At 30.0% G+C, this 144,179-nt stretch overlaps 7 protein-coding genes and 3 pseudogenes across 10 annotated transcripts; 3 read left to right on the top strand and 7 right to left on the bottom strand.

The window, feature by feature from the left end:
* Positions 1-16,147: 16,147 nt before the first annotated feature.
* On the bottom strand, positions 16,148-17,093 carry LOC124944555 (seed biotin-containing protein SBP65-like). Its single transcript, XM_047484882.1, has 2 exons — positions 16,815-17,093; positions 16,148-16,745 (listed from the first exon to the last, which is right to left on the bottom strand). The coding sequence occupies exons 1-2, from the start codon at positions 17,091-17,093 to the stop codon at positions 16,155-16,157; spliced, it is 870 nt and encodes a 289-aa protein (XP_047340838.1). The 3' UTR covers positions 16,148-16,154.
* A 7,151-nt stretch (positions 17,094-24,244) lies between these two features.
* LOC124919354 (ketol-acid reductoisomerase, chloroplastic-like) lies at positions 24,245-27,101 on the top strand. The gene is made up of 10 exons (XM_047459579.1): positions 24,245-24,610; positions 24,683-24,775; positions 24,874-24,939; positions 25,016-25,156; positions 25,250-25,477; positions 25,564-25,681; positions 25,757-25,896; positions 26,053-26,220; positions 26,316-26,471; positions 26,565-27,101. Exons 1-10 carry the CDS (start codon positions 24,323-24,325, stop codon positions 26,931-26,933), a joined length of 1,767 nt encoding a protein of 588 aa, XP_047315535.1. The 5' UTR covers positions 24,245-24,322; the 3' UTR covers positions 26,934-27,101.
* Positions 27,102-33,243: 6,142 nt separating this feature from the next.
* LOC124944645 lies at positions 33,244-34,016 on the bottom strand (annotated as a pseudogene).
* Positions 34,017-37,389: 3,373 nt separating this feature from the next.
* On the bottom strand, positions 37,390-39,233 carry LOC124944728 (senescence-specific cysteine protease SAG39-like). The gene is made up of 2 exons (XM_047485104.1): positions 38,819-39,233; positions 37,390-37,994 (listed from the first exon to the last, which is right to left on the bottom strand). The coding sequence occupies exons 1-2, from the start codon at positions 39,231-39,233 to the stop codon at positions 37,390-37,392; spliced, it is 1,020 nt and encodes a 339-aa protein (XP_047341060.1).
* Positions 39,234-53,524: 14,291 nt separating this feature from the next.
* On the bottom strand, positions 53,525-59,518 carry LOC124922135 (ubiquitin-conjugating enzyme E2 36-like). Its single transcript, XM_047462862.1, has 8 exons — positions 59,368-59,518; positions 59,191-59,218; positions 58,891-58,977; positions 57,873-57,931; positions 54,269-54,310; positions 54,112-54,185; positions 53,840-53,937; positions 53,525-53,733 (listed from the first exon to the last, which is right to left on the bottom strand). Exons 1-8 carry the CDS (start codon positions 59,401-59,403, stop codon positions 53,696-53,698), a joined length of 462 nt encoding a protein of 153 aa, XP_047318818.1. The 5' UTR covers positions 59,404-59,518; the 3' UTR covers positions 53,525-53,695.
* Positions 59,519-59,993: 475 nt separating this feature from the next.
* LOC124920823 (14-3-3-like protein B) lies at positions 59,994-61,836 on the bottom strand. The gene is made up of 7 exons (XM_047461386.1): positions 61,649-61,836; positions 61,206-61,512; positions 61,021-61,108; positions 60,768-60,877; positions 60,532-60,680; positions 60,387-60,427; positions 59,994-60,311 (listed from the first exon to the last, which is right to left on the bottom strand). The coding sequence occupies exons 1-7, from the start codon at positions 61,719-61,721 to the stop codon at positions 60,309-60,311; spliced, it is 771 nt and encodes a 256-aa protein (XP_047317342.1). The 5' UTR covers positions 61,722-61,836; the 3' UTR covers positions 59,994-60,308.
* Positions 61,837-65,507: 3,671 nt separating this feature from the next.
* LOC124918921 lies at positions 65,508-79,257 on the bottom strand (annotated as a pseudogene).
* Positions 79,258-83,156: 3,899 nt separating this feature from the next.
* On the bottom strand, positions 83,157-86,734 carry LOC124921734 (plant cysteine oxidase 4-like). 4 transcript variants are annotated; one of them, XM_047462427.1, is made up of 7 exons: positions 86,513-86,734; positions 85,881-86,292; positions 84,848-84,993; positions 84,593-84,740; positions 83,740-83,946; positions 83,501-83,657; positions 83,157-83,425 (listed from the first exon to the last, which is right to left on the bottom strand). In XM_047462427.1, the coding sequence occupies exons 2-6, from the start codon at positions 85,978-85,980 to the stop codon at positions 83,536-83,538; spliced, it is 723 nt and encodes a 240-aa protein (XP_047318383.1). In that variant the 5' UTR covers positions 85,981-86,292; positions 86,513-86,734; the 3' UTR covers positions 83,157-83,425; positions 83,501-83,535. The 4 variants fall into 4 exon arrangements, with proteins under 4 accessions (XP_047318383.1, XP_047318382.1, XP_047318385.1 ...); XM_047462426.1 differs by having other exon boundaries at positions 83,157-83,657; XM_047462429.1 differs by having other exon boundaries at positions 83,157-83,657; positions 86,508-86,734.
* Positions 86,735-96,545: 9,811 nt separating this feature from the next.
* On the top strand, positions 96,546-97,088 carry LOC124944827 (annotated as a pseudogene).
* Positions 97,089-139,810: 42,722 nt separating this feature from the next.
* Positions 139,811-141,622, top strand: LOC124922722 (peroxidase P7-like). The gene is made up of 4 exons (XM_047463437.1): positions 139,811-140,086; positions 140,199-140,390; positions 140,782-141,113; positions 141,285-141,622. The coding sequence occupies exons 1-4, from the start codon at positions 139,865-139,867 to the stop codon at positions 141,529-141,531; spliced, it is 993 nt and encodes a 330-aa protein (XP_047319393.1). The 5' UTR covers positions 139,811-139,864; the 3' UTR covers positions 141,532-141,622.
* The last annotated feature ends 2,557 nt before the right edge of the window (positions 141,623-144,179 follow it).

The following is a 144,179-nucleotide window of genomic DNA, read 5'->3' on the forward strand; positions in this document are numbered from 1 at the left end:
CCACTTTAACATATTAATAATATTAATCCAAAAATTACTCATGAAAGCCCACCCATTGCTAGGGTAGCCAATAATTATAATTGAAGTTGAAAAAGTAATTATGACTGACTAATTAAATATAATATTAAAAATTCTAAGAGCATATGCAGCACATAATCTGTGCCCGCGCATCATCGAATATAGCGTGTAAAAATGCATGTCATTGTTTTTTTATTTTATGCGTTGTATATAAAAACAAAATAAGGCAGCGCCACTGTTTGTGCCAATGTTTGTACATGCCCAACTTTGACCTTTTAATTATTATATAATATAATATACTCTATAATATAGAAATATTAGTTATATATTTAATTAATAAATATATATTTTAAATAAATTAATATATTTCTCCTATTTATCTTTTTTTTTTAAGGAACTCAACTTCTCAAATTTAATATAGAAATATTAGTTATATATTTAATTATAAAAATGTTTTTAATATTATAATATATTTTAAATTATAAAAATATTTTATATTTTATTGTAATATAGAAATATTAATTATATATTCTCAAATTTTTTAATATTATAATATATTTTAAATTATAAAAATATTTTATATTTTATTATAATATAGAAATATTAGTTATATATTCTCAAATTTTTCTATAATATAGGAAAATTAGTTATATATTCTCAAATTGTTTAATATTATTATATATTTTAAATTATAAAAGTATTTTATATTTTAATTTATTTAATATTAGTTATATATATTTAATTAATAAATATAAATTTTAAATAAATTAATATATTTTTTATTAATTATATTAACACGTTTTTAAAGGGTTTAAATTCACAAATTTATTATTGTAATGTTTTTAATATTATAATATATTTTAAATTATAAAAAATATTTTATATTTTAATTTATTTAATATTAGTTATATATATTTAATTAATAAATATATATTTTAAATAAATTAATATATTTTTTTATTAATTATATTAACACATTTTAAGGGTTTAAATTTTCAAATTTTTTTATAATATAGGAATATTAGTTATATATTTAATTAATAAATTAATATTTTAAATAAATTAATATCTTTTTCTATTAATTATATTAACATGTTTTATTATTTTTAAAAATATAATTTTATAATAATTTTAAAAATGTAATTTTATAATACTTAAAATATTAAAATAGTATAAAGTAAAATTAACATTTTAATTATTCAGAAAATGGCGGGCTAAATCATTGTAGTGTTTTGATCAAGTACAACATGTGTCCCCTTTCTTCTGAAATAGAAGATTGATTTAACAAAAAAAAATGGAAAGAGGTCTCTCTTGTATCTATTAATTAATTTACTCTCTTGTCTTTATTAATGATTTTTATCTTCTATTTATTTATATATTTTGAAAGTCATTACAGGAAATATAAATCAAATAAAAAATATATAATATATTTGATAAATATTTATAAGAGAAATAAAAATAAAATAAAAAATTATTAATTTTTTAATCAAATTAATTATTTCTCTCATCTATTAACTTTTAAATATAAATATTTTTTACGTTAATAATATATTTATTTTTAAATTAAATAATAGTAGGAAGTGTGAATAAATAAAATTAATAAAATTTAAAAATATAAATTGTAAAAAATTTATATTATATTGAATAAATATATATATATATATATATTAAATTATAATTATATCTCCTCTAATTATATATGTTTATTTTAATCTCAAATCTAAAAAATAATTTTTTTATTAATTGTTTAAATTAGAACTAAAATATTTCTAATTAGGCTTGGACAACACAAACACAAGGCCATCTCTGCTATACTATCGCATTATATTAACTTTTTTTTCTCTTAGAAACTTTTATCTATAATCCATATCTAATGAGGCTTAATAAATAAAATATAGAGTGGCATTCAAGCTCTCAGCTCACATAGACTTATTATATTTTACAACAATTTCTCTTATCATAATTACCTATTCATAATTACTAATTTATCTCTCATACCATAATTATTAATTTATCTATTCTAATTAATTTTTATTTTATTTTATTAACTTTTCTTTCCTAATTATATATATTATTTTTTTCATTAATTTTATATAAAATTATAATTAATATTATATATATATTTATATATATATATATATATTTATAATATACATAATAATAATACTATATATAATATATAATAACGTTTAAATGATTTATTAAACTTAAAATAAAATAACAAATTTCTCTTTCATATTCATTTCTATCTCATATTTATAATATATTTTTCCTAATTAATATCTTTTTTAACACTAATAATTATCTCTCATACCGTAATTATTAATTTATCTATTCTAATTAATTTTTATTTTATTTTATTAAATTTTTTTTCCAAATTATATATATTATTTGATAAGAAAAATTAAGAAAGTTAATTTTCAAATCGGCCATACATTACAAGTTTTGAATATTTATTCTAAATAATCAAAAAGGGAGAAATTGATAAGAAAAATTAAGTAAAGATAATTTTTGGAATCGGCTAGAAAAACTAAACAATTGTCAACTTTTATGTGCAGGAACAGATGAAATCGTATAAACCGGCTGAAGCCTCATGAACCGGCTGTTGAAACACTTCAAAGAAATCTAATTCCAAGTGATCAAGTCAAGATCAGAGGAACCGGTTTTAATTCTCTCAAGAGACCGGCTAGCAAAGACAAAATTCACATTCCAGCCGGACTATATTATGTACGAAACAAACCGGAAACTACAATTTGCAGAAGTGACGTAATATGACGAAATAGACGTGTCTCGAAGGGATAAAAGAAGATAAGATCCGATCGAAAGCATGCGAGGAAAGCAATGATGATTTACTGATCCGATGTTGACAACCGGAAGGTGCATGTCTAACACGTGTCCGAATCTGCAAACAGGCAACGTCATCTTTTCCTGAGGAGTTCCTGCATGTTTGCCAAGTGTTGAGGAAGGTGAAGCGTGCAAGCAACCTCCCCGCACCGGCGTGATACTGGATCAACCAATCCCACGGTGAGAGAAGAATGTGACCGTTGGGATCGTCCTTGCTATAAAAGGAAGACGAAGCGATTTCATTACGATAGAGAACACAACGAACGATCAAGCAAAACAATTTACGAAAATCCTAGAGAGATAAAGAAATCTTACGAACGATTCAAAACCGATGTGTCATAAACCGGAAGCTTTATGTGTGTATTTGTGTTGTGTTATTGTATTACATCAAGAGTGAGTTGGTGTAACCGGCGAGTAGTGAGTTGGGCTCGACCGGCATTGTAAGTATTGTAACTTTGAAAGTTAGTGGAGATCTTTCTTATAACCTGAGAAGAAGGGGTGACGTAGGAGATTTTGCTCCGAACATCCATAAAAAATCTTGTCTCGTGTTGTTTCCTTTACTTATTGTTTACTCACCTAACCTAACCACAAACCAAAACAATATTACTCCTTATATCAAAAACCGGTCCACTCATATTTCTAAAACCGACTCCTCCTAAACATCATCTAAGTCGCATACGTTTCTTCAGACTGAAACAGACATTTCCGCCCTTGAACCCGGTTCAAGAGTCTGTGACAGTTTGCGAAGTGTTGAGAACGGTTATAGTCTCTAACCGGATTATCAACAAAGTGTGTTGTGTGTTGTGTAAGTGGTCACCCTTCCTGAAACCGGAAACACCCGGTCCTCCAAGGGCGTCCCCGATCCTAACAAGTGGTATCAGAGCGAGGTTCTTAGCACTTAAGCAACCGAAGAAGATGGGAAGCATGACCCACAGCGACAAGCCGCCAATGCTAAACAGTGAAGCGTTTAGTAGTTGGAAGAAACAGATGTATCTACATCTGATCACGTTAGATGATGAAATGAGCCGAGTCCTGAAAGAAGGACCGATCAAGATCAACAAGGAGTTAGACCAATAGACAAATGAAGATCGAAGACGGAGTAACCTGGACAACCATTGCATGAGGCACATCTATAAGGCTATAGATGATAACACTTTGAACAAGATCTCAGACTGCGATAATGCAAAGGAAGCCTGGGAAACGATCATTCAGATCCATGAGGGAAACGAAAGAACAAAAGAGAACAAAATCTTGGTGGCTACACAGAAATATAAAAACATCAGGATGAAACCGGGGGAAAACATGAAAGAATTCAGTAACCGGTTCACTAGTGTGGTCAACGAGCTTCAAACACTCGGAAAGAAGTATGACAACCGAGAAGTAATAATCAAAGCCTTAAGATCACTGTCGAGCACATGGGATATCAAGACCATGGTGATGAGGAAATTAAGCACCCTCGGGCAAAGAAGTTGCATGATGTGTTTGAGGATCTAAAAGCCTACGAGTTCGAGATTAAGTCTCGGATCGAAGATGAAGCATCCACGTCAACCGCAACCAGAGCTTTGGTTACATCGGTGGAACCGGCGGTCCAAGTATCAACCGTTCCGGCTCCAGTCAAAAACGCTGATCAGATCAGTGAAGATGTGATGGCGATGTTAGCTCAGAAATTTGGGAGATTCATGAAGAAGAGCCAGCCACCATCTAACAACAACTTTAATTATAATTATGTAGATAAATCAAATAAAAGATGTTATAACTGTGACGGTTTCGGACATTTCAGGTCAGAATGTAGAAAACCAAGGAGAGACGACAGAAAACCGGAAGGTAATTATCAAGGCAACAACTATCAAAGCAACCGGTACTAGGGTAACAACTACCAAGGGAACAACTACCGAAGAAATGATAACCAACGGAACGACTATCAGAGAAACAATGACCAGCATGCCGACGAAGGGAAGGAGATTCAGAAAGCACTCATCGTATCTGACGGTGGAAGCGAGTGGGCGTACTCCGACAACGAAGACAATGAGGAAAGGGTAACCTATTTCATGGCAAACGACGAAGAGGTTAGGAGAAGCAACCGGCTAAAGAACTCGGAATGGTATCTGGACAGCGGATGTTCAAGACATATGACCGGCAACAATGAGCTACTAACCGACATCAAGTATGAAACCGGAGCAATCATAACTTTCGGTGACAACTCGAAAGGTAAAACCGTGGGCAAGGGTAAGATTGTCCATGGTAACCTATCCATAAATAATGTATTACTGGTAGAAGAACTGCGTTTTAATCTATTAAGTATAAGTCAAATGTGTGATGTGGGTTACAAAGTTGAATTTCATAAAAATGCATGTTTAGTTAAGAATCAAGAAAATGATATCCTTTTAACCGGTAACCGAATGGGAAATATTTACAAAGTTAATTGGAAAACTAATTTTGAAAAACCCGTGTGCATGATAGCCGGAAATGATCCAAACTGGCTTTGGCATAAACGGCTAAACCATTTGAATTTCAAAACAATTAACTCCATATGCTCCAAAGAACTAGTTCACGGTTTTCCAAGTGTTAAGTTCTCAAAATACAAAGAATGTGCTGCATGTCAAATGGGCAAACAAATAAAGTCATCTTTTAAAAGTAAAGGAAACTATCAATCTGAACGGTGTTTAGAACTTTTGCATATGGATTTGTTTGGACCGGTTAAAGTAACCAGTTTAGGAGGCATGCATTATACTATGATAGTTATTGATGACTATTCTAAATTTACTTGGGTAACATTTCTAGCTTCTAAAAATCAAGCAACTCCAAACCTGATCAAATTGATTTTGAGAATACAAAATGAAAAATCTATTCGAGTAAACAAAATCAGAAGTGATAGAGGAATTGAGTTTATAAACAACAATCTAACAACTTTCCTTGATGATTCCGGTATTAGACACGAGTTGTCTAGTGCCAGAACTCTCAACAAAACGGCCTGGCTGAGAGAAGAAACCGAACTTTCAAGGAAGCCGCAAGGTCAATGATAGCTGATTCGGGTATTTCTCAAAAGTTTTGGGCTGAATCTATCAACACTGCATGCTACACACAAAACCGATCTTTAGTAACTAAACGCTTTTCCAAAACTCCTTTTGAAATATACTATGATCAAATTCCAAGCATACGGTATTTTCGAATCTTTGGTAACAAATGTTTTGTTTACAATAACGGCAAGAATTACTTGACCGCTTTTGATGCTAAATCCGATGAGGGAATAATGTTGGGATATTCAGCTGTAAGTAAAGCCTATAGGATATATAATACTAGGACGTTAACAGTTGAAGAAACAGCCCACGTTGTTTTCGATGAATCGGTTGAACGAAACACTGCATTATCCTTCGACCTTCACAACAGAATGGAAAACTTCAATATCTATTCTGATGATGAAGACGAGGTTCCGGTTTTTAGACGATTTGTCAATGACCAAGCGGTTGATGCTGAACATTAGCCTGCTCAAGCTGCTTTACCGTAGAAAGTTGACTCTTCAGTTTCTACTAAATAAATCGGTCGGTCTGACTCTGTTCAACCTACCGATCAGTCTAACCTTGATCAGCCAACCGAAAGCTTGATAGACACGTCTCGGATAAACCTCAGAAGGAACAAAAATCATCCTCTTGAACTAGTAATAGGTAACATATCCTCACCCGTCCGAACTAGGCAACAAAATTTGGAACACTATGAAAACTCAGCTTTCATATCACAAATTGAGCCGAAAAAGGTGGATGAAGCATTGTCAGATCCCGATTGGATACTAGCAATGCAAGAGGAATTAAACGAGTTTGAAAGAAATAAAGTCTGGTACCTAGTCCCTAGACCGAAAAATAAACCGGTTATAGGAACACGATGGGTATTCAGAAATAAACTCAATGAAGACGGTTTAGTTACGAGGAACAAATCCCGGTTAGTGGCTCAAGGCTATAAACAGGAAGAAGGCGTTGATTTTGAAGAATCATTTGCCCCTGTAGCTAGACTCGAGGCCATCATAATATTTTTAGCATATGCAGCTTTCAAAAACTTCAAAGTCTTTAAAATGGATGTTAAAAGCGCTTTTCTAAACGATAAAGTAAATGAAGAGGTATATGTTAATCAACCTCCAGGTTTCAAAAACCCAGAACATGAAAACCATGTTTACCGGCTGAACAAAGCCCTTTACAGTTTGAAACAAGCTCCAAGAGTTTGGTACGATACATTAACACAATTCTTATTTGATCACAAGTTCACAATAGGTTCAGTTGACAAAACACTTTTTAAATTTGAGAGAAAGGAACAAATATTACTCGTTCAAATTTATGTCGATGATATTATTTTCGGATCAACCGATCCAAAGTTATGTGATAAGTTTTCAAAGATGATGACTAACAGATTTCAAATGAGTATGATGGGAGAACTGAGTTTCTTCCTAGGACTTCAGGTTAAACAGATTGAAGCCGGAACCTTCATAAGCCAACCGAAGTATACAGCCAAACTATTGAAGAAATTTGGAATGGATACATGCGCTGAAGCGGCTACGCCAATGAGTCCTTCCGTAATACTAGACAAAGATGAGGATGGTCAAGCCGTTGACATCACAACATATCGAGGAATGATTGGATCATTGCTTTATCTAACAACCAGCCGACCTGACATTTTTTTTGCGGTTGGGGTAAGCGGAAGATTCCAAGAAGTGAACTCAAGAAGTGGGACTTTGGTATCCGAAAGACTCAAGTTTCAACCTCATAAGCTACTCAGAAGCTGATTACGCAGGATGCAAGATTGATAGAAAGAGTACAAGTGGAACCTGCTAGTTCCTAGGTGACCGGTTAGTCACCTGGAGTAGTAAGAAACAGACCTCAGTTGCAAAATCAACCGCAGAGGCAGAGTATATAGCAGTCGGAAGCTGCTGTGCACAACTCCTCTGGATCCAACAACAACTAAGGGACTTCGGTGTAGAAGCCAAGGAATCTCCAATATTCTGTGACAACACCAGCGCTATAGCGATTACATACAATCCCGTGTTGCACTCAAGAACAAAGCACATTGATATAAGACACCATTTCATCTGGGAGCATGTTCAGGAGAAACACATCCGGTTGGAATACGTCTCGACCGTGCAACAAGTAGCAAACATTTTCACAAAACCATTACAGGAAGCTAAGTTTTCTCACTTTAGAAATATTCTGGGAATTACTGATGTTAAGCAACTTATATCATGATCATGCATGCATATTGCTTAAACACATAATAATGAAAAACCGGAATATGTGTTCAGGGAGAAGTTCTCGCTTCTCAAACCAGATTCAAATAGGCCATTGAAAATTCAAGAATGCTAACCGGGAGGAAGTCTCTGGTTATGCCTGATTACTTCATGACGTCAAAATCACGTGTATACTTACTATACGGTTGAAATAACCTGGTTGAAGTGGATATACTCAATCCAAAGTTGAACAAATGTTGACGTGACTCAACATTTCTTCACAATCGAAACAAAATATCCAACTAAAACCGGTCATGGAAAACCGCTCAGTACAAATGCACTCTGGTTTTGATGGAATGAACTTTTCCGGTTAATCTGGGATAACTAACTGAGTTTTCATGCATACCTTGAGAAATGAAGCCTGTAATAAATAAAAAATAGTCTACCGCAATCAAGATGACGACATGTGTCCATCATCAAGAGAGGGAGACTCACATCTTGTCAATAGATTTTTTGTCATCATGAATATTTTGGTAATAATTAGCTTTGCATTGGAAATAAACATTATACACTTTAACAAGTTAAAGCCTATTAACTAATTGATGACATCACTAAGCATGCTTAACCTACTAATCTAGTCGAACCCCTGGCTATATAAACCACCATTAAATCCTCACAACTCTTCACAAAAATTCACTATTCACAAAAACAGTCTTGAGCTTAAACTCTCTCAAGAACATGAACTCCAACTCTCTAGCAAAGAAAATTCTATTGGCTGATTTCAACTCAATCTACCAATACGAAGATCATGAGGTTAGAGAAAAGTTCTTAGCCGTTGAAAGAAGCGGGCTAAGAGGATTTCTCGAAAACAGATTCATTCTCGACTACCTAGTAGTCGAAGAATTCTTCCAGACCGCAAAGGAGGTGCATCGAGACATAATCGTTGCACAAGTTTACGGTCAGTCATTTCTATTCAGCGAGACGGATTTCGCTGAATACTGCGGTTTGCCCACTGAAGGGGTAACCGATTTAACCTACTCTCCGGTGACCATGAAAGAAATGTGTCATCGGTTCTCCAATTTTGACATCCCGGTTAGACCCTGGGGTGCTAAAAGCCAACTCTCTCACAAGTACCAGCTTCTTTGTGAGATTCTGGGAAAGTCCATCTTGGGCAGAGAGAAAAGCTATTACTACACCCAAAGACTTTTCGAGATGATGATCGCTGTTACGATTGGGACACCGGTTAATTGGTCCTGGATCATCTTCAGCAACCTGAAGAAGATGCTCCTTTCAAACAAAATTGGCTACGCTCCTCAGCTAAGCGGTTTTTGTGCCAGCCCGGAGATCCACTCTGGACCCTTCGTAACTCTCCATCCAAAGCATGTGCTCACTAAGGAGAGAGTACAAGAGCTGATCGACCGATGGGAAGCAGCTAAGGCAAAGAGGAATCAAGCGGCCGAGTCATCAAATGTTTAACTTATCTATCTTTTTTTTCTTTCCCAAATCGGTAATTTTGTTGTACTACCGGTTTGGTACCATGAATTAATGAAGATCATTTCCTTCCATCTTAGGATAAAATCTAAAATCATAAATGATCAACATTTAATGCGCCGTATCAAACCAAATCAAATCACTCTTGGAAATAGAAAATCTCCATTTTTCAAGAAGCATGCCTGATCTGATTTGACCAGACATGCCTTTATTCTCTTGATAACTTACAAAACATTAATGACCAGACATAAACGGTCTGATTTTTCAAAAATATCATCATTTAATGCATCCAACCGTTCAAGCTATAAAAAGGGGATTCAATCCTCCATCTTCAAAACACGTCTTCTTCACTCTTCTCTCTAAAGCTTGAAAGATCAAAAGAAATCCTCTCGACTTCTCACTCTCATTCTTCCTCAAAATGTCTCCTGAACTAAGAAACACACTCATCGTCAAATTCGACGACGTACAAAATAGCCGGTTTTACGATACCACCTTCAAACCGATCATAGAATCGGGACTCCAAAAATTCCTTGAAGGCTCAGACACCATCCTCGTAGAGGAAGTGTGCGAGTTCTTCAACAATGGGCACATTCTCGATGATGGTAGTATAAGGACCATCGTTGACGAAAGATTCGTTTGGATTACCGAAGAGCACTTTGCCACTTTCTTCAACCTTCCAACCGAAGGGTTTTCTGACTTCCCAATGCCATTCCTTCCGGCTAAGGAAGACTTCGGCTTTATCTTCTCCTCTTCCATCGAACCGGTCGAAGACCACGGGAAGAAGGAAAAACTCGCCCCTCACTACCAAGTTTTTCATGATTTGGTTCAGCGGTCCATCATGGGCAAAATGCCAAATCAAAACTACAGCTGGGAGGCATTCGACATCATGATAGCCATCATCCGCAAATCGGCAATAAACTATAGTCTTATCATATTATCTGTAAGACTAAACTAACTAAGTTGGAGAATATGCAGAAATGAAGTATTCTCATCCACAGAATTTTATAAAGTCAAACTGAATCTAATTATGCGTCTCAAATTAAAAGTCATTAAAATCTAAAATTCACCAAATCACTATAAAAAAACATTAGTAGGTGATCATTCTCAATCTTTTAGATTTTTTTGTTTCTATGCACGCCACAACAATATAGTCTATAGTATTATAATGTTGAGTTATGGAGCCTACACTTATAATAAACTCTACAATTGTTAATTAAAGTTTATTGGGTTTGTATTTGGTTTTGAGCTTGGGTCTGACCAAGATTTATTTAGGTTTTATTACTTGAATGTTACCCTATAAATATGTGATTATTAAGGGTTTATATGGAAAAGATAGAATTCTAGAGAGATAAAGTGTGAGACAAAAAACTTTGTATTCATTCTTCTTCTTCATAGTGAAATCTGTTGGTGGCTGAAGTGGACGTAACTCAATTTGAGTGAACCACTATAAATCTGTGTCTTCTTGTGTTCTTCTTTCTTGCATTTTTATAGATTGTTTCAAACTGGTCGGATTTGGGAGATACAAATTCTAACCTATAATATTTTTATTACGACTAAATCAACTAAGTATATGAATATGCAAACATTAAGTATTCAAAAAAACACATAGCTTTTATAATTTCAAACTCAATATAAATTTACATCCCAAATCACAAATTATTCAAATCACAATCACTATAAAACCAACATTAATAAGTGATATTATTTCTATTTTTTGAACTTTTGTGTTTTTATTAACATAGGAAATAATATAGTTTTATAATATATATATATATATATATATATATATATATATATATATATATATATATATATATTAAGACTAAATGAATTAAGTAAAATAATATACAAACATTAAGTATTCTCAAACACAAAGCTTTTATAATCAAAATCAAATATAAATATGTGTCTCAAATCACAAACCACCCAAAATTACAATCACTATAAACCCACCACTAGTAAGTGATAACGTTCTTATTTTTTTGAACTTTTATGTTTCTATTGACGCGGATAACAATAGGTTTATCATATATTATTTTTAAGATTAAATCAACTAAGTAATATAATATGTAGAAATAAAGTATTCTCAACTATCAAACATCTATAATTTCAATCCGAATATAACTATACGTCACATATATCAATCCATCAAAGCCTAAAGCCACTAAAATAACGATCCATCCAAATCACAATCCACCAAAATCAAAATCACTATAAAACCAACATAAGTAAGTGATCGTTCTCAATCATTTTGAAATGTTTCTATCCACACGGACAACAATATAGTGTTATCAAATTATTTGTAAGATTAAACCAGTTGGGTAGGAGAATATGCATAAATGAAGTATTCTTATACACATAATTATTATAATTTCAAACTGAATATAATTATATGTCCCAAATCACAAGCCACCAAACTACAATCACTATACAACTAACATTTGTAAGTGACGTCGTTCCCATTTTTAAAATTTTTGTGATCTATTCACGCATACAACAATATAGTATTATCGTATATTATTTTTAAGATTAAACCAACTAAGTTATAGAATATGCAGAAATGAAGTATTATCAAACACAAAACTTCTATAATTTCAAAATGAATATAATTTTACGTCATATATAACAAATCATCCAAATCACAATCCACCAAATTCAAAATCAATATAAACAAACATACGTAAATGATCGTTTTCAATAATTTGAATTTTGTGTTACTATATACGCGGGCAACAATATAGTCTTATTTTATTATTTGGAAGATCATTAAACCAACTAAGTAGAAGAATATTCACAAATGAAGTACTCTCACACTACAAAAATTATGATGTTTTGCAATAGTGTTCTTTTCGACTGAAATAGCATTAAAATAAGTATTTATCAACTAATTTAGTAACATTGAGAACAATTGTAATATAATCAACGATGTTACATAAATCAGATGCTATTAGGAAGTTGTAGATTTTGTAACCTATGTTGTCACTCTTTTTACCATTATACTTGTAACTAGAATTTAACCATTTTTATTTCAATATATATTATTCAAACTAGTATTCAAAACATTATTTACATGGTAGATTTTATTAATGTTATTTTGTATTTTATAACTTATTTTGTAATAATTATTATAACTATTTATTAATGACTTATTTATTAATGACTTATTTATATTTTCAACAAAAATATATATTAACATTTAAGTTGGTAAAAATATTTCTTAAAATGTAATTAGTCAAATGTTCTACAACTATGTTTGTAATCATTTCATTTATCTTATAAATATAGCCATTTTCAATGTAACATATTTTACCATTCAAGCAATTATATATTTTTAATATAGCAATTAATTTTCAAACTTCTCTTGTTATCATTTGTAATTAATATCTATTTTTTAATGTTTTATTAATTTCATTCACTCCTATATATTTTGTAATATATATATATATATATAATTTATATTTTTAATTTTAACACTAACTTTGGCCATTTAATTTATAATATTATTTACAATATCTTTACATTATATATTTAAGTTTTTTTTTGCAATTAGTTTATTAATAAGTGTTACAATATCTTTGGCAATCCATATAAATAGTATTTATGAAATTTTAGCTATTTGTTCATGTAACATAATTTACAATCAATATTTAAATTACAGATTAAAAAATATTTACAATAAGTTTATCAATTTGTTCTACAACATATTTTTGCAATCTATAAAAATTTATCAATTTGTTCTACAACATATTTTTGCAATCTATATAAATTTATTTATAAAAATTTATCAATACTTTTATCTATATGTTCTCCAACATAATTTATAATAATTTTAATTTTTGCAAAATATTACCAGTAGGTTCGGTAAAATATTTTGCAAATAATATATATTTTTTACCTCCAATTTCAGTTCAACATAATTTGTAATTTATAAAAAAAAAATATATATATATTTATATAAACTTTACTAATATCTTTAGTCATTTATTGTGCAATATAGTTTTCAATATTTAGATGACATATTTTTATTTTCTGAATTAATTTACTAACTGATTTGACAACATTTTTGTAATTAATATTTATTTTATAATTTTTACAAAAAAAATATATTTATAGAATTTTATCAATACATTTAACAATTTCATTTTCAAGATTTTATGCAATAATTATATTGTATTAATTTTATAATTAGTTTTGCAATAGAATATTGAGCAATAATATTATAATTTTTAAAATTCCAATTTATTTGTATATAATTATCTGCTTCTAATTACGATTACTAATTCAATATAAAAAAAATAATCCAATAATATTCTTATATATATCATTATTTTCAAATAATAAAACAACCAACAAAAGTTACATTTATATATTTTTGAACCCTTCATACTTCAAAATACCGCATTCACACTATCATTTCTACATAATTGACAATTTAAAAAAAAAATCAATAATAAGTTAACTTCACATTTCAAAATAACACAATCACACCATCATTGTCACATAATTGCCCAATTAAAAAAAAATAAACATCAACAAAATCATAGATAATTAAGTTCAAAATAAACCAACAATAATTCTTCATTAAAATTAAACATAATAGATAATAAAATAAATTTTAGCAATTTTCAACTCTTCCACCAGTAAACAAAACCATAAATACATTAGAATTCATATATAAAATTAATCAATGCAATAAAATATAGAATAATTTGTGATTAATTAATCTTATCTTAATAAAATCAAAACTACTAAAAAATTTATCTTAAATAACTTCATTTAAAATATATTCCTGCAAAATTAATCAAATACAATATATATATATATATATATATATATATATATATTAACCAAATACAATATAAAAACTACTTACCTTCTTTAATGGTCTTGGAGCCATAGAATTTTCCCTCTCAAGAATGTTTTGGAAGTGCATGCTAAGGTTATCAATTTGTAGTTGCAAGTCATTCTTCTCTTTCCTTACATTCTCTTGACATAACTCAATTTGTTTGGATAAATATTCTTGATTTAATTTCAACATTCTAATTTCTCATCTTTGGCATCATTCTTCACTTGCAAATTTGTCATTGTATCCTTCATTGTTACAAAGCGACCATTTGTAGGTCCGCCAACTGCTTGAACCCACAGTTCTTCATTTGATTTTTGTTCATTGACATCATCTATGGTTTCTTGTGACATGTGAAGCTCTTTGTATGTTTTCTGAAAGAAAAAAATGTTTTCCACTATATAAAATGAATAAAAGAGAGAAACAATAAAAATATTTTTTTAATATAGAACTTATGTTATTCATCACAACAATGATAAATTTGTATGTTTTTTATAGACATATTAAAATAAATTGATTAATTTGTAAACATACCACTACTTTTGCTACTCTATCCCCACTCCAAGTTCCATCTTTTTTTTCTATAAGTTCTTGTAAATGTTTCCAACACATCTGGTGGTCTTCCAAGCTCTATTATCTAAAAAGATTAACAATAAATGGTTAACATCAAAAGATTAATATTTGAGATATTAATAAAAGAAACATCAAAATTATACTAACCATTCTTCGTCGATGTTCGTTTGCGCTTATTGACCCTCCACAATATGAAGCTCCACCATCAGCAGTGTACATGTTTCTATGGCCCTGCGCTTTGTTGCATTTTAGCATATATTTAGGCTCGTCAAATTTTGTCTTCATTACAGCCTAGTCTTCTATGGTTACATGTGGGGCTTCTTCAAATACTTCTTAGCACGGGTCAAAAAGTTTAATATCTTTGCACTAGCTTTTTTTTGGACATTTTATTCACACCACCTTCCATTATGGAATCCCAGCGAAATTTTCCTGCAATCAATCATTTAAATTAACTATAAGATTAACGTATAATTTTTAAAATATTATAAATTTATAATCATTTTTTATAATCATTTTTTTTAACATACTGTAAAATGAGCTTGATGGGTTGAGAAACATCATTCCAATTTAAGAAAGATCCTCTCCATAATCCAGTGACAATACCATTGACTTCTTTGGTAATGTCTGGTTCGAAACTATATATATATATATATATAATATAATATATAATTTAATATAATATTTATTGAATTGAAAGTAAAAATATTGTATTTATCGTAAATAGAAAATACTTACTTGTCCCCTACGATCCTAATAAATATTTTTGTCCCCTACAATCCTAATAAATATTTTTGAGTGAATGATTGAAGATGGAGTAATAGTTTGGGTTGTTGATTTGCGTAAGGGTCCAGAGTTTGGTAGAAGTATTGTTAGATTGAGGAACTGATGAAGTATGATCATACACAAAGTTTTTACGATTTTATATGATTTTGTGATCAAACCGCTACTTCATTTGCAACTTAATCTGGATAAAAGCTTTCCAAATTGATTTTATAGGATTTTGTGATCAAACCGATACTTCATTTGCAACTTATAGGATTTTTGTTTTCTTTTATTTTAATTTTTTATTTCTCACTCATATAACCACGACATTGTCGAATGTAAAATAACAAGAAAAAAGTACCGACAAACACTTACTTATTCCTTATAAGCATGCATAGATACCTCTACTAATCAAAACTACTTGAATTCATAACTGTTATCCTTTCCTTCTCCAGACTCGCCGATCACCATATTCTTCGCCGTCTGAGCTATCTCCACCAACGTCTCTCCAATCGCTTGCAGCATCCCCCCGCCACCGCCACCGCCGCCCCTCTTCCCCCCTTCATTCATCTCCTCAGCCACCCATCCGCCACCGCCGCCCTGACTCTCTTCCTCCTCCACCTCATCCCCGCCACCGCCACCTCTCCTATTCGCTTCCATATTTCTCTCCGCCTCTGCTTTCTTCCTCGCAGTATACGCCGCCGCACTCTCCTCCACACTCACCACCGCATCCTTCGCCTGAACTACCTTCTCCCCGACATAATCCAACACACTATCTTTCGCCACCGCCGCCTTCTCTCCCACATACCCACTCATCCCCCCTACCAAATCAGCAGTCGCCTTCGTCGCCGCCACCGTCTTCTCCGTCGTGAACTGTGCCGCACCCAATCCGGCCACCACTGCTCTGTCCTTTACATCTGCCGCAACACCAACCGCCGTGTCGGTTTTCTCCCCGACGTAGCCACCAAGTTTCTCAACGGCGGTTGCCCCTTTCATTTCCTTAGTAGCCTATATATCAAAAAAATTAATTACATAGCTCAATACAAATCCATTAAAATCGATTAGAATTGGTGTGACCTGTTGCGTTTTATCCGAACCCATTTTCTCCTTGGCTTTCTGATACCTATCTTCAAGACCCTTAACAGCATCTATAGATTTTTGTTGGGCGTTTTGTCTTAGATTCGAAATCTCATCCAAACTAAGTTGTTCATCTTTCTGATCTCCTCCTCCACCACCACCACCTCCTTTTCCTTTCTTTTCTCCCCTCTGTTTTCCCTTGCCGCTTTTCTTTTCGAATTGGGGATAATCAACTTCGGATGTAGCTTGATCATCTTTCCTAAGTTTTTCTGAAGCCATCTCTCTTTTGCTTCTTGCGATTGCAGACTCTCAGTTTCTCTGTTATTATATGTAAGTTTTGGGGATGATGGGCGGTTTGAGATGATCCAGAAAGGTGATGGGTGGAAGTTTCGTGAAGGGAGTAAAAGACATTTGTCTACATTTTTTTAGGAGGAAACGTGGAACCGTCAGAATGAGGCGTCTGTGCTCACTCGTTGACACCTGTCTAAGCCATGCATCAATTCTTTGTTTAATCTTATTATACTAAGAAATTATTTATATAATTTATTAATTTGGGCCAATCTTTTTTTTTATCTTATTTTATTTCATTAAATTATCAGATTTACCATATAAACAACCTAGACCAAAAATTATTTTTTTCAAATGTCTAATGTGTAGTGAGTTTTATTATATATATATAACTAGCTCAATAAAATCACTAATTTATTCGATTAATCCTTTCTTGAGAGTATTAATTGTCTATTCTCTTTTTATCATCAAAGGAATGAAATTGATAAATTTGAAGATATTTCAAATGTGTTAATAATAAGTTATTTGAAATAGTCTTTATCTTTTGAACAATTTATTAGAGGTTAGATGTTAAATTTATTTTGTAAACTTCAAAACCGTCTTAAAATATTTGAAATTTTGAAATATGTTATCAATCATTGGTATTTGGTATTAGTGGTTAAAAAACTGTAACAAGTTTAATTGTAATTTTTGTTGGATTTTGTCCTCCTAGTTGGAGAGACCCAACTTGTTGTGGGCTTTATTTAGGCCCACGATATATAATGTGAAGAAACATTATTTTTTCACTTTAGGTTAACAGAGTTTGGAGAACAACAAGAGAGAGACCAGAGCAAAAACATATTCAAGGGTTTGAAGTAGCTGCTGAAAAAGATTTTCGTTTACCGGAGTTTGCCCCGTTTGATCGACTTCAAACGTTAACGGCTTATTTCTGGGGCTACGTTATAAACGATGAAGATCTGTTTTCTGGTTGTAGAATTGATAAGTTAATTGGGAAAACGTTTTGTTTTGAAGAATACATTTACCCATTAAAGTGGTATCAGAGCTTGGTTTTATTTGAGTATAAGGATGAAGACTAACACATCCAAGATGGTGAGCTTGAATGGTTCCAATTATAATATCTAGAAGGCTAAAATGGAAGATTTACTGTATGTGAAAAGTTTTCATTTGATAGTGTTCTCTCCAGTAAAGCCTGCAGAAAAAAGTGTGGATGATTGGAAATTTTTGCACAGACAAGTATGTGGTTATATTCGTCAATGGGTTGATGACAATGTTCTGAACCATGTTATCTCTATTACTGATGCCCGTACTCTTTGGACTAAGCTCGAAAAATTGTATGAGAGAAAGACAGGTAATAACAAATTATTTTTGATCAAGCAATTGATGTCCTTAAGGTATCAAGTTGGTTCTCCGATGACTAATCACTTGAATACTTTTTTGGGAATTATTAATCAATTGGAGGCGATGAAACTCAACTTTAATGACGAGATACAAGGCTTATGTTTACTTGGTACTCTGCCTAATTCATGGGAGACTTTTAGAACAACTCTGTCTAATTCTGCTCCATATGGTATTCTTTCAATGGATTTAGTAAAAAACAGTGTGTTGAATGAAGAGATGAGATAAAAGACACAAGACTGTTCTTTACAATCAGATGTCTTGGTTATAGAATCCAGGGGGAGAAGTAAAGGGCGAGAAAGTAATCGTAGCAAGTCTCGTGGGGCTTCTAATAAGTGGGCAAATGTTGAGTGTCATCATTGTGGCCTAAAGTGCCATATCAAGAAAAACTGTTTTAAATTGAAGAAGGAGAACAAGAAGAAAACTCAGAACGCACCCACTACTTCTAACCACAGAGAAGGTAAAAATCATGATGATGTTGCTATTGTTGATGATTTCCTTACTGTTTGTTATAATGGTGTTGAGAATGTTAATGTGTCGTGTGATGAGATGGATTGGATTGTAGATAGTGGTGCTTCTACTCATGCTACATCACGACGAGATTTTTTCTCAACATATGAGGCTGGTGATTTTAGTATTGCTCGTATGGAAATATTGGTCAAGCGCAAGTGATTGGAATTGGTAATGTTTGTGTAGAGATGGCCAATGACACTACTCTTGTTCTAAAACATGTTAAGCATATTCCTGATATTCGCTTCAATCTTTTATCGGTTGAAAGATTGGATGATGAAGGCTTCTGTAATTCTTTTTCTGGTGGTGAATGGAAGCTTAAAAAGGGATCAATGGTTATTGCCAAAGGTAAGAGACTTTCGAATCTGTATATTGTTCGTTTTGGGATATCTAAATGTTACATCAACACTTGTGAGGTTGATTCTTCTTCTGAGTTATGGCACAAACGTTTGGCTCATGTTAGCGAGAAAGGCTTAGCTATGTTGGCTAAGAAGAATGTGTTATGTGGGGTTTCAAATGTGTACTTGAAGAGATGTCCAGATTGTTTGGCTGGAAAACAAAGACGAGTGTCATTTAGATCATCTGAATCAAAAAGAAAGTCAGAATTACTAGACTTGGTGCATTCTGATGTATGTGGGCCAATAAAGTTAAGATCACTTGGTGGTGCATACTATTTTCTAACATTTATTGATGACTATTCCCGAAAGGTTTGGGCCTATACATTGAAGACGAAAGATCAAGTGATAAACACATTCAAAGTGTTTCAAGCCTCAGTTGAGAGGAAAACTAGAAAAAAGGTGAAATGTATTCGAACAGATAACGGGGGAGAGTACATTGGACCTTTTGATGAGTATTGTCGACAGCAGGGTATTCGTCACTAAAAATCGCCTCCGAAAACACCACAGTTAAATGAGTTGGCTGAAAGAATGAATAGAACACTAGTGGAAAGGGTGGGATGTGTGCTTTCACAAGAAAAGTTGCCAAAATATTTTTGGGGTGAAGCATTGAGTACAGTAGTACATGTGTTAAATCTCACACCATGTGTTCCTTTGAACTTTGATGTTCCAAATCATATTTGGAGTGGTAAAAATGTTTCTTATGATCATCTTAGAGTATTTGGGTGTATGGCTTATGTTCATGTTCCCAAAGATGAGAGGTCAAAGTTGGAAGACAAGACCAAGAAGTGTGTGTTTGTCAGCTATGGACTGGATGAGTTTGGATATCGTTTTTTTGATCCAGTTAATAAGAAGCTTATTCGTAGTCATGATGCTATATTTTTGAAGGATTATACCATTGAAGATATCGACAAGGTGGACGAGGTTGTTCCAACTCAAGTAAATGAGGAGATGGTTGAAGTGAATTCAATTCCAGTTGCTCCTAACTTGATACACACCAACAACAATCAAACTGAAAATCAAGGTATGAGTTTACATTCTGGTAATCCTTTAAATACTAATGATTTTGTTGATGTTGACTCTAGCAGTGAATCTAATGTTGGAAATGAAAATGATCAAGGCAATAAAAATGTTGATGAGTCCATACCTTCTAATGAATCAAGACGGTCTACTCGACAGAGACGTCCTTCAGTTAGATACTCAGCAAATGAGTATGTATTTTTCACTGATGCTGAAGAACCTGAGAGTTTTCAAGAAACTTTGGAAAGTAAAAATAAAAAGGAATGGATGAATGCCATGGAGGATGAGATGCAATCTCTTCGTGTGAATAACACTTTTGAACTAACAAAGTTGCATAAGGGCAAGAAAGCTTTGAAAAATTGATGGCTTTATCGATTAAAGCAGGATGAGCATACTTCATAGCCTAGATATAAGGCTCGGTTGGTTGTAAAAGGCTTCTCGCAAAGAAAGGGTATTGACTTTGGTGAGATCTTTGCTCCTGTGGTGAAAATGCAATCTATTCGTGTGGTTCTTGGTTTAGCCGCTAGTCTTAATCTAGAGGTTGAACAAATGGATGTGAAAATAACATTTCTTCATGGAAATTTAGAAGAAGAGATATATATGGAACAACCAGAGGGTTTTCAAGACAAACAGACAAACTGAAAGAAGGCTATGTTTGCAAGTTACTGAAGAGTCTTTACAGTTTGAAACAAGCACCACGACAATGGTATCGAAAGTTCAGTTCAGTTATGATTGAACATGGGTACAAGATGAACAAGACTGACCATTGCGTTTTTGTGCGAAAATTCTCTGCTGATGATTTTATTATTCTTCTGCTATATGTAGATGATATGCTAATTGTTGGAAGAAATGTTTCTAAAATCAGTAAGTTAAAAGAAACTCTGAGTAAGTCGTTTGCCATGAAAGATTTAGGACCAGCACATCAAATTCTTGGGATTTGAATTACCCGTGATCGGGATAACATAAAGTTGTATTTGTCACAAGAGATGTACATTAAGAAAGTTCTTCGACGCTTCAATATGGACAAAGCTAAAGTAGTGAATATTCCTGTAGCTTCTCACTTTAAGTTTAGTCATATTGGTTGTCCTTTCACTAATGATGAGAAGTTTTTTATGAAGAACATTCCATATTCTTTAACAGTTGGTAGCCTTATGTACTCTATGGTTTGTACTAGACCTGATATAGTGCACACTGTTGGTGTGGTGAGTAGATATTTATCAAATCCGGGAAGACATCACTAGGAAGCCGTGAAGTGGATTATGAGATATCTCTAGGGAACGACGAATATTCAACTAACTTTGGGATGTGAGAAGCCTATGTTAATTAGATATACTGATTCTGATATGGCCGGAAACTTAGATAATCGAAAATCTACTTTAGGATATTTGGTGATTTTTGTCGGGGGAGCTGTGGCTTGGCAATCTAAATTGTAAAAGTGTGTTGCTCTATGTACTTCTGAAGTCGAGCTTATAGCTGCAGTTGAGGCAACAAAAGAGTTATTGTAGTTGAAAAAATTCACAATGGAACTTGAGTTGAAACAAGAAAGATATGTCTTATTTTGTGATAATCAAAGTGCAATTCATCTTGCCTAGAATTCTTCATTTCATTCAAAGTCGAAACACATTGAAGTTCGTTATCACTGGATTCGTGATGCTTTGGATGAGAAGATGTTAGAACTTGAAAAGATTCATACAGATGATAATGGATCAGATATGTTGACAAAGGTGGTGTCACGAAACAAGTTCGAGTTATATCGTTCGGTTGCCGGGTTGACATTACCCTCCAACTAGTCGGTCGGGGGAGTTTGTTGAGTTTTGTCCTCCTAGTTGGAGAGACTCAACTTGTTGTGGGCTTTATTTAGGCCCACGATATATAATGTGAAGAAACATTATTTTTCCACTTTAGGTTAATAGAGTTTGGAGAACAACAAGAGAGAGACCAGAGCAAAAACATATTCAAGGGTTTGAGGTAGCTGCTGGAGAAGATTTCCGTTTGCCAGAGTTTGCACCGTTTGATCGATTTCAAACGTTAACTACTTATTAGTTATTTCTGGGGCTACGTTATAAACGGTGAAGATCTGTTTTCTGATTGCAGAATTGATAAGTTAACTGGGAAAGCGTTCTGTTTTGAAGAATACATTTACCCATCAATTTTATATTAAAATATTATTTTTGTTTGAAAAAAATATGAAATCTTCATTGATTTTATGTCTTTATGTAATAGTTAACACGTTAATTCACACCAACGGTGTTTTAGTTGGTATTAATCGATACACACCAAATACATTTTAGCTAGTAATGTAACAACAAACACATTTTTTGTGGGTATTAACTAATACACACCAAACACACATTTCAGTAGGTATATTAATTAATATACACCAAAAATATTTATTAATCATTACACACTAAATATATTTTGGTGGGAAGTGGCCGAACCAAACTGAGGCAAGCATGGGCTATAGTGGTAATAAATTTCGCCAGTCCCTTGAGTGACCTTGGTTATATCCTCACTATAGCGTCATTATTCTTTTACACACCAAGCATATTTAGATGGGTATTGATTCTTTACGCAATTTCGAGTAAAGTTTTACCCGCTATTGGCCACTAAATATAAATTAATCGGTATAGGTTAATTCTGACCATAATTTGGTCAATCCCACCGAATATTTGCTGGGTATTACTCATTTTACTACTAATATAAAATTCAAATTAATTCGTCTTTTAAAGTGATCATTAAGAAATGGTAAGATTGTTAGATTTTCTTTTAAAAAGATTGAGTTCGTAGATTATTGACAGAGAGAGTAAATTGAAAAAGAAAATGATATCACACATTTTGATTGACTAAAGAATTAAAAAATATATTTTCACTAGCACTTTTTTTTTTTTAATAAACATCATGTTATTCCGTACCCTATCACTTACTTATTATTTAATATATAGATTCTTATTTAATTATTTTAATCTTGTAGACATATTGAAGAGAAATGTTAGTTTCTTATATTTAAAAAATAAAATAAATTGTAAATAATATTTAACTATTTTTAAAAAAAAATTATTTTAATAAGAATTAACTCCTTAAATAAAATAACGAATTAAATTTACCCCGCAGAAAACCTTGTCCTTAAATTAAAAAAAAAAAAAAATCATGTAAAAATGAATGGCCTTTATTACCTTTCTTAATTTTCAAAGCAGTTGAGTGGACTTGAGTCGTATTTAAAGGCCAACTGTAATGGGTTCATGTGTAATAGGTATGCATAATAAGCCCATATTATTTATTATATGGCCTTTCTTTCTTGCCCAAAATAAAGTTAACCAGTAATATTAGAAAAAACAATATATGAAAAATAGTTTTTAATATATAAAACAAAAACAAAAACTAGATATTATATATTTTAGAAAGTAAAAAATTACCAATTAAAAAAAAACATTTGCAATGGGAGAGAGTTATTCAAACCAATGACCTAAAAACAAGCAAAAACTAATATGAGTTATCTAGTTTTATATGTCTTATTGTTTTTTTTTTTGTCTTCTCCCATTTCTTAAAAAAAAAATTGATTTAATATTACAAGATTTGGTAAAATGAATTATGAACTCACATTTTAATTACTCACTTTATAAATAATTTTTAAATTATTGTGAATTAAAATATTATTTGTAATAGTTTAATTATAGAACCAACAAATAATATTTTAAAATCAGCGTATTTCTAAAATAAATGGACACAAAAAAGATAAAATGAGTAGTGGTGCGCACTGCGCACAGACATACCTAGGGCTGTCGGGGGCTGTCACTACTATAAATACGATGCAAAAATGATCCATGACCATCCAGTTGGATTTCTGTTCTCTCTTCACTTCATCTTCTTCCTTCAGCCGCCGCATATTTGCAGAGCTATCAAATGTCTGCTATATCTTTCTCTCCCTCCGTAGCTGTATCTTCATCGTCTTCTGTCTCACGTTCCGACATCCTTAAGCCGGCTTCGTCTCTCAATCTAGGGTTTCTGTCTTCATCCTCTTCCAAGACAGCAATCAGCTCACTCAGAGCTCGTTCTTCTTCTTCAAACGGATCTGGGTCAGCTCTCGGAGCTCGTATGGTGTCCGTTCCCGCGATCAAGATGTTGCCTAAGCTAGATTTCGAGACATCTGTATTCAAGAAGGAGAAAGTGTCACTTGCTGGACACGATGAGGTATGATTTATCAATTAATGTTAAATCTTATGATTTCTTGAGTTTTTATGTGGGGTATGTTGTGGATTGCAGTTTATTGTAAGAGGAGGAAGGGATTTGTTTCATTTACTTCCTGAGGCTTTCAAGGGTATTAAACAGATTGGTGTAATTGGTTGGGGATCACAGGTAATGCATGGATTTATTAAAAAAAATCATATTTTAATGATTGATTATCATTAGAAATTGTAACCTTGTTATTATACTTTCCCTATTGTTTGCCTCAGGGTCCAGCTCAAGCTCAGAATCTTAGAGATTCTCTTCAGGAAGTGAAATCTGACATTGTTGTAAAAGTGAGCTTCCTACTGTTAATTTGAATATTAAACCAGTGATTTATTTCGACTTATATTGGTTTTGTTGTAAATACAGGTTGGTTTGAGGAAGGGATCTAGTTCATTTGCTGAGGCACGAACTGCTGGATTTTCTGAAGAGAATGGAACCCTGGGTGATATCTGGGAGACTGTATCTGGTAGTGATCTGGTGCTGCTTCTGATCTCTGATGCTGCCCAGGTTTGTTTCTCTAAAATTGTTCTTTATGTTATTTAGCAAACTTTTCAAAATTTAATCGCTTTTGTTGATAAAACTTATTTTGATTCTTACCAGGCTGACAATTATGAGCAAATATTCTCCCACATGAAGCCAAACAGTATACTTGGACTTTCCCATGGGTTTCTTCTTGGTCACTTGCAGTCATCGAACACTGATTTCCCTAAGAACATTAGTGTTGTAGCTGTATGCCCAAAAGGAATGGGTCCATCAGTGAGGAGACTCTATGTACAAGGAAAGGAAGTTAACGGAGCTGGAATAAATTCCAGTTTTGCTGTCCACCAGGTTTCTATACCTTTTCCTCCATTTGTTTTCTACACACTAGTTGTTTAATTGTTGTTTTCTTTAACTTTTTGAAATTTCCTGTTCAGGATGTGGATGGTAGAGCAACTGATGTCGCCCTAGGATGGTCAGTGGCACTTGGTTCTCCATTCACGTTTGCTACCACACTGGAACAGGAATACAGGAGTGACATATTTGGTGAACGAGGTGAGTGATCTGTTCTTCATATTGATTGTTGAGGGGTTAATGTGATTTCTAAGTCCCAACTGTTTTGACGTGTAGGCATTTTGCTTGGTGCCGTTCATGGGATTGTTGAGACTTTGTTTAGAAGGTATACTGAGAATGGGATGGATGAAGATTCAGCTTACAAGAATACCGTTGAGTGCATAACAGGGATTATTTCAAAGACAATATCAACTAAGGTTGGTCTCTGCTTGCCTGGTCTTCGATTATCTGTTTAGAAACTGAGCCTATTTGTAAATTGGTATTTTGTCACAATTCCATTGGAAATCGTCAAAGTTAAAACTAGAAGTTCATTTTTTACATCATGATCAATATTATATTTTATGATTAAACAGGGAATGCTTGCTGTTTACAATGCCCTCTCGGAGGAGGGGAAAAAGGAGTTTGAGATTGCATATAGCGCTTCGTTCTATCCTAGCATGGATATACTATACGAGTGCTATGAAGATGTTGCTAGCGGAAATGAGATCCGAAGTGTTGTCTTGGCTGGAAGACGTTTCTATGTAAGTTTAACCTTATCGATTCTGTCTATTGCATCTATTTATTTATTTATTGTGTGGTCAGTCTATTAAATTGTCTGGATGTTTTGTACTTGCAGGAAAAGGAGGGTCTGCCTGCATTCCCCATGGGTAAAATTGATCAGACCCGAATGTGGAAGGTAGGTGAACGTGTTCGTGCTGCGCGTCCAGCAGGCGATCTTGGTCCTTTGAACCCCTTTACTGCAGGTGTCTATGTGGCCTTGATGATGGCTCAGGTGACCTAGTCTCAGTTTTATGATTATGAAATACACCCATCATTTGAATTTAGTTGGTATTTTTTTTATAGTTTTGATGTAAAATAATTACAGATTGAGGTTCTGAGGAGGAAGGGTCATTCTTATTCGGAGATTATCAATGAGAGTGTAATCGAGGCAGTGGATTCATTGAACCCATTCATGCATGCCCGAGGAGTCTCGTTTATGGTTGACAACTGCTCGACGACAGCTCGTCTAGGATCAAGAAAGTGGGCGCCCAGATTTGATTACATTCTCACTCAGCAGGCTTTGGTGGCTGCAGACAGTAAGGCACCCATTAACCAAGATCTGATCAGCAACTTCTTCTCGGATCCAGTCCATGGTGCTATGGAGGTTTGCGCACAGCTCAGACCTACTGTTGACATTTCTGTGCCAGCCGATGCTGACTTCGTCCGCCCCGAGCTCCGTCAATCTGGGAACTAGGTCTAGTTTTGAACTATTAAGAATAATTTGCGGGTTTTGATTATTGTTCTTTGGGTTTGTTTTGAATTAGGTGCTATGTTATTATATTCCTTTATGTCTGTAATTCTGAGAAGACAAAAAGTAATGTAAGAATAATTGCGGTTCTGGTTTTTGTGCTTAATTAGCAAACTTATCACTAATGAGTTAAATAATGAGTTATCACTTTTATATAATTTAAAAAATATTTTTTTTAATCATACAAAGATTTTTTTGAAAAGAAATTGTTTTGTTTTTGATAAATTCAAGATTGTTTTGGAAATAATTGTTGTTTCTTTTACAAAAAAAAATCTATATATATATATATATTATTATGAAGTTTGGATAACTTGGATAAGAATTTCTCTCTTAAAAAAAAAATTTAATTATCTTTAGAGAACGTCAAAATCAATTTCTTCACGCACTATATTGAAGGTTGCCTTGTTTGACTTGTTATAATTAATTCTATTGTACACATAATTACTCTCCCATCTTCTTCATATAAATGTTTTATTTTGTGTTAGGTTATCTAAAAAAACAAGATAGATTAATTCGAATAATATTCTTTACTTTTGAAAGTTTGATACTCGTACACTTTAATTGTCTTGATAATTATTTCTTAAGTTTATGTTAAACTCTTTTTAACTAAATAAATGAAATTATTAAATCTAAAATTATTTTTATTTTCTTTAATAAAACACTATCGGTAAGAATGATATTTAAAAGACTAAAAATAAAGAATTATTAGAAACGAACTTTCATTTGCTACACTCTTACCAATACAATTTCTTAATTTGTATAATTTTTCATTATTTCGACCATATATGTAAATAAATAATGAATTATCACTTTAAAAAATATTTTGCAGTATTGTTTAATAACTCACAAACAACTACAAATTTCACTACTACTTAGAATATTTGGTAGAAATATTTTCGACATTAATTAATTAATTTGTTCAATTTGTCCTATTTTCTCACTTATCATTATAAAAATTAATAATTTAGTATTGGCCCTCTAAGTAACTCTTTTTTAAATACCCTTAAAAAAAATAATACTTAAGTACGTTGTACAAATTATATAGGTATAAGGTGAATAAAAGTATAAATTGTAACCATGTATAAATAATATATTGTAATTGTATAGGTTATTGATATTAATTATGAATTATAAGAAATTGTATAAGTTGTATATAGTTTATAATTTTGTATTGGATATAAAGTATAAGAAGGTAGTATAAATTGTATAAATATGAATTTAAATTATTATTATTATTATTGTTTATATTTACTTATATTATAAATAATATTGTGTATTATTATTATAATAAATGATTGTAATATTATTATTTAATTATAATATAAAAAATTAATTATAATATAAACAGTCTATTATATTTATTTAATTTAAATATTATTAATAATTATAATAAAATAAACTTAAAATATAAATAATATATAAAATAAACAATATTATTTATAATATAAATAATTATAGAAAATAATAATTAATAAATTTATTAATATAAAAATAAATAAATATATTTAATTAAAATATTGAATTATTTAAAAAAATATATTAAAAATAATTATATATAATAATAATATTAAAATAAAATAAAATATATTTAATATATTAAATAATAATAAATTATATATAATAATAATATATAATTAGAAATTAAAATTTAAAAATTAAATGATAAAAAAAATAATATTATATTCATTTCAATTCTCATTCTTTGAATTGTGAGATGAGAGAGGGGTGGGTACTCCATACTCATCCTCCGGCTTCCCCTTCTGACATGTTCCAGTATCAAATAGAAGAGTTTTTCATTTAAACCTTGTCGTCCGCCTAACTTTTCCATATTTTTCGTTAAAATTTAGTGATAGTTCATGTACGTTGATCAAATTCGATGCATAATAATTCTAGTGTAAAATTACTACTAGATTCGTTATACCCTATGAGACAACCAACATAAACGGGAGACGAAAGAATTGTTTTAAAATTATTAGATATCTCGTCTTTAAGTTACAAATATATATATATATATATATATGATGTTAAAAAAAATAACAAAAAAATATCTTTTTATATTTACTAAGTTGGTGTTCAAATCGATATTTCAAATTTGGCGATTTTGAAATCAAGAAACGTGTCATTTCTTTGACATTACTTTTATAAATTTGAAGAACCAATGTCTTAAATTTTTTTTTATGAAATAGATGAAAAAGAAAGTTTACAAAGTCTTTGTGACTTATAACAAATTTTATATTAATGATATAAAAATTTGATTATACTTTGACTAAAAGTTATAGCATGAAGAAAATGAAAATTAGTTTATTACGTGTTTTTTATACGATATTTTTATCGTTTAAAATTACGATAAAATGATTAAATCCACTAATGATGTGAATTGCACTACATAAAATATTATGTTGTTATCAAATGATATATTTATATTATTAAATGAAAGATTTTACGTCTACAAGTGAATATATTTACACTTGAAAGTGCAATCTACGTATGAAAATTATCTAAGAAAACTGTGATCGATAAATTAAACGTTATAATATATATTTTTTACTTATGCTCAAAAATAAAACATATTTTATGAAAAATATGTAATTGTTTACACAAAGGCACAATAGTTCAAAAATATTTTGTCTACTAGTAGCCAAGTAAAAATTAATTTTTTACGAAAGAATGTATGAATGACTATGCTTATTAAAAGATATTCTAAGATTGTCTAAAGGGAAATTTCTAATTATTGAAATAGTAATTTGAAATTGAACAAATTTAGAGTCAACGACAAGACTTGACATACATGTCTTAGACATAATGTCATTAAACTATACTCTATAATAAAGTTATCACATTTGACTATATTAGTCAAGAATAACATTATGAATCCAGATGTTAATCGCCCAATCTGCACAGAAAAAGAGGAAAGCATTGATCACTTGTTTGGGGAGTGCGCATTTGTATCCAAGTTGTGGATCAATTTTTCTCGGAACATGAATATCACTAAATTTTCAGGTATATAGAACGAAATTATAGAGTTTGTAAAGAAATAGTCTAAGGGAGATAGCTTTTACGCGAATGTTTTCAAATGTTTCTTTGGAGCCCTAGTCTACAATACCTGGAGAGAAAGAAATACAAAAATTTATAGTACGAATAAGAGAACAGAAGAAAAAGTTTGGGATGATATTGTTTCTGATGGCAACGCTCTCATACATACATGGAGGGGAATTCCGATTAATGAAGATAGTTGGAAGCTCAGTCAAAGATGAAATATCCCCTATAAAATCATTACATGGAAAGGAATGTTCAAATAGTTCTTGTTTGATGACTTGTTTGTAAAGCAAATGTTTGTTGTTCTGTTTATTCTGTAATTCAATTGTTTGAAACTCATTTGATTTTTCTAAACAAAGTTAGGGTCTGTCTAGCTTTGTTTCTTGAAACTCATTTTCCCTCTTTTGGGGTTTTTAATGAAATGACAATAAGCCGTTTTCCCAAAAAAAACATCATGGATCCACTAACAAAACTATTGAATAGAGAGTTAGTTTGAAAGTCTTTTAAAAATACGAACCTACTATAAGTTGCTATGAAGGAAAACACAACCTATGTAGACTGGAGATCTCAAAAACTAGGTTCAATGAGACAACCTAATTGTACCGACTTGGAAAATTATTATTGAGGATTAATCCTATAATAAAACAATATATATATTGACAAAGATAAGCAAATCGTTTTTAATAAATTTTTGTGAACATAGAGATCACATATGTGAGTGAGAAGTGGGTCGCTTTGAAAGAATTGAATAACTCAATTCTAGACCCTCTAAGAGAACTAGGCGCGTGTTCCATGGCAAAACGAACACAACCATGAGAACTTAACATGTTTTATGAAACATTCTATGTGAAATTTGTAATCATTTATACAAATATCAGAATAGTTCAAGGACATCAAATATACTAATTAGTTAGTAAAGTTATATACTTTTATAAGAAAATGTTCAAATGGTTACCCCTACCTATCCTATGTAGGATTTAACTGTTGAACTTTTTTACCGGATTAATCTTTCAATTTTTGTGGGGATTGTTGGAATTTTTAAACTAATTTATAAATTCCATTAATGAATAGAAATTAGAATGTGAGTAATAAAATCAAATCAAATTCACATGAAATTCAAACGTGAATTAAATGATGAAATTTGATACAAATATATAAAATATTGTTAATTTGTAACTTACATGAGTTTGTTATTATTATCAATTGTTATGATAATTTAATATTATGATTAATAAATTGAAAAATCATGTAAAGTTGGTATTGAATTGTAAATGCCTTAATTATTTTTGACAAATAATTACTCCCTAATGAAGAGTAAACGTTAATGTAAATGAAGATGTAATTAATGTCAACCGTTGGATTAATGGATGATTTTATTTAATGGTTTAACTTTTTAACAATTTAAACTCCTCATCTTTAATCTAAAATATCACTTCATCCTCTTATCATTTCTTACTCTAGAATTCCAAAAATTTTCTTCTTCTTTTGTGAGTGTTCTTCGAGTTCTTCGCTCGATATTTTCCATTAAAACTCGGTGATAGTTCAGGTATGTTGATCAAGTTCGATGCGTAGTGATTCCAATACAGAATCACTACTATATTCGTTGTACCCTGAGAGACAGCCATCTACGATTAGCTCCAGCACAAACAGAAGACAATGAAACTGTTTTAAGGGAAATGTGCTAAGTAATGCCTCGAATCAACCTCTTATACAGTGATATCGTTCTTCATATATATTTTATTTTATTTAACTTCTTTGTTATGTATATATGTTTTTTAAAATTAAAGAAAAAATATATAACATCGCCCACCCACCATTTCCGGCCGATCCGATTTGCTCCATCCCCTTACCCCTACTTAGATGTATCATACATCCAACAGCCCAACCATTTTCTCCCGGTGACCCGATCTCCTACACCATCCATTATTTGGCGGACACCTCACACAAACCCACCATATCATTTCATTCATGAACCATATATCCAGCTACTCATCACTTCTTCACCACTTTTGTTCACCGATCTGACCCTCTATCTGCAACACTACCCACAAATTCGATCCACCCCTCCAACTTCCTTAGAACATTCCCCGCTAAACAGTCGACTCCTCCACCTACCACAACCTTTGACTGGAAACTGCCGACGCACACCTCTCGGAAGCCCCGAACTCCTCCACCTTCCGAAAGCCCCTACATAAATTCTCTTATAAGTGATCAAAAGTCTTTAAAGGTACCTTATTCTCTTCAGCAATAAACTTATTGTCTTAGAGGAAATAAAATTATCAAAAATGATGATTATTTATACCAAAAAGTGTTCTCGGTTCCCTCGTAGTATCCACTTAAGTCTTCTAGATGCAAGGCTTTACAGAAATGATCGCTCCATTCACATTTACGATACCACAAAATAGGAAGGCTTAAAGATAAGTCAAACACTGTTAAATATTTGAAGAAGAAAAAGTGTAAATTGAAATTGTATTATTGAAAGTTATCATTCAAAACAATTAAATATCTCCCTTGTATAGGAGTTCAATACTAACTAATTAATCAAACTAGCTAATCAGTTACTAACTAATTAACGGGTTTAATAAACCGTTAGTTATTATTTTTACGGAAAAACGTAGTAGAAATAAAGTTTCATCTTGACAAAACAAGTCGATGAAACATCAAGCTACGATCATGCAGCCATCGTCTTCAACAAGCTCAATTCAGCAAACTTCAATTTTTTAGCTATCCAATTTAGATAGCCGAGCAAACTCAATTCAGGAAGCTCCACTTTTTTTCCAAACTACTCAATATAGATAGCTCAATCTTCGTTAGTCCAATCCACAACAATCATCATGAATTGTCTTTTCTTACTTAGCTGTCAGCTTTCAACCTTGTCGGCTTTAATTTTTTTCCTTTCAAATAAAGCCAATTTAGCAATCTTCTTGATATTGACAAATCATGTCGACAAACCCATTTCTTTCGGTAATTGCAAGGGAATCTTTCTCCACGCCTTCAATACCTTCAAAATCTCATCTCATTTTGATTCGATAAAACCGTCCTTGCATCGACATATATTTTTTCAAAGAAGCCAATTTAGCATTCTTTTTTTTTGGTATTGACGAATCTTGTCGACAAACCACTTTTTTTCGATTACAAAGGAATCGTATCCGTAAGTTCACTTATACTATTTCCTTCTTCCCTTCGATCAACTTCTTAACTCAATCGCCAAGAGAAACCATTAACTCCATTGTCTCATTATCCACCCACCCGATTCTCCTTCATCAGTGATATGCACGGACCATGTTAAATTGAGAGACCACATTCTGCACTTGTCAATACAAAGGAGTCCCTCATCAGTTAGATTCTGAGCACCACATCCAAGAATCCAAGTTGGGTTAATGAAGATAGAACTTTATAAGAATCATCAATAAAGCTTTAAAGCGCGTAGAAATTTAGGCTGCGAAGAGAACGACACTTTATGCACCGAGTGAGATTCAAATGCTCCAAATTACTGTAGTTGTCAACAATAATTTTTATGCCTTTGTCCGTTATGTTCTTTCATCCACTCAAGTTCAAATCAACTATGCGTTTGTCTTCACCAAAAGCTTTATGGATTGATCTGTAATCCTCAAATTCAAGTAGATGAAAAATACTTTCAAATTTGAACATGCAACTGTGATAGCTTGGATTCCCTTGTCCAATATATTTTGACAGCCATTCAGATTTATAACCTCCGGACTTCCAAGAAAATCTGAGTATTTTCTTCTAAGGATATCAAGATGTGTGTTCAATATCTTGACCAAATTCAAGGATGATTTGTTTCACATTTCTGTACTTTGATAGAGATAAAGTAGAGACAAGTCGATCATCACCAGAATTGGTCATTTCATGAAAATCAAGACCCGACCAAAGAGAGGAATAAGAAATGAGAGTGCGATGAATCGAGGGGCTGACGAGTAGGAGAGAGATGGAACTCTTGGTATTGTTCGTCTTCCTCTCCCTTTGCCTCATCTCTCTCTTCTTCCATTTCGTGTAACTCGGTCATTGTTCTTTCTTCTTCTTCAGCCATTCGAAAACCTCCAGCGTATACCAATAATATCTTTCTTCTTGAGATAAATAGACAAGAACCAACTGCAATTTTCTAACAGAGTGATTTCACTTTCTTGACCTTCAAATAAACAGTAACAAAGTAGTCTCTTCTTCGATATTAATAGAATATAGAATAAAATCCTCCGTCAATGGCTCTTCCGACCACGACAAAGGTTGCGGAAAACTCTCCAAGATCTTTAACCTTGAAGCTCTGATACCATGTTAAATATTTGAAGAAGAAGAAGTGTAAATTGAAATTGTATTATTGAAAGTTGTCATTCAAAACAATTACATATCTTCCTTATATAGGAGTTCAATACTAACTAATTAACCAAACTAACTAATCAGTTACTGACTAATTAACGGTTTAATAAACTGTTAGTTATTATTTTTACATCCTCCCCTCAAGGAGAAACGTAGTAGAAAAAAAGTTTCATCTTGACAAAATAAGTCGATGAAACATCAAGCTACAATCATGCAGCCATCGTCTTCAGCAAGCCCAATTCAGCAAACTTCAATTTTTTAGCTATCCAATTTAGACAGCCGAGCAAACCCAATTCAGAAAGCTCCATTTTTTTTTCAAACTACTCAATATAGATAGTACAATCTTCGTTAGTCCAATCCACAACAATTATCATGAATTGTCTTAACCGTTAATTATTATTTTTACAAATACTTCTATTTGGGTTGGCGCGAACAAGCGGGGACCTTTTTGTGGCCTTAAAAAGGACAGTGATAGTTCATTTAGAATCATCATCCCAATTGATTCGAGAGCCTCCTTCCATACATCCCTTACTAAAAGCATCAAAACTCTTTCTATAAACATCAGAGGTAACACAACTGAAGAAATAATCTCTCTCGATTGAGTCTCGTAGTAGCTTGCGAAACCTGGGTCGAGGTAAGCCTAATGACGACCGATCTCTAAACTTGGGCTTCTAAGTGCTTCTCGATTGAAGGCTCCGTTGAGGTTCGTGACTTGTATTGAGACTATCATTTATTCACGTTCTCAAATAAAGAAGACAAGGCTAGTGTGGCTAAAGGGAGTTGAACTTTCTACGGAGACAAGGTCTCTTTTCAGAATTGGAATAAATTTATTAGATGCAAGCCAAACACCCGAAAAAAATAAATCATTTTGGATTCGTATAGTTGGACTTCTGCTACATCTATGGAATCACAAGGACCTTACTAAAGTTGGAAACTCTAATGGTGGGATAATGGAGATTGATAATTACACGTAAGAAAAAACAATTTACAATGGGCAAGTATAAAAATCAAAAGATCCGTCCAATGTTTGCCTACTTAAATTGAGGTCGGGGATGGAGACCTCATATACAATCTCCCGGTCTTGTCGAAAATGGGTCCAACAGTTTCCATTAAAGATAAATATCCATCTAAGTCTAGTACAAGCAGAACCCTTCTAGACAACCTTAACTTTCTACATCTTTTAGCTCCCACTATATTTCCACATACACCTCGTTGTATCCCTTCACTACCTACATCCCATCCCACATGTTTCATTAAGGATAAAGGTCAATTTAAGGCTAACATAAGTAGAACTGAACTAGACAACCTCAACCTTCTATACCCTTTAGTCCCCACTATTTCTCCATCTATACCCCTCTTCCCCATACCCTCCCTCAAAAGCCAAACGTCCCAAACACATTTTCTCCCAACTGCACCTCTAACCTCACCCTTCCACCACACGCCGCTCCCCACAACCATTTTGACCCCCATACGCCTATTATATAACCCGATCGCCTTCTCTTACTCAAGAAGACATAATCGATCATCAAAACCCCGAAGACCAACTCAAAATCACCTAACTCTTCCTTAACATACTTCCATCTTCTACTCACACACCCAACTCTAATCAGCAAGTCCAACATGCACTTCCAGCCCAAACTAGCCACTTTCTCAAACCTATCCTCCTCACCAGAACATGGTCATTACATTTAAAACTTACATAATATGGACATGGTCAGTAGAGAGAATACTACAGTATCTTCAATAGATAATTGATTCAAGCAAAAAAATACATTATTTGCTTACAATGATTGAGACAATTTCGTTGTTTGTTGTCTGCATATTAAAAAAATGGGGAATAGGGTTTCGTGGAAATAATATACAAAATCAAAGTAGGGTTTCCTAAATATGAACGATTTCATTGAACGTAACATTTTCAGAGTATAGTTTCCTAAATATGACCAAAATATAACGACCTCATTGTGCGTGCATACCATTCTCGAAATAGGGTTTGAGGTTTCATAAATATGAACAGAAATTAAGAGTTTGCCATAAATATCTTTCAAATAGAGTTAGAAATCGTGAATCGTCGTGAGAGAGAGCGCCGAATTCAAATCGCAATCGTACAATAATAATATAATATTTAAATTATAAATTACGATCGAAGCACAACAGAGTGAAGCAATCGTACATACATGAGTGAAGCTATTAGCGTTGTAAATGGAAATGAAGCAAGCATCACTAGGTAGGTAAAACATAGTGAGCGCTAGTTTCACTCACATTAGCGATGTAAAATCGTAGTGAAGAAAACTACACTAGGTAGTGCTCGTTACACTCATATAAGCGTTGTAAATATCTAGTGAAGCAATCTTCATTAGTTAGCGCTTGTTTCACCCTTTTTAATTCTCTAATAAGGTTTACGTGAAGACATAACTGTTTTTATCTGAACGCATAAAGGTTTTTACATTAATGTGTTTGTAGTTTTAAATTAATATATATATATATATATATATATAATATTTAATATATAATTATTAAAATAATTAAAATAAATTCATTTAAATATCTTAAAAATAAATTTAAAAATATGTTGTTATATATATATTTAATATATAATTATATAAATTATGAAATAATTTGTACAAATTAATTTAAATATATTAAAATTAAATTTAATAATAAATAAATAATGTCCATATAATATTTAAGATAAAAAAAATTATGATTTATAATTTAATTAGTTTTATGAGTTTAAAAAAATACTGATTATTAAACTCAAAACAATAATAATCAACTTATATTTTTTTTAAGATAAACTCTAATGTTTTATGAATTTATATATAACCTTCATATCATATTTTTTTTAATAATTAAAGAAAAAAGCATACAATTAATAATAAACATATATATTTTCTAGGCAAAATTTAATTATTATGAATTTATTATATTAACCTTCCTATCATCATAATAATAATAAACTTTAAAGAACTAAAAACAATGTAATTCTTTAATAATAATACATAAAATTAGAAACTAGTAATAATAAAATTAATTAAGCAATAGTAGGATAAGCAGCATTCATTGCAATTCCACAAGTTCCTTCTTGAGCCTCAACATCACGAGCCATTCTAACATAACCTTCTTCACCCCAATTATCTCCCCATGAATTTTTCACCAACCAATATTTAGTTCCATCTTCTTCCGTAACTCCATATCCAACAACCGTAACTCCATGGTTCAAATTCGTACTACAAGATTCCCCTGTGTAAACACCACCGCTGTAGAATCGAAATTCAGATCCATCCGCATCGATAGCTACAGAAACTGGTTGATACGACACCGCTTGTTGCAAGGCGCTTTCGCTGTTGGGTGGAACATTTTCGTATCCGGTTATTGTTGCTACATTGTTTGTTATCAAATTTTGTTTGCATGTGTCTTGGTCGGTTCCTTGATATGGATAATTTGATTCGCTTGTTAATCCACCGTTATTGATGGCGAATTCGAATGCATGGCTCATTAATCCGCCGCCGCAGCCTTTATCGGGTCCGTATATGTCGCAATCGACTAGTTCTTGTTCTGATAGGTTGATTAGATTTCCTGTTTTTATTTGTGTGATTCCTTCAATTGCAGCAACAGCAGAGAATGCCCAACAACATCCTAACACGCATTTGACACAAAATAATTAGGTATAGATAAAATGTTGATTCACCTAAGTTCCTAGTACAATCATTTCTCTCCAATTATATAATATTTTGAATTAATTTTGAATTATAATTAAGGAAAACAATTTAGTTAATTAATTAAATTTATACTAGAGTCTCATATTCAAATTTTGTTATTCTATCCTTTTTAGGTGAAGAATTGGCTATAATGTGATCTTACCTCATTGCTTGTCTAATATTTTGATGTTGATTTTTTGTTGGGTTGTCCTAAAAAAACCTAATTATTTGAATTTTAGTTGATTTAACAAAAAAAAATTGTATTAAATTTAGTAAAAGTGAAGTAAAAACTTGTTTTTAGGGTTTTTTATATATAACTTTTTTCTATGTAAAAAGGGCTATGTGAGTTGTGATTTTGAGAAGATAGGTACTTATTTGGTTAAAAAAATTAAAAAGTATTATTATATAGTAATCAAATATTTTTTAAAATTGAAAGTATTATAATATTTTGATTAATGAATTAAATAATATGATTGATGAAAGAGATAATGAAATGATATTTGATTATGGTTGGATAAAAAAACTAACCAAAATATTTTTATGTTTTAGTTTATTAAATAAATTATTTAATAGTTAAAATAATTGTAAACTGATAAAAGAGAGTTTTTAAAAATAAATTAGTAAAATTGTAAAAATAAATCTTTAAAATCCCATGCCAAAGTAGATCAATGATTTTTGTGTTTTTCATGCATTAATATAAAGGGTTTTGTTAACAAAATAATAAAAATAAAAAGTGTTAGTATTAAAAGATAAATTATATACCGCAATTTCCTTGTCTCTTGACGGGTGTAACAGCACCTTTTTTTCTCCAATCAACTTCAGTTGGCATAAATGATGCATTTTCATACATGAACGAAGAATTCATCACTTTAGAATCTCTGACACGATTATTCGACAACAAGAATCCGTTCCTCTTATTGAACTCGTCGTTCGTGAGGTCTGCAAATTTATTGATTGCAAGCTTATAAGTTTTGTTCCCAGCTGCATTGAACGAATCGATATAAGCAACATTCTCTTTGAAAATGTTGAATCGCTCTAGCCTCTCGACATCATTCGAATACACACGATCATGCTGCATGATCCAATCCTGGTGCCTCGAGACCATGGATTGTTCGTCAATTGACCTAGACTCAGCTCCTCGAGTTGAAAGGGTAGCCAGCACAATGAACAAAGCCATGCATATGGTTTTGGGATCCATATTTGCTTGAATAGTGTTAGTGAGTATTATGAAGAATACTACTGATATTGTGCTTTATTTATATTAAAAAAAAGAATAAAATTACAATATTTAAAAATGATCAAATAAAATCTTTTGAATAATTTGTATGTAATTGCCAAGATTAACTGAAATCTTCTTTAAAAATGATATATTACTTGAATAGTGTGAATATATATTATATATGTTGACATATATACTAGGATTTGCCGAATTAGTTAGTTATTATATATTATTTTTAAAATTTACTTTCAAATATTCTTGAGATCTTTAATTAATTGCGGTAGAGATATGGAATTATGGGGTATATTTAAATTAATTTATAGAAAGATATGTTTCATATTCTATAAATTTATTATAATATTATATATATTTATCTTTAATTGAAGCAGACATAATTTATAATATGGTGATTGATTTCTAAAATGTAAAATAAATAAATTGGTTGATTTGATTTGATTTGGATACAATATAGACAATACTACCTTAGTAAAAATTATAATAAAAAAAAATAGATAATTATGATTCTATATTTGTTATGATTGAACAAGGAATCACTAATTATTATTTTTAGGACGAAATAGTAATATATTTTATGGGATTCCATTCATAAATAAAAATATATATATATATCAATATTAACACCTAAAAGTAAATAAAATCATAAACCCTTATTTGATAAGTTGAATATAAAGGGAAATCCATATATATTAAGTTCGGATATATGGTATATTTAAATATTTGAATTAGTCTCTACTTCAAATATACTAATTAATTAATTAATGACATAACGAATAAATTGTACCGATATATTTTCGCATTTATTTAATAGAAAATTTATTTCGAATTGTTATTATGTTGGTGTTTTGTAAATAATTACAAAGCTGATTAAAAATTAAATTTGGTAGTGATATAGTGTATCATTTGGCTCGAAAGAATAGTTTGTAAACATTAAAATTATGTTCTAAGTGCATTTAGTTACATTTTATATACTCGTATTTTTGTATTAAGTTGGATGGTATATTTAAACTATTATCTTTTATAAATCATATTGAATAGATAGATTTTTTAAAAATTAAAAACCAGTTGACAATAAATAGTTTACAAACCTACTAAAATAAATGTATATAATTGAATATATATATAAAAATAAATAATGAAGTAAACTATTTTGTTATTTTATTTAGTACAGTCAAACTGGAGCTATTTATTAAGTCATTGAGATTTGTACATCATCTTTTAAATCTTATAATCAGATATTCATCGTTATTAAAGTTACAAAATGAATCTTAACCGTTTTAAAACTCTGTTAACATTTTATTTATTTGATATTTATAAATAAATAAAATATTATTATCACTAATTTAACTAACAAATTTTATAAAATTATGAACTTTTTACTACAAAACTGTTATAAATAAATCGTACCAACACGTGGGGTTAATTTGAACATTGATTATGGGACAAAAAAAATATTTTGTATAAAGAATATATCTATATACCGTATCAATATTAATGTGTGAGATCATATACCTTTAAATTTTAATAATTGCTTTTCAATCATATATAGTATTTAAAATTAATTATTTAAAATATAGACAAGTGATAGGGAGGTTGATGTTAGGCCTCCGAGAGCGTACAGTGAATCCCCGTGGCTTCTACGAGGATTTTGCCGCGCTATAAAAAAAATCATATAAATAGTTTTAGTGTGGCAAATAATGTAAAAAGTAAAAACTTTCCTCTTTTTCCTCTATCTTTTCCGGCGATGACCATTTTCCGGTTGCAAATCCTATAACAGATTCGGATGCTCCGGAGAACCCTATCGATGGTGACCGGGATATAACTCCATATAAATACATATCGACAGTGGCTGCTCCGGAGAACCCTATCGATGGTCGTCGGGTAACTCCATATAACTATTGTGTTTCTTTCATCGTTATCTTCTACTCGACGTAGTTATCTTCTTATCAATACAATTTTATATTGACACGGTTATATTAAACACAATACATGAATATATTGAGCTCAATACAAGGATATATTGAGCTCAATACACCTTTATATTGAGCTCAATACACGGTTATATTGAGCTCAATACATTTTTATATTAAGTTTAATACACCTTTATATTGAGCTCAATACACCTTTATATTGAGCTTAATACACCTTTATATTGAGTTCAATAGTCAATACACTTTTATATTTAGCTTAATACACGAATATATTGAGCTCAATACACAGATATATTGAGCTTAATACACCTTTATATTGAGCTCAATACACCTTTATATTAATCTCGAGGTTGGTCACCCACGAAACAAAAATTATCTGCCGTAAAAAAAGTAATTGACAAGTCCAAACATTCAGCAAATGTTAGTTTTGCCTCATTGACTCGTTATATTATGTTAGTTGTTTTGTTATATTGAGTTCATTGTCTTGTTATATAAAATTCATTGCCTAGTTATAGTGAGTGTATTATCTCATTATGTTTAGCTAATTGACTTGTTATATTGTGTTTGTTACTTTATTATATTGAGTTGATTGTCATGTTATATAGAGTTCATTGCCTAGTTATATTGAATGTATTGCTTCATTATATTTAGCTAATTGACTCGTTGTATTATGATTGTCGTTTCGTCATATTTAGTTGATTGTCTCGTTACATATAGTTCACTGTCTCATTAAATTTAGCTATTAAATTTTATTATAGAAAAAAAAATGCGGGATGAATCAGCAGATGCCAACAATTCAATGACCCAACTACTATACCACAAACAATAGTCTCTACTCAAACTAATGCGTTGTACGGTTATAATTATAAAATAAAGATAAATAAAAATAAATAAATAAATTTTATAAAATTATCTCAGTAGTTATTAAAATAAAACAATTAAAAATACATAAAAACATTCTACATACCTTAAAATTTATCTTTCACATCTTAAATTTTTTTTTAGAATGTTAACAAAATTTTTAAAATCATAATATACTTCAATTTAAGACATTTAATGCGAATCAGTAATTGAAATCTTAACTGACTCTTAACATTTGAATTATCATAATTAGTTTAGTTAAGTAATTTTTGTAAGAATGAAATAACACATTTTTAAATATAAAATTCTTCAAATATCTAAACTTTTGATATATATATGATTAAAGATAAAAATATAAATTAATTATGAGAGATAAAACAATCTATATAATAATTAAGAATAAATTTAGGAAAGAAAATGAATAGGATGAATGGCTTATATCAAAGCTATAATTTTATGGCATGTTATGAAAGCGCAAAATGTATCATAGACTATGCTAGCTAAAGAATCATATGTATTACTGAAAAATTATTTATTTTCCCCTAAAATAAATATTGTTATTTTCTAAAATAAATATTTTATTATATATTTGTTATTTTTATGTATCTTCATACATTTAATCTCATAGAAAGTTTAAAATTTATATTCTCTAAATAAGTTTTCATTCTCATATTCATTACTTAGTTTTTTTTATTGAAATTTAATTAATTTTGAATTGGTTTTGTTTTTATAAAAATTAGTTTTAATTAAAATTTAATGTTAATATATATTTTTAAATTTATCAAATATCTAAAAATATAAAAATTCATTTATATTAGTTTGAAATTTACTTTTCTATTTGAAAAATGCTTAAAAGAAATATCAAATGTAAAAACTTTTTAAATATTAAATTTTGAATAATATTACCAATTAAATTATATAAAGTTCTACTTTAATATAATATTACTCATTGTTAGATTTACTTATTTAAAAAATAAAATACTAAAAAATACATTTTGAATTTTTTTTGTGTTTTTTATAGTTATATTAATTTTGACTATTTGGTGAAAATTGATATTTATCAAAAATAATAATAATAATAATAAAATAAATAATATAATTAATTAATTATTAAATATATAGTGTTTCAATTTATATTTTTATAATAATAAATAAGTCTCAAATTTTCTTAATCATTTTAAAACTTAACGTAATTAGTTAAATATATTTTTAAATATATATAATTTTTAAATATTTTTATTAATTTATCTTAAGTTATTTTTGTTTTTTCTAAATTTATTTTTATGATTTTTTTATTTAATAATATATTATTATTATAATAATAACATTAATTATTATTTTTATTTAATAAAAACAATTTTATAGTATAATACTTTGTGTAAATTTATACATATAAAATACAACTATAAATTAAAATAACAATTTTTTATTAACAATTTAAAATATGTCAAATTATATCCTTTTTATTTTATTATTTAATAATATATATTACAGATTTATTATATTTTATGAATATATATATATATATATATTACATATTTATTATATTTTATGAATATATATATATATATATAATAATTTTAAAATGTGAATATTAAAAGACAAAAAAATAAATAAATTAAATATATTTGAATGAAAAATAATATTAATAATTTTTAAAATGAAATTATTTAATTTTTTATTTTAAAAATATTAATATTAGTTCTTTTACATACAAATATTATTTTTTATCAAACATTCTACTTGAAATTTTAACTTTTTTTTTATTATTCAACCATTTCATTTCATATTTATTCATAAATTTAATGAATTTCTCGTCTAGTGATCTTACTCAAACAAACTCATTGAATTTATATATATTAACCACCAATATATTTTATACCACTTACACTTCGAATATTTTTAATAAAGTTGAATTTATGTGTAAATATAAACAAAAATTTTAATTGAAAATAATCAAAACTTTTAGACAACATATTAAAATAAAATTCTCATAATTAAAATAAACAAATAACTATAAAATTAAGAAATAATGAGTATTTATTTTTAGTGAAGAATCCATGGAAATAATTGGTATTATGATCATTAGTAACAAAATTGTTTAAAACTTTATTTGTTAACCTAAAAGATATTATAATTTAGCATATTAAAAAAAATAAGTGCATAATGTCAAACAAATTTTAAAACGAATAAAAAATAATTCAATATATAAATTAAAATGACAATATTTTATTAGATGACTCAACGTTTAGTTTGAACAATTCATCTTCACAGTTACATTTTAGGGTAATTCTTCATGAAACCATAAAATGTGTAAATATTTGCTTGGATTCTTCACTAACCGGTTTATGAAGATTTAAAAAATATGTAAAAAAATTTTTTTTTTTAAATATCATTATTAGGAGATAATAAGTATTATAATCAATTTTAGATACAAAATATCAAAAACATTATTTGTTGATCAAAAGATATTATAATTTAACACATTAAAAATAAATATGTGCATAATGTCAAACAAATTTAAAACGAATAAAGAATAATTTAATATATAAGTTAAAATGACAAATTTTTATTAGATAACTCAACTTTTAGTTTGGACAAATCATCTTCACAATTAGGATAATTTATCTTAAATTCATACAATGTTTATAAATTATTTTTAAAATAATAATGGAAAAAAGTGTATGTGTTACTCTTAATTCAACTTTTAGGAGTTTCGACATGAAATTAGTTAGATTTTTGTGTTAACTTTTGTGATATTAGTAATGAAAAGATTTGATTTTTAAAAGTAAAAAATAATATAAATTCATTAACTATCAACATTTTTTAGATGCATAATATTATAATAGGCACAATGGTAGTATATATTCTTCTCGCATTGACTACATATGTCTTCACGAAAGTTTATCATTTATGAGAAATTGGTCATACTCATAAATCATTATATAAAGTTAATGAAAATTATCAAGTATCCACTCAAATTATTTAGTAAATTTGTTGTATGTTCTTCCTCGCTTGGACATAGATGTTGCAAACTTGCATTATACTATTTTTTTATAAAATGATATCTAAAAAAAACTATAATTAAGAAAAATTATTGACGTAAAAGTATTTTATCATTTAATCTACAAAATTGTCACAAATATTTAAACTTTTTATCTCGCCAAATTTACTCAGTCCTTCTAAAAAGTCTTTACAGAAATTTTAAAATCAAAACACTCAAAAAAAAATATGAGAACCGTGAGCCATATAAGATCAATATATAAGATGTAAATATTTGCATGATTCTTCACTAACTAAGGTAACGAAGATTGAAAACGTTGACTCATATTATAGAAGAAAAAAATAATTATAATATCATTAAATACGTTAAATCAAGTGACGTATTAAAATGTAATCAAAAACATTAAACTAACCATATTTTAATGTTTTTTAATCTTCATACAATCATATATGATAATAATAATAATAAATCAATAGAAAAGAAAAATGAATGATCTTAAATTTTACTATTTTGGTAATGTAGTCAAGATTTACGAATGTGAATTGAATGAGTTTCATTGCAAAAAATATTCCATCGTCATCATATATTTCTCACTTCCTTACAAATTACGATTTAGTGCAACACATTATATTGTAAGAAAAACAATATCTTTATATTATATAGTTTTAGACCCGCGGGCCAATAATAATTTTATCTAGTTCAAGCTATTTTATAAACAAATTAAAGAGAAAAACCAAATAAAGATAATTTGATCCAAAAAAATTTGTGTAATGATTTTTCTTAGCGACAACACATTTTATCAAATTCTCATATACAACCACTATTATCATTTTAGTCTTATATGACCATATCCCCTCTTTTAATTTTTTATCCCCATATATATACCATCATTGAACATTGTCATTTTAATCTTATACTAAGATATCTTTAATTTCTTTTATATATATATATATATATATCACCGTAATGATCATTGTTGGGCTAGTTTGATTCAGCTGTTAGGCTAGTTTGATTCAGCTTATTCTCAGCTTATTGGCTTATTCAGCTTATTCTCAGGTATGTTTGATAAGATTTTAGTTTATTTAATCGTTAAACTTGGGTAGGATTGATTCAGCTTATACGCCCAGCTTATTTATTTTTTATATTTATAATATTATTTAATAATTAATATTATATATATATATATAATAATATATATTTATTAATTTAATTTTAAATATTAATAGATGATTTAAATTAAAAAATAATATATATTTTAAAATAAATTATATTAATATATTAATTTTTATAAGTTTGTTTTTGTTAATGTATAATTTTAAATATTAATAAATGACTTAAATTAAAAAATAATATTTTTTAAAATAAATTATATTAAAAAAAACATTTTTTTATTATTATATATATTTTTCAAATTTTCACACTCTCCTTCTATCTAATCTTTCAATTGTTCATTTATTTTCGAGCTCTTTTACACTATTCGTATTATAATTTATTTCAATTGTAATTAGATACTTTTGGATAATTAAGGCTAGTTTAATTTCTGAAATTATAATTATAAATAAAAAAATTATAATGTATTTATATTTTACTTAATTATTTTATATATTAAGATACATATATTATAAATAATACAAAAAATATTTAAATGTATGTTTTTTTATTATAATAATTTTATATAAATATATAAATATATTATAAATATATGAAATAGATGAGAGAAAATGAATAAAATAATTAGAGAGATTAAATTAATGAAATAGAATGAATAAAATGATTAGAAATGAATGAAATAAATGAGAGAGGGTGAATAAAAAAATATTTAAAATTGATGAGAGAGAAAAACACTGAGATTATAATCTTAAACGCTAAAGAGGGAGGTAGAGAAAAAATTGAGTTTAAACGCAAAAATGTGTTTGATTATAATTTTTTGCGTGAGCTTATTACGTAAGTTACTGTAGTAGATTATTATGCAAACGTCCATACTCAGCTTATAAACGCTAAATCAAACAAGCCCGTTATTTTATTCCCCGTATATATACCACCACCAATGACCATTGTCATTTTATTCTTATACTAAGATATCTTTAATTTCATACAGACCAACACCATTATCATAATCATTTTAGTCTTATATCTTAGTATAAGATCTCCTTCAATTTCTTCATCCTTATAATGACTATTGTCATTTTAGTATTATACCAAGATATTTTAATCTCATATATATACCACCACTATTTTTAAATTCGCATATTGGTAGAGATTCAAACTCATGGTCTCATATCTGGATTGTGAACACTTTGACTGCTAACCAATGATGATTGTTGTTTTCAATTTAAAATTATATATATATTAGTTAAGTTTTAATCATTTGTTTTAAATATGTGGTTTTATGTATAATATATAATTATATAAATTATAAAATAATTAATAAAAATATAAAATAATATTAATAATAATAAACAATCTATAATAAATAGGAAAAGAATTTAAAAAATATATTAATAAAAATAAAAATATAGGAATTAATATATAAAGATATATATATATAATAATAATGCTAAAATATCAAATAAATATATATTTATATAAAATTAATTATAAAATATATTTTATATATATTTATAAATTTTTAAAAGAAAATAAAAAATAATATAAATAAGGAGTGATAACATAAAAAATAAATTAATTAATAGAGAAAATAAGATGAGAGAAAATAAAAAAAATAATTAGAAGAAAAATTAATATATATATGATGAGTGATAACATAAAAAATATAAATTAATTATTAAGATATAAAACTAATTTTATATATATATATAAGTAAAATTATTTGAAAAAGAAAAATTTGTAATTTTATTGTAAGTTTAATAAATGATATTAAACTTTATTATATATTATTATTATTATTATTATGTATATTATAAATATTTATATATAAAAATAAATAAATATTAAATATAAAAATTAATAAATATTTAATATTAAAATGATTAATAAGTTTATATAAAATTAATGAAGAATTATATATATATAATAATTAATATAAATTATAAAATAATTAATAAAAATATAAAATAATAATAATAAATCTATAATAAATATGAAAAGAATTTAAAAATATATTAATAAAAATAAAAATATAGGAGTTAATATATAAAGAGAGAAATATATATAAAATAATTAATATAAATTATAAAATAGTTAATAAGAATATAAAATAAAATAATAATAATAATAAATTTATAATAAATATGAAGAGAATTTAAAAATATATTAATAAAAATAAAAATATAGGAGTTAATATATAAAGAGAAATATATATATATATATATATATATATATATATATAATAATACTAAAATATCAAATAATTACATATTTATATAAAATTAATTATAAAATATTATATATATATATATGAATATATATATATATATATATATGAAGAGAGATAAAATATACAAATTAATTAGGAGAGATAAAAAATTATATATATAAATAAATAATATGAGAAAAAATAAAAATAAAAATTATGAAAGAAATTTTATATATAAATGAAGAGTGATAACATCAAAAATAAATTAATTATTAAATAAAATAATTGTAGAAAAAATATAAAAAAATTAATTAGAAAGTAAAATTAATATATAAATAATAAGTGATAACATATAAAATAAATTAATTATTATTATTATTATTGTATATATATATATATATATAATGTTAGAGAAAATAAAACGAAAATTAATTAGGAAATATATTATATATAGGAGAGAGAAATGCATATTATGCGTTATTATAATTTATATATATAATTATTGATAAAATAAATATTTTATATTATTTGTGTGAAAAAAATATAAATATATGATATTGATAAAATAAATATTTTATATTATTTGTGTGAAAAAAATATAAATATATGATAGGTGAATATATATATATATATATATATATATATATATATATATATATATATATATAATATATATATATATATATTATATATATATATATATTATATATATATATTTATATATATAAATTATATATTAGAGCGTACACCTTCAACATTTTAAATTAAGCGTCATTAGATATATATAGATAAATAATCCGACTATGATACCACAAACAATAGTCTCCACTCAATTCTTTTTTACCATATTATTGTAGTTATGTTATCATGTGTTTATGTTATAACATTTATATTGAGCTTATTTCTGCGTTATATTGAGCTCTTTTAAATGTTATATTAGTTTATTTTAGCATTATATTGAATATAATTGAGCGTTATACTGAGCTCTTTTCAACGCTATATTAGTTTATTTTAGCGTTATATTGAATATAATTGAGCGTTATACTGAGCATAATTCAGCGTTATATTGAGCTTTTTTTAGCGTTATACTGAACATAATTTGGCGTTATATTGAGCTCAATACAGCGTTATATTGAGCTCAATATAATCTTTATATTTAGGTCAATACGCAGTTATATTGAGCTCAATACACGGATATATTGAGCTCAATACACTGATATATTAAGCTGAATACACGGTTATATTGGATAACGATTATAAATATTCAAAATATTAAATAAATATTATAAACAAATAGATAAATATTTTAAACAAATGGATAAACATTCTAAATAGTTAGTTTAACTAGAATTTGGACGGTATAAATCTCGTTCATTGTCGTGGGTGTTGAGGGGGAATTTTAACAATTTGGTGATGTAACGAATCCTCAACCAATGCATATTATTGGCGGCATCTTTCGGATTCGCCCATAAATTCCAATCTTTCGATGAAAAAAACTAATTTTAAACCACACGGTATTTTATGGAGAAAAAAAAGTTGCTCGTGAAGTTTTGTTGAACATCCTTATCCTTGATAATTAACATGATTACTATATAAGAAAACTAAAATACTAAAATGAACTTATTCAAATTAAACATTTATATAGGGAAAGAGTAGTAGAAGGAATAACGTGATCGAGGCTGTCAAAATCTCGAGTTAACTCTTAAAATCTTACGATTTTACGATTTCACATAAGGTTAACGAGTCTTATTTAAGTAAACTCTTACGATTTTAAATTTACGATAATAAGATTTTACAATTTTACGAGTTTATAAATAATTTTGATTTTACGATTTTATACGATTTTACGTTTTAAAAAAAATATATATTTAAAAATTAAAAAATAAAGTTATTATTTATTCAAATAAATAAATTAATATAATTAATTTTATAAGGAATTATTTTATAGTCTTATTTATTTATTATTATTATTTATATTTTAATATATAATTTTTAAAAATTAATTAAGTATAAAATATTTAATTATATATACAAATAATAATAATATATAACTATTATTTTTTCAATAGTAAACTCTTGAATTTTGACAATTTTGACCGAACATGACATTAATATATTGATTAAAAAACATATCATTCATATCACATTACATACAAGAGTGAAAGGTCATTTTAGAATAATTGGTTTTTCTTATCTTATAATATTATTTTGATTGTTGAATATAAACAACTGGAAGCAATGTTTTCATAAGATTTTGACCCTTATCAAACGAACCATTTCCTGTCTTACCCACCTTTCAAACAATTTTTCCCAAACTACCCACCTTTTCATTCACATTCCCAAACTACCCACATTTCTCTCTCTAAATCATTAATCAACCCATTAATTAACTCACTCTCTATCTTAACCCACTAATTTAATTAACTTCTCTCTCTTTCAACTATTAATTAATATCCTCATTTTTAAACTATTAATTAATTCAATTAAAATATATTATATAAATATTAAAATAAAATAACACATATATTTTATTTTTATTTAAATCTATAAATATAATATATATAGTTCAAATTAAATACACTAAATTAAATAATTTAAATAGCTATTATAAATTAAAATAAAATAGAATACATTACATCAACGGGAACATGAAATAAAATATATTACATAAACATTAAAATAAAATACATTACATCACAATAAAATACATAACATAAAAATGCATATTTTATCTTTATAATTCAATTTTTTTTATATTTGAAACTGCACGTTAATGACCTTCAAAATGGTCAAACTTATTATCAAAAGTCAAGAGATTATTTGAAACTGTTGAGAAAAAAGCATCATCACACAAGGTTATTCCATACAATGAACAAAGAGAAGTCTTCGAAATCGTTACTGCACAATACAGAACCATAAATGGATATTGGAAGGGTGGTAACAAACATAATATGGATTTATATAGAGGTTTTTGCTCTTGTAGAAAATGGAGTAGATATCATAAAATTGAATTATAAAGATAAAATATGCATTCTATTGTATATTGAACGTGATTAATATTTATTATGTATTTTATTTTATTGTAATGTTTATGTTATGTATTTTATTGTGATGTAATGTATTTTATTTTAATGTTTATGTAATATATTTTATTTCAAGTTTCCGTTTATGTAATGTATTCTATTTTATTTTAATTTATAATAGCTATTTAAATTATTTAATTTAGTGTATTTAATTTGAACTATATATATTATATTTATAGATTTAAATAAAAATAAAACATGTATTATTTTATTTTAATATTTATATAATATATTTTAATTGAATTAATTAATAGTTTAAAAGTGAGATATTAATTAATAGTTGAAAGAGAGAGAGGGGAGTTAATTAATGGGTTTAGAGAGGGAGAGAGTTAATTAGTGGGTTAAGATAGAGAATGAGTTAATTAATGGGTTAATTAATATTGTAGAGAGAGAAGGTGGGTAGTTTGGGAATGGAAATGAAAAGGTGGGTAGTTTGGGAAAATTTGTTTGAAAGATGGGTAGGACCGGAAAGGGTTCCTTATCAAACCTTATACAAACAATTTCATTAAAACATAATCATTTGCATAGAAAATAGCCATTATAAGCATAAATCATGATTCATTAAAACATAATCATTTGCATAGAAAATAGCCATTTTAAGCACAAATCATGGAACCATTTCCTGTCCTACCCACCTTTCAAACAATTTTTTCCAAACTACCCACCTTTTCATTCACATTCCCAAACTACCCACCTTTCTCTCTCTAAATCATTAATCAATCCATTAATTAACTCACTCTCTATCTTAACCCATAATTAACTTCTCTTTTCTCTCTAAACTCATTAATTAACTCCTCTCTCTCTTTCAACTATTAATTAATATCCTCACTTTTAAACTATTAATTAATTCAATTGAAATATATTATATAAATATTAAAATAAAATAACACATATGTTTTATTTTTATTTAAATCTATAAATATAATATATATAGTTCAAATTAAATACACTAAATTAAATAATTTAAATAGCTATTATAAAATAAAATAAAATAAAATAGAAGAACTTGAAATAAAATATAATACATAAACATTAAAATAAAATACATTACATCACAATAAAATACATAACATAAACATTACAATAAAATAAAATACATAATAAATATTAATCATATTCAATATACAATAAAATGCATATTTTATCTTTATAATTCAATTTTATGATATATCTACTCCATTTTCTACTAGAGCAAAAACCTCTATATTAATCCACATTATGTTTGTTACCACCCTTCCAATATTCATTTATGATGTTTTTTTCTCAATAGTTTCAAATAATTCTCTTGACCTTTAACAATAAATTTGACCATTTTGAAGGTCATTAAACGTCGCAGTTTTAAATATATAAAAAAATTGAATTATAAAGATAAAATATGCATTTTATTATTTTATTGTATATTAAACGTGATTAATATTTATTATGTATTTTATTTTATTTTATTTTAATGTTTATGTATTTTATTTTAATGTTTATGTAATATATTTTATTTCAAGTTTCCGTTTATGTAATGTATTTTATTTTATTTTAATTTATAATAGCTATTTAAATTATTTAATTTAGTGTATCTAATTTGAACTATATATATTATATTTATAGATTTAAATAAAAATAAAATATATGTTATTTTATTTTAATATTTATATAATATATTTCAATTGAATTAATTAATAGTTTAAAAAAGAGGATATTAATTAATAGTTGAAAGAGAGATTGGAGCTAATTAATGGGTTTAGAGAGAGAGTGAGTTAATTAGTGGGTTAAGATAAAGAGTGAGTTAATTAATAGGTTGATTAATGATTTAGAGAGAGAAAGGTGGGTAGTTTGGGAATGTGAATGAAAAGGTGGGTAGTTTGGGAAAAAATATTTAAAAGGTGGGTAGGACAGGAAATGGTTCCAAATCATGATTCATTTAGTCATTTTTGCTCACAATTCAAGACTGATATAATTCTTTTAATCATATACCATAAAAGAGGTTAAACTAATATTTTTGAAGTAAAACAAATGATTACCAACAGTGGTGCAAGTAAAAACAATAACAAAAGACCCAAGGATTTTTATCTAAGTAAGATAATGATGCAAGTTCATCAGCACATGAACTGCAGCAAAACATGCAACCTCAGAATTTGATCATTGATCAAAGATATAAGTTTCTTTACTATAAAGTGTTCATTTATATCTAGGAGGAATCAAATCCCCATTTCATCCTAATGCCCAGTGGCGTATAAGAGCGTCCACTCCTTCGCTGCAAGAATCCAATTTTGACATGGGAATCAGTAAACGTTTTAACACTCCAATTTTGACATGGGAAACATGTCATGCGGCTTTCTTATGTTCAGAAGAAAAAATACCTGTTTCAACAGCTTCTGCTTCATTTGTCTTCCAGTGTTTCGCTATGTTTTCAGACAGCGGATCATCTGGATTTGGAGCACTCAGAAGAGCCTGGATGCTGATTTCATGACCAAATAGTTTGAGCATAAGACAACTAAGAAATGAAATATTTCTCATCCAGGTCGGTTACTTAAGAAACAAAAGAATAACTAGATTTCTACACATAGAAACATCACACAAGGTAATTATTATTCAGACAATAAGCAACTATGCATATTGCATACATACATACCTTAGCAATACTGTTCGAATCTGAAGGGCAGGACTCCATTTATCTTTCAGAATATCAAGGCATATCCTTCCCAGCTGCAAAATAATTTCACCAAATTATATCACTTTTATTTCCATTTTGAGTATTATATACAAGGAAGATTTCATGATCCACTTACTTTGTCAATATTAGGGTGGTAAATTTTTGTCAGAAAGCGAACCTGTAACAAACAAACGGGAAATTATTACTGGTTTGAGACCTCCACAGTTGACATACAACACAAGACATTAGAAAATTTAAATTCCAACAACAAACACCGTGCAGATGTTTTACAAGGCAGAAAACTTTACACGACATCGTTAGATATTCTAAACATAGATGGATGGTCAAACACATGTACACCTTGTCAATAATAAATGCTAATTACCATGATATAAAATTTCATTTAAGCAGGGACAACTAAAGAAACTTTTGAAAGAAGACCTTTCTTGTTCCATATTCAACTTCTTATTTTTTTTTTAAATGGTCATGAAGGCTCGAACCCACGACCTAATCATTACAAACTACTTATGTATACTCATTAAACATAACTACCAACTAACTGCTAATAGCTACTACCAATTTAACTAACTGCCTTCTATTATCTAATACATAATGTATCATTACTCACCATGTAGAAATTTTGTATAGGAAGATTTGTTGCATACTTGTTCAATTTAACTTATACAAATAGGCATTACAAAAAGAAGCTAATTAAATGAATGAACAATTTCTTAGATACACATAAATGAGCAATTTCCTAGTTTTAGGAGTGGAAAGGGGAAAGTGTCCCTTAGAAAGGTATCTCAATAGGTCCAAGTTGATATTTCTACTCCCCAAAATCTAGGCAGTAAATTTCAGCCTAAATGAGGAGGCCCAAAAGACTTTATTCAACTCAAAATAGTGGATCAAAACAAACGCTCAACAAAGAGTTAAGATCGCAGAATGGCGTCGTAAAGTGTCTACAGAGTGGCGATAACTAAATTGATATAGTCGGTGCTAATGGAGAGTTTGCGTATATGATGTCAAACTTTTGGATAATTCGACTCAAATCTTAAATGGGCTCTCAATTGTTTTGGGTGGGTCAATTTGAGATTCCCTACATCCTATTGAGGTGGCCCAAACAAGATATGGCCAAAAAGTCATTTTTTGACTTGATTTCTTGTGGGTGAATATACAACATATGGATTTTTACAGTTTTTTCATAATTGAAAATTTAAACCTCTTGAATCAAAATAGTGCTCTAAAAGATAGATCTTCATTGATAGCAAACGTGTATAAGTAAAAAATGAAGGCAAGTGACTCCCACGATATCCATAGACTTCGGGCACCTAGCAGAGCCAGGAGCTCTTCGTTTTTGACACTTGGGGTTGCCTCCCAAATGATCGGGATGGTAGTGGCACACTTTCGCTTGCTGTGAGGAGACAAAATCTCACATTTGATTGTTTTTGCTTCATTTGGACATAATATTCAACAAGGCTTATGGAGGAAGGAAGAACAAGGCTCACGGTGTTGGATGATTGGGGCGTAAAAAGATGACAAGCAATATCCAACAAATGTTGAAGAAGATAGAAACAAGTTTAAGACTTGATTGTTTTTTTCTAAATGAAGGCAACATGAATGAAGAAGATAGCCATGCATGGGTTTGTATGGTTTGAACCTGGATAAAAAAACATCATAGTACAAATAAAATAGTTGATTGTATTTGTGAATATGAGGCTAAACTCTTCACCAATAGTTGCACTGTCTTGTGTGAGAATTTCTTAAGAAAGGTAATATTAGTTGGATACCATTGTAGAGAAGATTTTTTTGACATATTGGATGATTTAACTAATACAAATGGAGTACAATTTATAGTAATACAAAAAAGCTAAATTAAATGAAAGATCAATTTCCTATATAGGCAAGAGTGAGCCTTGCTTAAGAAGACAAGGACCTCCAACCATAAGGAATAAATGGCTCTTGAAAAGGTAAAGTGTGACTTGGAAAAGTATATCAATACGCATAGGTTGATATTTTGACACCCCGTTTAAGAAATCATGACCTCTGAAGGATTGTGTGTTGCATTATGCATCTTTGTGTCTTTTTGTCATGAGTTGTTTATATTGTGAAGGCCTGTGGGCTATTTAAAGGGTATATTTTGAGTTAGTATATGATGCAGAGAATAGTTAGGTTAGAATATTATGTTGAATGTGTAAGTTGAAAGGCAATTCTAATATCTCATATGAACTCATCTTAAGAGTTTAGGCCATTCCTTTCCCATCTCTTCTTGTATTCTGTTATCCCATCCCTTTCTAACAGTTACACTTTTCCCTTGTCGTATACTAAATATAAGATTCATAAACCCTAAACTCCTATCTTCTCTTTTTGTAAGCGTTGATAGACCATGGAGAGTTATCGTACCAATAAAAATAGCTTATATTCTCATGTGTTAGCTCCAACAATGGTTTGATTGTACAAGAATGAGTGAAAGAATAAATGATAAAAAACCTTGCACCGTTAGGCGGATGGATATGCTTAAAATCAAAGATAAAGATCAAATTACCAGTTCATGACATAGGATAAGAGAAACCTAGTTTGGGGAGAAGCCATCTTCACATTGTTAGTTGCATTTTTTAGAGGGAGATGGGTTGCTGGATTAACAAAATGTGTAGAATCCACATCTACTAATTTGTGGTTCGCAATATCTTTGTAGCTGGCACCCTTATGATGAAAATGCATCTTCCTTATCCAATTTCTAGATATTCTTTTTGTAAGAGTAGATATTTATTTTTGCAATTGAATATCTCTTTCTCGAAATATTGATTAAAAAGGGTATCCAACCATGAAAAGAATCATGAATAGACTTTGCATCAAATATTTTGTCCTCGTAATCCTAGCCCACTAAGGCCAAATGCTTATGCCCTATCTCTTTTTATTCTATGGCCGAACATAAGAAAAGAAAAATGTTTCCTTGTATTTTCTTTAATCTTTCGAGGCATTTACTCGCTTATCATTATATTCCCTAAATGTCTTTAGTTTCTCATAGAGGCGATAAAGATGACTTTCAATGGAAGACGAAGGCAGAAAGTGCAATACGGATGCAAGGGAAGCAAATCCGGCAAGGCTATTTGAGGCTAGTAATGGTTGTCGATACCACCTTTTGGTGCAAGCTTGGCCACAGTGGTTCATGATGGCGAAGTTGCTTGAGGCTAGGACTTTGAAGTTCACCTTGGTCTTTTGACCCTCGTTAATGTCATAATGAAATCCTTTGACCAAGAAATGTCACATTCATCATAACCAAATACTTATTGAAGATGTCGCAAAGGTAAATTTGTTTTTTGAACCGCGGCGACACCTTCTGAATTTGGGGCTTCCCCATAAACAATTGAGTCGTCTAGTAATACTTCCTGAAGACTGTAGAAGATAGGCTCCCGTTTTCAGGATAATTCCATTTAAGGAAGGAGGGGAAAAAACCTTTAGAAGAAGAAGAAGAGAACCCTTAGAAAGAAGACAATTGTCTTCCATATTCAACATAACATACACCCAATTAATAACTACTTATTTATATTAATTAATCATTACAAAAATAACTACCAACTAACAGCTAATTTAACTAACAATAAATTGCCTTTTAATATCAAAGACATGTAAAAATATATATATCTAAGACATAACTTATCATTAAATCCTCACACAATAGAAGCTACTTGACAAAGTGTTTAGTAAGGTTTAAAACATAGATTTAAAAGTTGCTAGTATACCTTTGGAGCAGCCATTGGATATTCTTCGGGTAAAAACAATTCCAGCTTGAATACCCCACCTGATAAGATCATAATATCTTATTAAGGGACTTTACATGATAACCCGGTCAAAACAAAAGCAAGACAATTGCTTCAAAGTAATGACACAAAGTAACAAAGAAAACTGTTTAATCCATCCAAATCGAAACCACCCAACAAGTGACATAATTTTAGAAAAGTTTTAATTGTTTAAGATTAAAATTGGAATCAAATTGGGGCTTCAATCCCAATTATTAAGTTTGGTTACAACTTTAAAAGGAGAATTGGATTTGGAATTGTAAACAACCATCCACCTTCCTAATTAGTTAGATTTGGTTTGTAATTCCAATTGTTATTATTCTTTTTATTCTTATGTCTTTCAGTTTTCCAAATATTGAAACTATCTCCGATTGCATCTAACAATCGCTAGAATTTGGTAAAAAAAATCTACTATAATTTTATAAATTCTCTCAACATGATAATTAATGTAATTCAACTCTAATTCATAATAATTGAATTTCCAATTCCAAATAAATGAACCCTAAGAAAATTTAACAGAACACTTGTTGGAATTGACAAAGTGACAGTATCAACTTACTCAAGCAAACAAACCTTCTTTTCACCAGACCCCATACAAGAGAAGGGAATTGACAAAATGACAGTATCTAGATAAAAAAAAATATATAAGAGCAGGGTTTATTCCCTGTAGGATGCTAGCACGACATCCCACCGCCGTGACCCCCAGTTCAATCAAGGTGTTTTAAGTAGGAATCGAACTTGAGATCTCAACCTCTCAAGTCCAAACTTTTTCCACTTGATACAAAATAGAATCCTATCAAGAGGAATATAAATTCAACATACATTTTGAGCACAATTATAACTCTAAGATGCATTATAATGCATATTGCAGTGAAAATCCATGGATGCAGTAATCTTTACAAAACAAACATTTATGAAATGTATCATTTCATAAACAAATAATCCTACTAAAATAGCTTACCTTCATATGGAGACTGTGATGGACCAAGTATCATGACATTGAAATATCGCATGTTCTCTTCTGAAGGTGAGGCACTGATACCAGGAGCTATAATCACAAATATAATAAATAAAATGCAACATGACAAATAATTCCATCAACTTCAAGTAGAAATAAATTCTCTATTGCAGAATTATACACAAAAAGCTCCCCAAAACTTACTCTCAAGGTGTTAATTTAGAAACTCAAAAGCTAGTTGGAAGATTTCGATGCATAGCAAACAAAAGGCAAAAAATAGCTAATACAGTTTTAAAGAGAGACCTGGTTCACTTAGAAGCCGCTGCGTCTCCTGTTCAATTCAAGAAGCACAAAAAACTCAATACAAAGAAGCAGACCATTTCTTCAAAAAATATAAAAAATTCTTCATAAATATATATATGAAGAATCAAAAGAGATAAGCGACTGACAAGATCAATTGAATTAGAGGATCTGACAAACCTTAATAATCCTCCGAGGTAAATTGCTGTTCGCCATCGATCGAAGCAGAAAACCTAAAGAAACAATTACCCGATCGAGAGAAAGTGAAATGAATGAAATCTCCTAGGGTTTAAAGCTATTCCACCATAAATTTTGGCTAATTAGGGTTTTTTTATTTGTGGTTGTTCAAAAAAAAACATTATTCTTGTTAAAATGAGAGTAAGGATAAATGTTTTTTCATATTCTACCATGTATCATTTACTCATAAAATAATATAAAGGATATGAATATTTAAATTAATAATTTAATAATAAATGTTCTTATCAATTAATTAAGCTTAGTATCTATCTTAATTATTATATTGCCAGTTGATCATAATATATATAATTTAAAAAATGTAATTTCTTAGGTTAAATCTTTATAACCCCTTACTATTTTATTTCCAAAATATTCATCAAGACAATAACCAAATTAATCAATAAATAAGAGAATATAATAAAAAATTTGAAATATTTTTGAAAAATAAATAAATAAACAAAATAATTTTGTAAAAAAAAAAAAAAAAAAAAAAATCTTGTCTAGCATAATTTTAGGGTCATGTGCTAGCTTTCTAAATAAAAAAATAAAAACAAACATTATGAAAAGGTAGATAAAATAATAGTGTAGCCCAGAGAGAAAGCAAACATATGTTGGTTCTTTTAAAGCTACATTCACCTTAAAGACATTAAAATAAGACAAATGAACTTGTCCAGCAAATCAAGCTTAAGGAGGGAGGAGATCAAATCAAACACACATGAAATATACCAAATAAGAACAAGAAGAAGAAGAAGAGACTAATTGTAATTTTCGGAAAAAAGAAAAAAAAAAATGTTTCCCCCGCTTATGAAATGCTCCAATATATATAATATATGGCTGAATGTTGCAATCTACACAGCTCCCCAACTTTACTTGCTTCTTCTTCATCACTGTAAAACGTAAAACCAATTAGTTACGACACACGACAAAATGACCGTCATTAGGACATTAGTTTAATAACATACTTCTGCATCGATGCCACCACCAGCTTTCGACACCGACTCTTCTGTAAGGGTAAAACATTAGATGCCACAAACATTGAAAACAGAAAATTAAACAACTTGCAGTTCAATATGGAAAAAACTTAATGTTTCAAATAACCAAGCTCACCTCCATCTTCATTGATGTCAGATGTCCAAAGGTTTAGGTTATCCCTAAGAAGTTGCATAATCAAGGTACTATCTTTGTATGAATCTTCATTTAGAGTGTCGAGTTCTGAAATCGCTTCATCAAAAGCTTGCTTTGCTAGGTGACAAGCCCTGAAAAATACATGACATATATTAATATCCCGGTTTGAAAGACAGTTCTGTAAATTGCTCAATATGGTAGAATATATCTCTTCTAACCTTTCAGGTGAGTTCATGATTTCGTAGTAGAACACAGAGAAATTTAAAGCCAATCCCAACCTGATGGGATGTGTAGGAGGTAACTCAGATTCAGCTGTGGTTGTGGCTGCCTGTATACATAATAGAATGTGTAAATAATCTCGGTTCTAAATATGCAAACCTAGATCGATCTAGTATAATCCAGCTCAATTATGAAACCCGCAAATGTTAACAACTATCATATATGGTAATATCAGAAACAAAGAGAACCAACCTCATATGCTTTCAAAGACTTATCAGCCACATCTTTCTTATCATTCCCAACTTTAAACTCAGCCAGATAGCGATAGTAATCGCCCTTCCTACACATAAATAATCAATAAACGATATGAATTTCTCAACAAACAAACAAACAAAAGCATGTCCAGACAACACTTCAATTCAATTCAATTCACTCACATCTTATAGTAAAACACCGAGGATTCTCCTTCAGGACACGAAGGAATGAGATGTTCATCGATAACAATCATGATATCCTTACAGATATCAGTTAACTCAATTTCAACCTTATTCCTATACTCCTTGATCCGTTTGGCATTCACATCATTCCCCCTAGATTCTTCCTTCTGTTCAATCGAAGAAAGAATCCTCCACGAAGCTCTCCTAGCTCCGATCACGTTCTTATATCCAACAGACAGCAGATTCCTCTCCTCTATCGTCAACTCAACGTCGAGTTTCGCTACGTTCTTCATAGCATCAACCATTTCTGTTGTCAAGATCAACATAACATTACAACAATCAAGCCGAGTTTAGGTCAAATCAAGTTGATTTTTCAATCAGAAACTAAACGAAAGCTATAAACAAGTGATTGAAAGTAACAGATACAGAAAAAAGATACAAACCTTCATAGCGCTCAGCCTGTTCGGCGAGCTTAGCGATGTAAACGAATTTCTCGCGAAGTTTGGTTGAAGCCATGGCCGATCTAAAGATTTGATCTTGGAAAGGTAGAGAAAAGTTAAGAATCCTTGTGTAAATTTCTCACAGGCGCACTCTTCTTTGTCTCGGCGAGGATTTAGGAGGAGAGAGAAAGAGAGTTATAGAGAGAGAGAAGAGAGATATTCATTCATATGTATGAATGTAGTCCCTCTTCCTATTAGCTTAGCTGTCCTCCTATTCTCACATTATTCTCATTTTTGCTATTCAATTTTTCATATTTGTGTATTTAAGCCTCTAAAATATTATTATTCACACATATTGGGTTGTGACTTTATTGGCTAGAACTTGGTTGTTCTTATATTAAGAATGATAAATTTTTTAATTTTTTATAAATTAAGGAGAATTAGTATGTCACCTCACAGTCATATTCCCTACTTCAATTCAAAACGCTTTCAGATATAATCGAACTCATGATATTTTAATATTTTAATTAGATTTTTATCAGTAGGTTACATCGGTGGGTGGATTAAGGGTGAGATATAATTAATAGGAAAAAATTATAAATCACATTAACAATTTGATAATAAATAAAATAAACAAAATCTTTTAAAACATAATTGATAACAAGTTTAATCCAATAAGAATAGGTAAATTTATAATAGTGATTTCTAAGAGAATAAAATAATAAGTTGAAGTGAATGTCATTAATGTTTCAACATTGAAAAAAAATATAAATTGATAAAGTTTAATTCAAATAAAGTATCTTAAGTGATAAGAGTGATTCATAAGATAATAAATATCACAAATTCAATTTTCATTTAAAATAATTTGAAATGAAGATCATGACAGTAAGGTATATTCTAATTTTTAACCTTCAAAATAAAATAAAATAAATAATTAAAATGTAGCTTAACTATAGGTTACATGATTCATAATGAAAACAAATTTTACAAGTTCAATTTTCACTTAAATTAAGTTGAGGAAAAAATCGTAAATGACTGGAAGATTATTCTAACTTCAAACATAAAAAAATAATAATTAAATAAATAATTGTTATGTAGCTTAATGTTTGTTTGATCTACTGTTTTTAACTTATTAGATTAGCTTAAGAGATTTAAGAAAAAAAATTTTACTTAAATTGAAGGCTAGTCAAGTTAGTTTTCTTAATCATACAAAAACTAAATAAATAAAAATGTTATATGAAGTAGATTATTTTTGTCATTCTTATTCTATTTTAAAAAACTATTATTTGACGAAGAAGTATTAGGGACTTAGGTGACAGATTGGGGATTAGGGTTATTTGAGAAATAAATTATTATTATAAAGTGTTAATTGGTAATTTAATAAATAATAGATGTGATAGTTAAAGTGTGAAGTTCCTAAATCAAGATTTCATCCCTAAATATGATAAATTGAACTTAGGCCATTTTGACACAAAGGGGCTAGTAGTTTATGTATCATTATTTTTTTATAATTAAAAAACATTTTAATTATTAATATTTAATTTATCAATAAATATTAAAATATTCTTATTTTACTTTATTAAAATATAATTTTAAAGACAAAAATTATTTTAATAAGTTATTCTAAAAATAATATTTTATCAAATAATTATTTTCTTAGAAAAAAAAAAGTCTATAAACATATTTAAAAGAAAACTAACATCAAACAAGGTCCAAGAGCCAACCATTACCAAACCCATAATGATATGGTCAAAAGAGCATGAATTCAAATCATGACAACATCCAATCATATCAATTATTTTCCTTCACGGTTCTTTCCCATTTGCCCTCAATAATATATATATATTTATTTATAAATTAATAGTTATATTATATATTCATTTATTTTATTTAATTTTTTTTTTATTTTATGAGATAAAAGTCTCACTTTAATTTAAATTATTTTCATAAAAATCAAATTTAAATTAAAGTAAATAACATACCCTTTTAAAATTAAACCCAACATTATTCCAATTATGGGTAGCTAAAATTAATAAAAAATTATAATAAAAATATGATTTTAAAATTAATAACATTTTATTCATTGTTAAATTACTTTAATAAATATAAGTACTTATAAAAAGAATAATAATAATAATTGACTATAAAAAAAATTAATTTTATAATATGAATATAACTTTATATAATATTTATGATGTATTTAATAAAAAATAAAAAATAAAATATTTTAAGTAACTTATTATTTCAATTTAAACGTTAAATAAGAATAATAAGAAGTGATTTTTAAGCTTTCTAACGAGTTTATAATATATTTAATAATAAATTATAAAATTAATAAATAAAAATAACTTGATCATAAAAATAAATTAAATTTGTTTGAAAAAAATAAACAAAATAAGTCAAATTCAACCTAAATTGAAAAAATGAGTTCAAAATTTTGTCAATTATATATATATATATAAATTTAGAGAACCACAAATACTTATAAGTGGGGCCCTTGGGACTATTAAAGAGTTTGCTTGTTTTAGAATTTTGGTTCAAATTCATAATGAAAAGTGGATTTTGCAATTTAAAAAGATTGTCTAAATATTTAGAAAATTTTAACTATTAAACTTCTAAAATTTATATAATAAATTAAAATTAGTACATTTTTTTTCCAAATTAAATTTATTCAAATATATTAAAAATAAGTTTGGATGAGATAAATTAAAATTTACATTAAAATTCTAATTACAATTTGATAGGTTTGAAAAAATGATAAAATTATAATTTAATTTTATTTTTTATATTTGAAAAAATATTATAATAAAAATAATTTTAATATATATTATATATTTTATTAAAATATTTATTTAACATAAACAATTATGATAGTTCAAGCGTTAATAGTTTTGTTTAAGTTTAGATTATCACTTAAAAAGATGTCACATTTTAACTTCATATATTCAAAAAAATATCGTTGTGAACATTTTAACTTCCTAAATTAAAAAACAAAATATCGGTTCGATATATTAATTTCATAAACTAAAATAATATATATATCGGTTCAAAATGTTAATTTACTAAATAAAAAAATAAAAAAATATATCGATTCGATATTTTAACATCATAAATTCAAAAACTAATTATCGGATAATGTTAATTATGTTTTAAATAATGAAAAAAAAATATATAAAATTTGTAATTACAATCTTAGAATTATAAAATTATGCTTAGATTGATTTTCATTGAAATTCTAATTTCATAGTCTACCAAACATATTTAGATAATTAAATAAGACTCAAAGAGAATATTACAAATATACCTAAAATTATATTTAAAAGGATTGACAACATATTTAGATAATTAAAACTAAAATTTATTTAATAAATTAAAATTAATATATATTTTCTTTTTTCTCTTTTAAAACTAAATTATTCAAATAGATTAAGAAAATATTACAAATATACTTGGAAATTAAAACTGTTGATCATCAAAATCATATCATAAATTTTCATCAATTATTAATCAAAATTATGTAGATGTAGAATTACTAAATGAAATAAAAGTATTCATAAGACCACATTAATTCACAACAGACAAATAAATTTTTGTCAGTTATTCCCTAACAATAATTCATAATCAAATTGAAAGAATATTTTTTTTAACCTAATTAAGCAAGAATTCTTTATGAAAAAATAACATGGTGGGATAATAGCATGAAAATTAATGATTCCTAAAACAGAAATCTTGTAAATATATATTATAACAAACATGTCACAATAACTTTCAAACATTTTCTTTTTTTTAGTTTATCATTTCAAACGATAAATTTTAGTTTATCATTTGAAACGATAAAATCGGGGCGCCATCGTGTAAGAAGAACAATCAAGAAACATCACAACATGCATTTAAAACATTTATAGCCAATTGTCCACTTGTTATTTCCTTTGTTAATTTCAAATCCAAACCCCATGAAATTTTCTTACTAAAAAACAAAGTTCAATTTTGTTTGAGGGCATTTAATGTCAATCCAAACCCCATGAAAAGACAACACTTAAAAACATTTGAGAGGCGGGGTTAACTAGCATCGTGCAACCGAGCTAGAATCTCCTCACAGTTAGGCCGTTCATTTGGTTCTTTCCAGCAATCTGAAATCGAAAATGGGGAATCAAATCAATGAACTCATTAACTTGCGTACTATATTTATCTCCTAACTAATACTTCCGAGACTATTCTGCATAACATACATACCCTATAATACTTGTTACAGAATGTGACAAAATTTTAAAAATATGATATGATTATTATGTAATAAATGTGACAGACCTGCAATTAGCCTGCTCAGGGGACCATCAGGAATCTCCAGACGTGCTCCCTGGTTAGCAACAGCATAGACAACCTACACAATGCAGAGCATAATATTGACAAAACAATCTCTATTTCGAAGCAAATGAATAAAAAAAGACAGAAAAACAAAGCATATGAGACAAATATGTAAAAGAAAAGTAAAGAAGCAGATATCTACATACCCTCTGAGGTGGAACACCAACCCACGGCCTATTTTGAGTGCATAGTTCCCACATTATTACTCCAAGGCTAAAAATGTCGCATTTTTCTGTGAAGGGTTCATTGCGAATAAGTTCGGGTGCCATCCATTCTGGAGTTCCAGCAGGGGAAGAGTGTGGGATGGGGGAGCTGGTCATTATTCTCGATAACCCAAAATCACAAATTTTGACATTCCAGTGCTTATCAACAAGGCAATTTGCACTTTTTAAATCAAGATGAACTATTTTCATCCTATGGATGCACATCAGTCCCCTACCAGAAAAATTAATAGAGTTAGCTCCCACAGAAAGACTAACTCAACAGAAAAATAAACATTAAGAAAAGAGCACCTGCAAATATCCTTCAGCATTTTCAGTCTTCTTCGCCAGCTAACATTCTTTTTCTGCTCACTTAAATGAATCAAGTGATACAGCGAGCCCAATTCCATGTACTCAGTTACCATCGAGAGGTGAGGAGGTGTTATGCATGCACCAAGAAACAAGATAACTGCAAGAAAACCATCAAATATTCTTATGACAACTAAAAAAAATATAACAACGTGCTAAAGGTGTCAAAATCTTAATTAAGTCATGTGCTTTAAGATATTTCAAATAAGATCTTGTATATAGAAACTTATTCAAATAACTCAATTTTTTAAATAAATAAAAAAGTTATTTTTTGTTACATCTTTTATAAATAAAAAGAGGTTGAAAGGGTTACTTGGGTCGAATGGGTTTAGGTTGGATATGTTTGGTTATGGGTGATAACGACCATTAACTTTTGAGCTGAAAACTTAATGATTTGGGAATCTTTTTATAGGCTTAAGACCTTTTCTGGGACAGTACCTTACTTGGATATTATACAGAGTCGGGTCTTAAAATGAATATTCCACTTATAATAATCTCCCGTAACAGATTGGGCAAAGGGGAAATCATTTCTTTTAAAGGATGTAACAATTCATAAGGGGAAATCAAAATTAAACAAAGGAAAATGAAGATAAGTACCGTTTGGATGTCGTAATCGGCTTTCCAGAAGGAAGGAAAATACACACAATCATTAAAAAAATGAGGTGAACGTCAGAATTTATGAAGAAAATAAAAAACAGTAGATGTAGATTCCCTTATGACTTGTCAAGAAAAAGAAAATACCATAGAATGGATATTTCATTGCAGAAGTCTTGCATATTTTCAGCAGTCAGATCTTGTTCCAGAAACACCTTGATGGCAACAGGTGTTCCATTCCACATGCCACGGAATACTTCCCCAAAGAATCCTAGTACGAGTACAGAAAAATGTAAAGCAAGTGACGGGAGAAAATGGAAGATATGCACATTTAAAAAACATCCTTTAACTAATCACCATGAAAAAGTACCTATAAATTATAGAATCATGTTCTTAAAAGATTTATTTAGTGGGATATTCCAAACAGAATGCCAAACAGATGGGTAAACAAAAACTGGATACAAACCAAGTCAATTTTTCGTGGAATTCAAGAAATGGTCAAAGACAATCATTTACTACAGGACTTTCACCATCAACAGTCATGTTACCAAATAAACCAGGTGTAATTTATCAGTGTACATAAGTAGACAAATAAAGTGAGACTAACGCATGATTATTGCACTAGTGCTAAAACAAAATATAAAACAGACCTCAAACTTCAATCGTGCGGATTGTGGACAAGTTACCTGCCTGAGAAATCTTAGCTTCTATCAAGCCTAAGCACTAAATTTTAAGACTAGTTTTTCCCTGGAAGAGGCTAGCACTATGAAGACATGGGTCTTACTATGTGGAATGTAGGAGCACTTTTCAAACTTCAACCATCACCAATAATGCAACAAAGTAGGCTGCCAACAGTTGTATAAAATAAAGAAAGATAGCCTAAAGTTTCCATTACATCTCACAAAATTTTCTTTGATATGATAAAAAAACTAAAGCAGGGCAACTTGGAATGATACCAAAAAAAATTTATACCAGGGGATAAGAGGCTAGCACAACATCCACCACCATGACCCCCCATTTCAATTAATGTGATTTTAGTGAAAATCAGATCTCTAAAGTCCAAACTTTTTCCACTTGAACTACCTTAGGTGGGTTTAGAATGATGCACTTACTGACTATGTACAACACTATTCCAGCTCCATGATGAGCATAAATAAACACTAATATACCTCATGCATCCAATTCTTTTCGAGCAATAAGAAGATATGATGTCAAAGCCTTACCAATGCCCACGCGAGTTCCAACAGATAGTTCTTTGTAATCAATATTCCATTCTTGAAAAGGTAAAAGGGGATTATTCTGGAACATGGGTAACTCCAGTATTCTATTCCAAACTGAGACTGCTTCATCACTTGGATTGAACCTTGAAATATCCCTTTCAGTAGGAGTCTGGCTCTCATATTCATGAGGTGATGAAGGCAGTGATATTGCTTTTTGAGGAATTTGCTCCCTAGGATAGGCATTGAAAGGAGACCTACCACCAGATATATCATCATGGCCGAATTCTGGTACCTGAAACGAAAATAGAATAGAGAATGATAACTGAGATTCTAATTCAAAATTGCAACTGCTCAACAACTTCAAGAATTATTGCATTCAACCAACATGAAACCATAACCTCTACAATAACTAGGATCATTTTATGCAAAGAAGTGGATTCTGAAAATGATGGTTAATTAATGTTGCTAAATACAAGTTTGGAATAACAAGTGAACAAGTTTATGGGAGGTGATTCTGTGTACCAGCCACTAAAATTCAATGAACATTTATAGTATTGCGGTTGGAAGCAAACAAAATAACGCTGCTTACATTCTTTTCTTGACCTAGAGCACTGTTTTTGTCATCTGAGGAATGAGAATAGGAACTGTCAGCACCCTGTTCTCTCAAAAGACGATTTTGCTTCAAAGTTCCATTCATTGACCGCACAGCCCTACATATATCCAAAAAAAATATAGCTTATCTAAGAACTGACTCAATACAGTTATAGTAAGGTGGAACAACAATATAAGTAAGAACCTACATACATCTGCTATTCGTCAAACTGAGATGTATACCTTCATGGATTACATTTTCATATCTTTCAAAGTGAAGAGTTCAAATAGTTATCTTCTATACTTTCATAATAGTTATTTCAAAGACTATCTCGTATCTAGTCTAGAATATTTAACTATTTATATACACTTAGTTTTTCACAGGCAATAAGGAGACACCAGTGATGAGAACATAATGGATAAATTATATACCACTACTACATTTTCTTATTGGACTAACTAGACTTGCTATCTTACTACATTTTTTACGAGTTTCAATTCACCCGAACATGGAACTGAAAATGTCATGTCTTGGGTACCATGGCCCACTTATACTTGATGTCAAATGGAAAGGTATAGCAATTGCACCACCAAGGACAATGAAGAAAAGACATCTCAAGTAGACACTGTTGCAGCCAACACCCGTAATCATAAACCCCAGGGGCCAAAACCTTTAATTTTCAAATGTCAGGCACCATAATCTTTCTTAGTACACAACAGCCCTGTGCAATTCATTACTAGTCCAACTCTTGAGTCCCGAGTCCCGATAACACTGTTCAAATCAAGATTGGCCTCGTAACATGTTGCTCTGTTCCCAGTTTGCTATAATACGCCATATTATCAAGTCTAGGTTCCACAGCCAACAGATAAAAAGAGAGAGACATCTGAGAGTTTTCAATGTGTGATACTATACTAAATGCTTTGAAACATGGTTTGTTCAGATTATGTGCAGAAAGTAAATTAATCAAATGATCGAAACAGTCCTTTATATACAGAGTGCATGATTTAAACTATGCTCTGCAATTCACACCAGTGAAGAGGTTCACAGGTAGTTCCACAGCAGAGTGGTTTCAAATTGTTTCAGGCAAGCACATATATGATTTAAGATGTCAAGAGAAATCATGCAGCTAATATAATAGGATTATCAAGGTGTCAAAAGTATAATGTTCCACAAGCTGTTAGGAGGTTGATTGCATCACTTTTTCAGCAGATAATTAAGATCTTAACAATAGGGGTAATTTTCACCATGCACACTTCCCTTCAGGATAGTGTTGAAACATTTTGCATACACAAGGACATGCAGTCACAAGATTGACAAGAGAGACATATTATTTAACAAATCCAGAGTTGAATACTTTACCATTTAGGGAAGTCGATGCACCACTACATTAAAACCAAAAGTACAAGATCAAGACAAGTATTAGCCTTCTAGATTGGATTGGAGAGACTAATTTTGTACTCGTGAGGACATGCAATCACAAGATCGACAAGAGAGGTTATTTTACAAAAATCCAGAATTGAATACTTTACCATTTAGGGAAGTGAATGTGGCAATACAATAAAACCAACCTGAAAACTACAGTGCTGTTCTTACACAGTACATCACAATTCTTTCATGCATCTAGGTAGGGGTTAATGGAAGCCCATATCTACACAAAATGTAGTATATGAAATAAAAGAAGGGGAGAATGGAGGCAAGTCTAATCAGATCTAATGTTCTGGCCAACGGGCCAAATCCCATAATCCAGCTACAAAAGGAAACCTTGTTGGCTGGAAGAAGCAAAGTTGTTTAGGTTAACTTTGTTGAGATGAATCTAGGCTAGTTGCATGCAACAACCCTTACATGTCTTGGACTTGGTAAGATATGGATTTACCACAGCAAGGCATAGATTACCTAAGTGCGATATAAAAAGGAATGCAAAATGAAATCAATGCAGATAACAGGAAACAGAGAGGGGTGGTGGGGATTCGGGATTGACCAGCAATTATACAACTGAATTGACCTAGATCATTAACAAAAACTGAACACTTCATATGCAGAGTAGTTTTAATTACTATTTCCCTTAGGTAAGTTGTCACTTCAGATCATCAATGCAGTTGGCTGCGTAACCCTAGACAGAAATGCTGAAGATGATATGGGAGCATCTACCGGAAGAGGATTTCATACCAATTTTCTTCTTTAACGCCAACGCAATCGCCGCCATCTTCTCTCATCCTAGCGCCACCAGTACCTCCTGGTTGCATGTTTCAGAGGACCTCTATCTCCTTCAGAAACCCAGCCCCAACAACTCTGTTTTTCACTCTCTCACGCAAACAGACAAGGTGATAGTGATGCTTTGCATGAACCATCTGCCTAATTTATTGTACACAGGTATAAATAAATGACTAAATTTGCACATTTAACCAACTACTTTTTACCATTATAAAGTGCTGAATTTTTTTCCTATTCCTCTCTTATTTCCAGGTGGCAACAAAATTAATGATTTTGTTTACAATTCAAAAAGTCTTAATGTAATAGGAATTAATACAATCACTTTCTTAGATTGCGACTAGGGTTCTTCTGCACAATGTTAGGTTTTACTCATAAATTTATGGATATGAATATCTTACCTTAGATGACCTCTCCTATGCCAATAGCCATTCGAACCAAAAATCACTAGACTAATTAAATAAGATAAGTTTGAAAAAGATATCTCAAGTTTTCTCAGAATTCATAAATGGAGTTTGCTTGTAGTGCTCCTTAATTCCATTCATCCAAACATTCAAACAAAAATCTTCAAATACAATTTAACATGTTAGGACAGGAAGGTTATCACCATTGTTGTACAAGTTTGGAGATTCAACTGCACCATTGTTGTGATGTAGTTAATTAGAAGCATGCAAAGTGAGCATGATACTATAGACATTCACCTGACAATATCATCGCCTATTTGGGGAGTCATGCTAATGCTTCTTCTTCTGAATCTACGAGCTTCAGATGTCAAGGCACTTCCTGACCTATAAGAAAATATAATTTAATTCTTTAGCATAGAAGCTTACTCAGAGATTAAAAAAAGAAAGAGGGAACCATTCTGAAGTGTGGGTCATGCATTGAACCCAACTGATAAGGCGAGATGGCACTAAATACCTTAGGGAGTAAAATTAAGAATCTTTAATTGAAAGCTAGTCAAATCTTTTGTAATAAAAAGTCAATATTAGCTAACCATATGATGTTATCTAACACCAAAGTAAAGTAGCTTGAGTAAAATTTATGAGTAAATCTTTGATTTACAAGGAAAGTGGGCTACACAATGACTGAAAATGGCAGTATATAAATTGCGATCACTTCATCGTTTAACCAATAGCACTTAGATATTCCACAGTTCAGCATCCAGATAAGTATCCTTAAACATTTGCTGTAAACCCTTGAGAACTACCTCGATTACATACAGACAACCACAGGCAGAAAGAGTAAAACAACTAGAAAAAAAAAATGAGCCTCAGAATAACATAGTTTACAATAAGAGTAAAAATTAAAATTCTACTAAATGAGCAAGAACAAGTGAGATTGAAAGTTTCAATTGTAGAACTACAATGAGGAGATAAGCACCTTGAGGTACCCATATCATCTGTGTGATTTCTGGATGATTTCCTATCACCACTAAGTATGGATCTCCCGCGTGCTTGAATTAAGGGATGCTCTGGACTGGAAAAAGTGGAGCACTTCAAACCACATGTTAACAGGTTACAGTAATATTTTTTATAATAGTACCACTTTACCAATCAATGGTAGAAAATGTAAAATATGATGTTTACAGCATTCTATGCACACCACTGAAAATATCACTCGCCAAGGATCATATAATATTTTGATGTATCCATATACTTTTTGATTTATAAATTCAGAATGCATATTCCCTAAAGGGTGAACACAAAGGAATATATACCAAAGGAAAAATCATCAGTCTATTGGAATAAAACATAAGAGGACTTACAATAACACAACAAACATCAATATTATCAAGACAATCCATATTTTGAGTTTATTGAATATTAAATCATGTAATTGTAATTTTGCATAGCATCATATGATTACACGTTTAGCATTTAGCAGCTTCCAGAGTTATTACATAAGGAAACATTATAAACCAATCATAATATATGCATGGAAAAAAATCAGTGGGACAATTGGAAAAAAAGAAAGAAAGAAGAGAGATGTATATAGAACTGAGCCGCATCTGCATCCAGTTCAAACTTGCATTTTATTTTCGAGATTGCATCATCTAACTAGGATGAACTATAAACTCATAATCTTCTAGATTTGAATGATATTACAAGGGCAAAAAGAATGAGCATGAATCAAAACCTACAAGGATGGCATAACTTCAATACTTAAGCATGAAATTCATTCTCATGAAAACATCTCTTATGGTCCAAGCGAAAAGAAAAGAAACAACCCCTTTGATGTTGACATCATCTTTCAAATTAATTAGAATGAGCTGCGCCTAATCTCACCAACCTGGAGCTTGCAGTCCGTGCTTGAGAAATATCCCTTCGCCGGCTCCTACGCCAAAAAGTAGTTGCTACATCGGGTTCACTGTGTGATGAACTGGGATGGACAAAGAGAAGAATCAATCAGAACAAGCTCGCAAAAGGTTAATCTAACATACATATGCATGATGAGCGAGGGAGAGAAATGACAGAAAGAAACAACAAGAGCCATTAAATAAACCAGGTGTATTTGATATTTGATCACATTTGGTTGGAATGCATTTCAGTTGGATACATATCTAGCAAATATTTCATTTGACAAATGGTCATGTGCTGAAAAAATGCTCCAATCATATATGAGTTGATCATCCCCCTCAATTTCCAATTGTTGTCCCACACACTTTTATACCAAATGGCATTGAACATGTTTGCAAGATTATGGATCATACATCTGTCCACCAATCTATTGCCAAATGAGACCATGATCCCAACCAACTATACTTTTATACCAAATAAAATGTATCGTGAGACCCATCCACATATATAAATTCACTAAAAATGCTATTATCAAATTGGCTTTTTACCTCAATTTTCTACCAACTGAAGGCGATGATGGCAACATCATATTCCCTAATGAAGGTCCTGCTGGGTTCATGGATGCTTCTAACCTCCGTTGTTGGAGAAAGCTATCATCCTTCTCAGCACTATGCCACATGAATCATTAAAATTAATGACATTAAATTACCAAGACCGGTTAAGTTTATATGTAGATAAAGAAATGAAGATATTTTTCTAAGCATAGAAATGATAGGGATTAAAAATCTAAATGATGATGCATTAGCTTAAGCAATCAAATCTTCTAACCTGTCCAGATCAACTTTCTCTGAAAATCCATATAAAGGACTGTTTGGCTCCAGTGGTGAATCACATGAATCATTTTCTGCAGAATCACTCTCCCCTGCTGCAGAGATATGAGTAAAAAATATTGCCTTTCTCGAACGGGGTATCAGTTGACCAGGAAAACGCATAAGGTCAACCAAAAGCTCCACTGAATTCAATAATACTGTTACAGACATGTGCTCATAGGAGTCGATACATTCGGAGTCCCCTTCAGCAGGTAAACCCTGATATGTCAATGGAAACAAAATTTTGAACAACAATATTATAAATATATTATCATGCAAAATGGAAACATATCTCAAGCTCCCAGAGAATGTCACAGCAACCTCTATGTAATTCAAAACTAAGTTAATGAATTGTTATAGTCCAACAGGGACAAGGAAAATTCCTCTAAAACACAAATTAAAAAGAGAAACTTGCACAAGCTAAGTTCATTTCCTTTCCTCTTTTTATTTGTCAAGTTATAACCAAGTAAGAGCATGCTTACTCTAGACGGAAAGGCTTACCATCACAAGTTTACTTTGAAGGCCTACAGTATCTGCTAGTACTTTAAATAATATTGCCCGAGGGCGGCAAGAACCGTGCTTTATTTGCCCCAGTAGCTGGACACCTTGGTTTTCTGTTAAAACTGCGTTACCCATACCCATAGGCTTTGGCTCCAAGTTTGCCCGCTTATAAAAATCAGACACCTGTTAAAAATACATAGCTAATCAACCAGGAAGATATTTCTGAAACCAGATTATCTCATTTTATGTTACATTTATAGACAGCAAGGGATTTTGTGCCCCAGTCCTACAGGGATGAAAGAGAAACATAGACTGTACGTGTTTATCAAAGGCAATGAGAAATGTAGAAGAGCGTACATATGCCGTAATTTTACCCCATCAAGTAGACTACCATACCAGGCAATGGCATGCAAATCATCATCAATAAGAAAACTATCAAAACTGAGTTAGGCAACAATAGAAAAAGATTTGTAAAACAGGACTTCAGTAATAGAAAATAAAACCGGGTATAGGTGCTTCGTTATCTGGTTGAAAACTTGGGGAATATAGCAGGGGTTGTAGGTTATTATACCAAACAAATATCAAGCAGCAAGAAACAAGTCGGATAGAATGAGAAGGGAGATGTTTTTCATCTTGGATTTGTTTGTGGTGATAATGGATAAATCCAGGGTTGCAGCTAACAGAAAGAAAAGAAGAATTGTTGAACTGTGAGTATTTTACAATGGTAAAACACAGAGAAGGTAGTTGGCAGTTATGTGTTTTCCCAACAAAAGTTCATTTATGTTCATCTAGGAATTTCTTCCATTGTTTACTCTTCTAATATTGCCTATAAATTGTAGCATCCTTGTATTAGTTAACTATTCCAATTATTTTAAAAAAAAAATGTCAACTTTTATTAAAAAGAGTGCAAAATAAGTTCAAACGTTACAAAGGTGAAGGAAAAAAACAAAACATGAAATAAGAAAATAACGTAAGAATTTTAAATGCCAATAAGATCGAAAAATTATCATCCCGTACAAGCCCCCCTTTTTCGAATTGAAGCGAACGCGTGTAACATGAATCTTTTGAGACGATCGTACCCATAACTTTTCCCTTCAAAGACTCTTCTATTTAAACTATTCCAAATATATGAAATACCGTTTCTACGTGCTACATGTCTTAGAATATCTTGTTCAGGTAGTTTGGGTTGAACTTGTAACCCAACGCAACATTTGTACCTCCAACCCGAACTGCCTCACCCGAATTACTAAATTCCGGGTTTGGTTGGGTTTATCTGATTTTTGCTCAACTCTGTGCTTAGGGTTTAGGGCTTAGGGGGCGAACACGAACTAAGAGTGGAACCTAGACTTTGTTTGAAAAAATAAAAACTAAGAGTGAAGACTTATACTCTGTTAGGAAAGATGAATAAAAGATTGTTCAGCCAACCAAATTACTAAATTTGGGTTTGGGTTTGGGTTGGGTTTACCCAATTGTTGTTCACCCCTACATTTGCGTACTGGTTATCTATAAATACCTAGCCCTATTTTATAGCCACAAGAAAAAATATTAATTGACTTAATACATTTGAAAATACAATAAGATTATGGGTAACTTACCAGTACAGCGATCTTTTTTATCATTGTGGCGGGATTTGAGTTTAAACCTTTTACCAGAGCTACAATAAGTTGCTTGAGCATAAAAAGCTTTTTATCTTTCTCTGAATCTACTAGAATGATATCAGCTTTGAATCCCTCAAACTCCAAATCATAAAGTTGATCTAGGGTAGGAATATCATCAAAAAGTTCCTTAAGTCCTTTTTCCTATATACAAAATATTATATCAGTAAATGGATTAATTGACAATACATGCATTATATATACAGATATAAAGTAACATGGTTGTGCAGAAAAAAAAAGGAAGACAATATCCACATAAGTGATGATGACAAATGAAGAGAGGAATGTGAAACTCAGAGTTAAATAAAAGCAAAACAAAAAATACAGAAGCGACAGAAAAACTCATAATTAGTACATTATATAATCCATAAAGTGGAAGAGATACAAGGTAATAAAAATTATACGTGGCAGGGTTATTATGGACAGAAAGAATATAGTAGCAAAGTACCAGCAGTCAGTCCATATTCGATTTTTTCATCAGGTTAAAAAAATTATCAAGAATGCATGTGTATTGGGTAACTAGTTTCCAAAACATCTTTTTTTCTGTACCAAAGTACACTACAGTTTAACTTTCTCCATTATAAATTTTCCAATATAACAAAAATTCCATCAACTCCAGGCTTCTTTGCTAGAGATGCAATAATAACAACCTAATGTACATACTAACACAAAAGAGAAAGCTCACTGGGATGACCGAGTAGAATCCATTGGGAATTTGTTCAGCAAGCATTCCAGTGCTCCAGAGAATTTGTGAGGCTGTCATGTATGACGTCCTGTTATGATCACTATAATAATCTGCTTCTGTATGTCTCGTAGTATCTCTTTGAGAATCCATAGAAATAGATCCAAAATTTTCCATGAGATCTGAAGGATGCAACATGGCATTTGCAGGGCCCTCTTTCTTTTTCCCTTGAATCATCACTTGTCTCCTCTATGTCCATAAGCAATTGAATGCCAAACCATTCTATACACTTATTTGTCTATACGGATGTTAACTTCAGAATTTTTCAGCACTGAGGCCAATTAGTCCATATATTTTCACATTTCCAATTCCATTAAGCTGGAGGCCATGTGACCTGTCAACATGCATGAAAGCTCAAAACCACCATATATAAACTTACAGTTACACATATGTAAATAATTTTATGGATACAATTTAAGGTGTAACAGAGCTCGTCTATACGAATACATGTTCTTCATCCTTCTCAGGAATGTTGTAAACCACATATTTCAACTGCTTGTTGACTCCCATATCAAGGGTAGTTAACATACTGATTACAGCACAAACATATGGAAATGCTCTCTAATAGAATATGTTATCTGAAACTCTGAATAGCGATCAAAGAGGAAAATATATTTGCTCCATCAGGTCAATATATAAGCCCTCATTTGGAAACGCATACAAGATTGTGAGACAAGAAGAATATTGCCAGAGTAAAGTCACTTTTATTTTGTGTTTTGTCAAATATACTTTAAAGAGTGAAACACGCCACGTAAGGGTCAAACCCACAACCTCCACTCCAAGAAGCAGATACTCTAACTATTGAGCTACACTACATTGGCAATCAAACAATAGAATGAAGTGGTAACAATAACAACAACAATAATAATGATGAAGACGACAACAAATATAGTAGTAGTAGTAGTAGTAAATAATGATGGTGATGATATTAACTGATTATAGTAATAACAATAAATTGTATAATGATGGATGTAATCATAGTAATAACAATAATTATAGTACCAGAGGTAACAATAATAACAGTGTTATGAAATAAATGAACAAAATGGATGTAATGATAAAAATAGTAATAATAATAAAAATTATTTTGCCTGTTTAATTAATTAATTAATCGTTTTTTCCTTTCCTATTCAAACATAATCACGAGGGCTTCAATTGGTATATAAACTCGAGTACGGCGGTTTGATTTTGGGCAGTTGTGAACCTCGCGGCCTCCTGGAAGCGAAGACCAAAGGGTCAGCTGCCACAACGAAAGGAGGTTAGGAGATTGAAGTAAAATCTTTCCAAGGATTTTGACAGGGAGGAAAAGAGGCACTGTTAAGACCTCAACTAGGTCTGAAAACAATGGGAAAAACACAGATAAATAAACATATACACATCAAAGAATACGTCAATTTTCTCTAGTATAATGTTCTTGCATTCCTCTCCATATGTCATCCACCCTTACTGTTTCTTTTGCTCAGTCATTTTTGTATTACAGTTGCATTTCATGACTATCTACTAATACAAACTTCAAATTTTGCAACATGTATTCCTTTCAAACAAACAATCTTACTCCATGCTAAAACTTTCTAATAGTTCTTATATCGATGCATTTTATACTCAATACTCTACTAAAACAAGGTCTAAGATCGTTGAAATGAAATCCGAAATATAAACAAATTGTCGCAGCGATCTAGATAGCTTCACCGCAGCTAAAACTGACTCATAACTTCAAGAATGTCCGTAGAAACTGATACTATAGATAATAATAACTATAATACAGTAAAAATACTACGAATAGGAAGCTGATCATGAAATGAAGCAGAAAATGAAGTTACCTCCAGCGGATTCCAAGAGTTGAATGCTAGTCCTTCGAACGAAAGGAATCAATGTTTGAATCCTAACTTACCGGCGCAGGTTCATAAGAGAGTGAATTCAGAGAGAGCGCCGAGGTTTGATAGTCGGTGAGGGTGTAGAATAGATAGAAGATTCGAGGAATTTTGCCTTTGTTTGCTTCTTAATACCCCAAGCTGTAGGGAGTGTGTGCTTTCCTTCAAATTCAATCCTTGGGTTTTTATGCTTCCCTTACTGTTAGTTTAAGGGCTCATTTTTTCTTTTCCTTATTTTTTAATTAACTAAAACTATCATTACTTAAGTCGTATCTGTGTACAAGCTTATCTAGTCGCTGGGTCAGATAGCTCAAAATATTTTGTACCTAAATGACAATAATAAAGTTATTAACAATTTTTTATTATTCTAGTTCGGACATGTTTTATGAAAAAGTTTTATCAGGATAAATTTCCGTTATTGACAGTGGAATTAGTGACGGTAAAATAGGTATATTTGGTTAATTTGCATGATATTTTTATCCTTCTAGCCCGGGTAGATTTTATAAAATAAATTTAACTTGGGTAGATTTTAAATCATATATTCACCCTTGCCGTCATATCTTTAGCTTCAACTCAAAGCGCTTTCAGTTAGAATCGAACTCGTACTATTTTTTGTTTATTAAACCGATTTTTACTACTAGTCTACATTGGTGGGTTTTATTTTCTAATTATTTTAATAAAATGAAAATAAACTTTTTTATTATTTTTTTTATATATCGATTAAAATGTAATAAGTTTGAAGGTAAATTAATTAGGAAAAAAATACATAAAATAAATAATAATAATAATAATAATACTTGCGCATAAATGTAAAACCACCTGTAATAGTTGTCAAATTAAGAAAATTTAAGTAGGCAATAATCTACAGTTTTATTAAGTAATTTATATTTCCATGTAATTGTCATAATTTAAAGATGTTTAATCATTTTCAAATTTCAATTCTTATTATGAGTGATTGAGTCATAATATTATAAATTAATAAATTGGAATCATAATGTTCAAAGAAAATAGTGTAGCATTTTAATTAAAGTTGATCATTCGAACTAACTGTTCCACCGTTATATTTACATAATTTGGAATAAAAAATATTTAATTTACCAATTATAGAGTTTTGTTTGAGTATGACCGATATAGTAAGATCAAATATAATGTTTATTCAAATAATCAAACCATTTTGACCATTTTGATTTGCACTTGTAATATATTAATATGATTTATGATTATGTTTAACTGATCAATTTATAAAATATAACAACTTAATTTTATGTTTTTGTTTAATAAGAAAAAATATTTTAAATTATTATTATATTGATATTTTTCACTTAATTTTATTTAATTAGTTGATTTAAATTAGTTTAATAGATGTTAGAATATAAATTATTTTATGTAAATGGTCAAATATAAAAATAACTGTAATCCGATCAAGAATGCCAATTTTACACACCAAGTTGTAAGAAGGTGTCAAATTTACTTATTAAGTATCAAAATTCCATTTATATGTATGAACTTGTCAAAAAGTGTCAAATATATTTAAAATAACAGAAATATTAAACGGTGTTAAAATTTTTGCCACATGTAATATCTACATATTTTTTATTTTTTTAAATTGACATTACTTTAATTACTTTTTATTCAAACAAAACATTAAAATCTTTTCTTATTTATTTTATCTTTCTTTACCCTCACAACTTACCATTTTCTTTAAATATTTCACTCTTCATTTCTTCATCTATGAGTAATTTTATTATTAATTGTATTACCTTGATTCGACATTGTCCGCTAATGGCGACAATGATTTAGGGTTCGACTAATGAAGATTTTGGTCACAACGTCTATGATTTAGAATCGGCCAACAAAAACTTCCACCAATGATGATGACTATTTAAAGTTCAGTTAGGGAGCATTTGGAGGTTAGAAGAGGTAAAAATCCAAAAGAACTTGAGTTAATCAAAGAGAGAAAAATTAGAAAAAAATGGAGAGTTGTGGAGGGATGAGAGAGAAAGTAAAAATAAGTTTTGTTTAAATGGAAAAATAATTAAAATAATGTCAATTTAAAAAAATAAAAAATAGGTGGATATTACATGTGGCATTAACATTTCTGTTATTTTAAATATATTTGACACTTTTTGACAAGTTCATACATATAAATGAAATTTTGATACTTAATAAGTAAATTTGACACCTTCTTACAACTTGGTGTGTAAAATTGACATTCTTCCCAATATATGATATATTCAATCTATGGACGTAGAATTTTAATTAAGTATATAACCGACTTAACCAAACCAATCGACAATCTCCCAAAGTTATACTTATAATCACACAAAAAAAAAAAAAAACTAAAGTTAAAATTATAAATAAAACATGGTTGGTACACATTATTTTGTAAATCTGTATAAAAATATTTTATAAAATGGGAACTAAATCGTAGTGTATACTTTTTATTTGGTATATAATTAATAATTTAAATTATTTTTTAATCATAATTATTTAATAGATTATTATGTTTGTTTGTACAAATATAATAACTAGTTATATATATTTTTTAATAATGATTGAGATAATAAACTTAATAGTGTATGTCCCTGTCATCATCTTTTAGCAAAATATATAATAGAAGTCCTTGTCAACATCTTTAGCAAAATATTTAATATATAGAGACTGATATTTTGTTATAGCTAAATTAAAATCACATAAAAAAACATTAAAGTTAAAATTATAAAATATTTAGTATAAATTATTTAATGAATTGTGATTAAAATACTTTTTCTTTTTTCTTTTTAAGTCAACGCAATAAAGTATAAACGAGAGTTATTTTTACATAACGACAAAATCAATAAAAACATACGAATGTTCACTCAAAATACTTTATAATTTTTTAAATGGTGACATAGTGTAAGTTTTTGTTTAGTATAAAATTAGTTATCTAAATTGTTTTTTAATTATGATTAATAGTATTTTATAGATTATTATGTGAGTTTTTTTCTTCTATAACATAATAAAGTTATATATTTTTTCTAAATAAGGATTTAGATAATAAAAAGTCATTAAAAGTTAGGACAATGGTTATTTTCTCTAATTTTAGAGCTCTAACTTTTACAAAATTCCTTTGATCATATATATGGAAATTTTGGACCAACAATGACTTTCCATTTAAGGTCTGATTGTCAAGTTTATTTAACTGGAATTTCTCATTATTTAATTTTATGTTTATTATTATTTTTAAAATTAATTTTATATTCTCTTAAATAATTTTTTAGTATTATATTTTAAATAAAATATAGATTTTACAAATTTATAAATATTTAACAATAATAACTAAACTATCTATTTAAATGCTATATAATAAAAAATGAATATGGATAGTTTATTGAAAAAGAAAAGATGAATAGTTCATGAAACCGCTAATCCAAGGACGAATCTATGTAGGGGCTCGGGTGGGCTGAAGTTCACTCCGAAAAAGAATAAAAAAAAATATTTTTTTTATGGTAGAAATTTGACATTACCCTTAATTTCTTAAAAAATTTTAATATAATTTATTGTTTTTTATCTAATTATTAAAAAAATGGTAAAACTTTACTTTTATATACTTATTTTTTTCAAAAATTTATCGTTAAATTCTGGATCCGTCCCCGATCGAATCTCAATTGTTTGGTTTATCAATTTAGTGATGGTCAATATTCAATACCACTGATTGTGATCATTAAAAAAATTATACATAATTTGGTTACATATGAACTAAAATATCCATAATATAGTTCATATTTGTTTTACAATGAAAAAATATAATATAAATAATTTTGTAAAAACAAACCGAACCGCTTAAACCCTTAGTTTGTAAGTGTTTCTATCTTATAAGATGCAATAACTCTGTATCTCAAATTTAAAACTAAATTACTCAAACACATTGACATTGTATGCCAGTAATTTAGAATGAGATAATGGGAAAGGATGATAAATGAAGACAAAGAAAACAAAATGGTTCAAATTAAGAGGAAAGTGATTCTCACAACAGATCTAATACACCCTAAGTGATTCATATTGAAAATAATAAGTCTTTAAAGACAAGCTAGAAAATAATTAGTAGCAAAATCAACTGCTGCTGCTACTACAACTTGGCAAATAAGCTAAAGCTTCATTGCAAGAATAGTAGTAAATACATATATCTATATACAAAAGTCTGATTGACTAATTAGGCAAGAATCATCTCAATGTGCAAATATATATAAATATTTTCCCACAACTCTCTTGAATCCTTAACCAAGTTCTTCAACTCCATCATGTATTGTGCCAAATTCTGCAGTTTTTCCATTCAATCATCATGCATATATAACAAACACTGTCAACCCTATCACCAAGCAACAAAACATACCTCAAAAAATTTAGAGAAAAAAAGAGAAAGATGTCTCAAGTTTTTATAACGCGGCCTTTGTACAGCCCTCTACGAATCACGAAATCATCGGGAGGTTGGAATTCTTCTAACCAAGTCACCTCAGAGGCCCTGTCACCATCCAGTTCGAGATTACCTTCTGCATAACAGCCAACAAGAAAAGAAATAAACAATGTGCATCTATTAAGTTGTCAAAGTATAAACAGTGGAAAATTAATTACCGGGGCAATCTCCTTTGGGAAGCCTACGGTAGTAAGTACAATGCCGTCCATCTTCAGACGAGTAAGGGGGAGAGAGTATGTCAAAGATTGCACATGGTGTTATCGCTTTGAAACAGTGTATATTGCCTCCACTTGTTGGATAAAGGACAGTAGTCCCACAAGGTGCCGACATTTCACAATCTTTAACAAGCTTCGAAGCTCTAGCTCCTAGAAAATTAACGTTCAATATTTTTTAAGCCCAATTTTCAAGGAAGGTTCCACAAGTGAACATGCACGAGTTCTAAGTTCCAAAACAATAATTGTCTTATCTTTTAAACTTAACTTTTATTTCAAATGATGCGAGAACAATAATGATATTTCCTCAATTTTCATAATGGTTTCTCTTTATGAATTGTGGATGCGTTTTCAAATACAGAAATGTTTGAAAACTAAACTTAGTTAGAAATTTATGATAGAGACAAAAACAAGTGTTTCCAAATGAGCATCATGAATCATGATTAAGACACAAGCATGGCCAGTGCCATCACTGAGGTTTGGGATCCCTAAGCAATTTTTTTTAATTTTAATTTTATTTTACTAGATATAAATATAATAGTTGTATATTATCATTAAAAAATAACCTAGTTTAATTGGTAAAATGTTATGTCAACACATATTGTGGCCCAGGTTTCAAACATTGTTAGTGTACTTTTTTAATTTTTGATGCCCGTGGGCGTGGGTGGCCCTAGGCGGCCGCCTAGCTGGCCTTACCCTAGGGTCGACCATGAGCATGAGATATCACATGCACACATTTCAAGTTAATTGCTTATAATGGGCAAAACCAAAAGAATACATATAGTCAGAATTAACAAACCTTTTGCTTCTTCAGAAGGCTCGGGTGTGCTTATCCAATCGAAAGATGTTACATGTAAGGTACCATATACAAGCTTGCTTAACACTGTCATGCCAGGATGGTTATGAAGAGGTATAATAGAGGAAGGTGGCATGCAGAATATTCCCATCTACATGATAACAAACAATCCCCATTAATTTGCTGTACTTTTCAAGCATATAGCAATTCCATGAATCAACAACAGCAACTAATAAGAAACATGAGAGCTAAACTCACAGAAAAGTCTGCACACTCATGTAAGTGCAAGTATTTGATAGGTGGAGTTGACCTCTCAGTCCCATTTCTACCATGGATAGGGCCATTCCATGAGCGGACTAACTGTGCCTCCTGTTCTAGACCAACATCAGATGGCTTGATTTTATCTGCAAAAAAAACATAACTGAAGATCAAACCAATACCCAACAATGAATGCCCGTGCAATCATCATTGTTACTAATTCTAAGTTTTTTGCAAACAATCATATCACAGTTTACCTAGGTCGAGACTAAACTATTACTAATGCTAATTAAATGATTGTAACAATCAACTTGACAAAAATTAGATAGAAGTAGGCTTAAAAATAGAAGTAGGCTTAAAACTGTTACGTATAAAAAAACACACTTCCAAATAGACTACATATGAAAGGGGAGAAGTCCTCTCAGCTCCCGCTTGTCGGACATTTTGATTCACTTAAACCTTCACATAAATAAAATCTACATTGTTCGTATGCCTTGTTTGAAGGACTAGTTTATCAATCCAGTTAAGCAAATGAAATATAGAACAATAAACGTCTCCCAACGATCATTCTGTTGCATCAAAGGCTCTCACAAGTACACACTGTTTTACCCAAATTCTTAAAATGGAGGATTTAGCTACCACTTCTACCTCAAACTTAAACAGGCTACTTATTTCCAACAATAATTCATTTCTTTGATGGCCAGAGTAGTTTACATTTATCTTGATATTGGCACCGAGTTGTCACTTGCTACAACAGTTCTGTAGCTGTTCTATCGAAATGAAGGCAGGTCCAGGTCAAGAAGAAATGACAAAAAGGACAACATAAACTTGTTTCCTAAATGCTAGTTGACAGATAAAAAAGTTCTCATACAACGTGTTTATGTTTCCCTTACGATTGAACTGGGTATGCATTTGGAAAAGACAAAAGTAGGCAAAATTTTCAATCCATGCTGCAATTTCATGTCAAAATAACTGACAGGAGAATTTGGTAAAGAGTTGCATGATAGAGATAGATAGAGATGTCTCTTGATACCTAACAGACTCCGAACCTTTTCAAGACCTTCCTCTGAAACAGGTCCATTTTGAGAAAGTGAGACCTTACAAGCATTATAAAGCTTTTGCACAGCCGGCATAATCAAAAGAGAGAGAAAATTAATGAACTCTGTGGCAACTAGCGAACCAGATAAAGGCAAATACTATCTCTGCAGGAAATTTATTAATCTTGACAAGTGGAAGACGGGGATGTCCTTAGGTACCAATCTGGGAAAGAAGGGTCTTCTTCCTGATTAAAGAAGACCCTTCGATGCTGTCATAGATTCCGTAAAACTAAACCAAGATCGCGATTACGAATCAAGAAGATGCTATCTTCGAAATCCAACCGGGGATAAGATATTAGCATCAAACTAGATCAATCCTTGGGCTAGATTCGTCAGTCGAACCACCACCTGTCAATAAAACAGAAATCGAGTGCAACCCATTAATTAAACTAAAACAACATCATCATCATCGTCCAATAACAGGCTAAAGGAACAATCTTTTACAATTCAATTAAGAACCCTTATCCAGATTAGCCAAATCTCGAAGAACCCACAAACACTATTGAATAAAATCGCCATGGAGAGGAAAAAAGAGGTCGAGATAAGAGATGGGTGAACCGTACCGTACCTTGTTTGTGTGCATAACGCAAGAAGATGCAGTGGGATTAAGAAGAGTCACGGGAGAAGAAAGAGGAAAAGACGAAGCTAACAACAGGTATAATACAAGATACAACGACTGTTGTACGTATTGAAACGACAAGTGAAAGAGTGAAGAAGATGCTCTTTCTTGCTTGTATGATTGATCTTTCGGCTGAAACAAAGCCGTTCAATAGATTGATTCTGAAAACGGTTGATTCATGAATGCAATTTTGGTAGGGTTTATAATTTATATAAATCAACTCCTTTCTACAAATTCTTACCAAAAACAATTAAAAAACATTTAGTCCTCTCTATTTAATTTTAAGACCTTTTTTTTCTAAAAATAATTGAACTTGTACACATTTATAATTTGTGATAGAAGATTTATAAGAAAAAAAATAGTTTAAAAGTTATTCTTTAATTTTTTTTGTAATTTAAATTCCAAAAAAATCAGTTTACTCATGTTGGAAATTGTATTTTATTTAAGTGGGTATTTCTTTAAGACACAAACTTAGAAGAAAAAAATAAATTATTATTTTTTCAACAAAAATCCATAAAAAAGTGTTGGTGTTACATTTATTTTTATTTATAATATGGTTATCTTTTACTCTCATCAGTTATTTGTCATTAGACTAACCAACTCCACTTTTGTATAGGTTGTCTTGTTCTTAGGGCTTTTTTTAATTTAAATTATTTAAATAATTTATTTGACACGTGTTATGAAGAGTTAAGTTATTAAGTAAAAATATTAATATTTAATAAATAAATAATTTTCTTTTTGATAAATTTATTAATTTGATTGATTAAAGTATTAAAGATAGATATGATTCATTATTTTTTTATATATATATTTTTTATCAAAATAGGTGCAAAGTTAGCCAGAACACTTGATGAAAATTGTTTGATTAAAATATATAATTTCACCTGATGATATTTTATTTTATTTTGAAAAAGTAAAAAAAAAAAACAATATAAAAGTAGGAGTGTTTACTTAGGGGAAATTTGATTAAATAACCTCAAAGATGAGGTTATTTGATCTGATGGTGAATTAATAATTTAATTGCGCTCGTGGTCTTTTTATTTTTTTTGGACGAAATTGTCTTTGTCGCGAAACGCTAAGTGACTTAGCGTTTCGCGAAGTGAAAATGTGTGAAATGTCCAAATTACCCTTACTATTTAATATAACTTCCCTCATTTTTTTTTATTTCTTTTCTTCTCCTTCTCTCTCTTCCCGTTCTTCTCCTCCTTCTCTCTAAACTGGGCGGCGACAATCGGCGGCGACGGCGAAATCCACGACAATGAGTTTCACGACGAGCACGAGCACTGTTCCACTTGGTACGTTTATCTTATGATACTTCAAGTTTATTGATGTTTGGTTTATGCATCTTCGAATCACTGTTGTTTAGGGTTTACTTCCCATTTCACTAAGGACTTACCGTTTCGCTAAGGACTTCACGTTTCGCTAAGGCTTTATCGTTTCGCTAAATATTTTAACATGAGTCGTCTTAGCTTAGCTCATAGAGTGCGTGGCTTTTAACCATGTGGTTGTGGGTTTGATTCCCACAGTTGGCGTTTTCATAGTTTTTTTTTTTTACTTTTGCATAAATCAAATGCTCATTTGTAGAGAAATGGTTATGTTTTAATTTGATGCATAAATGAAATGGTATAAAAAATGTTTCTAATGGTTATGTTTTAATTTGATGCATAAATGAAATGGTATAGAAAATGTTTGTTTGTTTTTTTTTACTTTTGCATAAATCAAACGTTCATTTGTAGAGAAATGATTATGTTTTAATTTGATGCATAAATGAAATGGTATAGAAAGAAATGAAACAAAAGCAGCTTAAACATTCATTAACAAATATTAAAAGCAGCTTAAACATTTTTTAACAAATACCAAAGAAAGTAGTTCACTTTTTACATATTATTATTTTCTTAATTAGAATTAATTTATTTATTTACTGAAGTAATCTTCAGTCCTGCCCTTGAATCCAATTTGTCCAAAAGTCAATGCCAAGAACAATCTCAAGTGCCAAGTAACCAGCCCTAACCTGTTTGTTTACTTGTTTATGTATATTAATATTAGAAAGAAACAGAAATATATTTTAATTGCTCAGTCCCAATGCTGGAAAGAGTCCGTTGATCGCCGGAATACTAGAAGGTGCTAACCATCCGATCAACCCAAACCCAATCACGTTCAGATCTTTCCGTAGCCAATCCCTCTCGAAACTACAATCAATCAAACAAACAAATTTCAATTATACTATTATTTTCTTACATTACATACATACATGATACATACCATGTAAGCTTTCCACCTAAGGCTTTTGCAACCATCAAAGGGTTCATGGCTCTAACTAGAGCCTTTAGGAATCCTGAGCTCAGTCTCACCGGTGATGAAGATAGACAAGATCCGTTTCGCTAAGTGCTTAGCATTTCGCGAAAAGCTAAGCACTTAGCGAAATGCTAAGCACTTAGTGAAACGCTAAGCACTTAGCGAAACGGTAAGTCCTTAGCGAATCTTCCCTGAAACGGAACTCATATGATCCAAGATTATATGCAAAACCCATTAATGAATCACACTTAACGAAATGCTCAAATATGAACCAAATAACAAATATGAACCCACAAATATGAACAAATATGAACCAAATATGAAAAAGTTTTTGAAATGAAGAAAATGTAAACATGAACATAACTGTTTATCAGATCTGAAATGAACATCTACCTCGACGACCTTCAAATCCTTAGAATCGGAGACCTGCATACCCTAAACCCTAGAATCGAAAACCTGCATGCAAAATAGATTTAGGGTTATAAATCTTGTAAATATGTATAGATAAAAACATAAATGGATTAGGTTAGAAGATCTTGTAAATATGTATAGATCTGTATAGATAACCGCCGCCGTCCGTCGTCGCCGCCGGCCGCCGTGAAGGAGAGAACGGGAGAAGAGAGAGAAAGAAAACTAAGGAAATGAAAATATTTGAGTATTTATACTAACCCTAATCCACTTCGCGAAACGCTAAGTCACTTAGCGTTTCGCGACAAGGGTAAAATCGTATAAAAAAAATATAGAACCACGAGCGCAAAAAAATTATAATATTACCATCAGATCAAATAACCTCATCTTTGAGGTTATTTGATCAAATTTCCCTTACCTAGTCACAAAACACATCCAAAACATAACGAGATTAATCATTTTAGACAACAATGAAAACGTAAAAAAAACTCACAAATGAACAAACAAAATATAAAATCTAACATTAACGAGCTCGAAAATTTTAAAAAAGATTAATGAGTTTACCGACCGCCTTCACCGGTTTTTCGGAATAAATTTTCTATATGAAGTAAACGCATTGGTCGACCGCGATTATTAAACGTTTTACGGTTAATTTCGAACCAAATAATCCATAAAAAATAATCGAAATAAAGACTCATCAACTCAATACAATCGAGCTCATAATTTCTATCTAAACATCATAAAAACCGACGATTAACTTAAATATCACCCACTCAATGTCAATCATATTTCAAAATAGACTCCAAAATCCAAATCGCAATCACTTTTTGCAATACAAAAGCAAATGAGGTGGCATCTCCATATCTCCGCAACATATTGTGCAACGGGTAACCATAATGCACAAATTTTCATATACCTATCATCTACCAAACCTCTTTATGCATTGCACTCTATCTGAGAAAAGAAATTTTTAAAGAAAAATTTAAAATTACAACTTCTCTACTAAGAAATCACATGAGATTCTCCATAAATAATGTATAACAAAACCACCTTGAAACCATTCATATGAGAAGAAAGAATCATTATCTTGCAACCCACTATAAATTAGATTTTATTTAAAATAATAAATAATAAAATATTTTAAAATTATAATTTTATTTTAATATTTTTTAATAAGATTACTAATTAAATTTATATATATAATCTATTTATAATAATTAAAATTAATAATAATTTGGAAAAAAATATTTTTAAACAATTTTTTTTAATTATTAATTCAAATATATATAATTTTATATATGATACATTTTATTTAGAAAACAAGTAATCATATTTTTGAATAAATATATTTTGAATATTTTAATAAGATTAATTATTTTATTTTATGTATATATAATTCTATTTATAACCTATTATTATTTAAAATATATAAAATTCTATTTTTTATTAGAATAAGTTCATAATATTAAAAAAATGATTATATATTTTAAGAATATTTTGAATTTTGTAAATATGATTAATATTTTTGAAAATTTTGTAATAAAATAATTAATTTAATATATATATAATTTTATTAATAATATATAATTATAATTATTTTATTTATTAGAATAAGTTATAAAATTAAAATAAAATTTTATCTTTATTTATTTTTAGAGGAGTGATAAGGGAGAGAATTTGATAAAAAGAATGATGTGTCACTATATCATCGTTGAAAAAAATGATAAAAGGTGAGATAATTTTTTTTTTATTATTTTTTCTTTCAATTCTCTCTCCTAATTATTTATCTTATTTTTATTATTTAGTGTTTAAATTCGTATTTATTTAATAAATAATTGAGTAGTTATCTATATATATAATATATATAATAATGCTTAATTTTTAAAGTGTCCGGATTGCCGGATCGAGAGCTGTGGTTAATTTGTATACTTGAGTCGGATTGTGGGTTGACCCGCCTTTAAAAAAATAAAATTAAAAATGCTAGAGGTATGTTTTGAACTTGCAACCTAACAAAACAAGTACAACTCTTTAACCAACTAGGCTACAAAGACTTTATATTTTAAATTCAACACCAAATTTGATAAATGTGGGACGTTTTAATATTAATATAAATTCAACTTTTTAACTAACTAATCTATATATATATAATGATGCTTAATTTTTAAAGTGTCCGGATTGCCGGGTCGAGAGCTGTGGTTAATTTGGATACTTGGGTCGGATTGTGGGTTGACCCGCCTTTAAATTTAAAACAGTTAAAAATAAAATTAAAAATGCTAGAAGTATGATTCGTACAACTCTTTAACCAATACAAAGACTTTATATTTTAAATTCAACACCAAATTTGATAAACGCGGGACGTTTTAATATTAATATAAATTCAACTTTTTAACTAACTAATCTATATATATATATATAATGATGCTTAATTTTTAAAGTGTCCGGATTGCCGGGTCGAGAGTTGTGGTTAATTTGGATACTTGGGTCGGATTGTGGGTTGACCCGCCTTTAAATTTAAAACAGTTAAAAATAAAATTAAAAATGCTAGAAGTATGTTTCAAACTTGCAACCTAACAAAACAAGTACAACTTTTTAACCAACTAGGCTACAAAGACTTTATATTTTAAATTCAACACCAAATTTGATAAACGCGGGACTTTTTAATATTAATATAAGTTCAACTTTTTAACTAACTAATCTCTATCTATATATAATGATGCTTAATTTTTAAAATGTCTGGATTGCCGGGTCGAGAGCTGTGGTTAATTTGGATACTTGGGTCGGATTGTGGGTTGACCCGCTTTTAAATTTAAAACGGTTAAAAATAAAATTAAAAATGCTAGAGGTATGTTTCGAACTTGCAACCTAACATCTATATATATATATATATATATATATATAATGATGCTTAATTTTTAAAATGTCTGGATTGCCGGGTCGAGAGCTGTGGTTAATTTGGATACTTGGGTCGGATTGTGCGTTGATCCGCCTTTAAATTTAAAACGGTTAAAAATAAAATTAAAAATGCTAGAGGTATGTTTCGAACTTGCAACCTAACAAAAACAAGTACAACCTTTTACCAACTAGGCTATTAAGACTTTATAGTTTAAATTCAACACCAAATTTGATGAACGCGGGACGTTTTAATATTAATAGAAATTCAATTTTTTAACTAACTAATATATATATATATATATATATATATAATATAATATGATGTTGAGTAAATGGATATTTGGGTCGGATTGTGGGTTGACCCGACTTTAAATTTAAAACGGTTAAAAATAAAATTAAAAATATTATTCGTAATTTTTTTCACAGTTTTTTATATTATTAATCGTGCAAATGCACGGGCTAAATGCTAGTTCTAAATAAATATATTAGATATTATTTTTTTTAAAGATTTTTTTTTTTAATTTATCATTAATTTTAATAATTATAATACGATTATTTATATATATTTAAATTATAAAAAAAAATTAAAATGAAAATAAAAAAGAAAGAGAAAATTATTTTATTTTGTTAGGATAAAAACTCCATACAAATTATGGTTACTAACGACCGATCTATGTTATATCAGGACTTTACCCCACTAATATATATATATATATATATATATATATATATATACATATATATATATATATATATATATATATATATAATTATTATTATTATTTTTTTTGCTATTTGTTTTCCTAATTTTCCTAATATCTATATTAATAGATTTTTTTTATAACATTGTTTGTATTTGTTTATTATTTATTGTTTAATACAAAGTTGTTATTTTACCCCACTAATATATATATATATATAATTATTATTATTATTTTTTTTTGCTATTTGTTTTCCTAATTTTCCTAATATCTATAATAATAGATTTTTTTTTATAACATTGTTTGTATTTGTTTATTAATTATTGTTTAATACAAAGTTGTTATTTTTTTTATAAATTAGTCACATTTCACATAAATTCAACTGGTTATAATTAAAGATTGCAGATAATAATTGTCCGTTAGATTCAGTTTTCAAAAAAACACAATCGTCCACTCTAATTATGGGTCTACAAATACACAACTTTTCTTCACCGCATCTAAGCACACACAAAATCATTCTTTACAACATCAAAGCACACATAATCCTAGTTCCTATTAGATAAAATTGCAATGATCCAATTGGATGACCAGTAATCTAAGTTGTTTGTATCTATATACTATCTTCAATGTAAATGAATGATTCTTAGTCAGTTATCTAATATTGTTTAGTTATCTTGCATGTCTTCATTTAACATTCTCGTCATTAGAACTAAATAAATGTCTAGTTCTTAATTTCAAAAGATAGAACCACTCTCAATTCTCCAGATGATTGATACTCTAAATCTTGGTCAATTGTAGCTTCACGATTTCAAACTTTATCTTCTCCGTTTCACGAGCAATTAAACTTAGTTATCATACTTGTAATTATTTTTCATTTGCCTTGTTCGGAAATCAGAGGATATCCATTGTGCTGCTGTTGTCTTGCATAGATGCAGGATGTGCTGAAAGTTTCCAATTTATTGCACATGTTGTTTGTAGCCAGGACTGTCTAGTTCATTTTTTTGAAAGTCTTGGACGATCTAAGATTTGAGGTCTAAATTTTGAATTCAAAAACAATATTTTAAAGAGACGAATAGAAAAGAAACATAAAACATAATTTTTTCTGCATAAAATTTTTGAGTCACTATTGAAAAAAAGAATTTTAGAGAGAGAGAGCCGAGTAGAAAGAAACATAAAACCTATTTTTTTTTTTTTTTTTGTATAGTACTGCATAATTTTTTTTTTAGCCTTCTTAATTTTGGGGCCCTAGACAGCGACACATCTTGTCCTCCCTAATATCCGGTCCTGTTTGTAGCCTTGAGAACATGTCTCCTCTAAGTGTGGTGAGAATGATTTTGTTTTCATAACTTCTCTAAGTAATTGATAATAGTTTTTTTTTTTCTCTTTCTGAAATACTTTCATTTATAGGTTTATGTTGATTGTTTTGATGTAATTATTGGTTATCATTGATTTCTTTGTTAGTTGTACTTGATTATTTACATATTAAGTCAATTTTGTGTAGCTCAGTAGTTAGATGTCTAATTCCAAAGTAATTGCTCGTTTCAAAAAAATTATTTGCACATTAGTTGCAACATCACTAGACTATTTTGTTTATTTAAATTTGTGGGTCTTTTTGGTCTCAGTAAATTACTGATGCTATTCATGAATATAACCCTGCTCATTCAAGATCATGAGGAGCTGGTTAGAAGACATGAGTTCAAAACTGGACAATCCGCAGATTGAAAGTTAAAAAGGAGATATGTCTGATGATGAAGGATGGTCACAATTCAGTGAAGAAAACATTTCAAATCCATCAGGCTCAAACAGAAAAGATTCATATGGTGATCCAGCAACATATATTAAACCGAAATGAATTGTCTCAGAGCAATTGTGTCCACTTTCACCTAGGCCTTGTTCGGATTGGAGTTATTATAATAACCTAGAGGGGGAAAATGAGTAATGATGGGTGATGATTTTGAGGAGACGAGAATATTTTTGGTAAAATTACTTAAAGGGTATTGATATATAATAATAAAATAATAAATAGCGATTTAAAATAAAATGTATTTTAGTATTTTGAGTAATGAATTGAGTGATGTGATTGATGAGAGGGGGAGTGAAAAGATGTTTGAGTGAGTTGAGTTTTTTAAATAACCCAACCGAACAAGGTCCCCTAGACTATTTGTCTTACCTTCTGAGGGCTTGCTTTCAGAAGCATCCCTGTCAAATAGGCAAGAGAAATCTCTTAGTCCTGGTTTACCAGCAATAAGTACTAGTTTGCCTTCTAAGGGTGAAGATGTCCTTCCTGGTGCTACTCAGATGGCACAATTTCTTTATTACTTGGCAGCAAAGGTTACTTATTTTAAACATTATGGTTCTGCAAATTTCTTACTGAATTCTGAAGCCATTCTTCAATTTGGTTCACATTACATTCCCCTAAACATCTTCTTCAAATTAATCGAGTTGCTAAAATTCTAACTTTTTGTTCCTAACTGCAAACAGGGGAAAGGATGGGGCATGCAGATGTCTATGGTTTTCAAATAAAAGAGTGGCTTAATAATGAAATTATCTGCGTGCATGCTCCCTTTTCCATTCTTACACAGAGTTCTTGATCAGTATACTTTATCTATTCATCTTTCGAACCTAATGGCGCCTTTGTTGCAGAGCCTGGACAGATTTTCACTGACTCGCAACCTATGGTTAAGGCACTTATTAGAACCCGGGATTCTTTGATTAAAAACAAAGGAATTATCCATCTAGCTGCAGCTACACTTCATGTCTTGGATGAGTTGTGTTGTGCAAAATGGGATTCATTTGCCATTGCTGAAAGAATGGTGAATGTTAGTGCTGTCGATACAAGTCAGAGCCTGGTTGTTCAAATTAGTGATCTTGTCAAATCATATGTTGTTGTAAAAATAATAACTAACGATTTATTAAACCGTTAATTAGTTAGTTTAGTTAATTAGTTAGTATTGAACTCCTATATAAAAAAGATATGTAATTGTTAGAACAAATGACTTTTAATAATACAATTTCAGTTTACACTTCTCATTCTTCAAGATTTTAACATGGTATAGATCAGTTTTGATTTTGAAGACAAACCGCTATATTCTGCTATCTCTATCGGTGGCTTTCTCGCACCAGTAGAGGATTTATTCATATGAGTTTTATATAATACTTGTTGAAGATGATAAACATGATCAAAATTGCTGATGAAATAAGAAAAGAGTTTCCAGTAATATCAATGTCTTGCATTCTACTTTTCCGAAAGATTTGTAAGAAAAGAGTTTAACAACCAAGAAATGAGACGGAAGAAAGAATATATTTCTTGAAGTATAATACCCTCTTGTTCTGGTTTTCTACGTTCTCACTCTTTTATAGGCTTTCCGATATTTGATTAAGTGATTTGTTATCTTATTCAATTGGCCATATCTCTAGCTTTGGAACTCAGGACCAAGATCACCATCTGCAACGGCTCAGCAGACGTCGAACAAGGTGCAAAGAAAGAGAATGGATACAATGATGGGATTCGTTCAAAGGGCGCAGAAGCGAACGACGTCGGCAAACAAGACTGTCGTGAAGGGCTTCGATTATACAGGAGGGTTTTCTTGAAGAAGGCTTGGAAAGGACATTATCTGATTTCAGCGATTTCGAGGAGTGACCTCCTTGTTCTGCTGATGGTATAGATTTTCTGCATCTCTCGCATCCCCTCCCCCGTCAAGATGGCTGTCGGGAAGAACAAGAGGATTTCAAAGGGAAAGAAAGGAGGAAAGAAAAAGTTACTGATCCGTTTGCCAAGAAAGATCGGTATGATATCAAGATTCCTTCTTTGTTCAGTGTCCAAATGGGTACCAAGATTGTCTCAGAAGGGTTGAAGCATCGTGTCTTTGAAGTGTTATTAGCAGATCTCCAGAATGATGAAGATCACTCTTACAGAAAGATTCGTCTAAGAGCTGAGGATATGCAAGGGAAAAATGTTCTCACAAACTTCTGGGGAATGGACTTCATCATAGACAAGCTGAGGTCTCTGGTGCGAAAATGGCAGACTTTGATTGAGGCACATGTTGATGTGAAAACCACTGATAATTATGGTTCGAGGATGTTTTGTATTGAATTTACCAAAAAGCTTCCTAACCAACAGAAGAGAACCTGTTATACAGATTCGAAGGAAGATGAGAGAAATGATGATTTGTGATAGGAAGATTCCAAATTTTCTTGTGAGAAGAGCTTGTTCCAAGAGATATTGTTGAGCTGCGGAAGGACTACGGTAGTCAATGTCAATTTCTTCTATTTGGTAACTCAGACAAGGATGGAAACTAAGTTAGGAATCGGTTGGTATGGTAAAAAAAAAGAGGTTTGTCGATACGATTCGTCAATACCAAAAAGAATGCTAAATGGACTTTCTTTGAACAAAAAAAACGAAAACTGCAAAGGTTGAAAGCTGGTGGCTAATGAAGAAAAAACAATTTAATGATGATTGTTGTGGATTGGACTAACGAAGATTGAGCTATCTATATTGGGTAGATCGAAAAAAATGGAGCTTGTTGAATTGGGCTTGCTCGACTGTCTATGTTGGGTAGCTGGAAAAAAATGGAGCTTCCTCAATTGGGTTTGCTCGGCTGTCTAAATTGGATAGCTAAAAAATTGAAGTTTGCTGAATTTGGCTTCTGAAGACGATGACTGCATGATCGTAGTTTGATATTTCATCGACTTGTTTTGTCAAGGTGAAACTTTGTTTCTACTATGTTTCTCTTTGAGGGGAGGATGTAAAATAATAACTAACGGTTTATTAAACCGTTAATTAGTTAGTAATTGATTAGTTAGTTTGGTTAATTAGTTAATATTGAATTTTTATATAAAGGAGATAGGTAATTGTTAGAACAATAATTTTTAATAATACAATTTCAGTTTACACTTCTCCTTCTTTAAGATTTTAAAACATGTATCCAAGAAAAGGATCTCAAATCCTTCCCAGAGGCTGCTTTCTTTGAAAGATGTCAAAATTTCCAGATGTCTTGATCTAGGGTGTGGTTCGGATTCGAGTTTTTTAAAAAACCTAAATAATTATGACAAACAGCCATACATACTATTTTAATATTAAAATAACAATTTTTCTTTTTTCCTTATTTACCCTTTTTATTAATTACAGATTTTCATCCTTTCCATCTAAATATTTAATATTTAAAATATAAATTTAAAATGAAAAGGGTATTTTAGTCTTTTTTTAATTATTTTAAATGATTGAATAGATAATAAATGATTGATTTGAAAAGTGATTTGGTGGAGATTAATTTTTTTTTTTACCAGAACAACAACTTGTATTTCTTGGCAGGATGAACACTTATTGAAAGAAACAATTGTGGAGTCCATTCTTGAAAACCAAGGAGAACTGAAGTTGAAGTTACTCTAATCTTGTTTCTTTTTAAAAAATAAAATAAAAATACTTGCTTTGTTATAAGTAACATGCTGTACTTGTGCTACATTATACAGGCAAAACCAAGTCTATCTGACCAGAATGTTATACTGGTTTTCTTCATTGATATTGAACTGACTACATGTGAATCTGCCTGTCAATTCTTTTTTTTTTTTTTTTTTTTTTGTCAAAGTTGACTGAATAAGTTTTAGGGGAATTATCTATTCTATTAGCATACTATTATTTGCTATAAATTGTAGTCATAAAGAAATGAGTAATTAGAGAACATGAACATATATATCACCACCACCTCCCTATCGAAGTAGGAATTTTGTCATCTAGATCACAACATCATCTTTACTTAGTAGTTATTATGATTCTAATTTTAATTTTATATTAAGGTTTTCTATATCCTAGTTATATCCAGGGGCGAAGCCAGGATTTGAAACCTACCCGGGCTAATTTTTTATTAAAAAAATCTATCCGGGCTAGTTTTATAGTTTGCTGTCACCAATGCCTTTTAGCGACGAAAAATAACCTTTCAGCGACGGAAAATAAACAATAACGACGGTAATTTACCGACGTTATTGATAAAATACATAAGGCTCCCCGGGCTACAGCCCGGGCCAGCTTGCACTTGGCTCCGCCCCTGGTTATATCCAAATTTTAGCCTCTGCATGTATTCTGGCACATTTTTTTGCCACATTAGACTAGTATTTTTGGCCTTTTCTCAATAATACAATGGTAATTCCAAATGGTTACCCCTAATTTCATTGATGATATTTTCAAGTAAAAAACGTCTTAGCATCTAAGAGTGCTAAGACACCAAACGTCTAAAGTTCGATTACCACTAAAAATGTCCTAAACTGAAGTAAAAATTGAATTGTGACCTTTGTATTCTTAAACCCACTTGTCACTTTAGCCTTAAATTAAAAACAATAAGTAATGTTTTTAATATATTTCAAATTAAGTTTGATTTCCAACATAATCTTCACCCCCACCAATTAGGCATTAATAATGATTCCAAGCTCCCAACTTCCACATGCTCCCAAAGTTTGACCCTTTAATAAATTTTCTAATAAGCGTGGAAATTTTTCCCTTGCCAGACAAGCCCCACCCGCATCCAGTAAATAAGCTTATATTTCTACAAGACTCAGTATGGGAGCACTAATTTAATGGCCGACAAGTTTTTAATTTTGGGTTCTCTCTTTAAAGTTGTATCAATTTATTTCTCAATTTAAGTTAGTAATTTTTTTAAAAAAAGAAGGATTTTATTACTTACTACACTTGTTTATTTTAGTTCATGATACTATAAATATCTTAATTAAAATATTATCTTGAATAACGCATTTGGTAGAAATGTTCAAATTGCACACTACTCTGTGATGATACATGCAAATCATCTGACTTCATATATGACATTTATATTCTTACTTTATATCGTATGTGCACCACGAGACAAATTAAATCTAACATTAAGGACAAGAGTGACGACTCTGATTGTTTATGGTCAATAAACCATGTGTATAAATTCGTTGTCGGGTTTGAGTATTTCCAGTAAGATTTTCTGGGCAATTTCAGTTTTTAAATGAACTAAGTTTGAAAAGTAGCCAACTTGTATATCACATTACCTCAATAGAGATCATTCTAATCTTGGCTAAAGCCATATATAGTCATATTTTCTGGATAAATCCAATAGAAGTTAATGCACTCATATGTCATTTTTCTATTATAGATAAGAGCTAAGCTAAGATAATACTAGTAAATTTTAATTTTTTGTCTGCATTATATTTGTCATCATCTTTTGATAAGAGCCAAATACATTGTTTCCAAATGAATTCTAGTTTTCAAATATCTTTATCACAAACCCATCAATATCTTTGACAGTTTTTCTGGCTTCTCATAGAAGGCTAGAAGCTCCCTCCATGCATTTTCCATTTTTTTTTTATTGAAAGTAGTTTTTATTAATATAATATTTAAAGAAAGAAGTACATTGACATAATCTTGGGTATAGTTGTGGGTTTGTGATGGATAGATAGTCAAAGAACTCCATCTCCTTTATTGGTTAATTGAATTATTTTATTTGGAAATAGTATTTTTAGTACTATAGTGTGATTACTGTAATCCTCTCACTTAGAAATTATTATTTTATTTTGAATATATATATTAAACTAGTGTTATAAATAAGAATCGAAGTCTGTCGCTTTTAGGTGAATATTTGATCTTTGACTACAAGTTCAAGGGGCAATTTGATTATATTTTCTATTTAAAAATTCAAGAGTTTATAGTTTAAGCATTTAGTCAAAGGTCAATCTTGTGTGTGTGTGTGTGAATTTTCATTATATATTTGCTAGCAAGGGACCTATAACATTTGGAAGATAGAATCAGACCAAATCCGCTAACCCCCAATTCTAATCACAATTTAGATGAACAAGATCATCTTCTATCTAAATAGAAAAGTCTTATTAAAAAAATTAATATCTAAAAAGTAAAATTTCCAAGTTTGATTTTCAATCTGAACAACTTAAGTTAAATTATAGCGGATCAAAAAGTAAAATTTCCAAGTTTGATTTTCAATCTGAACAACTTAAGTTAAATTATAGCGGATCAATATTGCTTTTAAATTGCTATATATATTTTATGTTATATTGTAAACCTATAATAATTTTAAATTATAATTACAAAATATAAACTTGTATGGTTGATTAAATGTTATAATAATGTTTATTACAATTTCAAGTTCAAATCTCTCTCTATATAATAGGGGTGAGCAAACGGGTAAACCCAACCCGTATTACCCAACCCATATTCAACCCAAATTAAATTTACCCAACCCATAATTCAACCCATATTATTTACTAATATGGGTTGGGTATGGGTTGGGTTGGGTTGAGTATGGGTTGGGTAACCCAAATTATTTTATTTTTATTTTTTTTATTTAACATATATTTGACTCATTTAATATATTTTTATTCGTTTAACACGTTTTTCACGTTTTTGACATTTTTAATACGTTTTTTTCACGTTTAACACGTTTAACACATTTTTGGCACGTTTAACACATTTTTGATACGTTGAACATGTTTTTCATATTTTTGGCATGTTTAATACGTTTGACACGTTTTTGACACGTTTGACACGTTTTTGACACGTTTGACACGTTTTCCACGTTTTCGACACGTTTAACACATTTTGACGCATTTTTGGCACGTTTAACACGTTTAACACGTTTTGACACGTTTAACATATTTTTCACATTTTGACACATTTTTCACGTTTTTGGCACGTTTTGACACGTTTAACATGTTTTCCACATTTTTGACACGTTTTGACACGTTTAACACATTTTCAACACGTTTAATACGTTTTTCACATTATTGACACGTTTTTCACATTTTTGGCACGTTTAACACGTTTTGACACGTTTAACACGTTTTCCACGTTTTGAGACGTTTAACACGTTTTTGACACGTTTTTCACGTTTTCGACACGTTTAATACATTTTCGACACGTTTAATACGTTTTTCACACATTCAACACGTTTAACACATTTGACACGTTGGACACTATTTTCATGTTTTGACATGTTTAACACATTTTTAACACGTTTGACACATTTTTCACGATTACGACACATTTAACACATTTTGACACATTTCACGTTTTTGGCACGTTTAACACGTTTTGACATGTTTAACATGTTTTTCACGTTTTTCACATTATTAACACGTTTAACACGTTTGTAACATGTTTAACACGTTTGTAACATGTTTAATATGTTTTCACACGTTTTTTTACGTTTTTGGGACGTTTAAGACGTTTTGACACATATTCCACGTTTTTGGCACGTTTAACACGTTTTCCTCGTTTTTGGCACATTTTGATACGTTTAACACGTTTTTGACACGTTTAACATGTTTTTCACATTTTTGACACGTTTAATACGTTTTCACACGTTTAATGTCAAACGTGTGAAAAACATATTAAACGTGTCAAAAAATCCAAAAACGTGTTAAACGTGACAAAAACGTGTTAAAACTTATCAAGACGTGTTAACATGCAAAAAAATATGTTAAACATATAAAAAAATATGTTAAGTTTGTAAAACGTGTTAAAATGTCAAAAACGTGTTAAACGTGCCAAAAACGTGAAAAATGTGTTAAACATGTTACAAACGTATTAAACATGTTACAAACATGTTAAACGTGTTAAGAATGTGAAAAACCTGAAAAACATGTTAAACATGTCAAAAACGTAGTAAACGTACCAAAATGTGAAAAACGTGTCAAATATATCAAAAACGTGTTTAACATGCCAAAAACGTGAAAACATATTAAATGTGTGAAACACGTGTTAAATGTGTGAAACACGTGTTAAACGTGTGAAAACGTGTTAAACATATAAAAAACGTGTTAAACGTGCCAAAAACGTGAAAACCGTGTTAAACTTATCAAAAATGTGTTAACATGTTAGTTATGTTAAAAACGTGTTAAACGTGCCAAAAACGTAAAAAAAACGTGTTAAATTTGTCAAAAACGTGTTAAACGTGACAAAAACGTGTTATTAGTATGAAAACGTGTTAAAAATGTCAAAAACTTGTTAAACGTGCCAAAAACGTAAAAACGTGTTAAATGTGTGAAAAACATGTTTTAAGTGTGAAAACGTGATAAAAATATTAAAAACATGTTAAACGTGTGAAAAACGTGTTAAACATATCAAAAACGTGTTAAAATGTCAAAAACATGTTAAACGTGCCAAAAACGTGAAAATCGTGTTAAACTTATCAAAAACGTGTTAAACGTGCCAAAAACGTGAAAATCATGTTAAACTTATCAAAAACGTGTTAAACGTGTCAAAAACGTAAAAAAAACGTATTAAACTTGTCAAAAACGCGTTAAACGTATTAAACATGTCAAAAACGTGTTCAACGTGACAAAAACGTAAAAAACGTGTTATTAGTGTGAAAATGTGTTAAAATGTCAAAAACGTGTTAAACGTGTCAAAAACGTGAAAACGTGTCAAAATATGAAAACGTGTGAAAACGTGTTAAACGTATAAAAAACGTGTTAAACGTGTGAAAAACATGTTATAAGTGAAACGTGTTAAAAATATTAAAAACGTGTTAGATGTGTGCAAAACGTGTTAAATGTATGAAAAATATGTTAAACATGTCAAAAACGTGTTCGACTTAAAGTTGGAAGATGATTAGTTTATATTGGATTAATAATAGAGAATTAAACTAAATTTATATAATTTGGGTAATTTGGGTAACCCTAACCCAACCCAAATTAAACTCAACCCATATTCAACCCAACCCATACTCAACCCAACCCATATTAACCAACCCAAATTAATATTTTGGGTTTGGGTTAGGGTTAGGTTTGGGTAAACCCATATTATGCTCACCCCTACTATATAATGATGCTTAATTTTCAAAATGGTCTGGATTGTCGGGTCGAGAGACGTGGTTAATTTGGATATATATTGAGAATAAATGGATACTTGGGTCAGATTGTGGGTTAATCCGCACATAAACTTAAATGATTAAAAATAAAATTAAAAATATTATATGTATGTTTCTAACTTGCAACCTAACAAAAATAAGTACAATTCTTTAAACCTAATAAAATTTTATATTTTTAATTGAACATCAAAGATGAACACGAGATATTTTAATAATATAAGTTGAATTTTTTAACTAACTAATATATATATATATATATATATATATATATATATAAATGATACTTAATTTTTAAAGTGTCCGGATTGCTGGGTCGAGAGTTATGGTTAATTTGGATATATATGTGAGAGTAAATGGAAATTTGGATTGAATTTTGGGTTGACCCGCCCATAAACTTAAAATGGTTAAAAATAAAATAAAAAATGATATATGTATGTTTCGAACTTGCAACTTAACAAAATAAGTACAAGCTTTTAACCAACTAGGCTAATAAGATTTTATATTTTTAATTCACCACCAAATTTGATTAACGCGAAACATTTTAAAAATATAAGTTCAACTTTTTAACTCACTAATAAATATATATATATATATATGACAACCTTACAAAAACAAGTACAACCTTTTAACCAACTAGGCTAATAAAATTTTATATTTTTAATTCAACACCAAATTTGATGTACGCGGGACATTTCTACAATATAAGTTTAACTTTTTAACTAAACTAATATATATATATATATATATATATATATAACATATAGCCCGCAAACACACTTAATAATTAATCAGACGCAGATTAAGTATATAGCTCGAACCTAGGAACTTAGGGTTGATATCCATCTCTTGTTGCCGTTAAGCTAAAAGAGTGAATTACACTCTCTCTCTCTATATAATGATGTTTAATTTTTAAAGTGTCTGAATTGTTGGCCGAAAGCTGTGGTCAATTTAAATATATACGTGAGAGTAAATAGATATTTGGGTCGGATTTTGAGTTGACCCAATCATAAACAAACTAATATATATATATATATATATAATAACGTTTAAGTTTAAAAAAACTCTAAATTAGCGGGTCATTACACCACAACACACGACCGAATAGTGACAAAATAGATCAAATTAAAGAATCCGTTAACCCGTGAATCATACCAACATGTTATAAAATAATATGAAGAGTTTAAGGAAATGAAAAGTCTTTTTAGATTATTAGTCTTCATATTTATTAAATTAATTTTAAAAATAATTTTTTATTTTGTTAAAATATATATTTTATTTTCTCACCGCATTTATTATATACACCATCATTTTAACTCTTTTTTAATTTAATATAGTTATATATTAAATTTTAAAAATATTTTTAATTTAGTATTTAATTAAAATTTCTAAATAATTTATTAAAAAAAATTATACCTTATATAATTAATTAATTTTTTTATTCATTATATCTTTATATTCCATTATTTTAAACTTTTTTTAATTTAATATAATTATATATTAGATTTTAAAAATATTTTCAATTTAATTTTTAATTCAAAATTTTAAATAATTAATTAAAAAATTATTTTTGTATATTCTCTTGATATTTATTATTTATACAATTAGTTAATTTTTTTTATTCTTTAAATATTTTAATGATTAAATATATATATATATATATATATATATATATATATATATATATATATATAATTTTAAACTAAATTCAACAATCATATGGAATCTAGTGGTTGAGTGTTCACATTTTATACACATTTTATATCAGACATAACGAGTAACATGAGTCTATACATAAATGTGTGTGTAAACTTGTGAAATATTAGTTATTTTCAAATTAAAATTTTAAATATATTTTATTTAGTGTTAGCCACGAAATTAGTAATATGAGAAGTAATTTGGGAAATGCCAGAAATAAGGGTAGGATCGGTACAAAATAAACGAAGTAAAGCTTAATGAGAGATCAATTAGAGAATGCTTAGAATGAAGTTACAATATTAGTAAGTTAAAATTTTATTTTTAATAGAATATTAGTTGTTTTTAAATTAAAAATTAGGCTATATTTTTATTTAACCACCTCAATATTATCTTTGAAATATAAGATATGATAGTTTGTGTGAGTAAGAATTTGAGGGATATAGAAATTATGGTTCAAATTGAGAGAGTGAGTGTTAGTCACGAGACTAATAATACGAGAGGTTGATTGGGGAATGCCAAAAGTAAGGATAAGATCGATACAAAATGCTCAAAGTGAAGTCTAATAAGAGATAATTACAGATTGTTTAAACTTTAAAGTGAGGTAACAAATAAGTCGAAGTTTATTTTGATGAATTATTATTTTTTTTTAAATTAAAAATTTAACTATATTATTGTTTAACCATATTATTAATAATATTTTTTATTTAAAATGATAAGATATTTTATAATAAAAAGTTATTAATTAACTAATCTTAAAGAATCAAGATATTAGTAATGAGTGAATGTAAATATTACTATACAATGTTCAAAGTGAAATAACGAGTAACATGAGATTAATTGAAAAATATTTGAAGTGAAGATTAGTAAATCTTGAATTTATTTTGGGTGGTAAAAAATAATTAATATTATTTTTTAAAGTCGAATGAATATTAATTTTTTACAAATTCTTTCTAAAATAAAAAATTTAATTATTTTTTTAATATTAATATTATTTTTCATAACATGATAATATATTTATAATAAAATTTTAATAGGTAAAATGTTATTTTAAATAACTCAAAAATTATTAGTGAGATATGTTTTAAAGTGAGATAACGAAATTAATAATAAGGTTAATTGGAGAATATTTGAAGTAAGATCACAAAATGAGTAGGTTGAAACTTAATTTGGGTGAAAAAAAGGGAAATTTGATGAAATGGCCCCCATAACAGGGGAAATTCCAAAAAGGGCCGGCAAAATCGTATAAAAAATATATATAACCACGAGCGCAAAAAAAAATAACAAATTACCATCAAATCAAATAACCTCGTCTTCGAGGTTATTTAATCAAATTTCCCCTAGAAACTCCCTCCATGCATTTTCCATTTCTATATTTTATTTATTGAAATTAGTTTTTTTTATTATAATATTTAAAGAAAGAAATACATTGACATAATATTGGGGTATAGTTGTGGGTTTGTGATGGATAGACATTCAAAGCACTCCATCTCCTTTATTGGTTAATTGAATTATTTTATTTGGAAATAGTATTTTTTAGTACTACAGTGTGATTACTGTAATCCTCTCACTTAGAAATTATTATTTTATTTTCAATATATATAATAAACTATTGTTATAAATAGATGAACATTTGATCTTTGACTACAAGTTCAAGGGGCTATTTGATTATATTTTCTTTTTAAAAATTCAAGAGTTTATAGTTTAAGCATTTAGTCAAAGGTCAATCTTGTGTGTGTGTGTGTCAATTTTCATTATATATTTGCTAGCAAGGGACCTGTAACATTTGGAAGATAGAATCAGACCAAATTCGCTAACCCCCAATTCTAATCACAATTTAGATGAACAAGATCATCTTCTATCTAAATAGAAAAGTCTTATAAAAAAAAGAATATCTAAAAAGTAAAATTTCCAAGTTTGATTTTCAATCTGAACAACTTAAGTTAAATTAGAGCGGATCAATATCGGCTTTTAAATTGCCATATATATATTTTATGTTATATTGTAAACCTATAATAATTTTAAATTACAATTAAAAAACATAAATTTGTATGGTTTTAAATGTTATAATATATATATATATATATAATGTTGCTTAATTTTCAAAGTAGTCTAAATTATCGGGTCGAGAGATGTTGTTAATTTGGATATATATGTGAGAATAAATGGATACTTTGGTTGGATTGTGGGTTAACTCGCACATAAACGTAAACGATTAAAAATAAAATTAAAAATATTATATGTATGTTTTTAACTTTCAACCTCACAAAAATAAGTACAATTCTTTAAACAACTAGACTAATAAGATTTTATATTTTTAATTCAACATTAAAGATAAACGCGAAATATTTTAATAATATAAGTTCAAATTTTTAACTAATATATATATATATAAATATATATAAATGATACTTAATTTTCAAAGTGTCCGGATTACCGGGTCGAGAACTGTGATTAATTTGGAAATATTTGTGAGAGTAAATGAATATTTGAGTTGAATTGTGAGTTGACCCGTGTCATAAACTTATAATGGTTAAAAATAAAATTAAAAATGCTATATGTATGTTTCGAACTTGCAATTTAACAAAATAAGTACAACCCTTTAACCAACTAAGTTAATAAGATTTTTTATTTTAATTCACCACCAAATTTGATGAACGCGGGACATTTTAACAATATAAGTTCAACTTTTTAACTAACTAATATATATATATATATATATATGAACAACCTAACAAAAAAAGTACAAACCTTTAACTAGGGCTGTGCAAAAAAACCAAAAAACTGGTAACCCAACCGAACCGATAGTTAACCGGTTTCATTTTAACGGTTTATTGGTTAACCGGTTCTAGCGGTTCCGATTAATCAGTTTTTTACCGATTAAACGGTTCGGTTTTCGGTTTCCCTATTTTTCTAACGGTTTAATCGGTAAACCGGTAATAATTTAATTATATATTTTTATATTTTATAATTTGTATTAGTTATTTTATAAATAATTTTTATAGAATAATTTTAAAAAACATTATAATCGATATAAAATTTTACAAAAATAAATTAAAAATAAATTAAAATAATTTCATTAAAATATGTAAGATTATTTTTATAACGATAACGTGGAATTATAAATTAACAAAATCAAAATAGTTAAGCAAATTAAAATTTGATGTCTTCAAAGTTCAACCTTCACTTTATTTAACTTTCTCTCCAACACGTCCAACACGGAAATACCTAAAATCAAAGTTATAAATTATAATTTACCGATTCCACTTTCCGTTCTATCGGTTGAGAAGGGGATTCAATCATATTCTACTTGGTTGGTCAAAGACTAATCGACATAATGAATTTGAATTTTCTCAAGAAAAATATAAAAACCTAACAGAATAGCTATAAAATATATTATATTGTTATAATAAAATTATATATTATAACATATTCCTAAATATATCAATAAAAAATATTATTATAATATAATATATTTATAATAATAATACTCTATATTATAATAGAGAAAAAAGGATGAAGAATAGTATAATAGGAAGGTGAAAACAATAATTTTCAAAAAAAATATTTTATAAATTTATTACTTAATTTAAAAAAATTAAATTATCGGTTACTGGTTAAACCCGGTTAACCGGCCAGAACCGACCAAAACCGGTAAAACTAGAACTGGTAAAACCGATACCATTAACGGCCGGTTAACCGTTTTGTAAAATAAAAGTCAAAACTGGTATTAACTGGAACCGTTTAACTAGTTAACCGGTTAACCGGCCGGTTGAACACACCTTTAACCAACTAGGCTAATAAGATTTTATATTTTTAATTCAACACCAAATGGGACAACGGATTGCCGCCTGACGAGATCGAACCTAGGAACTTAGGGTTGATATTCATCTTTTTTTGCCGCTAAGCTAAAAGAGGGGATTACACACACTCTCTATATATAATGATGCTTAATTTTTAAAGTGTCTGGATTGTTGACCGAAAGTTGTGGTTAATTTGAATATACATGTGAGGATAAATGGATAATTTAGTCAGATTTTGAATTGACCCAATCATAAACGAACTAATATATATATATATATATATATATATATATAATAACGCTTAAGTTTAAAAAACTCTAGATTAGAGGGTTATCACACCACAGCACACGACACACTTTATGAGACAAAACAGATCGAATTAAAGAATCCGTTAACCCGTGAATCAAACCAACGAGTTATGAAATAATATGGAGAGTTACTAACTAAAAATTTAAATTAAAGGAGATGAAAAGTCTTTTTTAAGATTATTAGTCTTCATATTTATTAAATTAATTTTAAAAATAATTTTTAATTTTGTAAAAATATATATTTTATTTTCTCATCATATTTATTATATACACCATCATTTTAACTCTTTTTTATAATTTAATATAATTATATATTAGATTTTTAAAATATTTTTAATTTAGTATTTAATTAAAATTTTTAAATAATTTATTAAAAAAAATGTATACCTTATATAATTAATTAATTCTTTTATTCATTATATCTTTATATTCCATTATTTTAAACTTTTTTTAATTTAATATAATTATATATTAGATTTTAAAATATTTTCAATTTAATTTTTAATTCAAATTTTTAAATAATTAATTAAAAAATTATTTTTATATATTTTGTTGATATTTATTATTTATACAATTAGTTAATTTTTTTATTTATTAAATATTTTATATATTATTCATTAACACCGATTAAATATATATATATATATATATATATAATTTTAAATTAAATTAAACAATCACATGTGATATAGTGGCTGAGTGTTCACATTTCATATCTGAGACTGAGTTTGATAAATATGTGTGTAAATTTGTGGTTGATTGAGAATGCCAAAATAAGGATAGGGATGACATATGTGAGTCTATACATAAATGCGTGTATGAACTTGTTAAATATTAGTTATTTTTAAATTAAAATTTTAAATATATTTTGTTTAGTGTTAGCCACGAAATTAGTAATATGAAAGTAATTTAGGAAATGCCAAAAGTAAATGTAAGATCGGTATTAAATGAACGAAGTGAAGCCTAATGAGAGATCAATTAGAGAATGCTTATAACGAAGTTACAATATTAGTAAGTTGAATTTTTTTTGATAGAATATTAGTTGTTTTTAAATTAAAAATTAAACTATATTTTTATTTAACCACATCAGTATTATCTTTGAAAGATAAGATATAATAGTTTGTGTGAGTAAGAATTTGAGGGATGCGAAAATTATGGTTTAATTTGAGAGAGTGAGTGTTAGTCACGAGACTAATAATATGAGAGGTTGATTGGGGAAGGCCAAAAGTAAGGATAAGATCGATACAAAATGCTCAAAGTGAAGTCTAATAAGAGATAATTACAGATTGTTTAAACTTTAAAGTGAGATCACAAATAAGTCGAAGTTTATTTTGATGGATTATTATTTTTTTTAAATTAAAATTTTAACTATATTTTTGTTTAACCATGCATATTATTAATATTTTTTTTATATAAAATGATAAGATATTTTATAATAAAAATTATTAACTAACTAATCTTAAAGAACCCAAATATTAGTAATGAGTGAAGGTAAAATGTCATTATAAAATGTTCGAATTGAAATAACGAGTAACACAATTAAGATCTTCTGCTACCGATTCCCGTGTTCCCCTATTGCGGACCAATCAAATGCAGCATTATTATTATAATAATAAATCAATCTGGGTAGGAGACGGAGGAAGGGAGAATCCAGAATCCGGGTTTCATTCCGGGTTCACACCAGACGCCGTTAACGGCAGCGCCTTTTAACGCCAGGAAATAATATAATATTCATATGAAACTCGGATAAGATATCTTCGCCCAGGGCACCGTGTCAGAGGGAAGGGTTAGAAGCGAAGGGAGCGAAGATTTCCACGCCCAGGAGCCCTGACTCTCATGTAAACCCCCCATACCCACCCATGAGAAGACCATTTCCTTTTCATGTAAATATACTTACACGTCTATGTAAAGACCAAAATGACAGGGATTTTATATTTCCGTTTATTAAATATTAATTCAATGAATTAAAAATTACATGCAGAAACGAACAAATATTCGCTTGAATTACTTCATTCTTAATTTTTTTTATTAATTTTATATTTCCGTTTATTAAATATTAATTCAATGTATTAAAAATGGCATGCAAGAGACGAACAAATATTCGCTTTAATTACTTCACTCTAATTTTTTTTACGAGGAGGCGATTGAAAGCGAATATTTCTTCGTTTCAATTGTTTTTAACCTGACATTCATGTAAAACCCCCTTCCCTCCCATGAGAAGACCGCTTGCCTGTCATGTAAATACACTTACCCGTCTATGTAAAGACTAAAATTAACATGGATTTTATATTTTCATTCTTTAAATATTAATTCAATTTATTAAAAATCACATGCAGCAACCGAACAAATCTTCGCTTCAATTACTTTAATCTTATTTTTTTTTATTAATTTTATATTTTCGTTTATTAAATATTAATTCAATTAATTAAAAATGACATGGAGGAAACGAACAAATATTCGCTTTAATTACTTCAATTTTTTTTACGAGGAGACGATTAAAAGCGTAGATTTCTTTGTTTCAATTATTTTTAGCCTGGCGTTCATGTAAAACCCCCTTCCCTCCCATGAGAAGACCGCTTGCATGTCATGTAAATAAACTTAATGAGGGAATTTACATGCCGCGAATAAATCTTCGCTTCAAATAATTATTTTTATTTTTAAAATAATTTATGACATTTTTTACGAGGATACGATATAGACCGAATATTTCTTCGCTTCAATTACTTGTTGTTATAATTTCAATTTCCCGCTACAATCCCACTCTCCATCATTTTCATTTTCATAAGCAACTGTTCATATTCTTCTCTCTATCTCCCGACGATCATCCAAATATTCAACGTTAAAACCCTAGAGATTTCTTCTATTCTACAAGGATTTCTTCTGAAGATGTCAGAGAACCAAGGCAACAACATGGAAGTGGATACCATCGACTCCCGAGAGGTCGTCTTGCAAGTTTGTAAGAGTATAAACGAAAACGAAACTGCCCCCAATCCTGCATCCAACGTCAATCCCCGCAATAAACCAGAGAGGTAGGTTAATCTTATTGTGTTTATATATTTTCTACTAATTTTACACATGTTTATTCCATTTATTTAGTTGAATACTGATTTATGCAATCCCACCGAAAATAATGACTTCGAGGTTTCACTTGCTTAAATATGAAAGGAAGAGGAAGAGAAATACGAAGACGAATACGAAGTCATCGACTGCTGAATCAGTTTCCACAGTTGCTGTCGAAGCTACTGATATTGCTGCAGGTACTACACATTTTGATGAGACTTTACCACCCCCTTTCCCCCCCCCCCCCAAAAAAAAAAACCAATGTTATTCCTACATCCACTCCACCAGTCGATGAAGAGTTACCAGCACCACCCCTAGAAACCACTAATATTTCTCCGTGTACTACACCATTCGGTGAAGAGTTACCACCATCTCCCAAAAAAACCAAAACCATTAAGAAAAGGAAACTGACATTTCTAACAAGATCATCACCTCATGGCCTCGCTCAACTGATTCCTAAATTGAGCGTAGAACAGAGGGAAGCCGTGAAGCAAATCGGGTTTGGTTCTCTTCTTACAATGGGGGTCACCAAGTGCCCGACGCATTTTTCGAGACACGTAATCCAATCTTTTGACCCGGATAAGAGTTCTCTGGTATTGGCCAACGGTGAGGAGATCCTTATCGATGAAGATCTCGTACAGCTCGTGATGAACCTCCCTAGAGGGGCAATGAACGTAGTTGAGTCCGTTGGGGGGGACAAGACTAAGAACCCTGATTTTTTTAATTTCTTGACGGATTGGAAGACCAGATGGACCGGGGAAGACTCAAAAGCTCCTGAAACACTTTCTATGATACCCAAGATATTAAGTAACACAAGTGCAGACAACGATTTCAAAATCGACTTTGTTGTCTTTGTTGTCTCAAGTTTTTTATGTCCAGTCTAAAATTCACGAGCCAGGTAAACATGTATTCAAACCTATTATATATCTAATTGTATTTGTGATTACTGACACATGTATTTTATTCATTTCAGGTTCAAAATTCTCAAATCCTTAATGGATGTTGATAACATAAAGGAGCTGAACTGGTGCCACTTCACACTACAACGATTGGTTGAAAGTGTAAGAAGTTGGAAAGAAAAAGCAAGTAAAGATAAAAATCCATATTTTGATGGACCTATAACCCTTTTATTGGTAAGTAATTCCTCTCTTGTATATGATTTCTATATATCAAATATTTACTAACATGTTTTCCATTCCTTTACTCCAGATTTGCTACCTAGATGGTGTTTTTGTGGAAGGTGAACGTCTGCCTTACGAAAGAAAATTTCCAATAATCTCTTGTTGGGATGACGTCACCGTGTTAGAGTTTACCAACTTAGAAGTTCGTGCCGGTGGTTTTGGGCTGGGCCGGGCAAGGGCGCGCCTAGCAGCTAAACAACCTGAGAATCCAGTTGACTCGGTTGAAGTAAAAGAAGACGATAATGAGGTATGTGGAAAAAAGAAATTGACTCACATTTGTCTATATTTTCCTGTTTTCAAGACTAATGAAATCTGTTTTTCATAATCTACAGATTTTGACATCCAAAATCCTGCAAACTTTTAAAGATACAGCCCAACAATTTAATTACCTATCAGGGGAGTTGGAGAAACGCAACATCGATCCGAAGACTTTTTTTGAGGCCGGTTTCCTGAACCTAAGAGAGTCTGAAGGGTTCATGAAACACTTGAAGGTGGTGAATGATGTTGAGGTTCGTGTAGGTGTGGAAGATCCTCCAAGTGAGGCACTTGGGGACACTTTAGAGTGTGTGGGCTTGAAAATCAATAGTCCCCCGGTTGAATACCCCTATGAGAATGCAGTGGAGGACAATGCAGACAATCCATCAGCACGGGTTGAATTGAATGATTTTGAGGATGCAGTTATGCAAAATCAAGAAAATCGCTCAGATCACGTTGAACCGAATGATCTCGATGATGCAGTTCTGCACAATGAAGCTCAGTCACTCCCTGTTCAACCGTAAGATCTTGAGGATGTAGGTCAGGACATTGAAGATCAATCACTCATTGTTGAACATGAAGATGTTGAGGCTTCATTTCTGCACATTCAAGCTTAGTCACCCCCTTTTCAACAGGACGAACCTGAGGATGCAGTTTTTCCCAACAAAGCTGACTCACCCACTGTTGAACCAACTGATCATCAGAGTGAAGGGAAGGAACCGACTGAGGTACACAAAGTTCAGTCACCCACTGTTAAAGACGATGATCAGGGTGAAGGGAAGGAACAGGTTGAGGAACCCAAAGCTCGGTCACCCACTGTTGAACCAAATGATCATGGTGAAGGGAAGGAACAGGTTGAGGCTTTTAAAGCCGTTGAATCTACTGAAGATGAAGATGAAGATGATGGGGGGACACATCAACATTAGAGACTATCCTAAGCGGAAGATCACAAAAATTCATGTGCACCTTCGATCCCCTTACATGAAAGAGGTTGCGGATATGTTGGACCACAAAATAACCAACAAGGAAAAGAGATTAGCCGATTTTGTGTTTGATGAAGACCTGCCTGAATTGTAAGTTACTTCGCATGCTTTTACAAATTTGAAATATGAAATTAGTTAGTTATGTTCTTCTAAATGAATCTATTTTGCAGTGACGTTCTGTACGAAGGTCCACCGGGTAATATCACCCGTCATCTATTTCGAACAATGAAACTGGGTGCAGAAATTGCGAGCGAAGTGGTGGACGCTTGGTCCATAATTGTGCACTACAAATGCCGTAGGTTGCCAAGGCATGAACCACGGATAATTTGTTTTTCATCAATATCACATGTAAGTGCTTCTCTTGTTTTGTGATATGTATCCTTCAATGTTCATGACTTTGATACTCTACCCTTATTTTGCAGGTTAGTCTTCAGCATGATTCCACCTTATTTTGTCAATCCCTTGAAGAAGACATGAGAAACTACCATGTCACAAAAGAAGACCTCATCTTCGCTGACCTGGTATGTACATATCCCTCAATTCCAAGTAACGAGTATGCAATAAATAATAAATGTTTGTGTTCTTTTTACAGATATTCCTACATGTCGTCTTTTCCAGACATTTCTTTCTTGTATGTGTGAATATTAAAGACTCCAAAATCAATGTATTAGACAACTTCGGTCGTCCGCATAAAATGAAAATTATGGAAAAGTATGTCACTTTGAGGAAACAAGTCGATAGTTTTGTGACTTTCTTGGAAAGCCAAGGCCTAGAAAGAATTTCTTCAAAGGTTAAAAAATATAGGATAACGGCCCCCAAGCTGGTCTGGCAAGACCAAACAAACAAGACAGACTGTGGTGTATATTTAATGAGACATATGGAAACATATAGAGGAGCGTTGAAGGGTTGGGCTATTGACATCAACGAAAATAATGTAAGTGTTATACCATATGTTAGTCTATGACATTTAACAATTTTAGATGTTCTTATACTTTCTCTTGTTCTTTTGAAGGCCCGGGAAGCTTTGAGTACATTGAGGATCAAATATTTATACGCAATTCTTATGTTTGAGCACAATATCAATAGGTTTAAGTTAAAGAATGTCATTAGATCAAGATTTTAGAGATTTGTATGTGTTATACGGAATTATACTTGTACAGTAACTCTTATGTTTACACAGTTCAATTGACATATGTTTAATGTTTTGATGTTTGATATGGAATTATAACTTATAATGTATTGATTTTTGATATTTCTTCTTGTACCCATATTTTTAAAATCATAAACGAGGTTATTTTCGTAACTCTATGTTTTCAACTATAAGTCTTCTTAACTAAATATTTTTAAATTCCTAAACGAACAGATCTTCTTATGTTTTTTTTGGTACAAGCCATTTTTTGAAAATCAGAGACGAAGATATCTTCTTCACTATATGTTTGCAAATTCGTAAACGAAGATATCTTCTTCACTATATGTTTTCAAATTCCTAAACGAAGATATCTTCTTAACTATATATTTTCAAATTCCTAATCGAAGATATCTTCTTATGTTTTTTTTTGGTACAATCCATATTTTTAAAATCAGAGACGAAGATATCTTCTTAACTATATATTTTAAAATTCCTAAACGAAGATATCTTCTTATGTTTTTTTTGGTACAATCCATATTTTTAAAATCAGAGACGAAGATATATTCGTAACTATATGAACTCAAATTACTAAACGAAGATATTTTCACAACATGTAATGCCCCTACCGGAGTTATGTAATGATGTGAATTCAAGAATGAAAAATCATTTATTACTTCAACTACTATTGATAAACATCATCACTCTCACACCCTCACTCTCACTCTCACACTCCACTCTCACTCTCACCTCTCTCTCTGTTTTGACTATTTCCTTCCCAAATCTCTCTCTACCGGTGTCTACACTAGATTCGTTCTCTTCAGTCATTTAGTGTAAAACTCATAAGATGGATGTAGAGATGGACCCAGACATGCTGGTTTTATCGCAGCAACAGCTGGAGCGATACTTAAGTCTGATCAACGATGACCCTATCCCTTTTAGTGTCTATCATGTAGATGAGATTCTACCTCTTTTACGAATAAACGTTCACGACGGACTGATGGCCCACATGCAAAGCAGATGGAATACGGACTCTCGTTCTTTTGTTATTGGGGAAATGCGCATATGCCCGACGATAGAGGACTTTGCTTCAATCCTTAGGTGTGGTAGTCTTGCACTCATGATTTTGCCTGTCAATCATGATCCTCATAGAGCCCTCGAAATTTTCCACAGCTTCTATGGAGGTACAATGTTTGATGCTGTTTTGTTTACCCTCCAACATGGATTTCTCAATATGACAAACATAGACGAGTACATTTGGCGTGTCCAGGGAGCTGAGAGGACCATCAACCACACACAAAGCAAACTGATCATGCTTGTGGTTCTGGCTCATTTTTTTTATGTCTGGCTGCAGGACGACGGCCTTCGGATAGGATCCTGGAGGTAGTTCCTGCACTGATGGGAAACGCCCCAAACCTGGCTAGCCTTGTACTTGCTGAGACATTACTTGGTCTTAACGAATTTGTTCTAGAGGAAAATAACTATTCCCGCCGTGGATCACCTTTGGTTCTCTACCTCTGGTTGTTAGACAAGTTGCATTGGTTGCCCCGTCCTTCAATTCCCTACCCTTCCTTTGCCAATCTGCAAGTGCAAAGGGTCGCTGGAACCGTGCCTGAGAATTCTATTTCGGATATTCACCCAATTCGGTTCATTGTTCTGTGGTATCTCTTTAGTGTAATGATGTACGAGATGAGGGGTTCTCCATTCATCATTGTGTTGGGCCTTTAGGGAACTACCTCCTACTGCACAACTGTCATATACAGACAATTTGGCCTACGGAATCCCTTACCTTCGAATGGACTCCATCCTCCGGAGGACTTGATGCTTACTCCTCACCATCTTTACCTAGAGTACGCATCAATAATAGAAAATTCTTTTACGGTTTCAATCCCCAATCGATGGATCAATGCTGTGAACGAAGCCATTCAGCTATACATTCCACCCTTCATCAAACATGAGATCGTGTCGATGACATGACCGATTGACGAGTCATCCTTTGATGAACAGACTAGAGCTTCATTTGTATTTTTGAACCGCTATTTTGTTGGTTAATCTGTGTAGTACTTATGTAAATGGATTATGAAATGTTTTTGTGTAGTAATTATATTCTGAAGTTATGTTTGATTATATTCTGAAGTTATATTTTACATTATGTAGTTAGTGTATTCTGGAGTTATATAAATCGAATCATTGTCGTTATGTTTGATTGTTTGATTGCAATTTGGATGTCATTATCAATTCAAAGTATAATTTAAAACAACTGATGTGTTCATGTAAACCCCGTACATTGATCCATCGATTGGTTGTTCGCTTCATAACACAGTATCTAATCAGTAAATCGAACGGACATTTCTTCGTTTGTTTGTTAGTGTATAACTTTTAACCAGGTGATTGAAAACGAAGATGAAGTCGCCTTCTCTTTTTAGTTAAGTAATATTGTATTTGTGACACTTTCATGTAAAACTCTAATGATTTTATGAACGAAGATTCATTTGCTTGTTAGTTTCTTTATTAAACCCACCAGTGTTACGAAACGAAATACAATTCGCTTGATAGTGATATTTGAAAACGACAACATTGAACGAATATGGATTCGCTTGTATATTAAATCCCATCCAGGGTTAAATGATTGAAGAAGCGCCAAAACATTTTACATTACATGTCACTTCAGATTACAATTATGGCAATGATTTCACTTATGGGAAACGTATACTTAGCCAGAAGAGTAGATATTATAATACTTTATTATTTATAATAAATTCGTTATTTTATAAATGTTTAATGAAATCTGCATGAAAATATAAATAACAAATATTTATTATAATTCGATGAACAAAATTTCATTACAAGTTTCATAAACATTTCTACGTTTCATAAACATTTGTACATTTTAACAATATTCATCTGCATCTCCAGCTTCAATGCATCTCCATTGAAGCGACCACAGCGGATCTCTCACGCATAAATGTGGTCATACACCTGTTGATATATCTCTTTAGATGTTTTCCATCCCAGAGAATCTCCTACAGTTGGCTCTTCCCACTAGCGGTGGACACGAATGATCTTCATTTGATCGGTAGTTTCTACTTGAGGTATGAAGAATTCGTAGTAACTGAAGATGTTTTCCACCAGTTGATCTTCATTGTAGAAGTTTTCCATCATATATAATCTCCCAAAGGATACATCCAACAAAATATCTGAAACAAACACACACTCTCAACAACAATGCTCACGAAATATTTCATGTTGCCGACGAAGATTGTTTATGTAATCCCTACATTTATAGCAAACAGAAAATTTGTTTTCTTAATAAATTTCATATCTATGGATTCAGAAAAAGTAATTTTCCCGTGATCAAATATTAAATCGGAACAGTTTGCAGTCCTTTGGTCACATCATGAAAAAGTAATTTCATTATCGAAAAAGTAATAACAATAACAGAGTTTTTTTTTGTATGGGTTTAGAAATAATTTTATCAAATAAAACAAATAATTCAATATTTTAATTAACATTATATTAAATAATAAATTATTTCTATATTAATAAAATTATTTTAATAAATAATTATAAAATTATATTAAATATAACATTATTGCTACATGAAGAAAATTATATTGAATATAAATAAAAATTAAAATATATTTTATTGAAAACATTCAATTGAAGCGTCAAAACATTTTAATAACCCACAAATTACTAAAATGAACATGAATTTTGAAGTTCCGTGTATCTGCTAAATAAATTAATTCGAACAGCGAAGAGATCTTCGCTAAAATAACTTCATGTTTATGTTTTAATTTTTTCAAACATTATTATTTACGGGGAGTCGTTCAGAAGCAAAGATTTCTTCGCTTCATTCATTTTTCACCTGTCCTACATGTACACCCCCAACACAACCATTAGAAGCCCGCTTTTCTGTCATGGAAATACACTTACCCGTGTATGTGAAGACCAAAATTATATGGATTTTATATTTCCGTTTATTAAATATTAAAGTAATTTATTAAAAATGACATGCAGCGAACAAATATTCGCTCAAATTACTTAATTTTTTCATTAATTTTTATTGAAAATTTTAATTTCTGAGGAGCATGTTTAAAGCGAATAAATCTTCGCTTCAATTATTCCTAACCTGACGTTGATGTAAAACACCCTACCCTTCCATGAGAACACCGTTAACTCTATTGTAAGTACACTGACACATGTATGTGAAGACTAAAATTAGCATGAAAGTTATTTTCGATTTATTAATGAAATTTATTGGAAAAGACATGCAGCGAATAAAATATCGCTCAAATCACTTTAAACTAAATTTGTTTTTTAATTAAACTTCATTCGTATTTTTAATTTATTAATGAAATGTTTTTTTACAGTATATCATATCATAAAGTAATCATCATATATGAAATTTAATTGTATCAAATCGGACCAGTCTGCAGTCTTTTTGACAGGAAACATCATTCATAATTTATATAATGTTAATGAAAAAGTAAAAACAACAATTAGGTGCTGTTTGATGTTGGTGTGTTTTTGTATAAAAACCCAAAATTTCTCCAAATACACGCTCAATCTTCTAATAATAAAAAAAAATATTTCAATATTTTAATTAACATTATGTTAAATAATAAATTATTTCTATATTAATAAAATTATATTTATTACATAAGTGTAAAATTAAAATAAATATATTATTATTTATATATGAAGAAAAATATATTAAATATAATTAACATTTAAATTATATTCAATTAAATAAATAAAATGAAGCCCCAAAACCTTTTTGTCATATCAATTCACCTGTCACATAGTCTCAGGCTATGTGAAACCCGTATACTGCAAATCATTTCCACTGCTATCATCCAATCAAATGTCAATCATTCAGATTGTATACGATACGTTAGATTTGCTGATCGAAGAATTCTTCGCTTTTCCGCATTTAGAAGCGAATAGTTGCTCACCTTTTGGAATTTCTTTTTTTCATAATGTTAAATCATGTAACAGAATTCCTGAGCGAAGATATATTCGTACAATCCGGCATTCTACACGAATACATCTTCGCCTTTTCTAGTATGTTTTATTTCCGTAATGCAGAATTACATGTCACATTTCATGAGCGAATAATGCTTCGACTCATATGAAGTTCATGAAAAACTCCTTATTCATGTTTGTAAAAACCGATACGGCCTCATGAAAATACATTCACACTAATAGAGCAATTTAGAAAATATAATATCTCAAGCCCGACTCCGGCCGTCATACCCCCAGGTTATTCTACTAATTGACCTAGCGCTGTCGTCTCCGTTCTTTCGACTACGAACCCATTTCTCTTCCGGTTAGTATCTTCTGCTGCTGCAAAAATGGTAAGAAGTGTTTACGGTTGCATGCGTGGGTCTTTTTCGTTTGCTTAATTGAGTTCGTTTGAATCTAAATGTGACTCTATCATCTCAGAATCAGGATTCCGATATGCAAATAGTTCCATATACTGAATCGACGACGGAAGTTAACACAATAAGGTAATTACGCTAATGTTAAAAAATGTACAAAATTGCCACTTTTTGGATTATGTAGGTCATCGAATTTGCTAATGTTAATGTAGTGTTCAACAAAGGAAAAGAAAACCCGAGGCATCAGGCACGCCCACGACACCACTGGATATTCTGGCCAACGCTGCTAATGAAGCACTTAATGAGAACCAGTTTAAGAAGAAAAGAAGAAGGACTCGTGACCCTGATGTTGATTTCAAGAGCAGAACCTCTCCATCGGGCCTTCATTACCTGATTAACAGGTTATCCGAAGAACAAAAGCAGGCTGTGAGGGACATAGGATTTGGTTCCCTTCTTTCACTTGGCATATATCAAAATGCCCACTTCAATTCTCACGGAGCATTGTGAGTCTCTTCAATCCCAGAAGGAGGAGCATCGTCCTACACAGTGGAGAGGAGATGCAGATTGATGAAGAGGATGTTCAATGTGTGTTGAACATACCCAGAGGGGAATTAGAAGTGGCAGAGTGTTTAGGAAATCACACGGATGACAAGGTGTACAAGGACCATATCACGGCGTGGAGAAGGAGATGGGGATTCGAGAACAGTGGAGGTCCTTCGACCTACCAAATGCCTGACAAAATTCTACAGAATACAGTCGGAGACAGTAACTTCAAGATGGACTTCGTGGTGTTTGTTGTATCCAGTTTTTTGTAGACATCCTAAAATCCACAGTGCAGGTATACCCAAAGAACCTAGCAGTAATTGTGTAATTTCATTTAGAACTTCAATGTCATTTTAACTGGTTTGAGTCACTCCTTTTTTATGTACAGATTCAAAGTACTGAAATCCCTCCAGGATGTATCTAAAATCAAAGACTACAACTGGTGCAAGTTTACGTTAGACGGACTAGTCGACAGTGTTTATAAGTGGAAAGAAAAAAAGACATTTTACTTCCATGGACCATTAACGTTTCTTTTGGTGAGTGTAGAAATCTATTTGTTGTAGGTTGTACCTTCATAATTTTTCATTTATTTTAACGTAACATATATTTGTTTATGCTAATGTATCAGTTGTGATATTTGGACCGTGTGGTTGAGTTCAAGGTAAACTGTTAGATCTCAAGGAATTTTCCTATCTTGGGATGCTGGGACGAGAAGAAGATGTACGAAAGGGTTGAGTATGAGGCTGCACAGGGGGGGTTTGGACATGGTAGGGTAGTTGCTCGCATAGCCATTCCGAATGAGCAACCATCGATTCAACAAAATGTGGAGCCAACACCACCACAATCTGGGGATGACAATCTTACTGAGCAGGCTCCAATTCCACAAAATCTGGCATCATGTTTGAGGAAGGTTGTGGCCGCTGCAGACGAATTGGCACAAGGGACTAAATATCTAAATGAGATGCACCAGATAAACGCCATGGAACTTGTACAGTCTGCATTTGATCCATTGGCCACTGTACTAAACTCTCATTCAATCCTGAGGGAAGGCTTACAACGGAGCTTGGACAAAACAAAACATCAGCAGCCAAGAGGAAGTGGTATTAACCCCAACACAGAAACCACCACCCAAGCGAAAGCCAACACCCACCCTCCCAACACCCATGCCAACACCACTCCAACAGCCCCAGCCAACAAGAAAACCATAACCCCAACACCGAAACCAACCCCAAAGCCAACACCACTCCAACAGCCCCAGCCAACAAGAGCACCCTTCCTCCCAACACCGAAACCAACCCCAAAGCCAACACCACTCCAACAGCCCCAGCCAACAAGAGCACCCTTCCTCCCAACACCGAAGCCAACCCCAAAGCCAACACCACTCCAACAGCCCAAGCCAACAAGAGCACCCTTCCTCCCAACACCGAAAAAAACACCAAAGCCAACACCACTCCAACAGCCCAAGACAACAAGAGCACCCTTTCTCCCAACAGCGAAAAAAACACCAAACCAAACCACCAAGCCAAAGCCAACACCCTTCCTCTAAACACCCAAGACAACACACAAACCACCCTCACTCCAACGACCCAATCCCACAAGAACCTCATTCCACTCAAAACAGAAACCAAAACCACAACCCCAACCCCTCCAATGGCACAAGCCAAAGCCAACCACATTCCTCTACACATAACCCCAACCCCTCCAATGGCACAAGCCAAAGCCAACCCCATTCCTCTATACAAAACCCCAACCCCTCCAATGGCACAAGCCAAAGACAACCCCATTCCTCTAAACAAAACCCCAACCCCTCCAATGGCACAAGCCAAAGTCAACCCCATTCCTCCCAAAACAGAAACCAACACCAAAGCCACAACCAATCCAACCGACCAATCCATAGCCAACCCCATTCCTCCCAAAACAGAAACCAACACAAACACCAGCACTCCAACCGCCAAACCCATAGCCAACACCATTCCTCACAAAACAGAAACCAACACAAACACCAGCACTCCAACAACCCCAGCCTTGCCTCCTACCCAAATTATCCAAAAAATAGAAGAGGCTGGACTATCAAAGGCCTTAAATGTCTGCAGAAAAGTCCTCCGAAATTTGAAAACGGATTGGTTAACCGATGTCATCAACACCGAAACCAACAACAACTCCCCTTCTTTGGCGATAGTAAAAATTGAACCGGAAGAATGCATCTCCAGTCTACCACCGCCACTTCAAACTACCTCTTCTCGTCCACAAATGCAATTGAAAGAATGGTTTAAAGCATTGGAATTGCCTCCAGTTTTGAAAACCCCATATTTCAATAAAATGTTTAGGGATGTCAAACAAATTACAAACATTCAGAAGATTTTTGTGGGTTTCATATTTGCTACGGGACTTGATCAAAGGTAATGTTTCCTGGACATACTTACTTATTCATAAAAAATATAATTTGTACCCCATTCTGAAACATGTTTATTATTTTATGCAGTGAAATGTTATTTTTTGGGGATAGACTAAGTCTATACGTGACGCGCGGGGACATGCTTACAATGGCTGATAAAACCTGGGTAGACAATATGATTATTGACATTTGGTCGTACATGTTGAACGACCTTTGTAGGAGAAATGTAAAACGTCGTTACAATAAGATTTTTTTCACAACCGCGCTCACCGTAAGTTGTACTAGCACTGTTGTTTATCAATTATGTTATTCGTGTGAGACTAAAGACTATGCTGTAAACAGATTTTTCGTGAAGGTGGGATAACTACACTAGACCAATTCAATGAAAGGTTTTGTCGTGAAGGTCGGGCTTTTGACATTTCGAAAAGGGACCTCTTGGATGTGGACCTCGTAAGTACATCTCTCGCTATGATATCTTATAATAGCATGTACAACTCAGTTGAAATCTAATTTGTTTTAATTCTATCCACAGCTGTTTTTCCCAATCATTGATGACAGACATTTCTACTTGGTTTGCTATAACTTCATACAAAGGCAATTTCAAGTAATTGACAACAGAGAGTCACTTATGCAAGCGCCCTTCGAAAGAAGATATAAGAATGCACAAATCTTGGTATGACACTAAAATTTGATTTTCAACATGTTCAATCATTGAATTCTAGTAGCACTAAATTACATTACATCATGTTGTTTGTAATGATGTATCAGGATGACTACATTCAACAATATATGAACGCTGTAGACCCCGTTCTTGCTGCAAAATATGGCAGTTTGGAAAAGATATGTTTGAAATTGTCATGGTAGGATTCTCGGAATTACACTGACTGCGGCATTTTTTGTAGAGACACATGGAGACGTATGAAGGTCAGGTGAAGGGTTGGAAAAGTGGCTTCGGCGTTAAAAAAAATGTACGGGACCAAATAAAGACCTTGAGGATGGAATATTGTTGGCGTGTCATTGGCTCGGAGCTCAACAAATCCAGGATCAAGGTCTACAAATCCTGCAGTAAATGGATTAGTCAATGAATTTGGCAATGTATACAGATTGTGTGCTTAAAGTTTACAAATAATTTTAGTTGACATTAGTACAATAATGAAGATGCATACAGATTGAGTAATTAAACGATTCATATAATTTTAATTCACATTTGTACAATAATGAATATGTTGTGTAATTTAAATTTTCAAAACATTACAATTCACATTTTGACAATAATGAAGATGTATATATACAGATTGTTTTTAATGAAATTTGATTTACCATCATACTTGTTCATTTATGTATTAAATGAATAAATTAATTGAAAGAAGCATGAAGCGCACAAATATTCGCTTCAAACAATTCTTGTTTATTTAATAAATTATGATAAAATTTATATGTGAGGAGTCGAGTTAGAGCGAATAATTTTTCGCTTCAAATACTAGTATTTAGTTTGACATTATGTTATGAAAACTTTTAATTTAGAGTAACTGAATTCGAGCGAAGAATTCTTCGCTTCAAGTTATTTTAAATTTGACTTTGATGTAAAACCCCCATCCCACCCATGAGAAGTCGGATTACTTGTCATGTCATTACACTTACCCTAACATGTAAATATCAAGATCTACACAAATATCATTACATGAAAGAAATATGAAGCGCATAAATATTCGTCTCAAATAATAGTTTTTAGTGAAACGACTAAATATTTGCCTAAAATAATTGTTTGTGTAAAACCCCCACCCCACCCATGAGAAGCCGAATTACTTGTCATGTCATTACACTTACCCTAACATGTAAATACCAAATTCTACAAAATTATCAAATTCATGAAAGAAATATGAAGAGAATAAATATTCGCCCCAAATACTTGTTTTCATTGAAGCGAATTAATATTCGTTTCAGTTTTAGGTTTTGAAATATTAAAGTAATTTTAATAAAAATGATAATTAATAGGAGTCGACCGGGGGCGAATAAATATTCGCTTGATTTAGGTGTTCTTATTTTTAGAAATAAACTAGTGTTGTCATTCATTTGGTATTACATTCTACCTTCTTCATGGTTTCAAATCAAATATACATACAAATACATATCAGATTTCACATGAAACTAGAATTCGATAGTTGAGATGACAAAAGAACAGTGAACGGAGTATTGGCGTCCATGCTGAAACTTTCGTCCCATTGTTGAGGAGTTGAGAACTGAGGAGTGGTTGTTGGCATTGCATTTGATGGCTGGAAAGGTATATCAATTTATTTAAAAGTATGTTAATAAATGAATATTAATAACCCAATTATTAGTAAAGAAGTTAAGTCAGCAAATTCATACCGGAATCTGTGATTCGCTAGTTATTCTTGTTGATTTTTTTTTCTTGATTTCTTCTCTAGTCCACCTTTCCTTATCTTACCAGACTTTGTTGGCTTCTTAGTTTTGATTCCTTTCGCTTGAACATGGGCACCCTCGGCAGAACATGATACACCGGTTGGTGGAGTTTGCATATTTATACTCTCCTGTAATTTTTTATCCACAAACGTACACTGGCTAAGCATAATTTCTTTGACATGCCTATACGTGTCATCTCTTTCGACTGCCTTGGTAAATAAATGCATGGACAAGCCACACAAATCTCTGTATCTTATGTTATGAAGCTCACTCGGATCAACATTACTATTGTCCACGATTGGATCAGTTCCAAATAATCCATCTTTGGCTGTTCTTGTCCACCTCTTCAATATCAACGCATGAGGAATCTTCAACACGTCAATTGTAGTGAAAATCTTTAGGATGTGAGCACACAAAATCCCTCCAAATTCAAATTTATAGCAGCTACACTCGATATTCTTATCATCATTCTTATGAACTGTAACTGTATGAGAGCATCTCCTAGTGTGGGGTGTTACCTTATATTTTTTGTGTGTGTCGACATCCTCTAACATTTCTACACCACAATCATGCGACATAAACCATTGTTGTTCAAAGAACTTAAATACCTCTGGGTGTAAACTTTGCAGGCATCCTTTAAGATCAAAACTGGATAGTTCAGACTTGGTTGGCTGGTAATTGATTTAAAATCAGCTTTCAACACATCATATCTTCTTTCATCGATTAGTCTTTCAAAGTGTTTGAAAAATTCTAAAAACTTGTGTTTGTAGGAGGAGTACCTTTTCAACAAACTGTTCATACTCTCACTTCTCTGTGTTGTCGTCATATCAGCACAAAACATTTGTCGTCCATAGACTAATGCCCACTTTCGCCTAATGCAAAACATACGTTTCAACCAGTCGTTGTTTTCAAGCCCGTAGTTTGTCAACATTTGATTCCAAGCTTCAACAAACTCTATCTCTTCTTCAAAATCATATATACACGAAGAAAAATCTTTCGAAAATTCTCTGAAATTATGGAACACGGAGCTAAGATGTATGGCTGCATTTTTAAATATGTGCCAAATACATAGACGATGATTTGTTTCGGGCCATGTAGACGACAAGGCATTAGCCATGGCCTCGTCTTGATTTGTAAGAATGGTTTTTGGTTTTTTCCCACGCATAGCATTGGTGAAAGTATCAAACAACCATTCAAAAGTCATTGTAGTTTCATCGTATAATAGAGCTGCACCAAATATAATTGATTGTTTGTGATGATTCACACCTACAAAAAGCGCAATTGGACGACCTTCCTTATTCTTCTTGTAGGTGGTGTCAAAACTGACAACGTCTCCGAAGTATGAATAATCAGAACGCATGTTGGAATCACACCAAAAAATATTCGTTATCGAATCGTCCGCATCAAGTTGAAAAGCATTATAAAAACCAGGATCATTTGATTGTTTTTTCTACAAATACTCTAATACACCCCCCTGTTTCCCCAAAATTACAGTCTCTGGTTCTTTTCGTTCGCATGTAATTTTTGTAATCCTCAGGAAGAAAACCTAGATTCTCTCTTCCACCGATTTGTTTAGACATTAGAGCATGTGATGCCTTAAAAGGAATTCCCACGTTAGTGGCCATCTCGATATGTAAGCCTGCAACTGCAGAAATATTCCTATGGCATCTATACAGGTGAGTTTTCTTTGGACTTGCAAGAGGATGACAATGCTCACTAATAAAATTTACCACTTGGAACTTTCCATTATCTGCCCTCTTTATCCTCAATTTCGCTTCACAACCGAACCTCGTCAAAGAACGTCTACGTCTGACATAGACATCACGTTTGTCTTTTACCCGTTCGCCCTGTGCACTACAACAAAAAACTCTGTCCAGTATTTTACCATCGTTGTCAACATGTTTTGAACTACGCCTTATACCAAATCCTATTAGTTTAGCGTAGGCTAAGTAGAATACGTAGCCTTCTTCTTCACTCTCAAATTCCCTACCTAAATGTGGAATTAAGTTGGCTTCGATGTCCTCCAATGGTTGGCCGTTTCCATCGAAATTCAATTGTCGACGACAACTAGCAGATTCGCTGTTCAATTTGAGAACACGTGGAAAATAAATCTACAACTAACCAAAACTTGTAGATGATTGTAAAATGAAGGCAATATAAGCGAAGAGCGCTTCACTTCAACATTAATCACATTGTAATATTAGGCGAAGATTCATTCACTTTATAAGCTATTATAAAAAATCCTATAAGCGCAGATCTCTTCGCTTACATATGAACCAAAAATATTAGATAAGTTAAGCAATATACCTTAAATCATTAATATCATTCTCGTTCATATCATTCTCGCTCATGTGTATTCCTTCCTGATAATCAACAAGAACACAACATTTCATGTCCAGTATTCAAAAAACATAAAAAAACATTGTGACGAAAAGTATAGAAGGTAGATGACATTCAAAAACATACCATTTTAATTTAGGAAGATGGGTTGATATTATAATGAACTCTCCGGCGAAGGAGAGGTCGATGGTAGACAATGGAGTATCACTCCGGCGAAGAAATGGTCCAATGCTTCTCGTACAGGTGAGAGAGAAAACAGTACAAACTTTGTCTAGCTTAGCAGCATGGCTTGCTGCCATGCAGCATTTAATGAAAAGGTGGGGTGTTAGGTGGCGGTGAGGTGACTTGATAAAAAAAAATATTTCAGTTTAATAATTAAATGAATAAAATTATTATGAATTAATATTAATCAATCAATCAGAAAGCGAAGATTGCTTCACAATCTTATTTTGACAATTGTTTTAAAAATATTATTTTGACAATTGTTCTAAAACATATATAATTATATTTATCACATTAGGGGCGCTTAAGTGACATAGATTGCTATGTATTAATAAATGAATAAAAAATTAAGTTATACATTATTTCATGTTTCAAGATTTCGTTTAATATAATGCTGTTGTTTAAAAAAATACAATTCTAAGAACAAAAAGAGAAATCTAAAATAAAAAATAACATTAACAAATTCAAGAATGCCAAATATTCAAATATTCAGTAACAAAACCAACACATGTCTATTACAACAACAAAGGCTACAAATCACAAGCAGCAATGGATTCAAGCAAGCTTGTGTGAGGAACACCAAATACATCCAAATATGTCGTCAAAGGATTCACTGCCTCAAATACCCAAACAAGTTCATTAACATCGTGCCGACACTTGTCGTATACAACTATAGTTTTGACGTTCTCGGGCTCAACAAATGGATTCTCCATTTCTTTAGTAGTACCTCCTCCAGAAATTACAAACCCCATCAGATCATGTTTGTAAGCCGGGATGAATTCCCCTGCAAATATAAAGGTGTAACTGTCGAACAGTTTCGGCAGCTGAAAGAAAATACGAAACATTTTTAGTTATCATGGAGAATTGAATATCATATGGAGGAGGAGTAGGAATCAATAAAACTTACATTGTTCAAATACCGCATTCTTCCAGCTCTTGGACCGCCAACAGTCCTGTGATTATCTCGCTGCACCTCGTACGGTTCCTCGTTGACGTAACATTTAGATCTGATTGATGATTTTATCCCTGTACAAAAGCAATTTGTGTTTTTAGTTTCATAGATGTGAAAATGAATATTGTGTTAACAGTTAAGAGTTAAGAATAAGAGAGTCTCACAATCAATGGTAAGGACCCAACTCCCGTTCAATATTGCCTTCAATACTTTGATAGTGCGACCGCATCCACCATTAGCATCGGTGGATGCTATGACGTGGGTCACATCGTCTCGCCACATCATTGTCACCGTGGCACCACATGTGTTAGCATATTGTTGCATCAAGTGCTGTTTAAGAACAATCATAAATATTTCAGATAAACAGGATGAAAACTTAAACAATATGGAAAAAAAAGGAATATATGTCAAGAATAGTACTATCTCTTCACTTGTTAATTGATTTGGGCATAAAATCCAGTCTTTGCCAAAGTTTTAGACAGATGCATTAGCGGTTGCCTGCCATGCATGAAAAAAACGGTCTTTGTTAGTATTTACTAAGGTTTCATGGAAATAATATCCTAAACCCTAACACTAGGTAAGTTTTCCTAAATAAGATGGATTTTCATTCAACGTGACATTTTGAGAGTAGGGTTTCATAAAGATTAACGAGACAACGACATCACATAACATAATCTAGGGTATAGTGGTTTCATAATCCTAAATATGAAAAGTTACTATTTAGGAGTACGTACCATTGTGGAGACGTGAAGATGTTGCTTCTGGTCTGGTCGACGGGGAGTCGGTTGCGATTCGCCGTGAAAGGAGGCAGGAAGAGAGAGAGATGAATCGGGCGGAAATGATTATAAAATAATCATATTAGTGTGTATATATATTCATGGAACCTGGACGAACATGTCTTCTCTCGAAAAGCGACTATTCAATCCAGGGGCGAATAAGTGTTCTCTCAAAAAGCGACTATTCAATCCATTTTACATGGAACATGGTCTAGGCGAACAAATATTCTCTCACAAAGCATCTATTCATTCCATTGAATCTGGGCGAAGGGGTATTCTATATGGAAATCAAATAATTGAAGCGAATAAGTCTTCGCTCCTAAGCGTCTCCCCGCCAAAAAAATTAATAAAAAAAAATGATTGAATTGAATTCATATTTAAAGAATGATAATATAAAATCCATGTTAATTTTGGTCTTTACATAGACGGGTAAGTGTATTTACATGACATGCAAGCGGTCTTCTCATGGGAGGAAAGGGGGTTTTACATGAACGTCAGGTTAAAAATAATTGAAACGAAGAAATATTCGCTTTCAATCGTCTCCTCGTAAAAAAAATTAGAGTGAAGTAATTAAAGTGAATATTTGTTCGATTACTGCATGTCATTTTTAATTAATTGAATTAATATTTAATAAACGGAAATATATAATTTAAAAAAAATAGTGAAGTACTTGAAGCGCAGATTTGTTCGGTTGCTTCATGTTATTTTTAATAAATTGAATTAATATTTAATAAACGGAAATATAAAATCCCTGTAATTTTGGTCTTTACATACACGGGTAAGTGTATTTACATGGCAGGCAAGCGGTCTTCTCATGGGTGGGTTGAGGGGTTTACATGCAGGTCAGGTTAAAAGTAATTCAAGCGAAGATTTATTCGCTTTAATTCGTCTCCTGGTTAAAAAAAATAATATAAAAAAATAAAAAATAAGAATGAATTAATTGAAGCGAATATTTGTTCGTTGCTGCATGTAATTTTCAATTCATTGAATTAATATTTAATAAACGTAAATATAAAATCTCTATCATTTTGGTCTTTACATAGACGTGTAAGTGTATTTACATGAAAAGGAAATGGTTTTCTCATGGGTGGGTATGGAGGGTTTACATGAGGGTCAGGGCTCCTGGGCGTGGAAATCTTCGCTCCATTCGCTTCTCACCCTTCCCTCTGACACGGTGCCCTGAGCGAAGATATTTTATCCGGGTTTCATATGAATATTATATTATTTCCTGGCGTTAAAAGGCGCTGTCGTTAACGGCGTCTGGTCTGAACCCGGAATGAAACCCGGATTCCGGATTCTCCCTCCCTCCGTCTTCTACCCAGATTGATTTATTATTATAATAATAATGCTGCAATTTGATTGGTCCGCAACATGGGAACACGGGAATCGGTAGCAGAAGATCTTAATTGCGAGTAACATGAGATTAATTGAGAAATGTTTGAAGTGATGTTTGAAGATTAGTAAATCTTGAATTTATTTTAGGGGTAAAAAATTATTAATATCATTTTTTAAAGTCAATGAATATTAATTTTTTACAAATTCTTTCTAAAATAAAAAAAGTTAACTATTTTTCTAATATTAATATTATTTTTTTCATAACATGATAATATATTTATAATAAAATTTTAATTGGTAAAATTTATTTTAAATAACTCAAAAATTAGTAATGAGATATGTTTTAAAGTAAGATAACGAAATTAATAATAAGGTTAATTGGAGAATATTTGAAGTAAGATTACAAAATGAGTAGGTTGAAACTTAATTTGGGTGAAAAAAATGATCAATTAATTTTTAAATACGAAGGAATATTAGTTTTTTTTTAAATAGAAATTTAATTATTTTTTATTTAATCATTATTAATATTTATTTTTCATCCGATTTGTATAATAAAAATTTAATAAGTAAAATGATATTGTAAAGTACCAAAGATTAGAAGATTAATATTAAACAATGACAAAAATTCACTATAAAATGGTTAAAAAAAAGTAACAATATTATTAATGAAGATCAATAGCTGATTGAATTTAGTTATTTCATACCATTACAATTAATAAGTCAAAATTTATTTTTGGTGAAAAAAAAGATTAATATTAATTTTAAAAAATATATTAATTTTTTAATAAGTTTTTTTTTAAATTAAAAATTAATTAATTTTTATTTAAACATTATTTCTTTTAAATTTTCATAACATAAAATAAAGATATTTTATAATAAAATTATATTTAAAATTACATTTTAAAGAATAATATGAATATTAATAAATAAAATATAATAAATATTATATATATATATATATATATTCAAATAATAAAAATTTTATTTACCTCTATATTTTGACATGTTTTAAATAATGTATAAATATTTGTTATTTTAATTTATCATATTATTATAAATATTTTACACAAAATATTATAAAATTGAATTATTATTATTTTTAATAAAAATAATAATTAATGTTATTGTTTAATAAAATAAAATAACAATTATATATAATAACATATGCATGGGTATATATAGTTTGAAACAAGAATTTTATGGTGTTAAAATAAAAATGAATAAAATGATGGTTCAGTATTGATTTTTAATAAACATGTCACATATATTTTAAATATTATTTTGATTAATAATAAACTTTTTTGGAATTTTTGAGATGATAAAATATAAGTTAAATAATTATGCAGAAAAGACACACATATATTTCGTTCAAGTATTACTTTCGCTAATTTGAGATGTTGTAATAATTCACGACAAAAAATGGAACAATGAAATTAAATCAATAAAACGAAAAAGTAAAATTTTAAATAAAAATATTGACAATATTTTATTTTAGTTGTAACAATCTCAACAAAATTTTTATAAAAGAAAATTTATAATAAATATGAGATTATATGACTTCATACAATATTAAAAAAAAAATGAAACAAGTGAAGAAATAATTTATTAATAATTATTCATTCACATTTTCAATACTTTTAACTCACAATTTGAATTCGGTGAGGGAATTCGGTAAGAAAATGACTTGGCATCACCTTCATTGTTGGAAAATATAAAAGTGGGAGGAAAGAGAGAAAAAAGAGAGAAATTATTTGATTTTTTCAAGCGAATAAAATTATGCCAAGTCATTCCCTCACCAAATTCTCTACCGAATTCCCTCACCTAATCATTCCTCTATAACTCATATAAAAATGAGTGGGAGAGGGAATTTGGTAAGGGAATAAAAGAAGGAATGACGTGGCGTTTTCTCTCTTCTCTCTTTCCTCTTACTTTACCCTTTTTCCAACCAATATAAAATTATGTCAAGTCATTCACTCTCTTATTCCCTCTCTCAAATTCTCTCCTCTATCACTCCTCATTCATTATATATACATATTATTTAACTTCAAATGAATTAATTATAAAGTTGACTAATTCATTTAATAATTAATTTCAAAAATTAGTTTATATTAAAAGATTAATGAATAATTAAAAAAATTAGTTCCTATTAAAATATTATATTTACTAGGTGATATTTATATATAACACATTTATTGAAAATTATCATGATTAATTTTTTAATTTTTTATTACTTATTTATGTCTTTATCAATTTGTTTAAACCTTTATAATTTTGTATATAAGTTTCAATTTATATCATGCAAATTAAAAAGTTATAATTTATATATTATTTGTATTTATAAAATCATGTATATTATGAAGTTAAAATTGATATATGACCTTTATAAAATTATATATATATATATATATATATATATATATATATATTATTTATTTATTTATTTATATAGTAGATTAGATTAATATATTTATTATAATAATAATAAATTGTACTATATTTAATTTTTTAATTTAATATTAAAATTTAAAAATATAATTTTATTTTATCCATGTATAACTATAAATTTCTTAAAATAATATATAATATTAAAATTGATATATATAGTTACAAATTTTATATATATTTACAAATTTAACAATAAATTTCTAAATTCAAGCATTAAATATTAGGAGTTTTAACGTTTTTTTTATAAATCATACATGATACAAGAATTATAAATACATTATCAAGTTATAATTTAAAATTTTATAAATTTAGTTGACTTTAAATTATTAAATTCATAATCTTATTTTTATAAAATATAAAATATTAGTATTTGTCCAATGTTCATGAACTTAAATAAATATGAACATATTATATTTGATAGATTTAGATAGACTCTTTGCATGAATGTATCAAATATTAAGTTGAGTTAATTTGATATATTTTTATAGATAAAGTTTATAAATAATACTAAAAAAGAAATATTTTAAATAAAATTTCATACTAAATAAATATGTCAATAATAAAATAATAGTTAATACATAACTAATTAATTTATAAAATAACTTAATACAAAAATCTATATTTACTTAGTTGGTTGGTTGATAGAGGATAAAATTTATTTTTAACTTACTTTTATAAAAATATTTATATTTTATAATTGAAAAGATAATTTATTTAAAAAAAAGAAAGTAAATTACCACCTTAATATATAAGTTTTATTATATTAAATTTTTATATTCATTTATTAGATATATAATTATCAATAATATAGAGAATTGTTTTTTTATTATAATTCTCTCTCATAATTAAATAAAAAATAGTTTTTTAACTTATAATAATTAAAAGACTAAGTCATCACTAATTAATTTATAAATTAAAATTTTAATTAATAATAAAAGTGTTATTTATAAAGTTAATATTTATATATAACACATATTCCAAAAATTAAGTGATTTGTTAAGTTAATAACAACTATACAAATATTTTTATTTTTTATTATTAATATAATTGTAAATAATTTATTAACTTAATATATATATATATATATATATATTTATAATATTAATAATAATATTCAAATATTTTGATTGAAAATAATATTTTAATCATTTTTGTTTTATCATTTTTGTATAAACATTTATAATAAATAATTTTGTATACACTATTACATTTTTCAACTTATATTTCAATTAAACTATAAAATATTTAAATTAGGAATTTAAAATCTATTATCATTCTGAAATAATGTATATTATAAGTTAAAATTTATTTTCAACTTACTTTTATATATAACTTATTATTATATAATATATAAAATATATTTGATTTAGTTTTACTATTATTATTAAAATATAAAATGTTTATTTATTTTATAATGATAATTTTATTAATTATTATTTTTTATATTTAATTATATTATAAATAATATACAATTTTATTTTATATATAAATTTTATTTTAAGTTTATTTTATTAAAAATATTAATAATATTTAAATTAAATAAATAATTTATATTATAATTATAATTTTAAATTTTAATTAAAATTACATTAATTATTAAATAATAATAAATAATATATAATAATAATAAATAATATTATTTATAATATAAGTAAATATAAAATATAATAATAATGGGAATTCAAATTTTGTGGACCAAAAAATTAAAATAAATTTAATAGTTATACATTTTATCACTTATTTCAAAACATAAAAAAATATTTACGATAATAAGTATTGATATGTTTTTGGTGATTTTGAAGCCTCCTTTAATAATATTTGTGATATATTATGTATGATATTTCTATAATATAAAAACATGATATATAATTTAAAATGAGAAGAGATTATAAAGATAAAAGAACAAATAAATAAATATAAGAATATTAAAATGTAACCTAAAAAATGATTTTCAGGTTATTGTTGGATTTTTGATAAAAAAAAATAGCAATTATATATAATAACACTTATGCATGGGTATATATAGTTTGAAACAAGAATTTTATGGTGTTAACATAAAAATGAATAAAATGATGGTTCAATATTTTTTTTTAATAGACATGTCACATATAATTTAAATATTATTTTGATTAATAATAAACTTTTTTGGAATTTTTGAGATGATAAAATATAAGCTAAACAATTATGTAGAAAAGACACAAACATATATTTCGTTCAAGTATTACTTTTTCTAATTTGAGATGATGTAATAATTCACGAAAAAATGGAACAATGAAATTAAATCAATAAAACGAAAAACTAAAATTTTGAATAAAAATATTGACAATATTTTATTTGAGTCGTAACAATTTCAACAAAACTTTTATAAAAGAAAATTTATAATAAATGTGAGATTATATGACTTTATACAATATTAAAAAAAATGGAACAAATAAAGAATAACATATATACACATTATTTAAATTTCTCAAACATATATATTTTATAAAAATAGTATTTAATAATTATGATATTATGAAATTAATGTCAAACACAATATAGTGGTAAAATTATGTAATAAAATTTAAATGATTATTAACTTTTTATAATGTAAAGTTGTAAATAAAAAAAATAGTATTAACTTTTTATATAGCAAAATTTATTTAAGGTGAAATTCTATGTTTATTTTATTTGATTAATTTTTTTTAAACGGTCGACATTGATATATTATATATTGTGATTCGATTTTATTTATAGAAATTTTAATTTTTTAAATTTTGTTTTAATTATTTCGCTTATATATTTGTTTGTTTGCATCACACGGAAGTCATACTAGTGTATATAATGATGTTTAATTTTCAAAGTGTTCGGATTGTCAAGTCGAGAGCTGTGGTTAATTTGAATATATATATATAAGAGTAAATTGATACTTTGATCGGATTTGTAGGTTGACCTGTCCATAAATATAAAACGGTTAAAAATAAAATAAAAAATGATATAGATATGTTTCGAATTTACACCCTAACAAAATAATTACAACTTTTTAACCAACTAGGCTAACAAATTTTATATTTTTAATTCAATATCAAATTTGATAAACGCGAGACATTTTAACAATAAGTTAATTTGTTAACCAACTAATATATAATTATAATTATAATTATAATGATGCTTAGTTTTTAAAGTGTCTAGATTGTCGGGTTGAAAGGCATGGTTAATTTGGATATATATGTGAGAGTTAATAAATACTTGGATCGAATTGTGGGTTGACCCGCCCATAAACTTAAAACGGTTAAAAATAAAATTAAAAATATTATCATATTTTTAATGTAATTTTTTTTACGATTTTTTTATACTTTTCGTCCAAATGAATAGACTATAATATAAGTTTTTTATTTTATTTTATTTGATTGACTCTAGGAGCTCGTTTGATGTTTGTTCCAATTCTTATTTAATTGATTGTGACCTAATTAAAATTTTCCATCATTAAAATAAAAGAATATCACAATATTTTTTTTAAAAAGTATAATTTTGTTTAGATAAATAATAATTGGTAACAGGATTATATTTTAGTCTTTTACGTTTACGAATCTAAAGGTGACTTTATTATAGCCAAGAACGTTACCTCTTAATTTCAAACGAAAATAAGTTGAAAAATGATATAAATACAAAAATGTATTATTATATAAATTATTTATTTTAGATGTCAACTCATGATTAAGTGGGTCCTCCTCCTCCGTATTCCTCCGCCGGTGACCGCGATGATGCAGCAGCTTTCTTTTTCATCCATTAATTAATCAATTAAATATGTTTATCTATTAATTAATTAATTAATTAATTAATGTCAGCTAAATGTTTCATATTCTTCCACTATTTGGACACATTCGTCAAATTTTCAAAATATTTAAATATTTTCAATTAATTAAGACTATTCATCTTTCTCCTAATCTTACTGTAATTAATATATATAGATTAAGTCCAACTTGTCATTTAATTTGAGTTTCCCTATTACCTTGACCGATTCAAGTGATATATATAACCAACCAAGGCACAAGTCAATTCTTGTTTTTAAATTTAAAAAAAGTACTTATTCAAAATATTTAGAATTAAAAAATTTGTTACATTAGTTACTATTATAATTATGAGGTTGAAATATAAACAAACATACTTAATTTTTTTTGAACAACAGAGTAAAGAATTGAAATTGAGACGGTTGATTTGTGAGTGAATAGATTTTAGATAAACGTCTAAATAAATTTTTTTTTTTAATTAATTAACTAGAAAGAAATTGTCAATGACTTTAGTTGTTCAATATGTATCGTTCATAATTTTATTATTATAACAATTTCTTTATTGGATTTGATCGAAAACTAATCATTTTAAAAATGTAAGAGTACGATAATATGTTGGAGACTTATTTGTGTTTTTTTTTCTTTTATTTTATTTTTGATGTATTTTAATTTTATTTTTTCAATATCAGTATACTTTTTATTTCTACTTAAACCACCCTAATAAATAAAATAAAATTATAATATTATTTTAATTAAATATTTTTTTTCTTTCGAGCTTACTTAAAGTTGTTATTTTATGTTATAGAAAATGATTTGTTTTAAAATAGTTAATATGAAATAAAAACAAGCTGACATCTGTATCTGAGGAGAGATCCTCTGCTACCAAAATGTCTCTATTCCCTCTATTCCCTCTCACATAGAGGGGCATTATGGTAATTAAACTTCATTAATTAAGTTTAATTAATGAAGTTTAATTACCATAATGCCCCTCTATGTGAGAGGGAATAGAGGGAACAGAGGCATTTTGGTAGCAGAAGATCTCTAGTGTCTGTATCTATAAATAGGAAGTACATGCAAAGTTCAAACTCACAAACAAAGCTTTCATCAGCTCTTATTACAACTGGTGATCTCATATCTTGAATATCATTATCATCATCAATGGCACCAAGAATTATATCCATCCTCTCACTAACATTAATAATAACGATATCCCTTCTTTCTATCTCCAGCACCAACGCCCAGCTTCGTAACAACTTCTATGGCGTCTCTTGCCCCAATCTCCAGACCATCGTCTTCAACGTCATGAGAGATTCCGTCCGTCAACAGCCCCGTCTCGGCGCCTCCATCCTCCGCCTCTTCTTCCACGACTGCTTCGTCAACGTATGTAAATTTTAATATGTTTTATCACTAAGTTATGAGTCTCCACGACTATTTCGGTAATTATTTAATTATATGTTTCTAATTAAAGCATATATATATATATATATGATAGGGATGCGACGGATCGGTACTACTAGATGACACTCCGACGTTCACTGGGGAGAAGAACGCCCTGGCCAACCGGAACTCGGTTAGGGGATTCGAGGTCATCGACACCATTAAAACTCGCGTGGAAGCCGCTTGCAACGCCACGGTTTCTTGCGGCGATATCCTTGCCCTAGCTGCACGAGATGGAACCACACTTGTAAGTACTAATATTAAACAACTAATTAATGAACTAAGTTAAGTTAATGTTAAAATATTATATATCTATGTATTATTTTAAAAAATGTTAAAAGAATAGAAGTTGTCTAATAAGGACAAATATAATTAATTAAGGTGGACTTGACTTAAGAGAATCGAATCCATTGATTGATTTTAAGATATTTTCACACTAGTGTTAATGTGTTATCAGACAATTAATATAAATTTTATTATTTTTAAAAGGTAATAAAGATTTTTTGTGTATGGTCTTCAGCATAATATAGTACAGCCCTATCCAACCTAATGGTCGGACATGTTGTCATTACAATAAAATGTTTTAATAATTAGTTTACTTTAGAAATTAATTAAAATATTGTATAATTCTTAATTAGTTGGGAGGACCTTCATGGGGTGTGCCACTGGGGCGGAGAGACGCGAGAACGGCTAGCCAGAGTACAGCCAACTCGGACCTACCATCCCCCTTCGCAAACTTGGATACCCTCATCACCTTGTTCACAAACAAGGGGCTTTCAGCCCGGGACATGACCGCCCTCTCGGGCAGCCACTCAATCGGGCTGGCCCAATGCTTCACTTTCAGCCAGCGTATCTACAACGACACCAACATCGACCAGAGTTTTGCCACCCTACGTCAATCCACTTGCCCACAGGACACGACTACTGGCGGCTCCAACTTGGCCCCTCTCGACATTCGGACCCCTAATCGGTTCGATAGCAATTACTACCAGAACTTGATTAACCGACGGGGCTTGCTCCACTCGGACCAAGAACTGTTCAATAACGGTTCCCAAGATGCCTTGGTGCAGCTCTACAGCACGAATCAGAGGGTCTTTTTCCAAGACTTTGCATCTGCCATGGTGAAAATGGGAAATTTAAGTCCTCTTACAGGCACTAATCGGTTCGATAACAATTACTACCAGAACTTGATTAACCGACGGGGCTTGCTCCACTCAGACCAAGAACTGTTCAATAACGGTTCCCAAGATGCCTTGGTGCAGCTCTACAGCACGAATCAGAGGGTCTTTTTCCAAGACTTTGCATCTGCCATGGTGAGAATGGGGAATTTAAGTCCTCTTACAGGCACTAATGGGGAGATTAGGAGGAATTGCAGATTGGTTAATTAATTAAATAATGATTGCATGCATGGTTTAATAAATGATCTAGAGGTTTAAGTAATTATTCAAGCATAAGGGCTTCAATGGTTGGCTTATTTATAATTACATTAATTAGATATAGCTAATTAATTATGTATCCTCCTTTAATTAATTACCCTTCTTTGAAAAGTTTGCAATAATGTATGAATGAATGAATATTATATATATTCAAAGGTTTAATATTTACGTTGATATTTTAACGAGATAAACACTTTTTGAACTTGTTTGTAATTCTGTTGTGTTGTTACGGTTACGAACAAAATTTGTTAGGCATCTAGAAAAATTTAATAACGCTTTGGTTTAATTTTTTCTTTTTGATTTTTTTTTAATAAAATAACTTTAATTTGCTTTTCTAAAAAAAAAAAAAAAAAAAGAAATAAGAGACTTTACTTTTTTTTGGGATAAAATAAGGGAGTCTTCAACACTGTATAATTAAGATATATAATTAAGGATGTCTTTAGCTTTCAACTTTTTGGAAACTGACGAAAAATTATTTTGTTAGACAAGTTAATGCAATTTAAATTATTTCATTAAATACATTATTGTAAAAGTTGAAATAATCTAAAAACATGTTCACAAAAGTTTAAATGAATTAAAATAACGGTGGCCAATATAAAAAGAATAAGAATATTAAGAAAACTCTTGTCATAATATGTATTAGGACCGAATTTTGTTAATTATTTTTAGACATGCCAATATGTACCCGATTATGTCGGTTAGATAATTTAAGAGTCAAAATTTTCGGTCAAAGGTTCTGATACTAATTAATACAATTCTTGTATTTTGAAGGATGAATATTTTTTCTTCGGAAAAGATTTAAAAGTCAGTTTTTTAATATTATTATCTTTTTTTTTCTCCAATAGATAAATTAGTGATCCTATGTAATAGTGACCCAAATTAGAAATACACTATCTAGTTGGATCTGAGTTTAGGAAAAAGAAAATTAAATTAACTTTTTAAATTACTTATTTAAATATTAATTTAGATAAAATAATATATATATATATATATTATAAGATATAATTTAATTATATATATATTAACAAATTTAATAATATTTATATGTTAAAACTTAATTTCCAACTGTTTCTTTCAAACCAAAAATAAAAAATGTGATACCTTCGTTTTTAAAATAAAATAAAATTTGTGTTTACTATTTGTAACACCGGAAAAACTTCTTTCTATCGAGTTTCATGAAAAGCTCGAGGTTCGAGAAATTGAACATTGCTTTGCGTGTCAATAATTTTTTTTTAAAAATTTCGTTGATTATTGACAGGTTTTTAAAACTAATTTAAAAAATAATTAATTTTGGAGTTTTATTTTAAATAATCCGGGGATTTACGGTAATCAAATTACAATTTATTTTTTAAAAATTATTTAGTTTTAACATAATTAATTTAAAAGATTATTTATTTTAAAACAGAGTCGCCAATTAATTTTTGAAAATCAATAAAAGTTGGCATACGTATACAAACGTATTGACTATAATTTTCTTTTAGTTCGTAGTTTGATGATACTCGGGAAAAGACTTTCGCGCTTTATCCTCCGTACCCATTTTTTAAAACGGTTTCTACTATATAGTTGGCTTTTAAAAATCGGTTGTATAATGTTTGAGTTTTAACTGTTTATTCTTCTGGTCCTAGTCATACTTTTAGGGTTGGCGTTATTTAAAATATTGAAACATCAATATTTGAATGCTAGTACCTGTTGCAGATGATAACTAGGAAGGAAATACATGAAGAATATTAATAATTTTTAAAGGCATTAGAGTTTAGAAAACAAATCAAACAAGCCTTTGCTGAAATATTTTTGTGGAAATATCTCAAAATATTAAAAATTATTTGAATGCTAGTACCTGTTGCAGATGATAACTAGGAAGGAAATACCTCTCGGTCTTTGTTCAAGAACACCGGTCGGACCTCTTGGTCCTATGCTAAAGAGCATCGGTTGGACCTCTCAATCCTAGCTCAAGAAAATTGATTCTAAGCTAAGAACACCGATCCTAGGTCTCGGTCCTAAGTTCAATTTTCTTGGTCCTAGGTTTTGGTCTAGACCGAGGATCCTCGGTTGGATCTCTCGGTCCTAGTCTAATAAGCCTTGGTCCATCAAATGTTCATTTTTTTAGTTCATATTTTTAGCTTGGATTCTTGGATTCAAGGGTTTGGGTAGCTTCACAAAGATCCCAAGAACATGTTGATCATCACCTCAAGGCATGAATCGACCTAGATGGTGTTCAATTTGCTCAAAACAGTTTGTGATCAAAAATTGGGTTTTTAATTTTAAAATTGTTTTGAAGTGTAAGGAGTTATCCAATAGAATCCTTATACTACATATATTTGATTTGTACCAAAACAAGAATAATGGTTGTTTGTTTTGACCAATTCAAGAACTAAAAAATTTCAATTTATTTTGAAAATTTTGATTTTGATCAAACATGATCGGGATGGATCAAACATAATCCAAATAGTTGCCCAACATCATTACAATCATGTTGGGAAGTTTTTTGTAATTCAACAAAATTAACCCAAGAATATCAAACCCGTTTTTTTATTTTGAAAATTCAAATTTGGGTTTTTGTTATTTAGATTGATTGATGGGTTCTATCTTATCTATATAGT

This window comes from Impatiens glandulifera, chromosome 1 (genome assembly GCF_907164915.1).
Source record: "Impatiens glandulifera chromosome 1, dImpGla2.1, whole genome shotgun sequence".
Lineage (NCBI taxonomy): Eukaryota > Viridiplantae > Streptophyta > Magnoliopsida > Ericales > Balsaminaceae > Impatiens > Impatiens glandulifera.

Bases quoted from the DNA above. Each gene is read 5' to 3' on its own strand.
- LOC124920823 (XM_047461386.1), bottom strand. From the start codon at position 61,721: ATGGCTTCAACCAAACTTCGCGAGAAATTCGTTTACATCGCTAAGCTC. The intron at 60,681-60,767 runs GTTAGAAGAGAT...TGTATTTTTCAG, and splicing joins ATCATGAACTCACCTGAAAG to GGCTTGTCACCTAGCAAAGC. The intron at 60,428-60,531 runs GTGAGCTTGGTT...TTACCCTTACAG, and splicing joins TGACATCAATGAAGATGGAG to AAGAGTCGGTGTCGAAAGCT.
- LOC124922135 (XM_047462862.1), bottom strand. From the start codon at position 59,403: ATGGCGAACAGCAATTTACCTCGGAGGATTATTAAG. The intron at 53,938-54,111 runs GTATGTATGTAT...TCATGAAATCAG, and splicing joins ATTCGAACAGTATTGCTAAG to CATCCAGGCTCTTCTGAGTG. The intron at 53,734-53,839 runs GTATTTTTTCTT...GGATTCTTGCAG, and splicing joins AGCAGAAGCTGTTGAAACAG to CGAAGGAGTGGACGCTCTTA.
- LOC124921734 (XM_047462427.1), bottom strand. From the start codon at position 85,980: ATGCCGGCTGTGCAAAAGCTTTATAATGCTTGTAAGGTCTCACTTTCT. The intron at 83,947-84,592 runs GTTTGTTAATTC...TTAATTTTCTAG, and splicing joins GCCTTCTGAAGAAGCAAAAG to GAGCTAGAGCTTCGAAGCTT. The intron at 83,658-83,739 runs GTAATTAATTTT...GCTGTTATGCAG, and splicing joins TCCCAAAGGAGATTGCCCCG to AAGGTAATCTCGAACTGGAT.
- LOC124944728 (XM_047485104.1), bottom strand. From the start codon at position 39,233: ATGGCTTTGTTCATTGTGCTGGCTACCCTTTCAACTCGAGGAGCTGAG. The intron at 37,995-38,818 runs GTATATAATTTA...AATGCGTGTTAG, and splicing joins CAAGAGACAAGGAAATTGCG to GATGTTGTTGGGCATTCTCT.
- LOC124919354 (XM_047459579.1), top strand. From the start codon at position 24,323: ATGTCTGCTATATCTTTCTCTCCCTCCGTAGCTGTATCTTCATCGTCT. The intron at 24,940-25,015 runs GTGAGCTTCCTA...TTGTAAATACAG, and splicing joins AATCTGACATTGTTGTAAAA to GTTGGTTTGAGGAAGGGATC. The intron at 25,157-25,249 runs GTTTGTTTCTCT...GATTCTTACCAG, and splicing joins TGATCTCTGATGCTGCCCAG to GCTGACAATTATGAGCAAAT.
- LOC124944555 (XM_047484882.1), bottom strand. From the start codon at position 17,093: ATGGCTTCAGAAAAACTTAGGAAAGATGATCAAGCTACATCCGAAGTT. The intron at 16,746-16,814 runs GTCACACCAATT...TTTGATATATAG, and splicing joins GTTCGGATAAAACGCAACAG to GCTACTAAGGAAATGAAAGG.
- LOC124922722 (XM_047463437.1), top strand. From the start codon at position 139,865: ATGGCACCAAGAATTATATCCATCCTCTCACTAACATTAATAATAACG. The intron at 140,391-140,781 runs GTAAGTACTAAT...ATTCTTAATTAG, and splicing joins CACGAGATGGAACCACACTT to TTGGGAGGACCTTCATGGGG. The intron at 141,114-141,284 runs GTTCGATAGCAA...GGGAAATTTAAG, and splicing joins GACATTCGGACCCCTAATCG to TCCTCTTACAGGCACTAATC.